General features: G+C 39.1%; 4 protein-coding genes across 9 annotated transcripts; 2 read left to right on the top strand and 2 right to left on the bottom strand.

Moving 5' to 3' along the window:
• The first annotated feature begins 10,932 nt into the window (after positions 1-10,932).
• Positions 10,933-12,232, top strand: LOC110870111 (leucine-rich repeat extensin-like protein 1). The gene is made up of 2 exons (XM_035976022.1): positions 10,933-11,773; positions 12,216-12,232. Exons 1-2 carry the CDS (start codon positions 10,933-10,935, stop codon positions 12,230-12,232), a joined length of 858 nt encoding a protein of 285 aa, XP_035831915.1.
• A 65,472-nt stretch (positions 12,233-77,704) lies between these two features.
• LOC110873009 (NADH dehydrogenase [ubiquinone] 1 beta subcomplex subunit 10-B) lies at positions 77,705-79,922 on the bottom strand. Its single transcript, XM_022121906.2, has 3 exons — positions 79,570-79,922; positions 79,461-79,491; positions 77,705-77,910 (listed from the first exon to the last, which is right to left on the bottom strand). The coding sequence occupies exons 1-2, from the start codon at positions 79,850-79,852 to the stop codon at positions 79,466-79,468; spliced, it is 309 nt and encodes a 102-aa protein (XP_021977598.1). The 5' UTR covers positions 79,853-79,922; the 3' UTR covers positions 77,705-77,910; positions 79,461-79,465.
• A 2,089-nt stretch (positions 79,923-82,011) lies between these two features.
• On the bottom strand, positions 82,012-96,681 carry LOC110873010 (histone-lysine N-methyltransferase ASHH1). 6 transcript variants are annotated; one of them, XM_035976595.1, is made up of 11 exons: positions 96,434-96,681; positions 96,279-96,357; positions 92,927-92,991; positions 91,513-91,669; positions 88,750-88,836; positions 88,059-88,143; positions 87,763-87,856; positions 87,217-87,415; positions 84,640-84,674; positions 83,366-83,766; positions 82,012-82,422 (listed from the first exon to the last, which is right to left on the bottom strand). In XM_035976595.1, coding segments are annotated over exons 2-11 (1,152 nt in total). In that variant the 5' UTR covers positions 96,306-96,357; positions 96,434-96,681; the 3' UTR covers positions 82,012-82,420. The 6 variants fall into 6 exon arrangements, with proteins under 6 accessions (XP_035832488.1, XP_021977602.1, XP_021977601.1 ...); XM_022121910.2 differs by having other exon boundaries at positions 83,361-83,766; positions 92,927-92,985; positions 96,434-96,675; XM_022121909.2 differs by having other exon boundaries at positions 83,361-83,766; positions 96,434-96,674.
• Positions 96,682-118,242: 21,561 nt separating this feature from the next.
• On the top strand, positions 118,243-123,997 carry LOC110873011. The gene is made up of 5 exons (XM_022121912.2): positions 118,243-118,464; positions 119,376-119,523; positions 121,509-121,869; positions 123,288-123,418; positions 123,663-123,997. The coding sequence occupies exons 1-5, from the start codon at positions 118,407-118,409 to the stop codon at positions 123,760-123,762; spliced, it is 798 nt and encodes a 265-aa protein (XP_021977604.1). The 5' UTR covers positions 118,243-118,406; the 3' UTR covers positions 123,763-123,997.
• Positions 123,998-144,179: the final 20,182 nt, after the last annotated feature.

The raw sequence follows: 144,179 nt of genomic DNA, 5'->3' as shown, positions 1-144,179 counted from the left end.
GCCCACATATACACGTGTCGAGCAATGCCCCCAACCCAAGCCCCTCCACACCCCATGGTCTTAGAATGCTCGAAATGAGTCGAGTTTAAACAAGCTCGGGGCTAATGATGACAATGGATACCCGTTTGTAGTCCATTGTGTTTAGTCTGCTATTCATTGTGTTTTAATATGTTGTCCATTTTGTTTTGTATTCCATTGTGTTTAATCTGTTGTTCATTGTGTTTTTCATCATTTTGTTCGTTATATTTTTTAGTCTGTTGTCCATTGTGTTTTAATCTTTTATTGATTGTGTTTTTAGTCTCTTGTCCATTGTACCTTAGTTTGTTGTCCAGTTTCTTTTATCGTTGTCATCAACAGTGTTTTTAGTCTACTTTCCATTGCGTTTTTAGTTTTATAGTTATTATGTTTTACGTTATGTTCATTGTGCTTAGTCAGTTGTCCATTATGTCTTTTATATTTTGTCATCGATCGTGTTTTTTGTCTACTTTCCATTGTATTGTTTGTTTGATACTCGTGTTTTATGTTATGTCCATTGTGTAATACGCAACTGGGTTTTGATTTTTTTAAGTATAACAGTAGGGTACTCGTATTAAAGATAAAAAGATGCTTGATTTTATAGTATAATTTTTTTAAAAGCGAATGATGTATAAAAAGTTACGGACATTTAAAAAGTGAGGGGGAAATAATATGTGGCGTGCGTGTGCATGTTTGTAGACATGTGAATGTTCCTTTTTCTGTTGTAAACAAACTTACCTTTCCCACTTGATTTCTTCTTGGACACTTGTTACTTTACAGTGGCTTCTTACCCTTCTTATTTTTAAAAATATAGTTGGGTTAAGCTACAAAGTTCAAATTTCCTAAAAAGTGTAAAAATCATAAAACACTATAATTTCAACCATAAAACACACCTAAAAACCACAAATAATATAGTGGAAATTACTAAAACACCATATTCAAACCCTAATAGTCCATAAAAACTTCAAACACACCATCGTAGAACTATTAATATAAAACACAGCATGCTAATCAACATAAAACACAATAATATTTGTCATTCCATAATCAAAACCTTATCATCCAAAACACAACACAACACAAAACAAAACCCATATATATGATGTTTTAGTAATATTCTTTATGTTATTTGTGGGTTTTAGTATGTTTTATGATTAACATTATGGTGTTTTGTGACTTTTTACATTTTTTTAGGAAATTTGGACTTTGTAGCCAACTCATAGTCTGTGTGTGTGTATAGAGAGAGAGAGAGAGAAAAATGGGTTCTAGAGAAAACGGTTCAAAGTGTGAAAACGGTGAGAAAGCCTCATGTGTTAACACATGGCACGCGCTTCACTTCAGGCGGAGGGACGTTTTTGTCTTTTTACTTTTTTATTAATTTTCTCTTTTTTATATTTCACACACCACTTTCATGTGTGGTAGGGATGAGCAAGGTACCCGTTCGGTACCGAAAAACGAGAAAAGTGGGTACCGGTTCCAAATATATCCGATACGGTTCGATACTGGTACCCGGTACCAATGCTCATCCCTAATGTGTGGCGTCGAAACACTTTTTGGCGTTTATTTAATGTTTTACTACACAACTTTGGTGGCGTTTTGTTTCTTTGTCTTTATCGCAATTGTAACACCCCGTGTTTCGAAAGTCAAAGTCAAAGTCAAGATTGAAGTCAAAGGAAGAAAAGATTGCTAATTGCGATCTGTCTCTCATTGCTCAACTCCTGTTTTGACTTCTTTGACTCATAGATTAGTCTATTTTATTTTCGCTTTAGTTGTATTATGTGGAGTATCTATTAATAATCGCATGGTAATCGCTATTTATCGCATATGTTATCGCATTATCGCTATCGAAATCGCGCTCGCAACTCGAAATACACATCTTGGTTAATTATATGTGTGTGTGTGCCTTATGTGTTACTTATGCGTGTTTAATTATGTTATATGTGGAAATCAATGGAAACGCAATCGAAACTCAATCGCAGATCGAAATGGTATGATAATTGGTGGAAAAGAGATAGTGCAAGACATGAATAGTTGGGATTAAAAGTAATTAGAATAGGAAACTCAATCGCATTCGCATTCGCATCGCTCGCAATCGCAATCGAAACGGCAAAACTCGTCAAACCAAGATCGACCAGGCAGCTAACCGATCGACCCGCTGTGCGATCGAACGGCGACAATTGCCCTATGAAGACTCGCTTTCGCTACGGCTCCGGTGGGTTCCCTTAACCAAGCCACTGCCTATGAGTTGCCGGCTCATTCTTCAACAGGCATGCGGTCGGAGCCCCGGGCTCCTCCCACTGCTTGGGAGCTTATGGTTTCATGTTCTATTTCACTCCCCGATGGGGGTTCTTTTCACCCTTCCCTCACAGTACTACTTCGCTATCGGTCACCCAGGAGTATTTAGCCTTGCAAGGCAGCTAACCGATCGACTCGCTGTGCGATCAGCCAGTCGGCCGACCTGCTAGCCGATCGACCAGCCACTCTCTCCTCTCCTTTCCATTTTGGGTAACCCTGTAAATACCCCATGTCACTTTCACACTTTCTACTTTTGGAACTCTCTGTCCGACCAGCTCGCTCTCCTTGCTTTTTCTTCAGATTTCTCTCGATTCCGGAAAGATCTCGTCCTAAATCTTGTACTTCCTTAATCTACACGCACTCCTACACCTTTCTATCTTTTGAATCTTAACTTTTAACCTTGAAATCACCAAGATTCAAGGTGTTCTAGGATGACGTCATCATGTGTTCTTGAAGAACTTCATGTTTTGGCCTCAATCCACCAAGAAAAACTTAGATCTAACCGATTTCCACATAAATAAACAAAGATCTTCCATAGATCTAAACATATATACAATAAAACGGATTGAAAGATGGTTTTTCTAACTTTCTTTCAACTCTTTTACACTCAATGCCTTCAAAACCGATAGAAACGGAGCTTGTGCCGACCTACTACTCATTCATGTGGTTGTGTGGCCCAAGATCTGCATTTTATCCACGAGGTTCACCGATTTCGGGTTAAACATGGAACACCGTCACGAACAGTTAACTGACCGGATTTGGGTGGTTCCTGTCCGATCAGGAGTACTAAGTATTGACGAGGTTTCTATTGTTTTGCACGTTGTCACAACACCTCGATAAAAACGACAAACAATCAAAGCAACCAAGTGTAAGACAAACAGGTCGACCAGGACGGAGTGTCGTCCGATCGGACTGCTGTCCGATCGAACAGCCAATCCGAACGACTGGCCAAACCGAACGACTTGCACCTTGGGTCCCACACTTAAACTATTTACCAATATTTGAAGTCTGATCGTTGAATGAGTTGTTGTCCGATCGAACTACCATCCGACCGGGTTAACCACTCGAACAACACTTAAACAATTGTCAACATGTTCAATGCACTAGGGATGCCACTCGATCGAACAATTGTCCGATCGGGTGACAACCTGCTGTGAACTTGTTCTCACTGAAGTGCCCAACCAATCGGGTTGCCGACCGATCGAACGACCGTCCGATCGATCGAACGACCTGAAGGGTAGAAACACTTCTATGTTTTCAAAATGCTACAACAAAAACTTCAAAAGTCAAGCCATCATACACAAACACATCTTTCCCAAAGGAAGTAACAATCCACTCGAACGGCCATCCGACCGGACAGCCGTCCGAACGGACTATCACTCGTACGATCAGTTGTCCGATCGGACTACCATCCGATCGAACTGTTGTTCGATCCACTCGCACTCTTTGTTTCGTTTTACGCGTCGCTTATTGTTATGCTATCGAACTATTCAGGTTAACCCTACTCTCTAGCGCTCCCTTCAATCCATCAACCGCTGTGAGTATACTCGATCCCTTTTTGCTTTACGCACTTTTGGGTGTTACATACGTTACTTATACTAAATCACATCGAACACACTACGCAATATTTTAAACGCTAACCATTACCGCATGTTATACGTGACTTAATGAATGCTTGTTTGTTATGTTTACACATGGAATGTTGTCTACCTGCCTTAGCAACGGTAGTACTATTAGTTTGGACTCAGCACCCGTTCACTCGGGGGTTGTTAAGGACAATTACCTACATGGCTCACAGTGGTGAGAATGTATCGCGAACTACCTTGGGCAGTCAACCCGCAGTCATTGGTATCGATAGGTTCATGTCGATAACTAAATGCCTCATTTTACACTGTGTACGTGCTGGTTATGCGTAACGCTTTCGAACTCTATATGCTATTATCAAACTTGTATGCTCACCTTTACACTATGTGTATTGACTTTTACTTTAACGTATGTGATGTCACACCCCTTTCTGCGGCGGAAGCACGAGGTGTGATCATGAAAGGTTCTCATTGCATACGAAAGGTAAACATACTACATGCTCATAAAAATAACTTCAAATACCAAACATTTCATAATTTGAAAACATGAGTTTAGCGTTTACATCGCGAGATAGCATGAAACATTGTCTTAAAAGTTTACAACTTTATTTAAACATAAACATAGACGACGTCCATAAGCACGAGTAAGGCCGCGCGTACATCCACTTCTAGTTACCTGAAATACATGTGAGTTTTGGAAAAAACGTCAACATAATGTTGGTGTGAATTCATGCAGTTTTTGTATTGAACGTTAGTATACTTTGTATGGAAAAAAAACATGGTATGTATTTTGTGAAAATCAAGTATTCATGTATAAATCAAGTGTTCATGTATGTATCAAGTTGTTAATGGGTTGCAAGACCATTAACATGTGACACGACATAGGAAGCAACCAAACCTTAGGCATTTTTCTAGTTGGCATATTCCGAGACACAAAAGCACTGCTTGGTACTCGTTCTCACCAAGAGTGTGGCTGCCCGACACCCGTTAGATCTAACTTTTTGTTCTGCGGTCTAGGTATATTGTTGACTAATGGTGCTTATGGTACCCTATTCGTGACACGATTTCTCGTATCATGTATCATTTCTCGTATCATCATACCATTTATAAACATTGCAACATGTATTTCACCCCCGAGGTTATAAAACTGAAAACAATTAAAAGAAAAGGGGGAACATGAACTCACAACTTTGCGTTCCTTGCGTCGTAAACTTCACCGGGTTTGCTTATAGTGCGTCGTGACCTAAACGTGTTTTATTATCGTTAGTCACTAGACTTGTATCTTACAAGCACAAGTCACTATCTTTTGTATATGTATTGTTGTGTTTAAAATTATTTTATATTTTTAACTATGTATCTTACTTATATTATTTTCTCAAAAATTAATATAAGTATCTTGTATTTTGCACTTTGCTCCCGAATTATGTATCTTTGTTCAAAACTTTACTTTATGTTCATAACTTGTCCAAGTTATTTATTCTATGAACTAATATATTTTCACAAATATATTTTCTTGTATTTGTTTAGGTAGTGTATTTTTGTGTTTTTATTTCTCAAGAGTATTTAGTGTATTTTCAAGTCCTAATACACTAGCACGTATAATACATACTACATACACTTAGCACAAAGTTTGGTGATAACATAATATATATATTTTTCTTAAAAATATACGTGCTTAATGTTAATTTTTAACCTTGACGAAACCATCGTTTCTTAACTCAAAAATTAGGGAAACCTTGGTAAATATCTTGGTATACATTTTTAGGGAATAAGTTTCTCAAACTTGTTTATATTTCTAAGTATCAAAATTTATAGAAATTTTGACAGAGTTTCCCCTAAAAATGGAGGTTTCCCATGTTTTCAAAACATGTGTCTATTTTCTTTTAAATCGTCAACAATCACCAACAACAATCATCAACAACAATTATCAACCACAATCACTAATTTCTCTATTCATGAACTCGAAAATTTACAAAAAGTGTATAGTAACTTACTAGGGTATTTAGTAAGTCTTGTTACTCTCTAAAGTGTGTTTGTTTCTTTAAAAGCTTCATTTTTAAAGAATTTAGTTCTTTACAACTTGTGAGAATATTTTCTAAAAATATTACTTCTTGTATTTTTCTTGTTACACATGTGTATCTTTACTTTATTAACCACCAAAAATAAGGTTTATTTATTTAAGAACCAAGATTAAGTAAAACTTGTATTTTTAACTTGGTTCTTTTGAAAAACCGCTCATAGATCTTTAGATCTACAAGTTTGTAACCTTATTTTCCAAGAAAAAATACATTTATTCAAGTTTCAAGTTCATGGGTGGATGGTTTCATCATCCTTCATATTTCCAGCATTTACATCTTGCTAGTTCATGTTCTTAAACATGATTTAGCAAGTCTAGGTGATGAACCATCCTACTTCTACTAACAAATAACATGTATTAAGCACAACAACACATGATCAACATCATTTCAACATCAACATATCCCTACTTCATCATTTATCCATTCTTTATCCTTTATGTTCAAGATTAGTTCAAGTTCTTTAGAGTTTTCTTAATAATTATCATTCTTTCATCTATTAACCATCAAGAACATGAAGAGGATGATGATTTAAGAAACTTACCACTAGCTTAAAGCTAGGGATGTTCAAGAGAAGAAAACGAGTGGATAAAAGCAAATGGTTGAGGTTCTTCAACTTCCGAAAGCTCCTAGCTTCACTATGCACCTTCTAACACCTTGAGGAAACCTTGGAATTGGATGATCTTGGAGTGATGATGGTGGTGGTGCTTGGTGGTTCTCGGCCGAGGGTGTAGGGAGGAGGTGGGTGTTGTGTTGTTGAGTGGTGAATGGTGAGAATGAGGGGGGTCTAATGGTTAAATACTACAAGTTCTCCAACAAGCCATTAACCTTTGCATTTCATGTCCCTTAAGTACCACTCATACCCATTAATTTAATCAAGAAAATCAAAGAGATGGGGGACACATCCTAACCGTTTTTTTTTTTTTTGGGGGGGGGGGGGGTGGTGGTTTAGTTACAATGTAATGGTAATTAACTAACTTAGTTAGAAGTTAAGTGACTAAGTTAGGCGGTTTGTGTGTTATGTCATTATATAGTGTGTTAGGGTGTTCGGGGTCCCTAACTAGCTCAGAAAAACAAAAACAATGTGTTTGACAATATTTTTGTGTCCCGGGTAAAGTCCGGTTGTTCGTTAGATACCGGTTCGTTAAAGTGCTAAATTGCACCGGTTAGTGTCTTTTAAGTACCCTTTTGTAAAACTTTCAATCCCCGACACTTAGGGAAGTATTTTGGATGATAAAACGTAAATTCTGCATAATATTTTGATGTTAAAAAGCTGTTTTGAGCTGAATTTATTAAAATTCTGCACTTAAAGTGCATTTCGGGTGCTTTTTGGTGCTTATTTTAGCTTCTGGAATGTCTATATATTAACCCTTGTTTGTACCCTTGGGTTTTAATGTATTCTTGTTGTTGGACCTACACCTGGGCCCTATTTCTAATGTCTGACTGCTTTCTGCAGTTCTGTTGACACATTGTGTCTTACCGGTGAGTTTACTAGTATTTCTGACGCAACGCAGTTCATTAATGTATAATGTAATTCTTGTAGTATAAAACGTGCATGAATTCACTTGTGTAGTATGCTATCAGATAATGTTGACATTAAAGCACATAATTACAGTCATTAAATAATAATTAATGTGTACGGAAATTACCGGTTTGGTGCCAGTTGTCACAGTCTCCCCCCGTTAAAAGAATTTCGTCCCGAAATTCAGAAATTCAGGCCGTACTAGCTCTGGCAGGAGTCTTCTTGAACAGGTGGGGATGCTTTTCTTTGAACGGGTCTTCACATTCCCATGTGTACTCGGGTCCGTGCTTAGAGTGTGACAACCCTCACCAAACCAGGTATCCGTACGAATTAATTAATATTTAATTAATGCTTAATTACTGTGCTTGCTTACAATTGTGGATAAACTGCTACGTGATTTCTGATACATACATATACTTGCATCATACCTTATTGCTGTCACTCCATTTATTTATATACAAACTATAGTGACAAACTTGATGCACAAAAGCACAGTAGCACAATGAACGGACAACCCAGTAAACGTGCTGACATAGCCAGCACCAGACAGACACTGTCTCTAAGGCCAGTATGAGCCGGGAATAGTTTACTACACTAGTAGGGAGTGTAGGGGGTGAGGATTGTAGAACTGCGTCACTAGGTATTAGTTATAGTGACCGGATGTGCCTAAAACATGTTTTAAACACAAAATTCTGCACTTTAATACAAAATTCAGCATTTAAGCTAACTAGTAAGGTGCAAAAACATGGGAAAATTGTTGATTGAATTTTGAAAAGAAAATGATACGCTTGTAAGCGTGGCGACCTCCAGTTATAGAGGAAACTCTGGCGAAATTTTTCCAAAAATATAACACTTGGAAAATATTTTTACAACAAGTGTTATGAATATGTTTTTAACTTATTTTTACAAAATAAAATTCGCCATGATTTTTATTATAAAATAACCAAGTGTCGGAGGTGGATTTTCGTAAATAAAACATGTTAAATATATATAGGGTATATATTTCATAGTAAAACACTTGTGAGATTTTTATGATTATTTTGTAAACTACATAAATATTATTTTTAGAGTAAAAATAATATTACTGGAATACACTGAACAGTAACGACTCCAAAATAATACTAACGCCCTCACAATAAATATTTAAGTTACACCGGTATTATTATTACCACCCGAACTTTAAATGTAACTTATGTATTTTCAGAAAATGCTCTTAATTGCGTATTTTGATAGAAGTATTATTTTGGAAATGGTATGAAGCAAAATATAATATTTTTGGGAGAAATATTTATATTTTGGAGATAGAAAGTTTTAGACAAATGAATTAAAATATATTTTATTAAGTGGGACTTAATAATGTATTTCTGAAGTTATAAAAACGCAGATGTATTAAAACCCCCATCCTTGGGAAGGAATATAATTAATACATAATTACGAAGTGTAAATACGAAATAGTTGTCTAACTATTTCCCAAAAAAAAAACGTTAAACCTTAAGCCAAGGCACGGCCGTCCGTCTAATAGAAGTTAGTACGTGTAGGTCGTCATGCAGCAGGTTGACTGGGAGAATACTATTTCGAGACGCACTTCAGTGAGTTCATGTCCCCCTTTTCTCTTAACTGTTTTCAGTTTTATACCTTCGGGGGTGAAATACATGTTACAATTATTTGGAATACTTTTTACATGGTATGGTTAGCACAAGGAGGGTTACTACTTAGATCATGTGAGTGAGTAGGCGGGAACTGAAGGCTATTAATCCTCATCGTAGGACCGAGGGTCAGTAGCGGTAGATCTATCTGGGTGTAGCGAGCCCAGCCCCAGGCCCAACAGAACGGACCTCGGGGTGACTTTGACCCCGACGTAAAAATCTGCTAGGTTTGAGTCTTCCTACTGCACTTCACACATATCAATGGCCTTGCAAACCATTGGTGATCTCTTTATTTCCTTATTTGCTACATACCAGGGTTTTTATACTTACAATGGTTTTACATACTCACTACACATGAACTCGCTCAACATTTTTGTTGATTTATCCAACTTACATGTGTTTCAGGGAATTAAGGATCTGGCACAGTATGCTACGTTCTCACGCTGCGTAAGAGTTATGGGATCATCCATGTTTAGGGGTTGTGGCTTTTACCTGGACGAGTCACAGTTCTTAAACTGCGTCTGTTTTATGTTTGTGGTTATGCCTTCTGAATAATGTTTAATTTTGTTATGTTGTAATTCCGTTGCATGTGTCAACGTTTTAAAACAATGTTGTGGTACTGTTATTTTAAAACATGAATCAATGGATGATCTGCATGGTTTTAAATTCATATAGCTTGGTTGTGATTAAGCTATGGTATTAAGAAGTCACACCAAATAAACCCACGCATCCGCAAAGCCAGGGTGTGACAGCTTGGTATCAGAGCCTTGATCATAGCGAACTAGGATTCCTTCTCGAGTCTAGACTATGATCACTAAGGCTCTCACGAAAACATTTTTACATTGCATACACTATGTCCAGCTCCAGAGTACAAAACATTTTTTACAAACAAAAGTTAAGCACTTTTCCTTCTTAAAATTTATGATTCAGTCGGGGAGACTGAGGGATTCAGTCGGGGAGACTGAGGGATTCAGTCGGGAGACTGAGGGAATTAGTCGGGGAGACTAGGAGATTCAGTCGGGGAGACTGAGGGAATTAGTCGGGGAGACTAGGAGATTCAGTCGGGGAGACTGAGGGAATTAGTCGGGGAGACTAGGAGATTCAGTCGGGGAAACTGAGGGAATTAGTCGGGGAGACTAGGAGATTCAGTCGGGGAGACTGAGGGAATTAGTCGGAGAGATTAGGAGATTCAGTCGGAGAGGCTGGGAGGTAGTCTAGTGGGACTAGTAGGATTATTTGATTGTTCATTGGTGACTAATATGTTTATTTGATAATATGATTGATTGTTTGTGCATATGTGCGTTTGTGTTACAGACGTCATGCCTTCATCTGGTACTGGAGAGTCGGACACTACGGACCCCATGCCTATAGTATCAGACGACATAGTTTCATCAGAGCACGAGGTGTATACTTCAGATACTACCAGCACGGACGATGACAACTTCCAGCCCTTTGCGCTGCCCGATGTCGTAGTAGAGCCCGCTGATGGCCATCTTGTTGGGTATTTGCCGCTCGCGGTGATCCCTGCTCCTGTACCTCTTGCAGCTTATCCCATTGTTGAGATGCCCCTCGATGTAGTCGCTGACGACGACGTCGACTTGTTTGATAAGGACCCACTCGAGGATGACTTTGAGGGCGAGGCCCATATTACTGTTGGTGATATCCTACTTCTTGCTGATGCTCCTGCAAAGGAGGCACCCGTCCATTCTCCTGTCCCAGACTCCTTTGAGTCTGTGGCATCTGCACCTTCACACACGCAGGGAGTGCAACATCATTCGCGTGACACAGACCCTGATATGGCATCATCCGCTGCACCTGCCCCTGCCCCTAGCTTTGAGTTTGGTCATGACATTGATGATGATTCGGATCCTGTTTTTCCACCCGGCTTTGATCCCGATCATGACATTGAGTTTATTCATTTAGATCAGCCCATGGAGGATCCCGTAGCCCCTGTCGATCTTGTGTTTGCTGATCCCGCTGACTTTGACATGGAGTTTGTTGATCCGAAGCCTGCTGTGGCCCTTGAGCCAGTTGTCGATGCACCTGCTGTTGCTCCTTTGGTTGATGATTTACCTGTTGACGATCATCCTGTTGTTGCTCCACTGTTGGAGGATGATCATGCTGCTCATATTGATGCTCCTCATGTTGCTGAGATTCCTGCTGATCCTGTTGTTGCCCCTCTTCCTGATCCTGTACCTGTGCAGTTCGATCACGCACCTTTCGCAACCCATATTGATCCACGATATGCTCACACCCACAATGGGTGGATAGACGATGATGATGATTTCCCACCTTTCGTGGTACCTGTTACACCACCTGTAGCCCCTGCTTCAGCTCCTATTGATGCACCTTTGTTTCCCGCACACGTCACAGATGCGCATCACGCAGACCTTCCTGTTACATTTCTCCAGGACATCCCTCCGCCACGTCCTGGAGAGGGCTCATCTCGTCAACCTTTTGGTCATACACCTTTCATGACAGGAGGAGATCAGTTTGTACCTCCGATTCCTCATCATACTTTTGTTCCCCCTGTTACCCCATCTGCTATACCATCCTTCGCTCCATCTAGTGAGCCGTTCCTCTGGACTTCGCCACCCATTATGCCACCATCTGATCCTTATCATCCTTACCACATGGGTTATTCTACAGAGGATATTCTCAGATCTTTCATGATACAGCAGGAGGCGCTGACCCGTCGCGTGCAGGAGCTGGAGAGAGCTTAGCGACTCCCGTGCCAGTGCCAGACTCCACCTGCAGTATCACACCCTCCTCGTACGTTATCTCCCGATTCTGCTGCTCGTTTTTGGACTCCGGAGCAGCAGATAGCATACCTGTTGCGCTCTCATCGCGCTATGGAGGAGGATTGGCTTCACATGCGACGTTTAATCTTTTCTCGTTTTCCCCCTCCTCCACCGCCATCAGCTTAGGGCCATTTTATACGAATTGGGTAGACTTTTGATGAGAGGACGGCGATTGTGCAGACTTTACAGCCTTTTGGAGACCGCATTTTGGATGATTATGATTTTTGATGTTTTGTATATTGGATGTTATTGACACTGATGTGATAGTTTTGGACCAGGGCGATGTGGCCCTTAGTCATGGATGTCGTACGATACAGTTATGTACTTGTAAAACTTACATTGTGGTCTCGATTTATGACAGTGCAATCGCAGTATTCTCATCATATGTGATGTTTGATTGATTGTTTATGTTCTATAACATGAGATGTTATGTGATTAATTTATTTATAACATGAGATGTTATGTGTAATGTTGTTGCTACATACGTATGCTTTTACTATTATGACCTGACCTATATGAACCATCTTTTAGAAGATGCCACCGAGACGCCAGGCACGCATGCCTACCAACGAGGCAGAACTTCAACAAATCATTGCTGCCGCCATAGCGCAGTATGCAGCCTCACAAGGAGGAACCAGTGGAAGCAATTCGAACAACAACAACGACAATAACAACCCACCTCATGGTAATGTTAGGTCGTTGGGACATAATGCGATACATTTGGATATTTATAGCACGTTCGCTAATACCATTTGTATATTCTAACGTATGTGCAGGGTGCACCTACAAGCAGTTCCTAGACTGCAAGCCTGTGAACTTTGTCGGCACCGGAGGTGCTGTTGCTTTTGTCAGATGGGCCGAGAAGACGGAATCTGTTCTCCGAATGAGCAAGTGCGCTCCAGACCAACAAGTAACTTACATTTCTGGGCTATTCCTAGATGGAGCCCTGTCCTGGTGGAACTTACAAGTGCAAACTCTTGGTGAAGCTGCTGCATATGCAATGACATGGAACGAGTTGAAAGAGCTTATGCAAAGAAAGTATTGCTCTCGCGATGAAATTCAAAAGTTGGAAACTGAGTTTTGGCATCTGAAGATGGAAGGACCCAAAATCGCGGAGTATGTTCAAAGGTTTCACGACCTGTCTCATGTGGTACCCTATATGGTTACACCAGAATTCAAACGCATCGAGCGCTTTATTTGGTGTTTAGCTCCACAGATCATGAGTATGGTTACTACTTCAAAGCCTGCGACAATCACCGAGGCAATCGATCTGAGCGTAGCTCTTACTGAGGTGCCCATCCGTTTGAACAAGTTTTCGAATGTTGAACCAAAGAAGAAAGAGACTCACGTAGAGTCATCTGGCGAGAACAAAAGGAAGTTCTTGAACTTTAAACAAGGAACAAGCGGTGTTGGTAAGAAAAGAGAGTCAAGCACACCGGTCCAAGCTGCAACCGGTGCTGGGAAGAATGGAAAAGGTTATATGGGTACACATCCCAAGTGTAACACCTGCCAGCGTCACCATTCTGGCCGGTGTGGGTCAAAGGTATGTGAAGCATGTGGAAAGGTTGGCCACTCGAAGGATTCCTGTTGGGCTATTGCTGGTCGGGGAGGCCAAGGAGGTTTTGGAAATAGGAACAATAATCGTGGTGGAAATGGAAATCGTACACAGGAAACAATGGAGGAAATGGAAACCGAGGGAACAATGCAAACCAAGTTGGGAATGTGAACCGAACTCAAGGCAACAATCAAGCTGGGAATGGAAGAGGAAATGGTCAAAGAATGGGTTGTTTTAACTGTGGTGACATTGGGCATATTAAGAGGAACTGCCCGGAACTGAACCAAGCACGGGGAAGAGTTTTCAACATCGAAGCGAGGGAAGCGCGCCAGGATCCCAATGTTGTTACTGGTACGTTCCCTATAAACCAACGCTTTGCATCCGTTTTATTTGATACTGGTGCCGATTATAGCTTCGTGTCGTTAGAGTTTAAGAATATGCTTGGGTTAGCCGCTAGTAAATTAGATATCCCGTACTCAATCGAATTGGCGAATGGAAAGTTAGTAGAAGCCAATGAAGTGGTCAGAGGTTGTGTAATTGAGTTGGGAGAGCGTGAGTTTACTTTGGATCTACTACCAGACACCTTGGGAAGCTTTGACGTGGTAGTAGGAATGGATTGGTTGTCAAGCAACAAGGCTGAGATTGTCTTCCACGAAAAGATCATTCGCATCCCAACCGAAGATGGTGAAACAATTGTGGTTCATGGGGAGAAGCGAGATACGCCTCTAAGAATCATCAGCTGCCTGAAACCCCGAAAGTGTTTACAGAAGGGATGTGTTGCCTTCCTGGCACACATTGTGGATAAGAGAGCTGCTGAGCCGAAAATCGAAGACATCCCTGTCGTGAGGGAATATCCTGAAGTCTTTCCAGAGGACTTGCTAGGATTGCCACCCCAGAGGCAAGTGGAGTTCCGCATTGACTTAGTCCCAGGCGTCGCGCCTGTGGCTAAGGCACCATATCGACTTGCCCCGTCTGAGATGCAGGAATTTTCGACACAACTTCAAGAGTTGTTCGACAAGGGATTCATCAGACCAAGCTTCTCACCTTGGGGAGCTCCGGTCCTGTTTGTCAAGAAGAAAGACGGTAGTTTTCGTATGTGCATTGACTACCGGGAGTTGAACAAGTTAACTATCAAGAATAGGTATCCTCTGCCAAGGATTGATGATCTATTTGACCAGCTGCAAGGTTCAAGCTATTACTCGAAGATCGATTTACGATCAGGTTACCATCAGCTAAGGATACAAGAGGAAAGTATTCCGAAAACAGCCTTTAGGACTCGCTATGGACATTATGAGTTCCTAGTTATGCCGTTTGGGTTGACAAACGCACCTGCAGTTTTTATGGATTTAATGAACCGAGTCTGTAAGCCGTATCACGACAAGTTCGTGATTGTGTTTATCGACGATATTTTAACTTATTCAAAGACGAAGGCTGAACACGAACATCATTTAAGATCCATTCTGGAGTTGCTGAAAAAGGAACAGTTGTATGCCAAATTCTCAAAGTGCGAATTTTGGTTGCGTGAAGTCCAATTCCTTGGACATGTGGTGAATGGAGATGGGATTCATGTGGACCTCACAAAGATCGAAGCGACAAAGAATTGGGAAACCCCAAAGACGCCAACCAAGATTCGTCAATTCTTAGGTTTGGCTGGGTATTATCGAAGGTTCATTGAGGATTTTTCAAAGATCGCTCAACCACTGACACTCCTCACGCAGAAAGATAAGAAGTTTGATTGGGGAATCAAACAGGAAGAAACGTTTCAGCTGTTAAAAGACAAGCTCTGCAATGTGCCAATCTTAGCACTACCAGAAGGTACGGATGATTTTGTGGTATATTGTGACGCCTCGCATCAAGGATTGGGTTGCGTGTTGATGCAGCGCCAGAAAGTTATAGCTTACGCGTTACGTCAGTTGAAAGTTCATGAAAAGAACTATACCACGCATGACTTGGAACTAGGCGCAGTGATATTTGCATTGAAGATCTGGAGACACTACTTATATGGTACGAAGTGTACAATTTTTACGGATCATAAAAGTCTGCAGCACATATTCGACCAGAAAGAGCTAAATATGTGACAAAGACGTTGGGTCGAATTGTTGAATGACTACGACTGTGAGATCAAGTATCATCCAGGGAAGGCGAATGTGGTCGCCGATGCCCTAAGTCGAAAAGAAAGAATCAAGCCCATAAGGGTTAGGGCTTTAGAGATGATCATCCAGACAGATCTTTCCCTGCGCATCCGTGCCGCGCAGAAAGAGGCTTTGAAAGAAAGAAACATCGAAGACAAGTATCTCCGTGGAATGGAGAAGCAATTAGTGCCAGACGAGGAAGGAATGTTATGCTTCATGAAAAGGATTTGGGTTCCTCTGTTTGGTGGTTTGAGAAAAGTTATTTTTGATGAGGCACACAAATCGCGGTACTCTATCCATCCAGGAGCGGATAAGATGTACCAAGACCTTAAAGATTACTATTGGTGGCCTAGGATGAAAGGCGACGTTGCTGTTTATGTTTGCAAGTGTTTAACGTGCGCTAAGGTAAAAGCTGAATACCAGAAGCCTTCAGGACTTCTGCAACAACTTGAGATTCCCAAGTGGAAATGTGAACAAATTTCCATGGATTTTATAACGAAGTTGCCAAGAACGCCAAGAGGTCATAACATTATTTGGGTAATAGTGGACCGATTAACAAAGTCTGCGCACTTCTTACCTATCAGAGAGAGATAACACGAGCAAATTGGCTAAAATATACATGAGAGAAATCGTTGCACGTCATGGAGTGCCACTCTCGATCATCTCCGATAGGGACGGAAGGTTTGTGTCAAGGATTTGGCAGTCTTTCCAAGAAGCTTTTGGCTCACAATTGAATCTGAGCACTGCTTTTCACCCACAGACCGATGGACAAAGCGAACGGACTATTCAGACTTTGGAAGATATGCTGAGAGCATGTGTTATGGATTTGGGTGGTAGCTGGGATAAACATTTACCATTGGTCGAGTTTTCATACAACAACAGCTATCACACCAGTATTGGTGTCGCGCCGTTTGAAGCTCTATATGGCCGCAAGTGCAGATCACCGCTTTGTTGGTCTGATGCAGGTGATAGGCAATTGGTTGGTCTTGATGTGGTCCAGGAAACCACAGATAAGATCGCACAGATCCGAGATCGCATCAAGGCGGCTCGCGATCGTCAGAAATGTTATGCGGACCGAAGAAGGAAACCTCTAGAGTTTGAGGTAGGTGACATGGTATTGTTGAAGGTATCACCCTGGAAGGGTGTGGCACGCTTCAGGAGGCGTGGAAAGTTGAATCCTCGATATATTGGTCCATTCAAGATTTTGGAAAGAATTGGGTTAGTAGCATACAAGTTGGATTTACCCGCCGAGCTGAACGGTGTTCACGATATATTTCATGTATCAAATCTGAAAAAGAGTCCAACGCAAGATACTGTTGTCATTCCCGCAGACGAGATTCATATTGACGACACGCTCCATTTTGTCGAAGAACCCGTTGAGGTTACGGATTGGAAGGTGAACAAAACCCGCCAGAGCAGTGTCAAACTCGTCAAGGTTCGTTGGAATGCAAGACACGGTCCAGAATACACCTGGGAGCGTGAGGACCGAATGAAAGAAAAGTACCCCCACTTATTTCCCAAGACTCCTGCAACTAGAAGCAGAGCCTAAAATTTCGAGACGAAATTTTTCTAACGGGGGGAGAGTGTGACAACCCTCACCAAACCAGGTATCCGTACGAATTAATTAATATTTAATTAATGCTTAATTACTGTGCTTGCTTACAATTGTGGATAAACTGCTACGTGATTTCTGATACATATATATACTTGCATCATACCTTATTGCTGTCACTCCATTTATTTACATACAAACTATAGTGAAAAACTTGATGCACAAAAGCACAGTAGCACAATGAACGGATAACCCAGTAAACGTGCTGACATAGCCAGCACCAGACAGACACTGTCTCTAAGGCCAGTATGAGCCGGGAATAGTTTACTACACTTGTAGGGAGTGTAGGGAGGTGAGGATTGTAGAACTGCGTCACTAGGTATTAGTTATAGTGACCGGATGTGCTTAAAACATGTTTTAAACACAAAATTCTGCACTTTAATACAAAATTCAGCATTTAAGCTAACTAGTAAGGTGCAAAAACATGGGAAAATTGTTGATTGAATTTTGAAAAGAAAATGATACGCTTGTAAGCGTGGCCACCTCCAGTTACAGAGGAAACTCTGGCGAAATTTTTCCAGAAATATAACACTTGGAAAATATTTTTACAACAAGTGTTATGAATATGTTTTTAACTTATTTTTACAAAATAAAATTCGCCATGATTTTTATTATAAAATAACCAAGTGTCGGAGGTGGATTTTCGTAAATAAAACATGTTAAATATATATAGGGTATATATTTCATAGTAAAACACTTGTGAGATTTTTATGATTATTTTGTGAACTACATAAATATTATTTTTAGAGTAAAAATAATATTACTGGAATACACTGAACAGTAACGACTCCAAAATAATACTAACGCCCTCACAATAAATATTTAAGTTACACCGGTAATATTATTACCACCAGAACTTTAAATGTAACTTATGTATTTTCATAAAATACTCTTAATTGCGTATTTTGATAGAAGTATTATTTTGGAAATGGTATGAAGCAAAATATAATATTTTTGGGAGAAATATTTATATTTTGGAGATAGAAAGTTTTAGACAAATGAATTAAAATATATTTTATTAAGTGGGACTTAATAATGTATTTCTGAAGTTTTAAAAACGCACATGTATTAAAACCCCCATGCTTGGGAAGGAATATAATTAATACATAATTACGAAGTGTAAATACGAAATAGTTGTCTAACTATTTCCCAAAAAAAAAACGTTAAACCTTAAGCCAAGGCACGACCGTCCGTCTAATAGAAGTTAGTACGTGTAGGTCGTCACGCAGCAGGTTGACTGGGAGATTACTATTTCAAGACGCACTTCAGTGAGTTCATGTCCCCCTTTTCTCTTAACTGTTTTCATTTTATACATTCGGGGGTGAAATACATGTTACAATTATTTGGAATACTTTTTACATGGTATGGTTAGCATAAGGAGGGTTACTACTTAGATCATGTGAGTGAGTAGGCGGGAACTGAAGACCATTAATCCTCATCGTAGGACCGAGGGTCAGTAGCGGTAGATCTATCTGGGTGTAGCGAGCCCAGCTCCAGGCCCAACAGAACGGACCTCGTGGTGACTTTGAGCCCGACGCAAAAATCTGCTTGGTTTGAGTCTTCCTACTGCACTTCACACATATCAATGGCCTTGCAAACCATTGGTGATCTCTTTGTTCCCTTATTTGCTACATACCAGGGTTTTTATACTTACAAAGGTTTTACAAACTCACTACACATGAACTCGCTCAACAATTTTGTTGATTTTTCCAACTTACATGTATTTCAGGGAATTAAGGATCTGGCACGGTATGCTACGTTCTCACACTGCGTAAGAGTTATCGGATCACCCAAGTTTAGGGGTTTTGGCTTTTACCTGGACGAGTCACAGTTCTTAAACTGCGTCTGTTTTATGTTTGTGGTTATGTCTTCTGCACAATGTTTTTATTTTGTTATGTTGTAATTCCGTTGCATGTGTCAACGTTTTATAACAATGTTGTGGTACTGTTATTTTAAAACATGAATCAATGGATGATCTGCATGGTTTTAAATTCATATAGCTTGGTTGTGATTAAGCTATGGTATTAAGAAGTCACACCAAATAAACCCACGCTTCCGCAAAGCCAGGGTGTGACATAGAGTTCCAACGTACTTTGACAAGTTTGACAATGCTCCTTCTGGTCTTGTTGACTTTCTAGTCGGTAACCTCAACGGGTTGTTCTGTAAATCGGAGGGTGTCATCAATATGCACTTCATCCGCAGGGATGATCACGTTTCTTGTGTTGGACTCTTCTTGAGGTTGGATACATGGAACGTATCATGTACTCTGTTAAGCTCTTCCGGTAATTCCAACTTGTACGCTACTGTACCAATTCTTTCCAAGATCTTGAATGGTCCGATGTATCGTGGATTCAGCTTTCCACGTTTTCCGAATCGCACCACGCCCTTCCAAGGTGAGACCTTTAACAACACCTTATCTCCCACCTCAAATTCTAATGGTTTTCGTCTTCGATCAGCATAGCTCTTTTGTCGATCTCAAGCCGCCTTAATGCGTTCTCGGATTTGCGTAATCTTGTTGGTTGTCTCTTGTACAAGTTCAGGACCAACCATACGCTTATCTCCAGCATCTGCCCAACATAAGGGCGATCGGCACTTACGGCCATACAGAGCTTCGAACGGTGCGGCTTTTATGCTTGTATGATAACTGTTATTGTAGGAGAACTCAACCAAAGGTAGATGAGTATCCCAGCTGCCGCCTAGGTCCATAACACATGCGCGGAGCATATCTTCTAATGTTTGTATAGTCCGTTCGCTCTGGACGTCTGTTTGTGGATGCAATGCAGTGCTTAGATCCCGCTGAGATCCAAAGGCTTCCTGAAAGGATTGCCAGATCCTTGAGACAAAGCGTCCATCTCTATCTGAAATGATTGAGATAGGCACTCCATGACGCGTCACAATCTCTTTTAGGTATATCTCAGCAAGCTTTCCAGTGCTATCATTCTCCCGGATTAGTAGGAAATACGCAGACTTTGTTAACCGATCGACTATTACCCATATTATATCGTGCCCTCTAGGGGTCTTGGGTAATTTCGTTATGAAGTCCATCGAGATTTGCTCCCACTTCCACATGGGTATCTCTGGTTGTTGTAATAGACCAGACGGTTTCTGATATTCAGCCTTAATCTTAGCACAGGTTAGGCACTTTCCAACATAAACAACAACATCACTTTTAAGTCTCGACCACCAATAGTATCCTTTCAAATCTTGATACATCTTGTCCGATCCTGGATGGATCGAGTATCTTGATTTATGCGCTTCATCAAGGATGACTTCTCGTAGGCCACCATAGAGCGGAACCCAAATACGCTTCTTAAAGTATAAGGCTCCCACTTCATTTGGCGCCATGTATTTCAATGCACCCCAGAGGTATTCAGTTTTACGGTTTTCCATCTTGAGGGCTTCTTGTTGTGCGTCACGAATACGTGGAGTGAGGTTCGTTCGAATATTCATTTCCAATGCTCGAACCCTTAGGGTCTTAACCCTTTCTTTTTGACTTAACGCGTCCGCTACAACGTTTGCCTTTCCAGGGTGGTACTTAATCTCACAGTCATAATCATTTAGCAGCTCGACCCATCGCCGCTGGCGCATGTTCAGTTCCTTCTGATCAAGTATGTGTTGCAGGCTTTTGTGATCTGTGAAGATTGTACATCGAGTACCATATAGATAATGTCGCCAGATCTTCAAGGCGAATACCACCGCTCCTAGTTCCAAGTCGTGCGTGGTATAATTCTTTTCATGTACCTTCAATTGTCTTGAAGCATAAGCGATGACTTTCTGGCGTTGCATGAGCACGCAACCCAAACCTTGTCGTGAAGCGTCGCAGTATACCACGAAGTCTTCAGTGCCTTCGGGTAATGATAGTATTGGTGCATCGCATAGCTTATTTTTTAGTAGCTAGAAGGCTTCTTCCTGCTTGTCACCCCAGTCGTACTTCTTGTCTTTCTGCGTAAGGGTTGTTAGCGGTTGAGCTATTTTTGAGAAATTCTCAATAAACCGTCGGTAATAGCCCGCTAAGCCCAAGAATTGACGAATTCAGTTGGGGTTTTGGGGGCTTCCCAATTCTTATGGCTTCAATCTTGGATGGGTCTACGTGAATGCCCTTCTCATTCACAACGTGACCAAGAAATTGAACTTCGCGAATCCAAAATTCGCACTTTGAGAATTTTGCATAGAGTTTCTCTTTCTTCAGTAGTTCTAGTATGGTTCTGAGGTGTTGCTCGTGCTCCTCTTTCGTCCGTGAGTAGATCAGGATATCATCGATAAATACAATCTTTATCGAGATATGGTTTGCATACGCGGTTCATCAGGTCCATAAATACCGCTGGCGCGTTCGTCAGTCCAAATGGCATCACAAGGAACTCGTAATGCCCATAGCGTGTTCTGAATGCAGTCTTTGGTACGCTTTCCTCTTGTATCCTTAACTGATGGTACCCAGATCGAAGATCGATCTTGGAATAGTAGCTTGATCCTTGCAACTGATCAAATAAGTCATCAATCCTCGGTAGTGGGTACCGATTCTTAATAGTGAGCTTGTCCAGTTCTCTGTAATCGATGCACACCCGCAGAGTTCCATCCTTTTTCTTCACGAACAATACCGGAGCTCCCCAAGGCGATAAGCTCGGCCTAATGAATCCTTTATCCAGCAACTCCTGGAATTGTGTAGATAATTCTTGCATTTTGGATGGTGCAAGTCGATAGGGCGCCTTGCTACAGGAGCGGCTCCTGGAACCAAGTCGATGCGGAATTCGACTTGTCGTTGTGGAGGTAGTCCTGGCAGATCTTCGGGAAAAACATCAGGGAATTCCTTCACCACAGGAATGTCTTCGAGTTTTGGCTCCTCAGCCTTCTTATCTACAACATGTGCCAGGAAAGCGACACATCCTTTCCTTAAGCACTTCTGTGCCTTCATGCAACTGATGATTCTTAGAGGCGCATCTCGCTTTTCTCCACGTACGATGAGAGTTTCATCATTCGCCAAAGGGATGCGAATGATTTTCTCATGACAAATGACTTCAGCTTTGTTCTTGGACAACCGGTCCATCCCGACCACTACATCGAAGCTACCCAATTGAATGGGTAAGAGGTCGATGCTAAATCTTCGTTCACCAAGTTCTAGTGTGCAGCCTCTAACAACTTCGCCCGATTCAACAAGTTTACCATTGGCTAGTTCTATGGAGTAAGGAATATCCAATCTACTAGACTCTATCCCAAGCATACGTTTAAATTCCACAGATATGAAACTATAATCGGCACCAGTGTCAAATAATATGGATGCAAAGTGATTGTTAACGAGAAACGTACCGGTGACCACGTTAGGGTCCTCGCGTGCGTCCCTTGCTCCAATCACAAATGCTCGAGCCTGAGCGCTGTTTCTCTTCGGGCAGTCTTTCATGAAATGTTCATTGCTTCCACAACTGAAGCATCCTTGGTTTCGTCCAGCTTCATTCCCAACCCGGTTACCATTGCCATTACCGTTCCCACCGTTGTTTCTATTACCAGTACCGCTGCGATTTCCATTTCCGTTCCTGTTTCCTTTTCCCCAACAGTCTTCCGTTTGATGACCCAACCTACCACATTTTTCGCACCTTGGAACGCGACAAGCTCCTTCGTGATGATACTTGCATTTTTGGCATTTAGGCAGGGTGCCTTGGTATCCTTTGACTGCAGTATCATTTGCTACTGCAAGGGTTCTTGCCTCTTTAGGTGGGTTGGTGTCACACTTCTTGTTGTTGAAACCCTTGTTGTTACGAGTTGCTTGATTCAGGTTTGCATGTTTCCTTTTCTTGTCACCGGACGACTCAGCATGCGTCTCGGTATTTTCTGTTGGGTTCAGTGATAGCTTCTTCATACGAACACAATCTTCAGTAAGTCTGACAGCCAGAGTTACAGCCTCGGTAATTGTTTGAGGTTTGGCCGAAGTTACCATGCCGCGAAACTCTGGGGCCAGTCCCCAAATGTAGCGTTCAGCGCGCTTGAATTCCGGAGTCACCATGTAGGGAATCACCCTAGAAAAATCATGGAACCTTCGAGTATACCCAGTGATGTCAGCACCTACCATAGTCAAGTGCCAGAACTCTGTCTCCAACCTTTGGAGTTCGGCACGAGAGCAGTACTTCTCTCTCATCTTCTCTTTCAGTTAATCCCAAGTCATGCCACACGCGGCATCATCACCCAGCGTTTGAACTTGCAAATTCCACCATGTCAGTGCTTCTTCGACAAACAGCCCAGTAGCAAAAGTGACTTGTTGATCCGCGGTACACTTGCTCATGCGGATAGTGGCTTCAGTCTTTTCCGTCCAACGCACAAACGCTACTGCTCCTCCAGTGCCATCGTAGTTCAGTGGTTTGCAGTCGAGGAACTGCTTGAAGGTGCAGCCTGTAATTGACCCAACCAACTCACATGTGAGCAATCAAAGAAATAATGAAACAAGGACCGTTCATAAATTTCTCCATGCTTAGCAAATTGTCCTAAGGTTACCTTGGGCTGCGTTTCCTCCAGACGAATCTTCATTCTCGTTGCGCCTAGCATTGCTTGGTCCTCCACTGTCTTGAGTACGGTTCGCCTCATACTGGGCGATAGCTGTAGAGATCCTTTCTTCCAGTAGGGCGTTCAGCTCTTCAGCATTTCTTGGTAGTGGGGGAGGAGGAGGTTGATCACGAGCGTTCACAACTTTCCTGGGTGCCATGTTCTGACAGAACATAACACAACAGGGTTAGACATTTGTTTGATATCGTCATAATAGTAGTATATATATACGCAGGCATATACCACATAAATGACATCAAACAATTATTACTCTAGCAGAGTATTTAGTAGGCTGAAAGGGGTATTCACGTTTGACCTTTATTTTTCACTGGGGGAATCTATACGTGACGAGACTTGCTGTGATTTCTGTGCACTGAATTCCATAATTATGTATGCATCCATAATTACGTAACTCCTTGCACAGTCCGCACAGTTCGTTTCATCCTCGTATTTCTTCCTCCAGATAGGCCATTGTTTTCAGGTGAAGTCATGTATACTAGTGGTATTCTACTTCTAGTACATGTATATGCTAATTATCACACATAATTGCAAGTAATGTCTCAGTTAAAGACAAGTGCTATTCCTGTGCACCCTAAGTCTCGTCGTGTCTTTTCTAGATTCGTGTAAACAGTTTCAGGCAGTGGATGTCGCGAGAAGTTTTGTGCAATGAAAACTTTTTGAAAATTGTTTTCGTGATAGGATCCTAGAGATTGTAGACTGGACTCGAGAATGAATCCTGGTTCACTACAATCGCAACTCTGATACCAATCTGTCACACCCCTTTCTGCGGCGGAAGCACGAGGTGTGATCATGAAAGGTTCTCATTGCATACGAAAGGTAAACATACTACATGCTCAAAAAAATAACTTCAAATACCAAACATTTCATAATTTGAAAACATGAGTTTAGCGTTTACATCGCGAGATAGCATGAAACATTGTCTTAAAAGTTTACAACTTTATTTAAACATAAACATAGACGACGTCCATAAGCACGAGTAAGGCCGCGCGCACATCCACTTCTAGTTACCTGAAATACATGTGAGTTTTGGAAAAAACGTCAACATAATGTTGGTGTGAATTCATGCAGTTTTTGTATTGAACGTTAGTATACTTTGTATGAAAAAAAACATGGTATGTATCTTGTGAAAATCAAGTATTCATGTATAAATCAAGTGTTCATGTATGTATCAAGTTGTTAATGGGTTGCAAGGCCATTAACATGTGACACGACATAGGAAGCAACCAAACCTTAGGCATTTTTCTAGTTGGCATATTCTGAGACACAAAAGCACTGCTTGGTACTCGTTCTCACCAAGAGTGTGGCTGCCCGACACCCGTTAGATCTAACCTTTTGTTCTGCGGTCTAGGTATATTGTTGACTAATGGTGCTTATGGTACCCTATTCGTGACACGATTTCTCGTATCATGTATCATTTCTCGTATCATCATACCATTTATAAACATTGCAACATGTATTTCACCCCCGAGGTTATAAAACTGAAAACAGTTAAAAGAAAAGGGGGAGCATGAACTCACAACTTTGCATTCCTTGCGTCGTAAACTTCACCGGGTTTGCTTATAGTGCGTCGTGACCTAAACGTGTTTTATTATTGTTAGTCACTAGACTTGTATCTTACAAGCACAAGTCACTATCTTTTGTATATGTATTGTTGTGTTTAAAAATATTTTATATTTTTAACTATGTATCTTACTTATATTATTTTCTCAAAAATTAATATAAGTATCTTGTATTTTTCACTTTGCTCCCGAATTATGTATCTTTGTTCAAAACTTTACTTTATGTTCATAACTTGTCCAAGTTATTTATTCTATGAGCTAATATATTTTCACAAATATATTTTCTTGTATTTGTTTAGGTATGTTGTATGTGTATTTTTGTGTTTTTACTTCTCAAGAGTATTTAGTGTATTTTCAAGTCCTAATACACTAGCACGTATAATACATACCACATACACTTAGCACAAAGTTTGGTGATAACATAATATATATATTTCTTAAAAATATACGTGCTTAATGTCAATTTTTAACCTTGACGAAACCATCGTTTCTTAACTCAAAAATTAGGGATCCTTGGTAAATATCTTGGTATACATTTTTAGGGAATAAGTTTCTCAAACTTGTTTATATTTCTAAGTGTCAAAATTTATAGAAATTTTGACAGAGTTTCCCCTAAAAATGGAGGTTTCCCATGTTTTCAAAACATGTGTCTATTTTCTTTTAAATCGTCAACAATCACCAACAACAATCATCAACAACAATTATCAACCACAATCACTAATTTCTCTATTCATGAACTCGAAAATTTACAAAAAGTGTGTAGTAACTTACTAGGGTATTTAGTAAGTCTTGTTACTCTCTAAAGTGTGTTTGTTTCTTTAAAAGCTTCATTTTTAAAGAATTTAGTTCTTTACAACTTGTGAGAATATTTTCTAAAAATATTACTTCTTGTATTTTTCTTGTTACACATGTGTATCTTTACTTTATTAACCACCAAAAATAAGGTTTATTTATTTAAGAACCAAGATTAAGTAAAACTTGTATTTTTAACTTGGTTCTTTTGAAAAACCGCTCATAGATCTTTAGATCTACAAGTTTGTAACCTTATTTTCCAAGAAAAATTACATTTATTCAAGTTTCAAGTTCATGGGTGGATGGTTTCATCATCCTTCATATTTCCAGCATTTACATCTTGCTAGTTCATGTTCTTAAACATGATTTAGCAAGTCTAGGTGACGAACCATCCTACTTCTACTAACAAATAACATGTATTAAGCACAACAACACATGATCAACATCATTTCAACATCAACATATCCCTACTTCATCATTTATCCATTCTTTATCCTTTATGTTCAAGATTAGTTCAAGTTCTTTAGAGTTTTCTTAATAATTATCATTCTTTCATCTATTAACCATCAAGAACATGAAGAGGATGATGATTTAAGAAACTTACCACTAGCTTAAAGCTAGGGATGTTCAAGAGAAGAAAACGAGTGGATAAAAGCAAATGGTTGAGGTTCTTTAACTTCCGAAAGCTCCTAGCTTCACTATGCACCTTCTAACACCTTGAGGAAACCTTGGAATTGGATGATCTTGGAGTGATGATGGTGGTGGTGCTTGGTGGTTCTCGGCCGAGGGTGTAGGGAGGAGGTGGGTGTTGTGTTGTTGAGTGGTGAATGGTGAGAATGAGGGGGGTCTAATGGTTAAATACTACAAGTTCTCCAACAAGCAATTAACCTTTGGATTTCATGTCCCTTAAGTACCACTCATACCCATTAATTTAATCAAGAAAATCAAAGAGATGGGGGACACATCCTAACCGGGTTTTTTTTTTTTTTTTTTGGGGGGGGGGGTGGTGGTTTAGTTACAATGTAATGGTAATTAACTAACTTAGTTAGAAGTTAAGTGACTAAGTTAGGCGGTTTGTGTGTTATGTCATTATATAGTGTGTTAGGGTGTTCGGGGTCCCTAACTAGCTCAGAAAAACAAAAACAATGTGTTTCACAATATTTTTGTGTCCCGGGTAAAGTCCGGTTGTTCGTTAGATACCGGTTCGTTAAAGTGCTAAATTGCACCGGTTAGTGTCTTTTAAGTACCCTTTTATAAAACTTTCAATCCCCGACACTTAGGGAAGTATTTTGGATGATAAAACGTAAATTCTGCATAATATTTTGATGTTAAAAAGCTGTTTTGAGCTGAATTTATTAAAATTCTGCACTTAAAGTGCATTTCGGGTGCTTTTTGGTGCTTATTTTAGCTTCTGGAATGTCTATATATTAACCCTTGTTTGTACCCTTGGGTTTTAATGTATTCTTGTCGTTGGACCTACACCTGGGCCCTATTTCTAATGTCTGACTGCTTTCTGCAGTTCTGTTGACACATTGTGTCTTACCGGTGAGTTTACTAGTATTTCTGACGCAACGCAGTTCATTAATGTATAATGTAATTCTTGTAGTATAAAACGTGCATGAATTCACTTGTGTAGTATGCTATCAGATAATGTTGACATTAAAGCACATAATTACAGTCATTAAATAATAATTAATGTGTACGGAAATTACCGGTTCGGTGCCAGTTGTCACAGTCTCCCCCCGTTAAAAAAATTTCGTCCCGAAATTCAGAAATTCAGGCCGTACTAGCTCTGGCAGGAGTCTTCTTGAACAGGTGGGGATGCTTTTCTTTGAACTGGTCTTCACATTCCCATGTGTACTCGGGTCCGTGCTTAGAGTGTGACAACCCTCACCAAACCAGGTATCCGTACGAATTAATTAATATTTAATTAATGCTTAATTACTGTGCTTGCTTACAATTGTGGATAAACTGCTACGTGATTTCTGATACATACATATACTTGCATCATACCTTATCGCTGTCACTCCATTTATTTATATACAAACTATAGTGACAAACTTGATGCACAAAAGCACAGTAGCACAATGAACGGACAACCCAGTAAACGTGCTGACATAGCCAGCACCAGACAGACACTGTCTCTAAGGCCAGTATGAGCCGGGAATAGTTTACTACACTAGTAGGGAGTGTAGGGAGGTGAGGATTGTAGAACTGCGTCACTAGGTATTAGTTATAGTCACCGGATGTGCCTAAAACATGTTTTAAACACAAAATTCTGCACTTTAATACAAAATTTAGCATTTAAGCTAACTAGTAAGGTGCAAAAACATGGGAAAATTGTTGATTGAATTTTGAAAAGAAAATGATACGCTTGTAAGCGTGGCCACCTCCAGTTACAGAGGAAACTCTGGCGAAATTTTTTCAGAAATATAACACTTGGAAAATATTTTTACAACAAGTGTTATGAATAGGTTTTTAACTTATTTTTACAAAATAAAATTCGCCATGATTTTTATTATAAAATAACCAAGTGTCGGAGGTGGATTTTCGTAAATAAAACATGTTAAATATATATAGGGTATATATTTCATAGTAAAACACTTGTGAGATTTTTATGATTATTTTGTGAACTACATAAATATTATTTTTAGAGTAAAAATAATATTACTGGAATATATTGAACAGTAACGACTCCAAAATAATACTAACGCCCTCACAATAAATATTTAAGTTATACCGGTATTATTATTACCACCCGAACTTTAAATGTAACTTATGTATTTTCAGAAAATACTCTTAATTGCCTATTTTGATAGAAGTATTATTTTGGAAATGGTATGAAGGATTTACGGCCTTTTAAAACAGTTGTTCACTGCTGGCCGTCCGAAAAAAATAAAAAAATTTCAAAATATAATATTTTTGGGAGAAATATTTATATTTTGGAGATAGAAAGTTTTAGACAAATGAATTAAAATATATTTTATTAAGTGGGACTTAATAATGTATTTCTGAAGTTATAAAAACGCACATGTATTAAAACCCCCATGCTTGGGAAGGAATATAATTAATACATAATGAAGTGTAAATACGAAATAGTTGTCTAACTATTTCCCAAAAAAAATGTTAAACCTTAAGCCAAGGCACGACCGTCCGTCTAATAGAAGTTAGTACGTGTAGGTCGTCATGCAGCAGGTTGACTGGGAGATTAGTATTTCAAGACGCACTTCAGTGAGTTCATGTCCCCCTTTTCTCTTAACTGTTTTCATTTTATACCTTTGGGGGTGAAATACATGTTACAATTATTTGGAATACTTTTTACATGGTATGGTTAGCATAAGGAGGGTTACTACTTAGATCATGTGAGTGAGTAGGCGGGAACTGAAGGCCATTAATCCTCATCGTAGAACCGAGGGTCAGTAGCGGTAGATCTATCTGGGTGTAGCGAGCCCAGCTCCAGGCCCAACAGAACGGACCTCGGGGTGACTTTGAGCCCGACGCAAAAATCTGCTAGGTTTGAGTCTTCCTACTGCAGCACTTCACACATATCAATGGCCTTGCAAACCATTGGTGATCTCTTTATTTCCTTCAGGGAATTAAGGATCTGGCACGGTATGCTACGTTCTCACGCTGCGTAAGAGTTATGGGATCATCCAAGTTTAGGGGTTGTGGCTTTTACCTGGACGAGTCACAGTTCTTAAACTGCGTCTGTTTTATGTTTGTGGTTATGTCTTCTGAACAATGTTTTTAGTTTGTTATGTTGTAATTCCGTTGCATGTGTCAACGTTTTAAAACAATGTTGTGGTACTGTTATTTTAAAACATGAATCAATGGATGATCTGCATGGTTTTAAATTCATATAGCTTGGTTGTGATTAAGCTATGGTATTAAGAAGTCACACCAAATAAACCCACGCTTCCGCAAAGCCAGGGTGTGACAGCTTGGTATCAGAGCCTTGATCATAGCGAAGTAAGATTCCTTCTCGAGTCTAGACTATGATCACTAGGGCTCTCACGAAAACATTTTTACATTGCATACACTACGTCCAGATCCAGAGTACAAAACATTTTTTACAAACAAAAGTTGAGCACTTTTCCTTCTTAAAATTTATGATTCAGTCGGGGAGACTGAGGGATTCAGTCGGGGAGACTGAGGGAATTAGTCGAGGAGACTAGGAGATTCAGTCGGGGAGACTGAGGGAATTAGTCGGGGAGACTAGGAGATTCAGTCGGGGAGACTGAGGGAATTAGTCGGGTGATGTGGAAAAAGTAGTTCAACTAAATAAACTAAAATTACCCTAAATTAAGACTCAAGTAATAAAAATCTAGACTCTCTAACCTGACTAAACTACTCACCGGCAAGTGAACCGGTCGACTCTAGCACAGAAAAGTAAGTCCGGATGTCGAACCCACAAGGACTCTAATGAATTACGTTAATGACTCTATTTAGACTAGACACTGACACGACTAAACAATTGTTGTGTTTTAAGGGGGGTTTTTACTAAAATCCTAAAATTGCAATTAAAATGGAAATAAACTAAGACACGAACGAAGACTAAGGTTTGATTCAGATGAGATTAACGACTACCTAGACTTTAATCCAGTTTAACTATGAATGGACTTCTAACGGTATTATTGTTGTATGGAGCCGGGATCGTAAAATACTGAACCTTAAGGTATTTCAATGCTAAGACTTCCCGACCCTTCTCAGGAAGAAACCTAGGAAACCCTACAAGGCTGTTGTGAATACCGACTGTTAGACTTCCTCTCAGTCCTCTAACGACTCTAAAAGTGCCCTAATACGACTATCTACCTCTCAGCGCGACAATCTAAGGCAATTCTAAGTTCTAACTTGGTTTACTAGACACAAATGCAATTAGGGAACTAAACCGACTTCTCTCAAAATCTATCTTAGCTATATATTGCACTGAGACCTAATAACTAACTCGAGCCTCTCAACGACAAGTTAAGCAGAATATTTAATTCTAACTGTATTTTAATTACTGTTTCTAAGGCTATTGGCCAATTTACCCAAAGATCACCCGAACCCGCAAGGATGCAAATAATCAACACTGATCTATTATGTGAAAGACATTCACCAAAATCTATGTGAAACAGTAAATAATCAACAACCAAAAGTAAATACGCATACGCACCAAATCAGAAATTCTAGAACACTTTACTTTCAAAGATCAATCCGTAACAAACAATAAAAACCACTAAAAGATCCAAACGTTAATCAAACTACCATCTTGTCTAGGTAGTATCTAGGGTTTAGCCAAGAAACATGATGTCTAAAATAAACAAAGCAAGTTCAAAACAAGAATTCATTGGAAAAGATCGAAAACACGAAATTAAAGAAAACCGGGAGATAAAACCCGAACAATCTTCACTTCCACGCTCCAAGCTTCAACCGGATGATTCCCGCTAGCCAAAATGCTCCGAAAACCGTAAAATATGCTCTGAAAATCGCATCAGGGTTCTTCAGTTCGTAACTAGGGTTTTTGTGGAAGTTTATAAAGTATATATTTGTTTGGAATAAAGATCCAGCAACAAAAATCATTTTTTTTCCGGAAATTAGCCCTAGGTATCACGCGACGGGGTCTTCAGCATATCCTCCATGCTACACCTAGCCCCAAAACTCAGCAAATCCTTCCCAAGGGTCTAGGTATTGCATGTAGCTCCTTGCTTGAGGGGGAGGTGTAGCACCTAGGCCCCATTTTCACAGAAAGTTATGAATTTTCACAAGCTTCAACATCCCAAAAATTCCAGAAATTATTCTAACTCTTTTTTACTTGTTCCAAGACTTAACGTTTCAGCAACATAGCTCGTTTCCACTCAATTTTCATCAACTTTTAGCATCAAGACCTGGAAAACGCGAATATGATCAATAGCACGTAGTTTTAAATAAAACTAAACTATAAATAATGATAATTTATACAAACTATACACGAACAAAGGATGTATTTTGCAATACATCAAATATCCCCACACTTGCTCTTTTTTCGTCCTCGAAAAAGAATTGTGCAACGGAATCAGAGACGAATAATCACTTGGGTCAAGAAGTATTTATATCTTATTAAAAACAAGACTTGCGTTAGTCGCGATTGCGAATATACTTGTCCCTTTAAACCCGAATCTAATCCTAAACCCTTATCATGTACATTTAATTTAAGTGCGGTCAATCACCTAGGGTCTCACACTAGAATTTACGGTCCACCTACTCCCACCTCAAGCTTATAGGACTAAGAGAACGATCACTGGACCAATTCCCAACCGTCTTATATCAAAACCAAGAGAGTTTACAATCAAAATTTTTTTCTTTTTCCATTTTTTTTCAATCGTGAGACGAGACGATCTTTCCCTAACCAAGAGGCTATCCGGCTGTAGAGTCGCTATCCCCAACCACAGATTACTTAAGCTTCGGTACTTTTTTTTCTTTGCTTTGCACGGTCGATTTCACACACCCTAGCGGTAATCTTGCTGTAGAGTCGCTATCCCCAGCTCAGACTACATAGGAATGCATTACTTTCATTTAGTTTCTAGTTCACTTCTTATTCTATTTTTTTACGCATGATCACAAACTCTAACAGTTTTAACTTATAACGGTGCCCCTTATACTATTATTGGCGGTCTTAATTTCCCATATTTCTCAGGCGAAAACCCACTAGCAGACCGACATTTAAGGTATATTAGATCAAAGGGACTTAAAATCAAACCCGGGCCTATCCACAAATCCCTAACTAGACGCAAGCTCGATTTATTATAATCTCATATTATTATTATTTAACCCAAGCAAAAATTCACCTTTTCTATCATTTTCCATTTTATTTGCAAACTTCTTCATTCGAAAGACATTTTCTGATTTTTCGATTTTTTTTTGGATTTTTCAAATTTATTTTAATTTTTTTGTATTTTTCAATAAAAGACTCAATTATTTACATGTATCCCATCCCCACACTTGAAGATTGCATTGTCCCTAATGCAAGAATGGAAATACGACTTACTAACTACCTAAAAACTAAAAACAAAAACTAAAGACGAACTAACTAAATAAAAAACGAAAGAATACGAGGGAAACGACTTAGCTGATTAATAACAATGCGTATGCTCCAAATCTCTCGTCCCATCCTGCTCGATCGTATAGCATTTCGGTCGCGATCGGCTTTGACTCTAACACTGGTACGCTTGATAAATGCCTTATATTCGAACAGCAGCTCCAAACTCACCTGAATGGAGATTGCGTACGGGTGGTACATATTCAAACCTGCAAAACCAAAAACAAGCACAAACCAAAGCAATACCGATTCTAAAAAAACAACTCATGAACCACTAATTTAGACTCATGATACAAAATAAATGACTCAATAACCAAGTAAACACGAAAACACAAAACACGAAAAAGAACTAAAACTACGATAAAGACTCAAAATCTACAAACTCTATAAGTGTGCTATTAACTTTTCTAACACTCACGGAGGATCATGTAGATGCAGCTCACCTCCATACCATATCTCACAGGCTGTAGCACCATCATACCTATTATATCCAAATCTATCCAAACACCCACATACCTCTCACAACCTCTCAACTCATCATCCGGTGGTTTGAACTTATACATTTCAAACCTAAATTTGTCCCCACACTGAGCCTTGCTCAGTGCTTCTATCTTAGATTCTAAGCACTTTACCCTTTTTTCAAGATCATATACTCTCCTATCGGGTGGATCCCCACACTTGGGTCCTATCGCTTCCTCCAAACTAGGACCGCTTACCACCTCTTTCTCACTTCTCTCATATTCCTCCAACAACCTACCCTTCTCTCCCTCCTCTAACTTAGACGAAATAATGACGGGAAAATCAGAACCCTCACCTATGAAAGCGTACTCTAAGTGGGATGGAAGAACTTTGAGTTCTAATGGGGCGGGTTTCTCTAATGGTGTGCTCTCAACCTCACTTTTCACTTCACTCAACTCTAGCACTTCGGGGACCCACTCGTTCTCTTCTACTTCCTCACTCTCATTTGAAACCTCCTCTACCTTATCAACTACCTCATCTAACTTACTCTTAACTAAATCGGCTCCACTAATATAGTCAAAGCAATGGTCGACACATGATAAGAAAGACTCTATGAAATAGACCGAATGACAAGGACTACTAAGGTCATCAGAACCACTAGGGTGTTCCATGGAGCGTGCTATCTCGAAAGTAACTCTCTCCTCACCGACTTGAAGTGTGATTTTCCCGTCAAAGACATCGATGATAGCCTTGGAGGTACACAAGAATGGGCGTCCTAGAATGATAGGAACCTTTTCGTCGGCTTCCATATCAAGAACGACAAAGTCTACGGGAAAGACGAATTTATCTACTTTGACTAGAAGGTTTTCAATGATACCAAGTGGATACTTAACAGATCTATCGGCTAGAGATAAAGACATGCGTGTAGGGGACAACTCTCCTAGACCTAACCTCTCATACAAGGAATATGGCATCAAGTTTATACTCGCTCCTAGATCGGCTAGGGCCCTACACTCGGTATCACTCCCAAACAAGCACGGGATGGTAAAAAGGCCCAGATCCGTCAATTTTTCCGGGACCTTGTTCAACACTACAGCGGAACACCCTCCACTAAGGGGGATGTTAGAAACCTCTCCTAACCTATCCTTTCGTTTTAGAAGATCTTTTAAAAATTTTGCATATTTCGGCATTGATTGAAGGGCTTCTATAAAAGGAAGGTTGATTCTAAGCTGCTTAAAGATTTCTAAAAATTTCCCGTACTCTTTGGAATAAGTTTGATTTTTAAGGCGTGAAGGAAACGGAGCACGTGAAATATCAACATTGGGTGACGGAACAACTTGAATGGGCTTTTTACTTACGCTTTTCTCACTTGAAGGCCCCCCGGTGTGTGCGGTACTTGCTGGGATGAACCTAGGTTGCACTTTACCTGGCGCCTCCATTTCAATCTCTTCATCTACAGGCTCCTCGTCTTCTATCTCAACACTCTCGGGTCTCACTACCTCTCCTAGAGTCCTACCACTACGGGTCGAAATTGCCTTCAAAGAACCAGATGGGTTGGGCTTTGTGTTGCCCAAAAATTGACCAGGAGGTCGTTCTTGCAACTGGCGTGCAATATCCCCAACTTGCCTTTGAAGATCTAGGAAATTTGAATGGTTATTCTTTAGGAAAGTAGCATGTTCTTCTAAGGTACGTTGGGTAGCCTGATCATTAACCACTAACTAGGTAAGAAGGTCCTCTATCCTAGACAAACTACTATTTGACCCCTCAGTCCTAGGTTGAACTTCTTGGTTTGACCCCTCACCTCTGAACTGTGCACCTGAACCTGAACTAGCAAATTGACCTGTTTGACCCGACCCCCCACTAGAATAGAAACCTGGCCCCCTGCTTTGATATTGACCCGATGGAAAACCAGGGGGGTTACCTGAAGAGCGATAATTGTTAGCACGCCAATTAGAGTTACTATTGTTGAACGGGTTAGTTGGACCCCTATTTTGACCTGCTATATACTCGACCTGTTCTAGGGTAAGTGTTGGGCATTCTATGGTGTCATGTCCACCTCTACAGACTTCGCATCTATCTACCTTCTTCTTAATTTCTAGCAACTCTTTGGTGATATAGTCAAGATGAGATACTACCTTTGAGTCTGAAACGACTTGGTTCACTCCTCGAGAAGATGAGGGAGTAATCACAGGATTGGAATTCCTGCTGGTAGCACTATGATCTATATCAGCATGAGCGAAGCTCTCAAAGAGATCATTGCAGTCAGCCACAGTTTTCTTTCCCATTAGGTGGCCTCCTGCAGATGTATCGAATCGGGCCTTGCACTCATGTGTAAGACCATTATAAAATTTTTCTACTAAGGCCCAATCCGACAGTCCATGTTGGGAGCAACGCGAGAGCAATGTTTGAAATCTCTCCCATGCTAAGTGATAAGGTTCGTCAGGCTCCATTCTGAAGGAATGGATTTGATCTCGAAGGCGAGAGGCCTTCGCAGGTGGAAAATACTTAGCAAGGAATGCATCTCTAAGTCCAGCCCAAGTAGTGTAAGTACATGCTGGCTGCGAGTCGAGCCATGTGGCTGCGCGGCCAGCAAGCGAAAAGGGAAAGACTTGGAGAAAGCGGGCATCAAGATTAACACCTTCGATGCCGAAGGTGCTACACAGACGGGTGAGGCGATTGATATGTGCTGGCGCGTCCTCATGATCACGACCATGAAACTGACAAGAGTTGTTAATGGCAGTCATGATGTATGAAGGAATTTGCCAAGACTTATCATTGGTGATTTCAGGAAGGGTGATGGGTGAGTTTGCGGTAAAACCCGTGGTGGAACGCTGGTGGACAGTTTGGTTATCGGCCATTTGGTGAACTGGTGGTGGACTAGGGTGACGGGAGGGTGGTGGGGAATTATGGGGTGATGACTTCAGGGTGAAGTCGTAGTTCGGTGGTTTAGATTGAAGTGTAGAGTCAGAAGGGGCTGAATATGAAGTTGAGGATTTTTTTTACCTGAATACTGGGTGTGGAGAAGGAAGACTTGTCAATCGGCGGCTTCACTGGTCCCTGCGAATGTGTGTGGGGCATGAACTGCAAAACCGAAGACAAACAAGTAAGACAACTCCAACAAAAGACTCTAAAAATAAGAAAAATACGAAAAAGACACTAAAATTACTTGGACTCCTACGACTCACAAACACACAAAAAGTACGTAATGAAATCAGTTGAGATCCAAACAAAGCAGTTAACGCAATTGCCAAGAATCCCCGGCAACGGCGCCAAAAACTTGATGTGGAAAAAGTAGTTCAACTAAATAAACTAAAATTACCATAAATTAAGACTCAAGTAATAAAAATCTAGACTCTCTAACCTGACTAAACTACTCACCGGCAAGTGAACCGGTCGACTCTAGCACAGAAAAGTAAGTCCGGATGTCGAACCCACAAGGACTCTAATGAATTACGTTAACGACTCTATTTAGACTAGACACTGACACGACTAAACAATTATTGTGTTTTAAGGGGGGGTTTTTACTAAAATCCTAAAATTGCAATTAAAATGGAATTAAACTAAGACACGAACGAAGACTAAGGTTTGATTCAGATGAGATTAACGACTACCTAGACTTGAATCCAGTTTAACTATGAATGGACTTCTAACGGTATTATTGTTGTATGGAGCCGGGATCGTAAAATACTGAACCTTAAGGTACTTCAATGCTAAGACTTCCCGACCCTTCTCAGGAAGAAACCTAGGAAACCCTACAAGGCTGTTGTGAATACCGACTGTTAGACTTCCTCTCAGTCCTCTAACGACTCTAAAAGTGCCCTAATACGACTATCTACCTCTCAGCGCGACAATCTAAGGCAATTCTAAGTTCTAACTTGGTTTACTAGACACAAATGCAATTAGGGAACTAAAACCGACTTCTCTCAAAATCTATCTTAGCTATATATTGCACTGAGACCAAATAACTAACTCGAGCCTCTCAGCGACAAGTTAAGCAGAATATTTAATTCTAATTGTATTTTAATTACTGTTTCTGAGGCTATTGGCCAATTTACCCAAAGATCACCCGAACCCGCAAGGATGCAAATAATCAACACAGATCTATTATGTGAAAGACATTCACCAAAATCTATGTGAAACAGTAAATAATCAACAACCAAAAGTAAATACGCATACGCACCAAATCAGAAATTCTAGAACACTTTACTTTCAAAGATCAATCCATAACAAACAATAAAAACCATTAAAAGATCCAAACGTTAATCAAACTATCATCTTGTCTAGGTAGTATCTAGGGTTTAGCCAAGAAACATGATGTCTAAAATAAACAAAGCAAGTTCAAAACAAGAATTCATTGGAAAAGATCGAAAACACGAAATTAAAGAAAACCGGGAGATAAAACCCGAACAATCTTCACTTCCACGCTCCAAGCTTCAACCGGATGATTCCCGCTAGCCAAAATGCTCCGAAAACCGTAAAATATGCTCTGAAAATCGCATCAGGGTTCTTCAGTTCGTAACTAGGGTTTTTGTGGAAGTTTATAAAGTATATATTTGTTTGGAATAAAGATCCAGCAACAAAAATCATTTTTTTCCGGAAATTAGCCCTAGGTATCACGCGACGGGGTCTTCAGCATATCCTCCATGCTACACCTAGCCCCAAAACTCAGCAAATCCTTCCCAAGGGTCTAGGTATTGCATGTAGCTCCTTGCTTGAGGGGGAGGTGTAGCACCTAGGCCCCATTTTCACAGAAAGTTATGAATTTTCACAAGCTTCAACATCCCAAAAATTCCAGAAATTATTCTAACTCTTTTTTACTTGTTCCAAGACTTAACGTTTCAGCAACATAGCTCGTTTCCACTCAATTTTCATCAACTTTTAGCATCAAGACCTGGAAAACGCGAATATGATCAATAGCACGTAGTTTTAAATAAAACTAAACTATAAATAATGATAATTTATACAAACTATACACGAACAAAGGATGTATTTTGCAATACATCAAATATCCCCACACTTGCTCTTTTTTCGTCCTCGAAAAAGAATTGTGCAACGGAATCAGAGACGAATAATCACTTGGGTCAAGAAGTATTTATATCTTATTAAAAACAAGACTTGCGTTAGTCGCGATTGCGAATATACTTGTCCCTTTAAACCCGAATCTAATCCTAAACCCTTATCATGTACATTTAATTTAAGTGCGGTCAATCCACCTAGGGTCTCACACTAGAATTTACGGTCCACCTACTCCCACCTCAAGCTTATAGGACTAAGAGAACGATCACTGGACCAATTCCCAACTGTCTTATATCAAAACCAAGAGAGTTTACAATTAAAATTTTTTTCTTTTTCCATTTTTTTTTCAATCGTGAGACTAGACGATCTTTCCCTAACCAAGAGGCAATCCGGCTGTAGAGTCGCTATCCCCAACCACAGATTACTTAAGCTTCGGTACTTTTTTTTTCTTTGCTTTGCACGGTCGATTTCACACACCCTAGCGGTAATCTTCCTGTAGAGTCGCTATCCCCAGCTCAGACTACATAGGAATGCATTACTTTCATTTAGTTTCTAGTTCACTTCTTATTCTATTTTTTTTCGCATGATCACAAACTCTAACAATTTTAACTTATAACGGTGCCCCTTATACTATTATTGGCGGTTTTAATTTCCCATATTTCCCAAGCGAAAACCCACTAGCAGACCGACATTTAAGGTATATTAGATCAAAGGGACTTAAAATAAAACCCGGGCCTATCCACATATCCCTAACTAGACGCAAGCTCGATTTATTATAATCTCATATTATTATTATTTAACCCAAGCAAAAATTCACTTTTTCTATCATTTTCCGTTTTATTTGCAAACTTCTTCATTCGAAAGACATTTCTGATTTTTCGATTTTTTTTTTTGGATTTTTCAAATTTTTTTAAATTTTTTTGTATTTTTCAATAAAAGACTCAATTATTTACATGTATCCCATCCCCACACTTGAAGATTGCATTGTCCCTAATGCAAGAATGGAAATACGACTCACTAACTACCTAAAAACTAAAAACAAAAACTAAAGACGAACTAACTATATAAAAAACGAAAGAATACAAGGGAAACGACTTAGCTGATTAATAACAACGCGTATGCTCCAAATCTCTCGTCCCATCCTGCTCGATCGTATAGCATTTCGGTCGCGATCGGCTTTGACTCTAACACTGGTACGCTTGATAAATGCCTTATATTCGAACAACAGCTCCAAACTCACCTGAATGGAGATTGCGTACGGGTGGTACATATTCAAACCTGCAAAACCAAAAACAAACACAAACCAAAGCAATACCGATTCTAAAAAAACAACTCAAGAACCACTAATTTAGAGTCATGATACAAAATAAATGACTCAATAACCAAGTAAACACGAAAACACAAAACACGAAAAAGAACTAAAACTACGATAAAGACTCAAAATCTACAAACTCTATAAGTGTGCTATTAACTTTTCTAACACTCACGGAGGATCATGTAGATGCAGCTCACCTCCATACCATATCTCACAGGCTGTAGCACCATCATACCTATTATATCCAAATCTATCCAAACACCCACATACCTCTCACAACCTCTTAACTCATCATCCGGTGGTTTGAACTTATACATTTCAAACCTAAATTTGTCCCCACACTGAGCCTTGCTCAGTGCTTCTATCTTAGATTCTAAGCACTTTACCCTTTTTTCAAGATCATATACTCTCCTATCGGGTGGATCCCCACACTTGGGTCCTATCGCTTCCTCCAAACTAGGACCGCTTACCACCTCTTTCTCACTTCTCTCATATTCCTCCAACAACCTACCCTTCTCTCCCTCCTCTAACTTAGACGAAATAATGACGGGAAAATCAGAACCCTCACCTATGAAAGCGTACTCTAAGTAGGATGGAAGAACTTTGAGTTCTAATGGGGCGGGTTTCTCTAATGGTGTGCTCTCAACCTCACTTTTCACTTCACTCAACTCTAGCACTTCGGGGACCCACTCGTTCTCTTCTACTTCCTCACTCTCATTTGCAACCTCCTCTACCTTATCAACTACCTCATCTAACTTACTCTTAACTAAATCGGCTCCACTAATATAGTCAAAGCAATGGTCGACACATGATAAGAAAGACTCTATGAAATAGACCGAATGACAAGGACTACTAAGGTCATCAGAACCACTAGGGTGTTCCATGGAGCGTGCTATCTCGAAAGTAACTCTCTCCTCACCGACTTGAAGTGTGATTTTCCCGTCAAAGACATCGATGATAGCCTTGGAGGTACACAAGAATGGGCGTCCTAGAATGATAGGAACCTTTTCGTCGGCTTCCATATCAAGAACGACAAAGTCTACGGGAAAGACGAATTTATCTACTTTGACTAGAAGGTTTTCAATGATACCACGTGGATACTTAACAGATCTATCGGCTAGAGAAAAAGACATGCGTGTAGGGGACAACTCTCCTAGACCTAACCTCTCATACAAGGAATATGGCATCAAGTTTATACTCGCTCCTAGATTGGCTAGGGCCCTACACTCGGTATCACTCCCAAACAAGCACGGGATGGTAAAAAGGCCCGGATCCGTCAATTTTTCCGGGACCTTGTTCAACACTACAGTGGAACACCCTCCACTAAGGGGGATGTTAGAAACCTCTCCTAACCTATCCTTTCGTTTTAGAAGATCTTTTAAAAATTTTGCATATTTTGGCATTGATTGAAGGGCTTCTATAAAAGGAAGGTTGATTCTAAGCTGCTTAAAGATTTCTAAAAATTTCCCGTACTCTTTGGAATAAGTTTGATTTTTAAGGCGTGAAGGAAACGGAACACGTGAAATATCAACATTGGGTGATGGAACAACTTGAATGGGCTTTTTACCTACGCTTTTCTCACTTGAAGGCCCCCCGGTGTGTGCGGTACTTGCTGGGATGAACCTAGGTTGCACTTTACCGGGCGCCTCCATTTCAATCTCTTCATCTACAGGCTCCTCGTCTTCTATCTCAACACTCTCGGGTCTCACTACCTCTCCTAGAGTCCTACCACTACGGGTCGAAATTGCCTTCAAAGAACCAGATGGGTTGGGCTTTGTGTTGCCCGAAAATTGACCAGGAGGTCGTTCTTGCAACTGGCGTGCAATATCCCCAACTTGCCTTTGAAGATCTAGGACGATGACAACTTCCAGCCCTTTGCGCTGCCCGATGTTGTAGTAGAGCCCGTTGATGGCCATCTTGTTGGGGATTTGCCGCTCGCGGTGATCCCTGCTCCTGTACCTCTTGCAGCTTATCCCATTGTTGAGATGCCCCTCGACGTAGTCGCTGACGACGACGTCGACTTATTTGATGAGGACCCACTCGAGGATGACTTTGAGGGCGAGGCCCATATTACTGCTGGTGATCTCCTACTTCTTGCTGATGCTCCTGCAAAGGAGGCACCCGTCCATTCTCCTGTCCCAGACTCCTTTGATCTGTGGCATCTGCACCTTCACACACGCAGGGAGTGCAACATCATTCGCACAACACAGACCCTGATATGGCATCATCCGCTGCACCTGCCCCTGCCCCTAGCTTTGAGTTTGGTCATGACATTGATGACGATTCGGATCCTGTTTTTCCACCCGGCTTTGATCCCGATCATGACATTGAGTTTATTCATTTAGATCAGCCCATGGAGGATCCCGTAGCCCCTGTCGATCCTGTGTTTGCTGATCCCGCTGACTTTGACATGGAGTTTGTTGATCCGGAGACTGATGTGGCCCTTGAGCCAGTTGTTGCTCCTGACCCCGCATTTGAGCATGACGCTAATCATACCGATGCACCTGCTGTTGCTCCTTTGGTTGATGATTTACCTGTTGACGATCATCCTATTGTTACTCCACTGTTGGAGGATGATCATGCTTCTCATATTGATGCTCCTCATGTTGCTGACATTCCTGCTGATCCTGTTGTTGCCCCTCTTCCTGATCCTGTACCTGTGCAGCTCGATCACGCACCTTTCGCGACCCATATTGATCCACGATATGCTCACACCCACAATGGGTGGATAGACGATGATGATGATTTCCCACCTTTCGTGGTACCTGTTACACCACCTGTAGCCCCTGCTTCAGCCCCTGCTTCAGCTCCTATTGATGCACCTTTGTTTACCGCACACGTCACAGATGCGCATCGCGCAGACCTTCCTGTTACATTTCTCCAGGACATCCCTCCGCCACGTTCTGGAGAGGGCTCATCTCGTCAGCCTTTTGGTCATACACCTTTCATGACAGGAGGAGATCAGTTTGTACCTCTGATTCCTCATCATACTTTTGTTCCCCCTGTTACCCCATCTGCTATACCATCCTTCGCTCCATCTAGTGAGCCGTTCCTCTGGACTTCGCCACCCATTATGCCACCATCTGATCCTTATCATCCTTACCACATGGGTTATTCTACAGAGGATATTCTAAGATCTACATGATACAGCAGGAGGCGCTGACCCGTCGCGTGCAGGAGCTGGAGAGAGCTCAGCGACTCCCGTGCCAGTGCCAGACTCCACCTGCAGTATCACACCCTCCTTGTCCGTTATCTCCCGATTCTGCTGCTCGTTTTTGGACTCCGGAGCAGCAGATAGCATACCTGTTGCGCTCTCATCGCGCTATGGAGGAGGATTGGCTTCACATGCGACGTTTGCTCTTTTCTCGTTTTCCCCCTCCTCCACCGACATCAGCTTAGGGCCATTTTGTACGAATCGGGTAGACTTTTGATGAGAGGACGGCGATTGTGCAGACTTTACAGCCTTTTGGAGACCGCGTTTTGGATGATTATGATTTTTGATGTTTTGTATATTGGATGTTATTGACACTGATGTGATAGTTTTGGACCAGGGCGATGTGGCCCTTAGTCATGGATGTCGTACGATACAGTTATGTACTTGTAAAACTTACATTGTGGTCTCGATTTATGACAGTGCAACCGCAGTATTCTCATCATATGTGATGTTTGATTGATTGTTTATGTTCTATAACATGAGATGTTATGTGATTAATTTATTTATAACATGAGATGTTATGTGTAATGTTGTTGCTACATACGTATGCTTTTACTATTATGACCTGACCTATATGAACCATCTTTTAGAAGATGCCACCGAGACGCCAGGCACGCATGCCTACCAACGAGGCAGAACTTCAACAAATCATTGTTGCCGCCATAGCGCAGTATGCAGCCTCACAAGGAGGAACCAGTGGAAGCAATTCGAACAACAACAACGGCAATAACAACCCACCTCATGGTAATGTTAGGTCGTTGGGACATAATGCGATACATTTGGATATTTATAGCACGTTCGCTAATACCATTTGTATATTCTAACGTATGTGCAGGGTGCACTTACAAGCAGTTCCTAGACTGCAAGCCTGTGAACTTTGACGGCACCGGAGGTGCTGTTGCTTTTGTCAGATGGGCCGAGAAGACGGAATCTGTTCTCCGAATGAGCAAGTGCGCTCCAGACCAACAAGTAACTTACATTTCTGGGCTATTCCTGGACGGAGCCCTGTCCTGGTGGAACTTACAAATGCAAACTCTTGGTGAAGCCGCTACATATGCAATGACATGGAACGAGTTGAAAGAGCTTATGCGAAGAAAGTATTGCTCTCGTGCTGAAATTCAAAAGTTGGAAACTGAGTTTTGGCATCTGAAGATGGAAGGACCCAAAATCGCGGAGTATGTTCAAAGGTTTCACGACCTGTCTCATGTGGTACCCTATATGGTTACACCGGAATTCAAACGCATCAAGCGCTTTATTTGGGGTTTAGCTCCACAGATCATGATTATGGTTACTACTTCAAAGCCTACGACAATCACCGAGGCAATCGATCTGAGCGTAGCTCTTACTGAGGTGGCCATCCGTTTGAACAAGTTTTCGAATGTTGAACCAAAGAAGAAAGAGACTCACGTAGAGTCATCTGGCGAGAACAAAAGGAAGTTCTCAAACTTTAAACAAGGAACAAGCGGTGTTGGCAAGAAAGGAGAGTCAAGCACACTGGTCCAAGCTGCAACCGGTGCTGGGAAGAAAGGAAAAGGTTATATGGGTACACATCCCAAGTGTAACACCTGCCAGCGTCACCATTCTGGCCGGTGTGGGTCAAAGGTATGTGAAGCATGTGGAAAGGTTGGCCACTCGAAGGATTCCTGTTGGGCTATTGCTGGTCGGGGAGGCCAAGGAGGTTTTGGAAATAGGAACAATAATCGTGGTGGAAATGGAAATCGTACACAAGGAAACAATGGAGGAAATGGAAACCAAGGGAACAATGCAAACCAAGTTGGGAATGTGAACCGAACTCAAAGCAACAATCAAGCTGGGAATGGAGGAGGAAATGGTCAAAGAATGGGTTGTTTTAACTGTGGTGACATTGGGCATATTAAGAGGAACTGCCCGGAACTGAACCAAGCACGGGGAAGAGTTTTCAACATCGAAGCGAGGGAAGCGCGCCAGGATCCCAATGTTGTTACTGGTACGTTCCCTATAAACCAACGCTTTGCATCCGTTTTATTTGATACTAGTGCCGATTATAGCTTCGTGTCGTTAGAGTTTAAGAATATGCTTGGGTTAGCCGCTAGTAAATTAGATATCCCGTACTCAATCGAATTGGCGAATGGAAAGTTAGTAGAAGCCAATGAAGTGGTCAGAGGTTGTGTAATCGAGTTGGGAGAGCGTGAGTTTACTTTGGATCTACTACCAGTCACCTTGGGAAGCTTTGACGTGGTAGTAGGAATGGATTGGTTGTCAAGCAACAAGGCTGAGATTGTCTGCCACGAAAAGATCATTCGCATCCCAACCGAAGATGGTGAAACAATTGTGGTTCATGGGGAGAAGCGAGATACGCCTCTAAGAATCATCAGCTGCCTGAAAGCCCGAAAGTGTTTACAGAAGGGATGTGCTTCCTTCCTGGCACACATTGTGGATAAGAGAGCTGCTGAGCCGAAAATCGAAGACATCCATGTCGTGAGGGAATATCCTGAAGTCTTTCCAGAGGACTTGCTAGGATTGCCACCCCAGAGGCAAGTGGAGTTCCGCATTGACTTAGTCCCAGGCGTCGCGCCTGTGGCTAAGGCACCATATCGACTTGCCCCGTCTGAGATGCAGGAATTTTCGACACAACTTTAAGAGTTGTTAGACAAGGGATTCATCAGACCAAGCTTCTCACCTTGGGGAGCTCCGGTCCTGTTTGTCAAGAAGAAAGACGGTAGTTTTCGAATGTGCAATGACTACCGAGAGTTGAACAAGTTAACTATCAAGAATAGGTATCCTCTGCCAAGGATTGATGATCTATTTGACCAGCTACAAGGTTCAAGCTATTACTCGAAGATCGATTCAGGTTACCATCAGCTAAGGATACAAGAGGAAAGTATTCTGAAAACAGCCTTTAGGACTCGCTATGGACATTACGAGTTCCTAGTTATGCCGTTTGGGTTGACAAACGCACCTGCAGTTTTTATGGATTTAATGAACCGAGTCTGTAAGCCGTATCTCGACAAGTTCGTGATTGTGTTTATCGATGATATTTTAACTTATTCAAAGACGACGGCTGAACACGAACAGCATTTAAAAGCCATTCTAGAGTTGCTGAAAAAGGAACAGTTGTATGCCAAATTCTCATAGTGCGAATTTTGGTTGCGTGAAGTCCAATTCCTTGGACATGTGGTGAATGGAGATGGGATTCATGTGGACCCCACAAAGATTGAAGCAATAAAGAATTGGGAAACCCCAAAGAATCCAACCGAGATTCGTCAATTCTTAGGTTTGGCTGGGTATTATCGAAGGTTCATTGAGGATTTTTCAAAGATCGCTCAACCACTGGCACTCCTCACGCAGAAAGATAAGAAGTTTCATTGGGGAATCAACCAGGAAGAAGCGTTTCAGCTGTTAAAAGACAAGCTCTGCAATGCGCCAATCTTAGCACTACCAGAAGGTACGGATGATTTTGTGGTATATTGTGACGCCTCGCGTCAAGGATTGGGTTGCGTGTTGATGCAGCGCCAGAAAGTTATAGCTTACGCGTCACGTCAGTTGAAAGTTCATGAAAAGAACTATACCACGCATGACTTGGAACTAGGCGCAGTGATATTTGCATTGAAGATCTGGAGACACTACTTATATGGTACGAAGTGTACAATTTTTACGGATCATAAAAGTCTGCAGCACATATTCGACCAGAAAGAGCTAAATATGAGACAAAGACGTTGGGTCGAATTGTTGAATGACTACGTCTGCGAGATCAAGTATCATCCAGGGAAGGCGAATGTGGTCACCGATGCCCTAAGTCGAAAAGAAAGAATCAAGCCCATAAGGGTTAGGGCTTTAGAGATGATCATCCAGACAGATCTTTCCCTGCGCATCCGTGCCGCGCAGAAAGAGGCTTTGAAAGAAAGAAACATCGAAGACGAGTATCTCCGTGGAATGGAGAAGCAATTAGTGCCAGACGAGGAAGGAACGTTATGCTTCATGAAAAGGATTTGGGTTCCTCTGTTTGGTGGTTTGAGAAAAGTTATTTTTGATGAGGCACACAAATCGCGGTACTCTATCCATCCAGGAGCGGATAAGATGTACCAAGACCTTAAAGATTACTATTGGTGGCCTAGGATGAAAAATTAACTTGGTTCTTTTGAAAAACCGCTCATAGATCTTTAGATCTACAAGTTTGTAACCTTATTTTCCAAGAAAAATTACATTTATTCAAGTTTCAAGTTCATGGGTGGATGGTTTCATCATCCTTCATATTTCTAGCATTTACATCTTGCTAGTTCATGTTCTTAAACATGATTTAGCAAGTCTAGGTGATGAACCATCCTACTTCTACTAACAAATAACGTGTATTAAGCACAACAACACATGATCAACATCATTTCAACATCAACATATCCCTACTTCATCATTTATCCATTCTTTATCCTTTATGTTCAAGATTAGTTCAAGTTCTTTAGAGTTTTCTTAATAATTATCATTCTTTCATCTATTAACCATCAAGAACATGAAGAGGGTGATGATTTAAGAAACTTACCACTAGCTTAAAGCTAGGGATGTTCAAGAGAAGAAAACGAGTGGATAAAAGCAAATGGTTGAGGTTCTTCAACTTCCGAAAGCTCCTAGCTTCACTATGCACCTTCTAACACCTTGAGGAAAGCTTAGAATTGGATGATCTTGGAGTGATGATGGTGGTGGTGCTTGGTGGTTCTCGGCCGATGGTGTAGGGAGGAGGTGGGTGTTGTGTTGTTGAGTGGTGAATGGTGAGAATGAGGGGGGTCTAATGGTTAAATACTACAAGTTCTCCAACAAGCCATTAACCTTTGGATTTCATGTCCCTTAAGTACCACTCATACCCAGTAATTTAATCAAGAAAATCAAAGAGATGGGGGACACATCCTAACCGGTTTTGGGGGGGGGGGTTGGTTACAATGTAATTGTAATTAACTAACTTAGTTAGAAGTTAAGTGACTAAGTTAGGAGGTTTGTGTGTTATGTCATTATATAGTGCGTTAGGGTGTTCAGGGTCCCTAATTAGCTCAGAAAAACAAAAACAATGTGTTTGACAATATTTTTGTGTTCCGGGTAAAGTCCGGTTGTTCGGTTAGATACCGGTTCGTTAAAGTGCTAAATTGCACCGGTTAGTGTCTTTTAAGTACCCTTTTGTAACACTTTCAATCCCCGACACTTAGGGAAGTATTCTGGATGATAAAACGTAAATTCTGCATAATATTTTGATGTTAAAAAGCTGTTTTGAGCTGAATTTATTAAAATTCTGCACTTAAAGTGCGTTTCGGGTGCTTTTTGGTGCTTATTTTAGCTTCTGGAATGTCTATATATTAACCCTTGTTTGTACCCTTGGGTGTTTATGTATTCTTGTCGTTGGACCTACACCTGGGCCCTATTTCTAATGTCTGACTGCTTTCTGCAGTTCTGTTGACACATTGTGTCTTACCGGTGAGTTTACTAGTATTTCTGACGCAACGCAGTTCATTAATGTATAATGTAATTCTTGTAGTATAAAACGTGCATGAATTCACTTGTGTAGTATGCTATCAGATAATGTTGACATTAAAGCACATAATTACAGTCATTAAATAATAATTAATGTGTACGGAAATTACCGGTTTGGTGCCAGTTGTCACATGTGACAGGTGCTTAGGATGCTTATTTGCTTTCTTTGGTGTGAAATCAAGGCTAGGAAAGACCTAGGTCAACAATAAACAATTGTCTGTAATAAAAACCTGAGTTGTCGGAACAGAACAATTTGACTAGATCTTTGCTGTAATAATTGTTTTATCTTATATGACATGGTATGGGACATGTTGCTTTAAATATTTGGTAAAAATAGTTGTTATGGAAACTTCTGGACAATCTGTTTCGCTCAGTGCCATGCCCCGATGTTTCCGCCATCGGTTGCGGTGTGACAGATTGGTATCAGAGCCATAACTATAAGGAATTAGGCCACACTCGACCTAGTCCGGGTCGGTGTCTATCACCCCGGTCCCTTATACAAACACAGGAACGGGCGGCCATGAACCAGTTTCGGTGGTATCGGGTATTGTCTAATTTGGCAGCGGAAATTTTCATCAGGATCGTAGTTAGGAAATATTTTATCAGAGTAAACCACCACATTTTATAACATTAAACACATGGGTAAAACCCAAGTTTGTAGTACACACATTTTCATAGGAATAAATCCTATTTTGTTTAATAAAAACATTTATTTTATTTTAGGTAACTTTATTGCCACTTTTCCAAGCCTTCAGTGCTCTCCAGCTGGCTTTTATTGGCTTCACACTAAGTTACCTTAAACACGTGTTTAAAAACATTTTATCAGCAGGAAATACTGGTGAGTGAATCCCAGTTTAATCAAGTTTAAGTAAAACCATTTCACAGTATTGCGAGCGCATCCGCAGTTACATTTTTTTCCAAGATATAACAATTAACATCAGTGGTACTGTCATACTCAACTTGTGGAAATGTTACCACGCCAGTAACAAATTTTGTATACAAAACCCCAACATACCCACTATAATTGTATTCTTACAAATACTCAATAACTGCTTAGTATATGTTTAATTAAGTGAGGTTTTGTAAAAACATTTAACAAAAAGAGGATTACTCACATTGCTAGTATAGGGCTTTTCTTTGTAATTCCCTGGTTATAATCTAATTAAATAAACAATGCACATGCGTTAGTATAATAACCCATTTTAACATTAGTAATACCCTCCCCGAGACGGCATTCCAACGACTACGTCGGGCAGAACCACAACAGCCGTTACGGAACCCTAGATCTATCGGGCAGAGTATCTAATACGTACCCAGGGGTTATGATACTTACAATGAGGCAGAGCTTCGCTAATTAGGGGGGTATTATACCCGTGTATAATGCCTACACTTTAGAATTGAGAGAAAGAAAACGATTTTGAACGAATTCAAATGAAGATCCGATGGCCTGCTTATATAGTGCTTCACCTGGGTTTTCTCGCGGCCCGCGTAAAATAAGGCAAGGCCTTACGCGGCCCGCGTCAACTCTAGTCAACGCGTAGCTGGTTTGAGTCATCGAGTAGGTTTGCCGGGTGTTAGGCCACATGGCCGCACCGGGCTGTGCCACCTTTTTAGCCTCTCGCGGCCCGCGTAAGGGTTATGGGGTACCTTACGCGGCCCGCCTCAACTTAAATTTTTATGTTTTTCATTTATTTTCAATGCTATATTGTATTTTGGGCTCGGTTTTCACATACGGGGTGTATTTTAGGAAGTGTAGGGTGTCAGGGATGTTTTAGGAGGGTTGATATATCTTGGTACAACTCCTGGATTATTTAATAAAATATATAATGCACTCACATTAAGTATAGTAACCCAACTCCACTTTATCCCTACGTCACGAGACAGAACCCCAACGAATTTAGGCAGAGCCTTGACATACGTTACGGGGCCCTACGTCAATCGGACAGGGCATCAGTGACCAGGGGTTACAACACTTAAAATGGAGTAGGGTTTTGTAGTAATATGGGTGGATTACTAAAGAAAGTTATAAAAGTAGAGGGAGAGATCGAGTGAAAGAAAAGGCAGATTGAAATGTATGGAATGTTTCTATTTATACTAACTTTGAAAGTTAGCTTAGAGCTTACGCTCTACATCCACGTACACACATATACTTGAATGTTAAGTTTAGATTATTATATTATTTATATATTATATATTATAATTAATTCAGCTGCTTCATTTATTTATTTTTTATAACTTCTAAAATATGACGTTTTATAAAATAATGAATATGTCATCAGAATGAGAATATTGGTGTCTACATTTTGACCCAAGTTTCATCAAAAACGGAGTAGGTTCAAATATAATGTATTTTTACAACTTAGTTATTAAATGGTTCCTACGCTTGCCCAAAATACCTCATATTTTCATTGGTCAACTTACCCATGATGCATCCTTTTAATTACATATGCTTTTATATATTTTATAAATAAAATTTTGGGAATGTTACAGTGTCTTAGAATGACCTAGTCTATAGTTAGGAACCAACAGACCGACTTGTGCAAATCCTTAGGGGTTTGGTACGAGCTTTCGTGTAATATCTCGCTAATCTTCCATACACTACACTATCACTGCACAATTATTCGAAACCAAATGAGTGATTTGATCGAGATTAGGTGTGAAAACCGCAAACTCTCGATTAAGTTGCTTATTGATCTGTATTTATCTATAAAACGCGAGAATTCGTGTTGAATCAGGAGTGAAATCCATACTTTGACACGAATTTTTGTCGCTATTTCTGTCAAAACCTGGAACAAGGTTGTTAAGACAGGGGTTAAACCCGAACCTTGACAGCTTATTCCGCTCGATTTTGTTTTACAAAACTCCCACCAAAGTCTCGACGGACTCCAACGACTTGAAGTCGCACCATAACTGGAAGGATGTGTGCCATACGCCCATATTCGAGGCGAGAGCACAGTCCCGAAGGCCGAAGTGTGCACTAAAGGTCCTTGTGAATAGTCGGATCACTTTGGGTAGTCAATGTCTAATAGCCACAGACAATCTATATCTTGAGTATCATATGTTTTGATTCTGAGCCCACAATTGCCGACTCTGATATTTGCCAATTTTATGCGTGTTTTATGTGTTTTTGATGTTTATGCTTCAAATTTGGTGATTATTTCGCTTTTCGCTTCTCGTTTCAATCAACACACACAGACTACACTGCACCACTATCTCAAATCAATGATCGGTTATGCTATACTATACGCTATGTAATCGCAATCGCTATTCTCGAACGCTCGCACGACTTTGAGTGATAGGTTTCTGTATTCTAACTGCCCCTATGTGCTTCTAGGAGAACTATGTGAGATTCGATTATGATGTGTCTGAGACCTATGACGATGTCTGTTGCAGACAATGTCAACTGGACCATCATCTGGACCCCGTCACCCACGACTCTCTCCTCAAGAACAGAGGGACAAACGCCTTGCTGCCATCCTCGCTAAACAAGTGGCAAAGGTTGTGCCTCAGATCGTGAGTGAGATTTACGAAAATGTTAGCAAATTGTCTAAGGAATCCAGAACTGACGCTCCAAAATCTGCTCCCAAGACTGCTTTCAGTTTCAAGCAGTTCAAGGCTAGCGGTCCAAAGGAATTCACTGGAGAAGATGGCCCAACGGCTATGTTTCAATGGTTCGATTCCATCGAAGTCACTCTGCGCCAGAGCGGATGTCCTGAAAATCTCCGTACCCTAAACGCTACCGGCGTCTTCCAGTCCCGCGCATTAGACTGGTGGACGGCCGACAGAAACAAACGTGGGAATGATGCAGCTTATGAGCTGACCTGGGAAGAATTGAAAGCCATCATGATGGATGAATTCTGCCCTCCCCATGAACGCCAAAAGCTGCAGGATGAACTCTGGAACATTAAGCAGAAGGAAGGTGACAACGCTGCCCTCACTGCTCGCTTTAAGCAGCTCAGCATCATCTGTCCCGATCAAGTGAAGACGCCCGACATGGCAATCAAGAAATACATCCGAGCCCTACCCGACTATGTTGCGGATTTTGTGCATGTCGCGAAGACTGCAACGATCGAAGAAACTTACTTGCTTGCCGCTGAAATCAACGACAAGCGAGTAAAAGCTGGTTTTTGGGATAAGCCTTCAAAGTCCCTGCATCAAGCTACCACCGCACCAGCCTCCGAAACCGCCGCCGCTCAACCGTCAAAGTCCTCACGCCGCAGGAAGAAGAACAACAACAGCAGCTCCAGCAACAAGAACTGTGCTGTCACTACCACTGCTGCTCCACTACAAGCCGTACCGACTCAGCAGTAGTCTCATCACCGACCAGCACCAGTTACCTATGCACCGCCTGCAAAGCGTGCATACACAGGCCCCCACCCTGCTTGTCCAACATGCTCCTATCATCATCCGATAGGTCTCGCCTGTCGTTTCTGCGCCCACTGCAATATGTACGGTCACTTTACTGCTAACTGCCTTACTGGTCCCCGTCAAGCACCAGCTCAAGCCACTGCTCATCAAGCTCTGCTCCCAGCCCCACAAGGCCAACAAGCGGCTCAGGCACCCGCGGTCAACGCCCAAGTCTGCTTCACATGTGGTGATCCCAACCACTTTGCGAACATGTGCCTGAACAGGGTTGTGAAACAAGAGCCCCAGCAGCAGCAGCAACAGCCTCAGCACCAGCAGCAACAGCCTCAGCAGCAGCAACAAGCCGCACGCGCCAGAACTTTCAATATCAATGTGCGCCAAGCCCAGGCTGACAACAACGTGGTCAATGGTACGTTCCTTGTGAATGGTATTTATGCTTCGTGTTTGTTTGATACTGGAGCTGATAACTGCTTTGTATCGTTTGAATTCGAGAAGCTTCTTAGTCATAAGCACTCCCATCTCCCCTCGACGTTTGATGTTGAAGTCGCCACCGGAAGAACTGTCGCCGTTAGTTCTGTTCTTCATGATTGTACTCTTGAGCTCAACAATCACATCTTCCTAATCGACCTTATTCCAATGCAACTCGGATCTTTTGACGTCATAGTAGGCATGGACTTTCTTCGTGAAAACCATGCTGAAGTTGTGTGCTTCGATAAGATGATTCGATTCTCGCTCGAGAATGGTGATCTATTGTTTGTCTATGGTGAAACTGCTTCAAAAGGTCTCAAGCACATGTTGTGTGTCCAAGCTAGCAAGTATCTCCGCAAGGAATACAGAGCTTTCTTGGCTAGCATTGTAGTAGCGGAGAAGGAAAATAAAGGAAGGCCAGGAGTAAACGATGTCCCAGTGGTTCGAGAATTTCCTAACGTTTTTCCTGAGGATCTTCCCGGACTACCGCCAAGTCGTGATATCGACTTTTGTATCGACCTCATTCCTGGAGCCAACCCTGTTGCCAAAGCTCCTTACCGAATCGCACCGTCCGAAATGCGTGAACTTTCGAGTCAGCTTCAGGAATTACTTGAGAAAGGCTTCATTCGCCCGAGCACCTCTCCTTGGGGCGCGCCAGTCCTTTTCGTCAAAAAGAAGGTTGTGTCGTTCAGGATGTGCATCGAACTACCGGGAATTGAATAAGCTAACCATCAAGAACCGCTATCCTCTGCCTCGCATTGATGATTTGTTTGATCAGCTACAAGGTGCTACGTGTTTCTCAAAGATCGATCTACGTTCAGGCTATCACCAACTACGCATTCAGGAGGAGGATATACCCAAAACCGCGTTTCGTACCCGTTATGGCCATTATGAATTCGTGGTTATGCCTTTTGGTTTGACCAACGCACCCACGGTTTTCATGGATCTGACGAATCGCGTGTGTAAACCATATCTCGACCGTTTCAACACCGTGTTCATCGATGATGTCGTGATCTATTCCAAGTCGAAGGCCGAACACACGCAACATCTACGCTTAGTTCTCGAGCTACTCCAAGGGAATCAACTCTATGCCAAATTCTCCAAGTGTTAATTTTGGCTAGAGGAGGTTCAGTTTCTGGGTCACATTGTCAATAGTCAAGGTATTCACGTCGATCCAGCGAAGATTGAAGCAGTTAAGAGTTGGATTACACCTAAGAACCTGTCTGAAGTCCGTTCTTTTCTCGGACTAGCGGGCTATTACCGACGATTTATCGAAGGATTCTCAAAGATCGTTATGCCGCTTACCGCCCTTACAGATAAAGACAAGGCTTTTGTTTGGGGAACCGAACAACAATCTGCTTTCCAAACCCTCAAGCACATGCTTTGCAATGCTCCCGTACTCACGTTTCCCGACGAAAGCGACGACTTCATTGTCTACTGTGATGCTTCCAACCTTGGTCTCGGTTGTGTTCTTATGCAGCGGGACAAGGTTATAGCTTACGCAACTCGACAGCTCAAAATCCACGAGAAGAACTATACAACCCAGATCTCGAGCTAGGCGCGGTTGTTTTTGCGTTAAAGATTTGGCGACACTACCTGTATGGTACCAAGTGTACGATCTTCACTGATCATAGGAGCCTACAACATATCTTTGATCAAAAGGAACTTAATATGCGTCAACGCCGATGGGTAGAACTTCTCAGCGATTACGACTGTGAGATTCGTGATCACCCAGGCAAAGCAAATGTCGTTGCTGACGCCCTCAGCAGACGGAGCTATCTACTCAGCATTCGTAATGTCCAAGCGCAATACGACCTCGAAACCCTCATCCGCGAAGCCCAGCATGCCTGTTTTAGTGAACGCACCTTGAAGAAGGAAAGAATCTATCACGATGGAGCCCAACTTGTGAATAAGTCGAATGGGATCTTCCATTTTCTGGACCGAATCTGGATCCCTAAACGGACTGAATTGCGAAAGATTTTGATGGACGAAGCCCATAAATCCCGATATTCTATTCATTCCGGTGCCGATAAAATGTACCAGGACCTTCGCTACAAGTACTGGTGGCCGGGCATGAAGAGGGATATTGCTCTCTATGTTGGGAAGTGCCTGACTTGCTCAAAGGTCAAAGATGAACACCAAAGACCCTCTAGCTTACTCGAACAACCACCAATCCCTATGTGGAAGTGGGAGAGTATAGCTATGGACTTCATAACAAAGCTTCCGCACATGTCATCGGGTCACGACAACATCTGGGTTGTTGTTGAGCGTTTGACCAAATCAACCAACTTTTTGCCAATACGAGAAGACTACAAGGTAGAACGATTAGCTCGAATCTACACCAACGAGATCATTTGTAATCATGGGACGCCTCGCGACATCATCTCTGACCGTGATGCTCGGTTTACCTCGCGACTGTGGGAAACGTTTCAAGCGGCTCTCGATACTACGCTTAACCTAAGTACCGCATTCCACCCTCAAACCAACGGTCAGACTGAGAGAACAATTCGTACTCTTGAAGACATGCTTCGTTCGTGTGTCATAGAATTCGGTGGTAATTGGGATACATACCTGCCGTTAGTCGAATTCTCGTGTAACAACAGTTACCATCCAGCATTCAGATGGCACCATTCGAGGCATTATACAAAAGAAGATGTCGATCGCCTATTGTGTGGCACAAGATCGGTCACTCGTAATTAACCGGTCCTGAGCTATTGCAAGAAACGACTGACAAAGTTCTCCAAATTCGAGACAACTTGTTGAAAGCTCAAAGTCGACAGAAAAGTTACGCCGATTGACGACGCAAGCCCCTTGAATTTGACGTTGGTGACGACGTACTCCTAAAGGTATCACCTTGGAAGGGTGTGGTCAGATTCGGCAAGAAAGGGAAACTAGCGCCTCGATATGTTAACCTTTTAAGATTCTGGAAAAGATCGGAAAAGTCGCCTACAGACCCGAACTACCGGAGGAATGGAGTAATGTCCACCCGACTTTCCATGTGTCAAACCTCCGAAAGTGCCTGATTGGGCATGACTTAATTGTACCTCTCGATGACCTCCAAATAAATGAAACACTACACTTCGTGGAGAAGCCTGTCGAAATCATGGATCGCCAAACCAAGCAGCTCAGACGCTCGCGCATTCCTATTGTGAAAGTCTGATGGGAAGGCAAACGAGGCGCAGAGTTTACTTGGGAACTCGAAAGCGACATGAAGGTGAAGTACCCGCAGTTGTTTGTTACGGCTGAATCCTAATTTTGGGACGAAATTCCCTAAACAAGGGGAGGCTGTAACACACCGTGTTTCGAAAGTCAAAGTCAAAGTCAGGATTGAAGTCAAAGGAAGAAAAGATTGCTAATTGCGATCTGTCTCTCCTTGCTCAACTCATGTTTTGACTTCTTTGACTCATAGATTAGTCTATTTTATTTTCGCTTTAGTTGTATTATGTGGAGTATCTATTAATAATTGCATGGTAATCGCTATTTATCGCATATGTTATCGCATTATCGCTATCGTAATCGCGCTCGCAACTCGAAATACGCATCTTGGTTAATTATATGTGTGTGTGTGTGTGCGCCTTATGTGTTACTTGTGCGTGTTTAATTATGTTATGTGTGGAAATCAATCGAAATGCAATCGAAACTCAATCGCAAATCGAAATGGTATGATAATTGGTGGAAAAGAGATAGTGCAAGATATGAATAGTTGGGATTAAAAGTAATTTGAATAGGAAACTCAATCGCATTCGCATCGCTCGCAATCGCAATCGAAACGGTAAAACTCGTCAAACCAAGTGACTGATCGACCAGGTAGCTAACCGATCGACTCGCTGTGCGATCGAAGCAGTTTGATCGCACAGCCAGTCGGCCGACCTGCTAGCCGATCGACCAGCCACTCTCTCCTCTCCTTTCCATTTTGGGTAACCCTATAAATACCCCATGTCACTTTCACACTTTCTACTTTTGGAACTCTCTGTCCGACCAGCTCGCTCTCCTTGCTTTTTCTTTAGATTTCTCTCGATTCCGGTAAGATCTCGTCCTAAATCTTGTACTTCCTTAATCTACACGCACTCCTACACCTTTCTATCTTTTGAATCCTAACTTTTAACCGTGAAATCACCAAGATTCAAGGTGTTCTAGGATAATGTCATCATGTGTTCTTGAAGAACTTCATGTTTTGGCCTCAATCCACCAAGAACAACTTAGATATAACCGATTTCCACATAAATAAACAAAGATCTTCCATAGATCTTTACATATACACAATAAAACGGATTGAAAGATGGTTTTTCTAACTTTCTTTCAACTCTTTTACACTCAATGCCTTCAAAACCGATAGAAAAGGAGCTTGTGCCGACCTACTACTCATTCATGTGGTTGTGTGGCCCAAGATCTGGATTTTATCCACGAGGTTCACCGATTTCGGGTTAAACATGGAACATCGTCACGAACAGTTAACTGACCGGATTTGGGTGGTTCCTGTCCGATCAGGAGTACCAAGTATTGATGAGGTTTCTATTGTTTTGCACGTTGACACAACACCTCGATAAAAACGACAAACAATCAAAGCAACCAAGTGTAAGACAAATAGGTCGACCAGGACGAAGTGCCGTCCGATCGAACAGCCAATCTGAACGACTGGCCAAACCGCACGACTTGCAACTTGGGTCCCGCACTTAAACTATTCACCAACATTTGAAGTCTGATCGTTGAACGAGTTGTTATCCGATCGAACTACCATCCGACCGGTTAACCACTCGAACATGTGACAATTAAACTTCAACACTTAAACAATTTTCAACATGTTTAATGCACTAGGGATGCCACCCGGTCGAACTGCTGTCCGACCGAGTGACAACCTGCTGTGAACATGTTCTCACTGAAGTGCCCAACCAACCGGGTTGCCGACCGATCAAATGACCGTCCGATCGATCGAAGGACCTGAAGGGTAGAAACACTTCTATATTTTCAAAATGCTAAAACAAAAACTTCAAAAGTCAAGCCATCATACACAAACACATATTTCCCAAAGGAAGTAACAATCCACTCGAACGGCCATCCGACTGGACAGTCGTCTGAACGGACTGTCACTCGTACGATCAGATGTCCGATCGGACTACCATCCGATCGAACTGTTGTTCGATCCACTCGCACTCTTTGTTTCGTTTTACGTGTCGCTTATCGTTATGCTACCGAACTGTTCAGGCTAACCCTACTCTCTAGCGCTCCCTTCAATCCATCAACCGCTGTGAGTATACTCGATCCCTTTTTGCTTTACGCATTTTTGGGTGTTACATACGTTACTTATACTAAATCACATCGAACACACTACTCAATACTTTAAATGCTAACCGTTACCGCATGTTATACGTGACTTAATGAATGCTTGTTTGTTATGTTACATCTGGAATGTTGTCTACCTGCCATAGCAACGGTAGTACTATTAGTTTGGACTCAGCACCCGTTCACTCGGGGGTTGTTAAGGACAATTACCTACATGGCTCACAGTGGTGAGAATGTATCGCGAACTGCCTTGGGCAGTCAACCCGCAGTCAGTGGTATCGATAGGTTCATGTCGATAACTAACATGCCACATTTTACACTGTGTACGTGCTGGTTATGCGTAACGCTTTCGAACTCTATATGCTATTATCAAACTTGTATGCTCACCTTTACACTATGTGTATTGACTTTTACTTTAACGTATGTGACAGGTGCTTAGGATGCTTATTTGCTTTCTTTGGTGTGAAATCGAGGCTAGGAAAGACCTAGGTCAACAATAAACAATTGTCTGTAATAAAAACCTGAGTTGTCGGAACAGAATAATTTGACTAGATCTTTGCTGTAATAATTGTTTTATCTTATATGACATGGTATGGGACATGTTGCTTTAAATATTTGGTAAAAATAGTTGTTATGGAAACTTCTGGACAATCTGTTTCACTCAGTGCCACGCCCCGATGTTTCCGCCATCGGTTGGGGTGTGACAGCAATAAATTAATCTTACTAAAGGATGCAAAGCTAACTATCTTGGCGTTATTACAAACATTATAATTCACTAAAAAACAGACACGCGTTACAACAAAATCCAAATAAAACAGATCAAATTAATACTCTTCATCAGATGGGATTACATCAAAGATGTATCCATCTGTTTCCTCTTCACTTTCCTCAAACTCGTCATCATCAACCACATTGGCGTTTAACGCCTTCAAACTGGTGCCACCTGCTTCGAATCCTAGATTCAAACATAATCACAATCTTGTTTTTTATAGTGTTTGAAGGTCTAAAATTACAGAGTTGTTCAAGGTAGTGAACATTCTCTATGTTCAGCACTTTGTCCATTGTGAAGGAATGCTCCTCTTCGTTGCTATAAGCAACTATCACCATCCTCAATTGTTCATTCAAATTCCAACTGGTAACGGTTGGTTGCTCATCACCCGCTGGAAAATCTTCTCTTCAACTTTCTTATTACAATTTCAGTTCTTTTACACTAGTTGGCCATTGGAACACCAAGGGCCATGATATCTCTATGGATGGCCTCATCCATACCAAGTATGGCGTTGATGGTCTTGACTTTCACCATTCTCCTGTCTGAGAACTGTAGAACGAAACGTCAATCCAATCTATCAAACCTCCATGAAATAATTTGCGGTATTTTTTAATTTTGTTTGGCGTTTTATGCTCTTTTTGGCCTTTAGTAGTTATAGCGATTAACCTTTGTACTATAGCTTTTCTACTTATATAATAGTGTTTTTGGCGTCTTTTAAAATGAGCAATAAATTTTGTTTTTATTAACATTTACTTATTATATTATTTTGGTGCCAAAACAATAACAGTTGTATACAGACCTTCTGAATTCTCGTTTGTTCATAGTACTTTATGCTGTGAAGATTCCTTTTCTTCATAGTTGTGACACTGAAAAGCCAGAAGATATGATGTATCTAGCATTTTAACGTTTTATGTGATAGCATTATAATGTTTTTATGTTCTTTTGTGGTATATTGTTTTGGGGTGTTATGTAACATATAAACATAAATTGTGCTATATAATATGGCATTTTGAAACATGATAAATATACAGGTGATTTATCATAAACATGTATAGGGTAAACAAAAACAAAACTATGTGCAAAATATGGCATTTTACAGGTGATCCTAACATAAACATGCAAAAGTTTAACCAAAATAATATGGAAAATATGGCGTTTAACAAACTAATTTACTTCAGTGACCATCCTTTCTTCGATCCTTTGCAATCTTGAATTGTACAATTTCATTATTCTTTCTGGTCCTAATTTCAAGAATTTGTTTAATGATTTTACCATCCAAACCAAAGAAATAACAAAAACAGAAGCTCTGGCACGGGGTCGTGCTCACCTAGCACGAGTTGTGCCCGTAGGGAATTCACTGCAGCAGAAAGAGACAACAACAAAAGACAAATTCCAAGCTTAACACGGGGCCGTGCTAAAGCAACACGGGGCGTAGTAAACTATAGGATTTCCAGAATCTGAAGAAGTACAACAAGTACATTGGTCACGGCCCGTGCCATGGACACACTGGGTCGTGTTAGTACAAATCTGACACTGCAGTTAATGTAGAAGAGAGAGACTGATGGCCACGGGGCCGTGCCAGGCAGGCACGGGCCGTGCTGGACGATCTATTTTCAACTATAAATAGGGAATGTTTGGTTTCACTTCAACTAATCCCTTGGCAAACCACTTCTCTCTCACTTTCCACCACTCCACCACCACTACAACACCATCATCCACCACCATCATCCATTTTCCATATTTTAGAGTGTGTGTCTAGTCTCGGGATCCAAGATTGATAGTAAGAATCTTTGTCAAACAAAGGCCATGCTTGGCTAAATTCTAACATCACTTGGTGAAGACATATCTTTTATGTATTTCTTTTATGATTTCCAATCTTTGGCAACTTTTTAATTGGGTATGTATTAATGACTTTAATAATTAGTTTTTTTTATATTGAAGGCGAATTTATTCAACCATTCTTCATATGTCGTTTATTCACATATTCATGTCTTTACGGTCTATATAAAGCATGTTAACTACTTGGAATGGGGTTAGAAGGATGGTTGGGTAATTCTATGTCTCGTTTTGTATAGATCCTGTAAGAACCTGCTTCAAGTTTAGTACTACTCCATGGATTGGCCGGGAATAACTGGCCCGACTGAGAGTAAGAAACCGCTTGAACCCCTTATTTACAAACTACTATTAAAACTTTAAACCGACCCAGCGAGGACTGTATCCCTGCTAACTCAGACCAACTGGTTGAGGGTGACTGCTACCTGGAAGGGGCCCACCACATTTTGGGTTTAAGACGATTTACTACTCGGTTTTATAAAAGAAATGTTTTAGTCAAGATTCATGGCAACAAGGTTTTCATAAACTTTAACCAACGTGTTTTAGTTGGTTAATTTTATTGCAATACCGAACACTTTTGATACAAGATTTTCACTTATCGACTCTAGTAGTCGGACGAGGGATTGCAATATGTATACAAGCCATGAATTTGACACACTCACAAAACCTATGTACTTGCCAGCTTTTTATGCTGACTCTCTTTTCACATATGTTTCAGCAGTATTTGTTTGATGATTGATATGCATGCTTAACATAGGATGGACGCGGGCTTTAGTGACCTAAAATTTGAAAGACAATATGTTTGAACCTGTTTTTAACTCTAAGACAATGTAAAACACTTATTAATTCAATAAAACATAACTTCAAATGTCATGTGTTGTGAAACAATTTATCCTGTGACATGACTCCCCGACGTTTCCGTCGCGGTTTGTTGTTTTACGCGGTCAGGGTGTTACACTTGTCAAGCTTCCAAATATAAAAACTTGGGAACTGAACATATGTAAGTGTACGGGCCAATGTGTCATTCGGGTCTTTATTACGTTCCATCCATGACAGAAACATTGAAGATTTAACATATAGTTTGTTTAGAACATAGTTAATACCCTCGTCAGGGCCGAAAACAACATGCTGTTGGCCAGGTAGATGGAATGGAAGCCTCATAACAGAAGGACTTCTATAATGTACTTCATTGGCAAATATCCTCCAAGATGCTTCGTAATTTGATATATACCGACAATCATAATACACTTTGATCTCGTCCTGTGCTTGTTCTTCAGCTTGATTATCATTTTGCACAACAGCTATAGTGGCTCTATCAGGTGTAGGATCGTTGTACAACCTGACTGAGTCGATCAGAAGAGTTGTTTATCCGAATCAGAGGCGGAATCAATGAAACGGACGCTCGGTGTAATTATAAATTGTGACACCTGTGTCACCGCGACCATCAAACAAATACCAAGCCGATGAAATATTGTATTTCATACTTGGGATCTTGTATAAATATGTGTATCTTTTGCACATATCAATTCTTGTTCAATTTCAAACTCTACAACGCTTTCTAGAGAATTATACGCAAACTGGTGCGTAAACGTACTCAGTTTAATGCGACAAATACTCCGGAACATCAACATATACTTAACATACCTTAAATAACCTTTACGTAACTTAGAAATAAGTTTTGAAGGCTTTGGTATGGCAAAAACAAGTTAATTCGCTTACAGGGACTAAACTTGACAAACTGTGAAAGTATGCCAATTTGAACTGTAACAAACATTCCGGAACATGTCCATAAGTTAAACATACCATAAATATCCTTTACATAGCTTAGAAATAGGCTTTGAGGGGTTTGGTATGCTAAAATAAACTTTTGGGTCATTCAGGGACTAAAAGTGTCAAAAAGTGCACAAGTTTGCACTTTCGCGCATAACTTACGTTCTGAATACATCCGGACATCCAAAAATTTATGTAAGAATCCTAATATTATGCCTTATGTTTGGCATGAGAAAAATCCAGTCGTCGCGTCATTTGGATCGTCTTTCGCGCTTATGCGCATTCCGTCGTAATTAAGCGAACATCGCGATCGTACGACCAAAAGAACCGACATCCGGAATATTTTTGAGCATATTTCAAGTCCCCTACACTTTAACTTCATCTTAGAGCCTTGAAATGAGGTTAACGGGGCTTAAACGTGCCAAAAATGGGCCAAATTGCATGTTTCTGAAGTGCAGGGACTAAAATTGAAAATTCTGATCTGTGACCCTCAGGCGGGGCGCGTAAGGATTGCCCAAATCCTTACGCGGGGCGCGTCAGACTCCCAGAACATATTAGATCAGCTAGTCAGCAAATTTCAGCTGGTTTAACCACAACCACACAATCAATACTTGCCCTTTCAGCTCACTAAAGGACATTTTCAGTAACCACAAGTTTTCGACAAGTGTACGATCGAGATTCGATCACGTTTTTTAAGAAACGATCCTAACGGTTCGGGAAATACTATAAATACCCCACCCCCATTCTTTCAAAAACCCACACAATCTGATCAAGAGCTCTAAGTTGGAACCTTTGTTTCATACCTGAGCCATTTTGATCTAGATTAACATTCGGGGACCCTCCGTAAGTATTCTTTCACTCTTTTATTCGCTTTTCGAGTCCGAAAGTCAACGTTTTGTTGACTTTCTGCGTTAACCAGCCTATGGTCAACACGAAATTCATGGAACTTCATAACGTGAGCGTGATCACGATGGTTATAGTCCATAGTGACTATACCTACTGATTACCACGTTATCTAGGCTTAGTGACGAGTCGTAGTTTCGGCCAAAATACGCATTCTTGTGTATTTTGTAACCAAACTACTCGTGAGCATCAAAGCCTTTTGTTTTGATGCCAAACCTGTTTTCTAAACATAGTTAAGCATGTTCTAACATGCTTAGCTCGTCACTTTTAGTTTAGTGCATATATAGGGTCGTAAGGTAAGCGATCTAAACCATCGCTTATACTTTCGAACCCGACCCATATGGTCGATCATTAGGATCCGACCAAACACATTAGGTGACCATAGCTATAACCTTCCGAGGTTATGCCTTGTGGTCACGATGTTAGGCGTTCCAAACGCGTTCTACGCGAACGACGCGTTAAGGTAGCATAAGCTACCTAAACGGGTCGTAATGGGTCGCAAGCACTTAGGTTAGGTTTCATTTTAGTATGTAGGCTTTGTTAGACCATATTACACGAGTCTCCATACTCGTTTGGTTTACGAACCCGCATACTATCCGATCCTTCCGATTTTGGTCCGGTATATTAATATAGCTACCTATTAGGTGCCGTTTGATATTCCGTGATCTCTAGCATTATCTGGTTATTATACAAGGAATTCAAAGCAATCTCAGGTGAGTACATAGAACCCCATCTTTTACATGTTTTCGAGGAGTTCATGTGAGTACATTGAACCCCTCTTTTACTGTTTTCCAAACTGTTTTGGGGTGAAACACATGTGCCTACTTGTTACTTTCATGCTTTCCGGTTTTCACATCATATACTTGCTATGTTCGATAGTACATATATAGTACATGATTTCATTGTGTTTATGCTATGTATGTCCATTGTGTGCATACTTAGCACATCACTTTACAATACATTTCATGCTATGTATGCCCATTGTGTGCGTACTTAGTACATTGCTTTACATTACATGCTATGTATGCCCATTGTGTGCGTACTTAGTACATTGCTTTACATTACATGCTATGTATGCCCATTGTGTGCGTACTTAGTACATTGCTTTACATTACATGCTATGTATGCCCATTGTGTGCGTACTTAGTACATTGCTTTACATAGCATTTCTGTTGCATATGCTCATCCAGCATATGAACACATTATACTACATTTCGAACCGTTGTAACCATTTGACTATGTGAACCGTCTTAACCCTTTGATTATATGAACCGTTTGTAACCATTGAACCGTGTGAACCAGTTGTATCTGTTGACATGATTTACATTTGACAATAGACATTTGACTATACATAAACATTTCTACCGTTGTTAAACATTTCATCTTGATGGTTTGGTTTGAGCAAGTGATCTAAGTAACAAGGCATGTGTAATATGATACAAGCATGGTGGATACGCCGCTGGTACTTCCTATATATAAGTGTTTGTATGGTATTACATATCGTAGCGTTATTTGAATCATTTCAATTTGAGACATATGACATTTTATACAAATAACACACTTTTCACGAGACATTGTTTTACAAACGACTTATCTTATACAAACTCATTTTACATGGTTATCCGTTTAACCATACAGTGTTCTCTTATTTATACATATCATCTGATGTTATCGTTTTTCAAATGATTTACAAGACAAAGAAAATTACAAGGTTCATGACTAAACATTTTCTCAAACATAAGTCATGAATTCCGTTTTCACAAAACCAATGTATCTCACAGGCATTTTTATGCTGTCGTACCTATTTTCACATGTGTTTTCAGGAGATGATGCATAGGACTTATCAAGACATACATAGGCGGACCTGTGCCTTAGTGACTTAAAACGAGACAAGAACTAGTTAAATTATGTTATGTACTCTTTGGTTCTTGTATAAAACAATGTAAACTTTCATGTTTGATTAATAAAACGAAGCTTCAATTGCCATGGATTTGAAACAATTTAATTCTGTCCCAACACTCCCCGGCGTTTCCGCCGCGGTTGCATGTTATACGCGGCCGGGGTGTGACAGAAAAGTTGGTATCAGAGCCAATGGTTATAGGGAATTAGGTTATTAGTAATGCTTTGACCTAGTCTATAACCTTCCTAGGACCCTAACGCGAGTTTACTTGCGTTTAGTCATAAAACAATATCGTCACCTATCCTTGGGCGACGACCACAACAAGAACATAAATTTCAAAACCGCTTTGAAAACTAATCATCTGTTCTAGGATGATTGATTACTAGGTTTTGAACCCTCTGTTATAAGGTTTTGAACCCCTTGGAATTTTCAAAACTCTCGTCGAAGTTTTGGGTCCTAAATAGTGTGAATACATGCAAACTGGAAGAGTGAATGCCTGTACCCCGGGTTTTCTGTCTAAGGTTAGAGTGTTCGTACAAATCCACATAATCGGACCAGTCACTCTTACCTGGGAACTCTTGGGGTGAGTGTCCACTTATAGGCGAGCATGTCTTCGCAATGCACTATGAGGATCTATTTGCTTTGACTCAGCCTTGGTGTTGTTTGTTTGCTTCGTGGATTCAAACAAATGACCATCAACCATGATTATGGCCGGTAATTGTAACATCCTATTCTTACCCAATGCCATTTCATCTGTTTTCTTTCTTGTTTCTCTTTTAGAATGCCTCCTCGACGCGAAAACCAGATAGCAACTGCCGAACTGGCAGAGATCATTGCGCAGCAAATGGCTGCTCAATTCCCAAACCTCTTTGCTCAATAGAACCAAGCCAACAACAACAATCATGCCCTCTGCAACTTCAAGACGTTCAACTCAGCTAAGCCATCAAAGTTTTCTGGAACTCAAGGAGCGACTGCACTTCTACAATGGTTCGAGAGTTTAGAGAACACCTTCAGACATGTTCAATGTCCAAACGAGCAAAAGGTAGAATTCGCATCTAGCGTCTTTGAGAGACGAGCTTTGACATGGTGGAATGGTGTGATGAGAGATAGGGGTGCCGATGTGGCACTGGCTCAAACATGGCAAGAGCTTCGAGCTCTGATGATGAAGGAATTATGTCCTCGTCACGAGATCAGGGCTTTGGAAACGGAGTTCGACGATCTTAAGCAAGTTAGCGGTGAGCATCGAGCCTACACGGACCGTTATGAGGAGTTAAGTTTGTTATGCCCGGATATGGTTACACCTTTGGATAAGGCAATCGAAAAGTACATTGATGGCCTCCCTGACTCAATACAAGACATTATGACTGGTAGCAACCCTACTACAGTCAGACAGGCCATTGAGCTATCTGCAACCTTGACTGAATCAAAGATCAGGAAAGGTAAACTTTTCCGAAAAGGTGACAAGAAACCGGTCGGGGAATCGAACCCAATCGAGGAATCAAAGACCATGGATGAACAAACTGAATCCCCTAAGAAGTCAAAGAAGCGAAAGGCTTCTCAGAACTTCACCGTGGTCGCTCACAATGGTCAAGCCAACCAACCAGCTCAACCCCCTGCTAGAAAACCATACAATGGAACTGCACCCTTGTGCAACCAATGTAGCCTCCATCATCACGCCAATGTACAGTGCCGCAAATGCCAAACTTGTGGACTCATAGGCCATACAACAAGAATCTGCCCAGCTGCAGCTGCACCAAACCAAGCTGGCAACAATCCCGCTCAAGGTCGTTTCCTACCAGGTTCTTGTTTCAACTGTGGCGAGATGGGTCATTTCCGAAGAAATTGCCCAAAGCTTGCTAATGCAAATCCAGCACAAGGATGATCATCTGACTGACTAGAAGACAACATCGTTTAGAAATAATCACATCTTATGTATTATTTTCTTTTGTTGTCAAGATCCAAGAAACAGTTGTTATCATTGTTTATAAATAAATATTTTATTTGCATTGCAATATATTTCTGTGGTTGCATGTATAAACAACATATCCCTTACAATACCGACAATCAAAGAACCGTATTCCTTGAAGAACAAACTACCCCCAAAATTCTCCCATTCTATGACCACTTGCGTCTTCCACAAAATTCCTAAGAACCCGTTTATTCTAAGGAAACGAAGTACAAGACGCAGGTTACAACACAAGACGAATACCCAAAGTACCACTATAAATCCTTAATAGGGTACCTAAGGATTTCTCGTAAGTCTTTAATTGTTGTATACCTTAATTCGAATATGGTGATTCCTTGTAATCAAAAATCGAATTTTGGGAGATCTTCCTATCTTCTCAGATAAATCCCAGTGGACATTGAGGCCCGTCAACAGGTTTTCATATCCATATTCAATCAATAACAAGTTAATAACAAATTATAATCAAGTTAAACAATTATGTGACTTTGTGCTTATGTGTTCCCTTATGTGTTGTTGTGTGATCCAAATTATGTTATCCAATCCTCGTAGAATCTTACATATCCTTGTACAAGAGATTCATAGTAGGATACCCAAAGGTATTACTTAAATTCCTCAATGGACTTCTATGTTATAGTTAAGTCCCTTGGATTATAAAGTACTACTTCATAATTAGACCCCTTGAGTGGTCTAGATAAACAGATTGATCCAAAAATCTGGCTAGGGATATCATGTGATGATATAGCAGAAAGGACTCCTTGGTGGCCTAACTAAGAAGATCCCCTATCGATCTAATTAAAAGGAACCGATGAAAGTCTAGTCACCCTCATCACAAGTTTGATATCCTTCCCCAAAAACATTACAAAACAAACTGTGCGGACTGTGCAAGGGATTACGTAATTATGGATGCATACATAATTATGGAATTTAGTGCACAGAAATCACAGCAAGTTCTGTCATGTGTCTAGAGTTAACCCTATTCATTTCCAACTCTGATGAAGCAACCGTTGAAAATGACTCCGTAGGTTCATTTTCGTTTCTGAAGAATTATCCGTTGGGGAAATGAATATCCGTTGTGTAATCCTTCATTTCCATTTCTGATGAAGCAACCGTTGAAAATGACTCTGTTAGTTCATTTTCGTTTCTGAAGAATTATCCGTTGGGGAAATGAATATCCGTTGTATAATCCTTCATTTCCAACTCTGAGGAAGCAACCATTGAAAATGACTCCGTTGGTTCATTTTCGTTTCTGAAGAATTATCCGTTGGGGAAATGAATATCCGTTGTATAATCTTTCATTTCCATTTCTGATGAAGCAACCATTGAAAATGACTCCGTTAGTTCATTTTCGTTTCTGAAGAATTATCCGTTGGGGAAATGAATATCCGTTGTATAATCCTTCATTTCCAACTCTGAGGAAGCAACCGTTGAAAATGACTCCGTTAGTTCATTTTCGTTTCTGAAGAATTATCCATTGGGGAAATGAATATCCGTTGTATAATCCTTCATTTCCAACTCTGAGGAAGCAACCGTTGAAAATGACTCCGTTAGTTCATTTTCGTTTCTGAAGATTTATCCGTTGGGGGAAATGAATATCCGTGATGTAATCTTTCATTTCCAACTCTGATGAAGCAACTATTGAAAATGACTCCGTTTGTTCATTTTCGTTTCTGAAGAATTATCCGTTGGGGAAATGAATATCCGTTGTATAATCCTTCATTTCCAACTCTGAGGAAGCAACCGTTGAAAATGACTCCGTTAGTTCATTTTCGTTTCTGAAGAATTATCCATTGGGGAAATGAATATCCGTTGTATAATCCTTCATTTCCAACTCTGAGGAAGCAACCGTTGAAAATGACTCCGTTAGTTCATTTTCGTTTCTAAAGATTTATCCGTTGGGGGAAATGAATATCCGTGATGTAATCTTTCATTTCCAACTCTGATGAAGCAACCATTGAAAATGACTCCGTTTATTCATTTTTCGTTTCTGAAGATTTGTCCGTTGAGGAAATGAACATCCGTTTGCTTATTCCGTTATTTCTATTTCTGAAGAATACTCGTTAAGGAAGATGACTCCGTTTGTTCATTTTCGTTTCTAAAGAACGACCGTCAAGGAAATAACAGAATATTGCCTTGCATATCGCTGGTGGGTATTTGGCAAAGTCACTAATAGACTCCTACGAAGAAATTTCGGGACGAAATTTCCTAAAGTAGGGGAGACTGTGACACCTGTGTCACCGCGACCATCAAACAAATACCAAGCCGATGAAATATTGTATTTCATACTTGGGATCTTGTATAAATATGTGTATCTTTTGCACATATCAATTCTTGTTCAATTTCAAACTCTACAACGCTTTCTAGAGAATTATACGCAAACTGGTGCGTAAACGTACTCAGTTTAATGCGACAAATACTCCGGAACATCAACATATACTTAACATACCTTAAATAACCTTTACGTAACTTAGAAATAAGTTTTGAAGGCTTTGGTATGGCAAAAACAAGTTAATTCGCTTACAGGGACTAAACTTGACAAACTGTGAAAGTATGGCAATTTGAACTGTAACAAACATTCCGGAACATGTCCATAAGTTAAACATACCATAAATATCCTTTACATAGCTTAGAAATAGGCTTTGAGGGGTTTCGTATGCTAAAATAAACTTTTGGGTCATTCAGGGACTAAAAGTGTCAAAAAGTGCACAAGTTTGCACTTTCGCGCATAACTTACGTTCTGAATACATCCGGACATCCAAAAATTTATGTAAGAATCCTAATATTATGCCTTATGTTTGGCATGAGAAAAATCCAGTCGTCGCGTCATTTGGATCGTCTTTCGCGCTTATGCGCATTCCGTCGTAATTAAGCGAACATCGCGATCGTACGACCAAAAGAACCGACATCCGGAATATTTTTGAGCATATTTCAAGTCCCCTACACTTTAACTTCATCTTAGAGCCTTGAAATGAGGTTAACGGGGCTTAAACGTGCCAAAAATGGGCCAAATTGCATGTTTCTGAAGTGCAGGGACTAAAATTGAAAATTCTGATCTGTGACCCTCAGGCGGGGCGCGTAAGGATTGCCCAAATCCTTACGCGGGGCGCGTCAGACTCCCAGAACATATTAGATCAGCTAGTCAGCAAATTTCAGCTGGTTTAACCACAACCACACAATCAATACTTGCCCTTTCAGCTCACTAAAGGACATTTTCAGTAACCACAAGTTTTCGACAAGTGTACGATCGAGATTCGATCACGTTTTTTAAGAAACGATCCTAACGGTTCGGGAAATACTATAAATACCCCACCCCCATTCTTTCAAAAACCCACACAATCTGATCAAGAGCTCTAAGTTGGAACCTTTGTTTCATACCTGAGCCATTTTGATCTAGATTAACATTCGGGGACCCTCCGTAAGTATTCTTTCACTCTTTTATTCGCTTTTCGAGTCCGAAAGTCAACGTTTTGTTGACTTTCTGCGTTGACCAGCCTATGGTCAACACGAAATTCATGGAACTTCATAACGTGAGCGTGATCACGATGGTTATAGTCCATAGTGACTATACCTACTGATTACCACGTTATCTAGGCTTAGTGACGAGTCATAGTTTCGGCCAAAATGCGCATTCTTGTGTATTTTGTAACCAAACTACTCGTGAGCATCAAAGCCTTTTGTTTTGATGCCAAACCTGTTTTCTAAACTTAGTTAAGCATGTTCTAACATGCTTAGCTTGTCACTTTTAGTTTAGTGCATATATAGGGTCGTAAGGTAAGCGATCTAAACCATCGCTTATACTTTCGAACCCGACCCATTTGGTCGATCATTAGGATCCGACCAAACACATTAGGTGACCATAGCTATAACCTTCCGAGGTTATGCCTTGTGGTCACGATGTTAGGCGTTCCAAACGCGTTCTACGCGAACGACGCGTTAAAGTAGCATAAGCTACCTAAACGGGTCGTAATGGGTCGCAAGCACTTAGGTTAGGTTTCATTTTAGTATGTAGGCTTTGTTAGACCATATTACACGAGTCTCCATACTCGTTTGGTTTACGAACCCGCATACTATCCGATCCTTCCGATTTTGGTCTGGTATATTAATATAGCTACCTATTAGGTGCCGTTTGATATTCCGTGATCTCTAGCATTATCTGGTTATTATACAAGGAATTCAAAGCAATCTCAGGTGAGTACATAGAACCCCATCTTTTACATGTTTTCGAGGAGTTCATGTGAGTACATTGAACCCCTCTTTTACTGTTTTCCAAACTGTTTTGGGGTGAAACACATGTGCCTACTTGTTACTTTCATGCTTTCCGGTTTTCACATCATATACTTGCTATGTTCAATAGTACATATATAGTACATGATTTCATTGTGTTTATGCTATGTATGTCCATTGTGTGCATACTTAGCACATCACTTTACAATACATTTCATGCTATGTATGCCCATTGTGTGCGTACTTAGTACATTGCTTTACATTACATGCTATGTATGCCCATTGTGTGCGTACTTAGTACATTGCTTTACATTACATGCTATGTATGCCCATTGTGTGCGTACTTAGTACATTGCTTTACATAGCATTTCTGTTGCATATGCTCATCCAGCATATGAACACATTATACTACATTTCGAACCGTTGTAACCATTTGACTATGTGAACCGTCTTAACCCTTTGATTATATGAACCGTTTGTAACCATTGAACCGTGTGAACCAGTTGTATCTATTGACATGATTTACATTTGACAATAGACATTTGACTATACATAAACATTTCTACCGTTGTTAAACATTTCATCTTGATGGTTTGGTTTGAGCAAGTGATCTAAGTAACAAGGCATGTGTAATATGATACAAGCATGGTGGATACGCCGCTGGTACTTCCTATATATAAGTGTTTGTATGGTATTACATATCGTAGCGTTATTTGAATCATTTCAATTTGAGACATATGACATTTTATACAAATAACACACTTTTCACGAGACATTGTTTTACAAACGACTTATCTTATACAAACTCATTTTCCATGGTTATCCATTTAACCATACAGTGTTCTCTTATTTATACATATCATCTGATCTTATCGTTTTTCAAATGATTTACAAGACAAAGCAAATTACAAGGTTCATGACTAAACATTTTCTCAAACATAAGTCATGAATTCCGTTTTCACAAAACCAAAATATCTCACAGGTATTTTTATGCTGACGTACCTATTTTCACATGTGTTTTCAGGAGATGATGCATAGGACTTATCAAGACATACATAGGCGGACCTGTGCCTTAGTGACTTAAAACGAGACAAGAACTAATTAAATTATGTTATGTACTCTTTGGTTCTTGTATAAAACAATGTAAACTTTCATGTTTGATTAATAAAACGAAGCTTCAATTGCCATGGATTTGAAACAATTTAATTCTGTCCCAACACTCCCCGGCGTTTCCGCCGCGGTTGCATGTTATACGCGGCCGGGGTGTGACATAAATGTCTCTTGTATTAATCTGATAGAATTACAGCACCTGGAGACAATTCGGCAGCACCTCGTTACCGAATACAAGACCTTAATTCCGCTTCAAATGAAACGGACATGCTCCTTATTTATAGTGGTGTGATTTCGCTTGAAACGACCAAGTCACGTTCAAACGGAATTAACAATGTTGATTTCGCTTGAACACGCACTTGACAGTTTCAAGCGGAATTACCAACAAATCCACTAAATTCAGTTTCTAGCACCCCGAGCACTGATTGTTCTATCCTATTACATTACATGACTCGATACAAGACAAAGTCAATAGACATACTGCACCAACAGACCCTTTATTAATGTATTTAAACAGATATTTTATCAAGGCAACTTGATTTCACCATTCAACGTTTAAATGAGCCTGATACATTTTCAATATTTTTTTTTGTTGTATGGTACCACATGTCACACCCCAACCGATGGCGGAATCATCGGGGCGCGACACTGAGCGAAACAAATTATCCAGGAGAAATCCATAACAACAAAATTACCAGATAATTAACATTATGTTCCATACCATAACTTATCAAATAAAGCAGTTATTACAGACATAGTTATCTCAAAGACTAATCATAGTTCTGACAACTCAAATATCAATTGTTTTGTTTCTAGACCCCCCTAGACTTGATTCCATGACAGCAAGCAATCCTAGCATCTTAAACACCTACCACATACGTTAAAATAGAGGTCAATACACATAGTGTAAAGGTGAGCATACAAGTTTAATAGTATAATAGATAGCGAAAGCGATTTACGCATAACCAACATGTAACATGTTGAAAAGTGAAGCTAGAAAGTTATCGACAATGAAATATGCACAGACATGACTGCGAGTTGTAGAATGCGCAACACATATCACCACTGTGACATGTGAAGTAAAACCCTTAACAACCCCCGTCCACGACAGGTGCTGAGTCCAAACTATAGTACTATCGTTGCTAAGGTGTCAGGAAACAATCACTGTGTAATCATAACATACAAGCATTCATCGAGTAACACGTATAACATGTAATAACGGTCAGCGTATAAAAGTGTTTGCGTTGTGTGTCGATTGTGATTTGAAATAGGTAACGTATGTAACACCCAAAAGTGCGTAAAGCAAAAAGGGTTCGAGTACACTCACAGATTGTGTTAAATGAATAACACAGCCTTGGATTGGATTGAAGGGAGCGCTGGAAAGTTAGCTTGATTACATAATGATAGCATAAGCGATGAACGGTGCGTTAAACAGTGTCGGATGAACTAAGTGACGAAGGGTCATCCGATCGGATGACAATCCAGACGGATGACCATTCGGTAGGATGGTCATTCGTTTGGGAAGGTTGTGTTTGTGTATGATGTGACTTTGAAGTTTTCGTTGTAGCATTTTATAAAACGAGAAGTATCTCTACCTTTCAGGTCGTCCGGTCGAACGGTCATCCGGCCGGATGGTCGTTCGATCGGATGGCAATCCGTTCCAAGTGAGATATTTCAAATATTCAAGTCTCCTGATAGAATAGTCATTCGATCGGAGGGTCATCCGATCGGATGACTATTCGTTAGAAACTGTTATCTTTTGAAGTTTTGAAATTTTGTTTAAGTGTTGAAAGACCACAAGTCGTCCAATCGGATTGTCGTTCGATCGGATGGCTATCCGATCGGACAGCAATCCGTTTGGTAACCTGTTTGTTTTGAAATCTGGATAATTTACTAAGTTTAGAAAGTTTGCGGTTTGACCGAGACGTATGACAACGTGTTTAAACAACGGAAACTCCACCAAGTCCAAGTCATCCGATCGGATGGGAATCACCCCGTCCGATCAGTTAACTGTTCTTGATGGTTGTTCATGTTCAACCCGTTAAGTCGGTCATCTCTTCGGTAGGAATCCGTTCTCAGACCGACACTTTACTATAGAACGAGTAAAGGGCCTACACGAGCTCAGATTCTATCGGTTTTGAGTGCAAGAGTGTAAAAGAGTTTAAAGAATTTTAAATCGGTTTGAAAATGTTTAGTTATGACGAAATCTGTGTTTAAACATGTCGAAATCTCTGAGATCTCAGTTGTTCTTGGTGGAATGAGGTGACACTTTAAAGTTCATGAGAACCCATGATGACATCATCCTAAAACAACCCAAATCAGTAGATTTCATGGTGAAAAGTTAAGATTTGATGGTGAAAATGATGAGAAAGTGTGTGAAGATCAAAGAAGTACAAGATTTGAGCAGAAAACTTACAAGAATCGCGAGAAATCGAGAGAAAAAGGGTCAAGAGCGTGCTGGTCGAACGGGAGTTGTCACATCACATGAACAGTAATGTGACAGATGCTATTTATAGGTGAGAGGAGAGGAGAGGCGGTGTAATGGTGCGATCGGAGGGCAATCCGATCGGATGGTCATCCGGACGGATGACCATTCGATCAAATGGTCCTTCAATCAGATGGTTCGGTTGAGTTAGTTTCCGACTTTTCGTTTCGTGCATTGAGCGTTGCGATGCGTTTAAGCGAGTGTCGATTAAGCGATGCGATATGTTTAAATAATAGTTACACAAATAACATAACTAACATACAACAACATAATTAAACTTGCGTTTAGCGTTTGCAATTAGATTGCGATGTGATAGAGTTGCGATTGCGTTTGCGATTATTCACCACAAAACATATAATAAACATGCACAAGTATCACACAATAGCACACACACGTAGAACAATATCCAGAACATGCGATTCAAGTGGCGATGCGATAGAGATGAGATAGCGTTAAGTAGATTAGCGATAAACAACGATTATTGCATTTACTACACATAATACAACTAAAGTAACATAAATTAAAGTATCGGTTAACAAGTCAAATAGTACAATCAATAATTAAGCAAGGAGTGACAGATCACATTTAGCAATCTTTTCTTCCTTTGACTTGTACTTTGACTTCAAGACGCGGGTTGTTACACCATACTTCTATTATCAAGGTCAATTTTATTTTTCACAACAAAAGCACCATTGTTTCTCCTTATGTATAATGGGAGCCCGTTTGAATCTATTGTAGTACGATCTTGAAAGTTCTTGGGAAAGGCTTTTGAACACTTTCTATCAACCATACATGGAGAGCTCAACCTAGCATTACCACATGGACCGCGTATCATATATTCTTTCACAAGCATGAATAATTCTGGATCTTCATTTCTGTTTGGTATTTCTGCACATATAATTGAATCAACGTGGTCCACCGTAGGTAATTTCGATTCAATCTCCATGAATAGGCATAAATGGGCATGAGGCAAACCACGTTTTTGAAACTCGATAGTGTAAACAACTACAAAAAATAAACAAATTGTTACATTGAATGGTAATAATCATTTGAATATTATTTTAAAACAGTACCTGCTGAAGCTTTGCCAAAAAGATGATTCTTTTTTAAATCTTTGCAAATTGAATCCAACTTTATTTTGAACCATCTGGATAGGATATCAGGCCTATCCTCCGGAAAGATTGGTGTCTTTCAGAAACCGTTGAACCTCTGGCCATTTGGGATTGCATGTTATGGTTATAAAAAATCCGGATAACCAAAGCATTCACACAAAGCCATATCGTCTAACCTCCAGCCTTAGATATATCATCTTGACCTTTAGTTCTTAATTTACTAAGGCTTTCATATGTGTCGGACCTGAGATCTTTTTGTCGGATCGTTGATTGTTCAGAAGTTGTGTTCAAGGGTTTTGGGATTTTGAGGGGTGGTGTTTGGATACAGGGTGGACTTAATGTGGTGGATGAAGGGATCCGGGATGGAGGAAGGAGTTTAGGTGGTAGAGATGTTGATGTTAGTGGAGTTACAGGTGGTGGCGGCTGGTGGTATGTGGTGGAGGTAGGTGGTGGTGAGTGAGCGCGTGTGTGAAACATACAAGGACTTGGTGAATAAGAAGGTTGATGGGTCCTACCTTTAATTTTAATATATCTACTTTAGTGTTTTAATTTAATACTAAGGGCATGTTGGTCATTTTACATGGAGTTAACGAAGAAAACTAATGGACATCCACTCTAGGAATTATCCGAGTAACAAAAAGTAAGCCACAAGAAGCATCGGTGTAATTTCCAAAAGTTGGGGACTATAGGTGTTATTTTACAAAACCACAGGGACTATCCGGGTATCTAATATCAAAGTTAATGTTTTTAAATAAGTGTAACATAATATCAAATTTAATAGATGATAACCTATATAGCTTAGCACGACAAGATATTAAGGCAGCCTCTTTGATAATAATGAGTTTAAAAGTTCGTTTTCAATAAAATCATTTGGTTCTTGATAAGAATGACATTTCATAATGAGAATTGCATCAAATATCAATCAAAGAGAGTAAAGTTTAGTTTTTATTATGAGATAACACATCAAAATACATGATTGGTGTCCAATTAAACTGCCAAACAAACTGGTATAGGAAGAGCTCCAGCCTCTCCCCAATGCATTACCTGCCAACATCAGGGAAGTAAATTCAATTAGTTTTAGCTCTAGTACACATTGTCAACATTTTCTACCAGACAACAAGATCGGATTTCCACTTGTTAACATGTCAAACGGGATAGACCCCCAATTTAATAGGGTAACAAAATTTAAATAACAAAACAAACAAGAGAAGTTTTGTATTGGTCCATAACTTGTCTCTTTCATGTTTGTAAAATAGTTTATAGAATTACAGTGACCAATTTATGTGTAAAGTAATGCCTAAACATTGTATTATGAGATGAAGGCAGGAACTTTGAAACATAATCGAACGTATTAATGCCTAAAAGAAAAAAGAGTAATTTACGTTCAAAGCAAAAAATAATAGCTCGATACCTTAATCAATATAACAATATATATAACCCATTCAGTACACTTGCCTTCATATTAACTAACAATATTAAACTAACATAGATGGTAGACTTACCCTTGTCTTCATATTGATTTTCAATTTAGTGATCTTTGAGTTCATTTACTTTAGTTTAAGGGTTCCAAATAAAACTCAATCAAAGAAACTTCAAAATGGGTCAATACGGGTCAATTTTTAAAAAATGTTGAGCATCAACATATCAATCAATCAACCTAGAGGTAGCAAGTGGGGAAGGGGAGTTGGGTTGGGCCAATGCAGGACATTTAAAAATAAAAAAACAGATCTGGGTTCAGGTTATTATTAACCTAACTATTTAAGAAACGACAGAAATGCAAGAAATATATACAAACGCTGTATAACAAAAACCTCCTTAATCTACAGAAAGACATTACACTTCCAGCCAAGGGAATGACAAGAGTAAAAGATTAAAAAGAAATGCATCTGGTGAACGTTCTCATCTCCATCGTCATCTCTGTACTTTCTGGATTGTAATTTTTTATTTTCTGTTTCATTCTTGGTTGAGGTTTAGGTTTTCTGATATCCAAATCAATCTCTATAGTTTAGGTCGTTGAGGGTTTAAAACTGTTTTTATGTAACAGTGTGATTTCAAAATCCATATTTCTTCCTATTGACTAATAATTTTCTTTGAATAAATTACTTTTTGAGTCCTTGTGTTTTAGTGGTTTTAACCATTTGAGTCCAAAATTAAAATGTTTAACGCCCTGAGTCCCTAGACGCTTTTTTATAACCATTTGAGTCCAAATTTTAACCTTTTGAGTCCAATTTTTTGACAAAATTGGACTCAAACCGTTATAAAATGAACAAAATTGGACTCAAAACGTTATAAATAAATGGCTAAGGACTCGGGGCGTTAAACTTTTTGATTTTGGACTCAAGTGGTTAAAACCACTAAAACACATGGACTAAAAAAATAATTTACTCTTTTTCTTTACATTGTGGTGTGGTATAGATAGCCGAAACCCTAAAAAAGCCACTAGAAGCTGTAAGATTAACACAAACAACGAAACCCTAACAGCTAAATTGAGGTAATATATAAATATAACTAAAATTAAATTAGAAAACCCTAACAAACAACAACCAGAGAGTAATCCAATGAAATAAAATGAAGAATAATATATAGAAAAATACCGTTATCAGTCCAAGCTCTGAACCTTTGGACCTGAAAAAGAAACAAGAAATTTGAGTAAAAAAGAAAGATAATGATAAAACAAAAGTGTAATGTAATGAAGAGACGGACCGTGTTGATCAGGATGGCGGCCGTCTTTACCCCAGCCGATACCACGAGTTGAGTCCATGTACTGCTGGACCAGATGACGGCACTTCTGCAGGTGATTGACGCCTTCGATGCGGTAGCACCACCGGAGCTTGTCGCGGATTATCTTAGATGTCTCGATGTCGATCCATTTCTCCCGCACGATGTGCTCACGCATCTCGAGCATCGCCACCGGATCCTTGTATGGATTGGCCGGATCGAAATCCGGCGGTTGTTCATCGAACACCACTTCGCTCTTTCTCCCCATTTTTCACAAACCTAATATCTTGCACCCTCTCACTTCTAGTTTTGGTTGGGGATTTGGTAAAATATAACAAGTAGTGCTTTATTGGTTTCTATATTTTTATTTTTATTTTTGTGATTTTTTTTAAATGTTTGTTTTTTCGTATCTAGATCCAAAAGGTTTGAATTTTTACTATTTTTGTACGGTTTGTTAACTCCGTTCATTTTTCTCTATGAAGTCAGAGGTATTTTTGTCGTTTTTGTTAACTTAAAAGTCAATTCGGTGTTTTGATTACTTGTAAATTATGCTAAATGCTTGTTCATAAAGTGAAAAAGACCGAATTGTCTTTTAAGTTAACAAAAAGCGGGAAGTACCCCTGACTTAAAGAGAAAATGGATAGATACCATCCTCGACTTTTGTGCTTAAAGGACAATTCGGTCTTTTGAATACTTGTATATTATGCTAAATGCTCCACCTAAAAAGGTCATACATACCCAGTCTTCAATTGCACCCAATGACAATTTTGAAAAGACATGATTAGAGGAGAACAGAGTTGCAGACTAGAGTTGTGCAAAATGCATGTCATTGAAGCTGCTTGGAAATTTTTAAATAAATTCTAGCTACCATGAAGCTGCTTGGGAATTTTTAGACAAACTCCGGATACCGTCCTGACTTTTGTGCTTGAGGACAATCAATCAATCAATCATACCCAGTAAAATCCCACAAATAGCAAAGCTATTGGTAGGGTCTGGGGAGGGTGGGATGTAGGCACACCTTACCTCTACCCCTAGGGATAGAGAGGCTGCTTCCAGTGAGACCCTCGGCTCCAAAACACCCAGAAAAGAAATAAATAGAACATGAGGTGTATGTGTGTGTGTATGAAGCTACCAATATAACATGAGTGGTGAAAGAGTTCATGGTAAACAAGACAAATATAACACAAACAGCCTATACAAATAGATACATATCTACGACCATACACTATACCTAGAAACACAATTGTACCCTCTCCTAGAAATCCTTAACCTTAATCCTATGTCTCCACGAGCTCCTATCATGATATTTTATAGGTTCTTAATTTCCTATTCGTACCTAACAAAATATCATGGTATGCTTTGTCTTCGCCTATAAAAACCTACTTTTTTAAGGTCAAGTCATTAGAAAGATAGTGTGCTTGAGGACAAGACTTAATCCTATGTCTCCACGAGCTCCTAGAAATCCTTAACCTTAATCCTATGTCTCCACAATTGTGCTTGAGAACAAGACTTCACTAAAAAGATATTGTTATGGTAGCCAAGTCATTAGAAAAATGTGAGATTGTTAGCGTCAATATTCAAAGTATAAGGTTGTAATAGAAACTACTATAAAAAAACCGTAGTTGCTTGTTGTAACCAAATAGTAAGTCGAGTACTTAGGTAGCGTTCGTTTCATGGAATGGAATTAGGAAGTTTTTCTTTGTAAAATTGATCTTGATTGGGGGAGGGAGGAATTTGAAATCCCATGAATTTCTTTAATCAATGAAATTTGTGACTATTTCAACATTCCATTCCATTCCTTCATTAGAGTGAAGGATTTCTAAGGAATGTTGAAATAGTCACAAATTTCATTGATTAAAGAAATTTATGGGATTTCAAATTCCTCCCCCCCCCCCCCCCTCAACCAAGATCAATTTTACAAAGAAAAACTTCCTAATTCCATTCCATTCCATTCCATGAAACGAACGCTACCTTAGGGAACGAGGCAATGACACTTAGGCTGAGAGTGTAGAGTAGCACCCAACCTCTACATTAGTCAATAACACCCCCAAGGCCAACAAAGGGTCACCAAGGGGCTCCTTGAGTCCTTGCGAGTGTGTTTGCAGGCGCGAGAGTCACGGTGAACCCTATTTTTCAGGCATACAGCCAATGAATACATTCTATTTGGAGGGGAGTCACTCCACACTCCAGCCTTACGAAATGATCTGATCAATTCTTTGTCTACAAAACCCTACTTTTTTTAAGCGAACCGGTTAAATTAATTAATTTTTTTTCTATTCAACAATTCTTAATTTCCTATTCGTACCTAACAAAATATCATGGTATGCTTTGTCTTCGCCTATAAAAACCTACTTTTTTAAGCGAACAGGTTAGATTTAGACAAATAAAAAAAATATAAACAAAAATCATATGCCACATAACAGCCACTTTACCTTATTTAACAACTCATTAAAATATAACCTGATTTAACGAATCAACCATTTTTTTTTTAATTTGATTGCTAGTTTTAACAGTTGTCATCTCAGTCTCCATGGTCAAATTCCAGAACCAAAACTGTAAGTTAAAGATGATATTTGACCACCATTGACTTTTTACGAAGTCAACAGCATTCTAAGGGTCAGGATTTGGTGCATTTGTATGGGGAGGGCAAACCACATTTTTGACAACTGAAAAATAGAGATCAAAATCTGCTTTTAGTTTAGAACAAGAAGCCTCTATCCACTTTTCTGCTACATTTGTTGGAAGCGAATCCAGGCTGTCCCTTTCACGTTGTTCAATTGCGGGGCGTATTTCATCATACACGGCATCAAGTTTTGCGGTAGCTAAATTTCTTTCCTCCTACACCATGGAAAAGGATTAACAAAATAAATTAGTTTTATCACATCTTGTTTAGAATCAGAACAGGTATTTTGACCCGTTTACATATGAATGGGTTGTGATGCATTTCAAACAGGTTCAAAACCATCATTTTAGGAGTAGAACAGCATAAATGGGTTGAAGTTGGCACCAAGTTTATTTCTAGTATGTACCTCCGAAGTTCTTTTATTTGAAGATTCAGATTAAAGTTGTAAAAATCATAATCATAATAACTATAAATACCTTCCTTTCTTTTAATGAATGTGCAAAAAGTGTTTGCAGCCTGTTTTGACCCAAATAAAAAGGCCCGTTTCAACTAGAACCCATTTCACCTGTTACCCGACCCGACACGCCTTGGGCTGAGTTTTATTTTAAACAGATCACATAAAAAATCAGCTAAACCAGTAATAAATCAAATGTACCAAACAGGTTAAAAACGGCACAAAGTCCATCTGTAACGTGATATTCCAAAATCATTTTATCAGACTTATATCACTATTATTTCACCAACTTGACTCTGAAGTCTGAACTGGTTTAAAATAGACTTCATTTTTAGTTGGCTCAAAACAAGCTAAGTTGACCTGCAACTCTGCAAGCGCATTTTTGTCACATTTCCTTAAATTTGTATATAATTAAAAAAAATAAATCCGATTACATAAACAATTAATAAAGTTAAAGATCCAACTTTCGAATAAAGCAATTTCAGAGATTGAAAACACTCGAGTACGGTTCAAGCCTGTTCAGCTCATTTCTTTATATATATTTTGTTTTTGTTTTTTTTTACCCATTTGACCTCTATTAACAAAATACAAACTAGAAATTAGACCAATTTCCACATAAAATGGGTTGAATCTGCACCTCTACCTATGAAAACTTATTTACTAGAACAAAAGAACGTAGAGAAGCATCCTCATGCGTACCTCACATTTAATTAGTTCATCTTGTACTTTCTTTGAGGCAAAGAGTTGAGCAACACGTTTTCCATTGACTTGCTTCCTACCAGAGAGTTTTTGCTTCCTATTTTGAACACGTTTAGCTGCCCGTTTTGCAGAACCCGTACCCAGCCCATTGCTAAAAGCATCATTAGCCTTCGCTCCAGAAACTATTATAGCATTCTGACCACTTTCTTTCACTTCACTTTTGATATTACCACTAACTGACCCTGAAAAACTTTTGAACTTGTATCCAAAACCATTGTTGTTTAACCCAAAAGACTCGGTTTTGACAGTTAACAAGGTTTCCGGAAGGGTAGAGTCGGTAACCTTGACCTTATCTAATGGTTCATCCTCAGCAGAATCATAAAGGGGGAATTCATCAACCGTATATCTGAAAGAAAAAAAAAACATCAGCAGAATCATAAAGGGGGAATTCATCAACTGTATATCTGAAAGAAAAAAAACATCAGCAATTTAATGGTTTATTTACTATGTTTCTTTCACTTCAGTTTTGTAGAATGATGTATTGAAAACTATATTACTAAGACAAAAATGGCAATTTCTTTTCAATAAAAAAAATTAAGACGTAAATATTTGGGTACACTTGAGACAGCTTTTGTTCGACCCATTTCACCTGTTTCACATTTAGCTACTTTTTAATATTTTACTAAAAATTTGACCATTTACCAGATAAATTTAACACCAGTTAACCGTTTTCATATAAACAAGTTAAAATTGCCACCTTCATCATTTAATGTACAAAATTTTCGGAAAAAAAAAAGCAGAAAGAGATGTTTTGTCATGTAACAAAGATAATAGAGAATACTGTATGACCAAATATATAGTTTTCCAGACTTTCTGCAAGCTCAAATCAACATAGTAAATAAACCATTAAAGTGATGAGATAATTTGAGGTGTATCAACGTCTCACTGCTTCTGTATAAGCTAATATATTGTCAGACCAAAAAAAAAATTATAAAATGCTATGAAAACTTTGGTAAACCGTTTATAATAAAGATGATATGTAAGAAGTATTTGTCATTTTTCTATGTTGAAAGAAGATGATCATACTAGTAAATGCTAGCTAGATTGCTAAATCCACAATACTATGTGCAAAATATAGTTTCTGTTTGGCATGAAGTTGTAAAAAATCATGATTATACATCAGAATGCACCCAAGCACACACATCTACAAGTATCGCTATATGTATGCATATATGTACATAGACACACAATGTACAAACATGTATGCATAATATACTACCTGTCATCACCATCTTCCCACACATGGTTATGCTCCTGTAAAAAAAAAACAATGGATTAGCCGATTAGGTGATGCTCATACAAGGAACAACCGAACAAGACCTATTTTTTTCTACGAAGAGCAAGACAATGATAGATATAAGAAAATCAAATGCAAAAGCTTTAACAAGAAACAACAGAACAAGCCAAGATACAAAGGGAAGCAATATGACGATATGTTAAGAGCATATAACTTCAGATTGACAAACATATAAGCAAATCCACAGAATAATCAACAACTGCGCAAGAAAAAAGAAGATAAAAAAAAGATATATTGACACAATCAACAAAAAAAACATATGAGATAAGTTGGAGCTAAGTTCATGTGATAAGCTTGTTAAATAACAGTTAACAGTCATATATCTTAAAAACAAAGTTGATGTTAAATTGTTGTAAGATGGCTGTGTTGCGTAACAGTCCAAAAATAGGCCGGTTGGGTTGACCCGCAAACAATTTTTCCCCTTCCAACGAAAAAAAAAAAAACTTACTGTGTTAGCTATGATTACAAAATATATAATCATAACTCGATAATCTCTATTTTCCCTTCCAACAAAAAGAAAAAAAAACTTAATGTGTTAACTATGATTACAAAATATATAATCATAACTCGATAATCTCTATATATTTTAAGAACGATTTATGAGACTGTATGCGTTAAAAATAGACTTCGGGTGACTTTCAACTAGACCTGGCAAACGGGTCGGGTCGGGTCGGGTTGGGTCATGGGTCAAAACGGGTTCGGGTCAGAACGGGTTCGGGTCAAAACGGGTCAATTAAAAAAAGGGTTGTTTTGGTTCGGGTCGGAACGGGTTCGGGTCGGAACGGGTTCGGGTCAGAACGGGTTCGGGTTGAAACGGGTCCGGGTCGAAACGGGTTTCGGGTCGGGTCGGGTCAGTTTTGTTAAAAAAAATGTTTTTTTTTTTTTTTAAAAGGAGAGATTGTACATCAAGGGCAAATTTTGTCGGGTTGAAACGGGTCCGGGTCGGTTCGGGTTGATTAAAGAGCTTAGTTGGTGTAAGTGTTGGTGATTTAAAATTTTAAATTGAAGTGTGGGGGATGGTTACTAAAATTGAGATGGAAATGTTTGACATGCATGCCTACAAAGGAATATATGTATTGGGGTCGATTCATTAACGTAATATTACTATGCAGATTTAGGCATTTGACGAAGAGGATTGCAAATATAAAAATTCAGATACATTATGTTAATAGATATAGTGTATCTTAATGGATTTACAAATTACAATCAAACACATCCTGTATAAGTTATAGTTAACAAAGTTGAATGTTCTCTTTACAGGGTTTCAGAAAGATCGATCCCGAAAGATGGGAATTCGTGAACGAAGAATTTATAAAAGAAAAAAAAACACCTTCTGAAGAACATTCATCGTAGAAAACCGATTCATCGCGAAACGGTACGGGTCGAAACGGTACTGGTCGAAACGGTTCGCGTCGAAACGGTACTGGTCGAAACGGTACGGGTCGAAACGGTACTGGTCGAAACGGTACGGGTCGAAACGGTTCGCGTCGAAACGGTACTGGTCGAAACGGTACGGGTCGAAACGGTTGCGTCGAAACGGTATTGGTCGAAACGATTCGCGTCGAAACGGTACTGGTCGAAACGGTACGGGTCGAAACGGTTCGCGTCGAAACGGTACGCGTCGAAACGATTCGCGTCGAAACGGTACTGGTCGAAACGATTCGCGTCGAAACGGTACTGGTCGAAACGGTACGGGTCGAAACGGTTCGCGTCGAAACGGTACGCGTCGAAACGATTCGCGTCGAAACGGATCGCGTCGAAACGGTTCGCGTCGAAACGGATCGCGTCGAAACGGTTAGCGTCGAAACGGTTCGCGTCGAAACGGTTCGCGTCGAAACGGTTCGCGTCGAAACGGTTCGCGTCGAAACGGTTCGCGTCGAAACGGTTCGCGTCAAAACGGTTCGCGTCGAAACGGTTCGATTCGAAATGCTACGGGTCGAAACGGTACGAAACTCGTCCCGACCCTAAACCCGTTTCGTGTCATAACCCGTCTCGTGTGGATACTTGTGCCGGCTCGAAACCCATTCCGATCCGAAACATGCCCCGATTCTTTAAGACACTAACCCACATTGACCCATTTCTTTAATGTTGTCGACCCGCTTTGACCCGAAAATAACAAGATGGAATTTCAAGTGACCCATTGTGACCCATTTAGTTAAAATATCTTACCCAAACCAACCCATATAATTTTAAAAGCAACCCAAATTGACCCATTTGGAAGGCTTTGGGTCAAGATTGCCCCCTCTACTTTCAACCCACTCGACCCATTAGCATGTTCCCATTTTAGTTATAGTTTGTGGTTTGAGATAGTCACACAGCCCTATTCGACCCATTCATTAGTAAATGGGTCGAAACTATTACCTCTAGTGGTATCTGTTTTTTGCCAAATATCATGTGCGGGGTTCCTAGAGCTCCCCTTATCAATATATAACATAGAATATAAATATAACTATGCAATGCATTGAAAAACTAGTATGTCGAGAAGAACTAGAAGTTTACCTGAAAACCTTGAGACTTTGCACCAAGAAAAATAGAACAGTTAGGGGCCCCACAGAGACAACGCACATTAACACCACCATACCATTCAAAATTATAGTCATAAGCCAGTTCAGTTCCAACAGCAATGTCTTGGGTTGCAAAAATACCAACCCTTGTTTCCCCCAAAACCGTCCACTTCCTTGTCTCACAATTTGGTTGGCTGCAACCAACAAGTCAAAGCAGATAATTTATATATTCGTCGAAACAGAGTCAGGTACTCAGGTCAGGTTGGCCCCAACCACTTTCTACCCAAATTGTATTACTTTTTTTAAATGATTAGTGTGTTCAATATGGTTACAAAAAAAAAATCAATACTAATCTCACTTTTTGGATAAATGTAGGAGGTTTTATGCATACACTTTGGGCTCAATTTGTAACATTAGTTAGTTTGACCTGTGCTAATAAAAACACAACCCGAATTGATCCATTTGTAAGTAAATGAGTGAAATTGACACACCTCTAATCAAAACTCAAAAGCTTCTTATAAGTTGAAGCAATATAACTTACCAAGAGTGGTTGATGAATCTACCAAGACTTCCTTTCCTGGTGGCATCAATATAGTAATTGGCGTTAAGAGAGATTATATATGCATCCCTTAAACCTGCATCCAAATCAAAAGCTAGTAAGCAATAGCTAACTTGTTGATTGCTTCTTACTAGACAAGGCAAATCAAGCAGTGTGAGCATCATCAATTAACACGCATAATTTTGTATGGTTTGAAACACTTTACAAATTATTACACAGAACTTATTATTTTAATAACAATCTAACTTTTGGGGCCAAAAGTAAACAGATCATTATACCTTGAGTTTCATAAGTTTGAGCTCTGAGCTTTGCTTCGTCTGAAGAAATTACTTCTCCACAATATTCAATTATAAACATTCCAGCCTAACCATATGAAGTTGAAAAAAAAAAACGCCAAGTAAAAAGTTTATATATGATCAGTACACATAATTCATGATAAATATTAATCTATAACCAATACAGATTTCTGGAAGTAGCCTTACTGAAAGCTATGGAACTCAAATCATCTTATATACGGAACATGTACAGAAAGCTATGGAAAATTTCTTGTTATATCAACACTAATCAGAAAAATATCATCATGAGTAGAGGTGGCGAAATGGGTTGGTCAGGCAGTTAGATAACAGGTAAAACGGATTAGGACCTTAAACACGTGTGTTTGCATTTTTTTTTATTTTTAGCGTGTTATATACGATTATAAAACTTATTATTCCAATAATAATCTTATCTACTGAATAAAACGATTTACAGGGTTGTATGCATTAAGAATGCACTTGGGAGAACTTCAGACACGTTTCCTTTTAGCCAAGTGTTTTAAGTTTACTCATTAGAGAAAATTTATACCTGGATTGACCCATTCATAAGTAAATAAGTCAAACTGGCCACCTTTAATCATGACTATTAAGTGTGAAGTATCTGATAACGTAAATCCTATAATGTTAACAACCAGCATAGACATAAACCTGTTACCTTAATATTTTCATCAGCTAAAAGACCCCACCCACGGCCCTCGGTCTTGAATAACTTTGTCTTTGCATATTCAGATTTTTGAAATCTCTGAAAAGGTAAAAAGCTACACATTAAAACTAAATCACACCATATGATCCCTTCGTGGCACATGATATAAACTTCCGAAAATTCATATACACCAATTTTAACTATGTTACATACAAAATAAGAAACAGTGAGACAAGTATATTACATATATTGCCACTTGAAACCCAAATAGTTGTTGGTTGATAGGTGAAAAAAAATACAATTGATGTATTTATTATTTAAACAAAAAAACCATTCATATACACATATTACATGAGTGTGACATGCTTGGATTTACACAGATACCATCCTCTAGACCAGTCAGATCATTAAGTTACGTTTCCCAACAAACTCAGGTGCTCCTACTTTGGCTTTCCTACTTGATATAATCTCAAAACATAAAAGAAGACCCCAATTTAACTGATAGTTATAACACTAGAAAGTACAACCTCGTCTAATATAAAATTGACAACATAGGTCAACATGGAAAAGAACAATCCACCCCCAAAACGAGAATTTTTCATAGCAAAAACTTCAATTGCTTGAAACTACACCTGGCAAAACGAGCGGGTCGGGTCGGGTGGTGGGTCAAAATGGGTTCGGGTCAGAACGGGTCAATTAAAAAAGAATGTTTTGGTTCGGGTCGAAACGGGTTCAGGTTGGAACGGGTTCGGGCCAGAACAGGTTCGGGTTGAAACGGGCCCGGGTCAGAACGGGTTTCAAGTCGGGTAAAAATGTTATTTTAAAAGAGATTGTACAGTGAGGGGCAATCTGTCGGGTTGAAACAGGTCTGGGTCGAATACGGATCGATTCTTTGTGACACCAATAAATCCAGGCTTACTGCTTAGTGACACTGAATTGGCTGAGGCTTTCTTTTCTAGTCTTCTTCAGGTTATGGTTGGTATCAAAACTTAAGTCACTTGTTGGAGTATCTAAGTGCAAACAAAGAACAACGTAACGTTTTACTTGAAACATTCTTATTAATATACTCATCATGTAATAAGTTTTTAGAAACACTTTTTGACCCATACTAAAGTAACATGCTTCAACCAATCAACCCTAACTAGTTAAATACAACAGCTTCAGCTTGTACTGGGACATGTACATGATATGCATTGCAGTTTTAACACCTACTGTACAAGTGTTTAATGTTTGATAATATACAAGCCCCCACAAATCTCAAATCTCTTTTGCTTCAGCTTGTGTTTAGTACACCTATTTTCATATTTACAGAATTGCCCCTGTTTTGGAATCACAAGAAGAAATAAGGCCAAAGTAGCATAACCAATCAGTTAGCTCTAAATAATTGTGATATAGCTATTTAACTCCTTTGACATTCAAAGATACCTAATGTTTTTTTGTTGCAAGACTGATATGTATTTTAGCACTAACTAGTAGGCACAATTCGACAATCAGCAGAACATGTGATGAATGTCCAACAAATTATCAGAATTAAACTAACCAAAATGAGTATACTTGTGTAGATTTGCAATATTTTGGTCCATATTAGAGATCAATACATCAATTTCCCTTTACCCTTACAACAAACACTTATAATGATCATATAGATTCAAACTTTTCAACATTAACATAATAGAAATACAATCGAACTCAACTTCATCACATGAACGGTTGACTTTTGTTTACAAAGTCAAAACTACTCTTTACATACTCTATCTAAAATTTTTTTATTGGAATCGTGAAACACTAACTAGTAACCTATCAAATCTTCAACTTTGTTTCCCCCTCACTCTCTTCTAATAAACACACACACAGTTCATCGATTGACTGTTCGATTCAATCACCTGATTCTAATAAGAATTCAGCCACAACAACCCCAACGAAGAAATTTTTTTTTTTTTAATGAAAACTCACCAGATTCTCTATCGACAATGAAGTTGAAGATGATTTTACGATGAAGTTTCACAGATAGAATTATGCCCTAATAATTAACGACTGAAGATGATTCGTAGATTCTCTATCAAGATTGAAGAAAAACCCTCTCTGAGAAGAAAACCCTAGAAGCTAGAACAATACAACACTTCTAACCTGCTTCTTTTTTCTTCTAACCCCAGCAACCCGTTCCACCCATTTCTTTTTAATTCTAAACCCTAATTGACCCGTGGAACATATTTCCCTTGCTTTAAAGTGACCCGTTAAAAATCACATGGAAGCCCAAACTGACCCATAGTAATTAAAAAATGACCCATGTGTATAATATGGGTCAGAATCCCCCCCCCCCCCTGAAACCTTTCAAACTACAACATAATGACAAGATCATCTAAATAAAGTTGTAAGGTACTTGTCAACAAAGACAGGGTAAACTTGCAGTCACTTAAAACAAATTTCAGTAATAAACAAATGAACAAAACTTGATCAATCTTAAAATATATAAACAAAATAGTAACAGAGGGAGAAGAGGGGTTAGAGAGAGAGAAAAACATGAAGAATTGTTTCTCTGTTTCCCCAAAATGCAGCAGAAAAGCAGAGGAAAATGAACTAATGAAGTCCTATGTTGTCAATTTTCTTAAAATATATAAACAAGTTCACCTAGTCTTTGTTGACAAGTAGGTTTGTTACAATTAAATTCCATTCTAAAACAAAACTAATGAACATAAGTAGATTTTGAAACATCAGAACATAGATTCTTAAGGAAAGAAAACATAATTACAATAAATTAGTGCACCTATAATTTACCTGGTTCTTGCAATAGCTGCCACATGGGCAATATCCAGGTGTACATTCTGTGTTCGTTAACACATTCAAACACCTCTCTCCACATGCGAGCTCAGTTTTGCAAGGATCCAATTTGCATTCACAAACAGCAATATCCTCTTCTTTTTTCTTTGCCTGCCTAGAAACACATACAGAATTTTAAATCAAAAAAAAAAACTTCAATTCTGGTCCAAACACAAATGGGACATACATTTTCCCACAAAATCACAGCTAATTTGTTGAAAAAGTAGCTGAACATGCATCTAAATCTACAACCTAAAGCTCTGAACAGCACAGCTTTTGACCAGAAAGTACGAATTTTATAATAGCAGAGCAATTACATATTGGAGGTAAAAAATGGACACATGCAGAGCTGGGTAACATGTCAAAATGAGTTAAGATCAAATTGTTACTTTTAGTATGGGCCATGGTGACATGAACACTTTTTGTCCAAAACTATTTAAATTTTCTATAACAACTTTGTCAAATATGCAATACAACTACATAATAATTGATATTTTCAAATTCAATGATTTAGGAGGTTATATGCAAAAATACACAATGGGTGACTTTTGACATGTTAACCAATATGACCTGCTTTCTTTCCCAAGCTAAATCTTTTAATTTTACTAGTTTGACCTATTAAGTATAAAGCATAACTCAAAATGACACATGTAGTTCACCAAAAGGATAGATATGCTAAGACATCAAGACTGTTTCCCAAACAGCATAAATTACTTAATATCCATGAATGTAATATAGACGCCAATAGTTACCAACTTGACAAGTTCCAAGCCTCAAGTACAAAATAAAATGTCAAACCGTCAAAAAAATAAATATATATACATATATATATATATATATAGAGAGAGAGAGAGAGAGAGAGAAAGTGTATTGTACAATATCCCTTAACGTACGATGCGTACGCGATCAGAATATAACATGCGAATTTTGTACAATTGTCTTCCGAGTTTGTGAAGTCCGAATTTATGAACATGCGGGTTTGAGACAAGTCTTTTCCGAGTTTGATGAAGTTCTGAGTTTGTGAACATGCGGGTTTCATAGATATAACATGCGGGTTTTCGTCTTTTGAGGTTTATAACATGTGGATTTCTAATCGCGTACGCATCGTACGTTAAGGCCAATTGTATGTTAACTGACCCCTATATATATAAACAATAAAAGTAAGCTATGTATGAATATTCAAACAATAGATGGCTACCACGACCCTTATTTTTCTAAAACAAAATCATCAAAAAATGAGCTTATGTATTGTGTTGTATTTGTATTAAAAGAAAATATATGATGAAAATAACCCTCATAGATATAGGATTTCAATATATCAATGGACAAACTAATTTATCATGAAGCATAACATGATCAAGAAATGACATACTTTCGTCCTGAACGCTCATTTCGAGTGATGTGTATGAATGGAGCCACTCCTTCCGGTAACTGAACCTTAGAACACAATGTTCATTGTGTTAGTTGAAAAGAACATAATACATATAGCAATATCAAAATTCATAATGGATTGAGGTGAAACTTATCACAAAATTGTGTGCAATTCTAACACCTATAAGTGTGAATCATAATAACATCAAAGGCACTAAGTGATGCACGCAAATCTCTTCAAACAATCAAGAAAAAGGAACACTACAAATGTCCTAGATGTACAGCAGATTCAAAAATGGTTAGATGAGGTCAACAACTCAATTTACTTTTATTTAAAAAACACACCACATAAGTACATAACATAAATATTAGTATTCACATTTCAATAGTATATAGTAATACATTAAAAAATGCAATTCCAGTTGCAAACCAGGTTAACTTACTTCAGCGTTAAGGTCAAAAGTCAAAAAATTGCATGGAAATTGGAATTAGTGTAATGTATTATTGTTCTCATTGTAAACTCACAAGGCTTTTTGACTAAAAATCCTGGCAAAATTAACCTTTTGTTAATTGAAGAAGTGGTATCTTGCTAATGTGCAAGTTTCAGATGTCATAAATAAGAATAATGGGACAAACTATGTGTCAAGTTTATTGATATTTACCTCGAAGAACACAATTAAAATAGAATAAACACGTATCACCAAGAAAAGAAGCACCAAATTCTTTACTTTTAATATGAATTTCTTAAACAAAATCCTCCACCACTAATCAAAAACCAGATCTACCTTCTCTCAGATAAGGAATGTAGAAGGTAGGTAAAAATAAGTAAACACAGTAATAAAGAAACTTCAATAAATTTTAAATCATTATCCACTTATCGACAACATATGTTGTAACTGAAAATGATTTTTTTTTCGTGCGATACTTGTTTCAATTTAACTTTGCACATGGGTGATCTAGATCCAAATCCCTATCAAAGAAATATATCTAAATAACACCCTACTCCAAGTGAAAAATCTGTGAAAATCAAATAAGTAGGGGTATTAATGTGGAAAACACTAGTGAACTGGATCGAACAAACCTTTATAGGACGAGCAAAGTTGCGATATGCTCGTTTTCCCAAATAAGCTCGTTGTTTATAAGTTTTTTCTCCCTTCTCCATCGATCAGCTCGAAGACAATTAGGGTTTTGTGTCAATCAGTGTAAAATGTCAAAACATATTTGGTCCGACAACAAGATATCCCAACCTACTCTTTCTTTTTTTATGGGAGATTTGCAATTATAAAACCTAAAGAATATCACTATTTGGGCCTATGAACTTTGAACCAAGTTGGATATAGGCCTATAATCCTTGAATTTTTTTGTGAAACCGGCCCACAAACATCCCCAAAATGTGCTCGTTTCCCGACTAAAAGGCGCAAAATGCACGATTACCTCCTGGTGCATTTAAATTGGTAAGATCTTTTTAGTTTATAAATGGTTAAAGAATCAAAACACATATTCCATTCCTTTCATATCTTAAGCTTCATCTTAAAGAGTATAAGAACCTACCAAAGACCAAAGAAGCAAGATTAAGAGAAACCATCTCCATCTTCCACCCATATATGTCCTATTTTCTTATCCCTCTAGAAATTCATTGCATTTCCAAAACTCCCTTGTGGTGTTGAATTTTGTTATCAAAAGTGTTCCAAGTTAAGAAATAACGAAACAGGTTTTAGGTGGACAAAACCTCAGGTGAGAAGAATTGAGTTCATCCCATAGTTGTTAATGGCGAATAGCGACAAATAGCGATAAGGTACCTATATGCTACATAGCGAATAGCGATAAATAGCGGGCGGCTATTTTATAAATAGCAATACACTAGAAAAAAAAAATTTAATTTTATATGTATATTATATCAAAATACCCTGGTATATATGCTATTTTACATGTATATTTAACAAAAGTCTAAAATCCAGCTATTTTATAGCTATATTTAATTGATATTTATAATTAAAAATTAAAAAAATAAATAAAGTGTCGCTATTCTCGCTATCCATCGCTACAACCCTAATAGCTATATTTAATTGATATTTATAATTAAAAATTAAAAAAATAAATAAAGTGTCGCTATTCTCGCTATCCATCGCTACAACCCTAATAGCTATATTTAATTGATATTTATAATTAAAAATTAAAAAAATAAATAAAGTGTCGCTATTCTCGCTATCCATCGCTACAACCCTAATAGCTATATTTAATTGATATTTATAATTAAAAATTAAAAAAATAAATAAAGTGTCGCTATTCTCGCTATCCATCGCTACAACCCTAATAGCTATATTTAATTGATATTTATAATTAAAAATTAAAAAAATAAATAAAGTGTCGCTATTCTCGCTATCCATCGCTACAACCCTAATAGCTATATTTAATTGATATTTATAATTAAAAATTAAAAAAATAAATAAAGTGTCGCTATTCTCGCTATCCATCGCTACAACCCTAATAGCTATATTTAATTGATATTTATAATTAAAAATTAAAAAAATAAATAAAGTGTCGCTATTCTCGCTATCCATCGCTACAACCCTAATAGCTATATTTAATTGATATTTATAATTAAAAATTAAAAAAATAAATAAAGTGTCGCTATTCTCGCTATCCATCGCTACAACCCTAATAGCTATATTTAATTGATATTTATAATTAAAAATTAAAAAAATAAATAAAGTGTCGCTATTCTCGCTATCCATCGCTACAACCCTAATAGCTATATTTAATTGATATTTATAATTAAAAATTAAAAAAATAAATAAAGTGTCGCTATTCTCGCTATCCATCGCTACAACCCTAATAGCTATATTTAATTGATATTTATAATTAAAAATTAAAAAAATAAATAAAGTGTCGCTATTCTCGCTATCCATCGCTACAACCCTAATAGCGACACTGGACCTATACGCTACGCAGCGCGCTATAGCGATCGCTACGATCGCTATTGACAATTGTGGTTCATCCACATAAATTTGACAGCATAGGGTTATCTAGTCCATATGTTCTACAGTAAAGTTGTACAGGTCCTAGTTCTTAGTAGTTAGTACTAAGCACACAATGCAATCAGATAATTCTCTTTTAACAATAAGAGAAAACATATTCAATTGAAGGCTTCATCTTGATTTGTATGGTAACAAAAACATAACAGCTAAATAAATCCATTACCTAAACCTAAAATTACTGGTTCTGATGACACATATTAGGTAGTAGGGTAAATTAAAACATAATAAACATGATCTTGGTTGTTGTTTCAAATCAAATGCACTAACAGAAAGCTAAGTCCTTGAAATAAATCACAGTGAGTTGTGAAAACTTACATGGATTCTGTTAAACTCAGGCTCCATTACATAGAAAAAAGACGCAACTCAGCAGATACTAGACCTAGGGTTGCAACTTCTGAAACAACAAGAGGAGACTAATATATTATTGTAAATTCGAGAGCAAATGATTTGAGAGAAAGTGGAAGGATTACCTCATGATTCGTGTAGTGATAAGGGTTTTGGAATTGGGTGTATATGACCGTAGGAATTTGGTGAAAGCTTTGGCGCTGCGATTCAAGTTGTAAATGTAATGGAGGAGGCCCCTAGAGTTTGGGCTTGATAAGGTTCTCGCTAACGCCCCTGGATTTTGGTTATTTTGGTGTTTCTTACAAAACTTGGTGCCACGGGTTAGTATCGGGACTTAAGCGACGATGCAAGGAGAACCTCTACGGTCAGATTGTCTCTGATGGTGTAGCGGCAGTGGCGGATCCAACCTTGTTTTGTAGGTTTACATAAACTCACTCGGTTTGGAAAAAACTAGCGAGAACTTTATATGATTTGGAAAAAAAATAGTGAGAATCTACCAAAACGAGCCCACCGAAAGAAGTTCTTGGATCCGCCACTGTGTAGCGGCACGTCTAGTAATTACTTATGACTCTTGAATCGTTTCATGTCAAAAAAAAACATGTGACTCTTGAAAGGTCAATCAACGTATAATCAGAATTTTCAGTGTATTATATTTAATCTTTTTATAAGATTAAATTAGTGTTGGTGATGTGTCAACGTAACTCCTTTTTTTATTGTAGTGTAAAATGGACTAAATGTCGATGTTTGAATTAAAATCGTAATAGCGAGTTTAGTGGTGAAAATCCAACACTTAGAGGATAAAATATAAGTGTTGAAACTCGTATAAGTTATATAGTCCAAAATGAGGGCCACATATTTTTGCAAGGGATGGGCGTACTCGAACCATGTTCTTGGTGACTCTCAAACGAGAACAAAAAAGTTCTTACTTAGCTAGAATTTAAATCAGTGTTTTCTGGTCATTTGATTCGCATAATATTTTTTTTATAAAATCTAAATTTGTTAAAGAAATTGGAAATGATTCCATTCATATGTTTGGTTAGAAAAATGCATCAGAATCCTTTCATATAATTTTGCTTCGTCAGTAAATCTGCCAAAGCTTTTATTTATTTTATTATTATACCCTTAAATAATAATTATTATGAAATGTTCACATGTTACGATCAAGATAGAAATTGACAATTTTCAAACAAATTCTCATGTTTAGGGTTACAAACGAACTGAATGTTCGGTGAACAGTTCATAAAACATTCGGCAGGAAGTTCGTTTGTATTCGTTCGTTTATTAAACAAACGAACACGAAATTCTATTCGTTAGTTCAATTAACGAACATGAACAGAGGCCACGTTTGTTTGTTTATGTTCGTGAACGCTCGGTAACGTGTTCATTTTGTGCTCGATAGTCCATTAGTGTTTTTAGTTTTTATATTTTATTTAAATACTTCAAAATTCTGACAAATAAAATATTTAATAAGTGTCAACGTATTATATATTTTGTTGATAAACGTTTGTTTGTTTGTGTTCGTTTGTTTCATTTGTGTTCATGAACGTTAGTCTGTGCTCATTTGTGTTCATTGATGTTCGTTTTCCTTCCCTTTGTCGCCTAAAATTAACAAACAAACACAAGCGGACACGAACAAGTCCATTTCCTTAACAAATGAACGTGAACATAAAATCTCGTTCGGTAAGTGTTCATGAATAGGGCTGTAAACGAACTGAACGAACACGAACAAAGCATTGTTCGTGTTCGTTCGTTAAGGAAATAAATGTGTTCACGAACGGTTCATGAACACTTACCGAACGAGATTTTATGTTCGTGTTCGTTCATTAAGGAAATGAGCGTGTTCGCGAACGGTTCACGAACACAAATAAATTTGGCGAACGCGACGAAGGATAAAGATAGATGGCCCAGAGAGTAGCACTCGAACTTGAATCCCTTATTGTGGAACGGATGTCGATCGTATCCGTGAATGTAAATAATGAGAAATGAAAGGGAAATGATGTATAAACAAGGTGAAAGTGAGTTTCCTAGTTTAATTGTTAGGAAAATAAAATAAATAAAAGTTTAATAATCTAAAAAGTACAAATAAAATTTAAGAAAGTACAAAGATCTTCAATTAAAACACAAACATACGAATATAAACGAACGCAAATCAACTAATGTTCACGAACACCTTACCGAACGTTCACGAACACAGTCAAACGAACGAGACCTCTGTTCATGTTCGTTCATTTAACTAATCGAACGATATTTCTTGTTCATGTTCGTTCATTTATTAAACGAACGAACATAAACGAACTTCCGGTCGAACGGTTCACGAACTGTTCGCTGAACGTTCGGTTCGTTTACAGCCCTATTCATGAATAATTTGTGAACACGTGTATTTCTTAACAAACGAACTCGAACAAGGTCTTGTTCATGTTCGTTCAGTTCGTTTGTAGCCCTACTCATATTCTCTTATATGAAATCTCAACAAAAGTTAACATAACCAATATAGAGGCTCAAACATGCTTTGTACAAGATTATTTCTATATGCAATCCCCTCATTTGAAGTCTTGATAGAAGTGTTAGATTTTTTTTAAACGGCCAACAAACTCAATCCCGAGCACTCTCGGGGCACCCACTGGACAAACGGAGTACTCCGAGAGTAACCCGAGTCCATCACCAATTCCGGGGAAAACCCGGTAACCCACCAGCCCGTAGGCACGACAGTGAAATTACCGGTAAAACCCGTTTGGCTCAAGGATCCAACCCAGGTTTCCCTGGGTCTCCTATCATTGCCCACCAATGCCTAGTATGCCTGGGTAACAGCATTTGACAAGACTACTGTAAAGGTAAGATCTAGGGGTTACACCAAAAGTAACAACCACACGTAAGGTTGATTAATTGTTAAACACACGAAATAAGTGTATGGTAACGATGATTATTGGAGAATAATCAAATATAGGTCATTAGTTGTTAATATGTGTGAAATGATAATAACTAATAACTAAACATTATCTTATCTTATATATATAATAAATCTATATCTATAATCTATAATCTATAATCTATAAATCTATAAATAATAATAAAGCAAAACAAACTTAGGCCACATGGCATGAACTTAAGCTACTAGATGTCACGTGGTATTTTATTGTTTCCTCTTTTTTCCCTTTGAGCGGCAATTTGAATAGACTCTTCCAATTCCCTCTCAATCTTACACTAGGGTTCTGTTTGGTATGTGGTAATTGAATGGACGAAGGAATGGAATGGACGAGGGAATGCAGTGGATCATTACCATTCCATGTCTTGTTTGGTTACCATGTGTGAATGGAATGAATTATTATTATGTATTGTTCGGTAGGCAAGAAAAGACAAGAAAAACGGAATAATAAAATCAGCGGTGAGTGGTGGTGGTGGTCGGTGGTAGTGATTGTGGGTGGTTATAGGTGGCGGTGGTGGGTGTCGGCGGCAGCGATGGGTGGTGGTGGCGGCGGCGAGTGGCGGTGCGGTGGTGACGGTGATAACAGTGGCAAGTGGGTGGCGGCGGCAGTGGTAGCTGTCGGGGTGAGGTGGTGGCGGGTGGCGGCGATGGCGGCGATGGTGGGTGGTGGGGGTGGTGGTGGATTGTGGCGAAGGTGGTGGGCTGTGGTGTTGTTGATGAATGGTGGAAGAGGGGATGGAATGGAAAAAAAACATGGGGGTGGAAGGAATGATTTTGAGGGAATGGAATGACTTTTGGAATGGGTGATTCCATTCCATTGACCAACCAAACACCTTTTTCTTCATTCCCTCGTAATCATTCATTTCATTTCACCTCTCATTCCTGCATACCAAACACTACCTAGAAGAATTCCCTAATCCCTCTCAATCATCCTCTCATCTTCTCTCAAATCATAAACCAAAATAAAAGCTTTTCATATTCTTATTCTTGAAGATCTTTCCTTTTAATAATCTCCTCATCACAAACCCTAATCTAAGGCGATCGTTCCACTTTGACAGTTTTTGTTTGTCACATTCATCCGCCATCACAAGTTCATCGATTTCTTCTTCATCTAGGTAATCGTTTTCTGTTCAGATCTGGTTTTTGTTCTTTCGTGTAAAAATCATGATATCTGGTTATTGATTGTAGTTTAATTTGAGTTTCAAAAATTGTGAACTACAAGCGTGAATTAGGGTTCATTAAATCCATGTTATGTTCTTCAAATGGTTTGGTATGAGTTTAAGCTTTATTTTTTATCTTTAAATTCATGTTTTAATGGGTTTTGAAGCAATTTATTTGTGGGTTTTGAGATAACACAAGAAATACTTGATTTATTGTGCACAATTACACACTTGCTCTGTTTCACACGTTTGTTTCAGAACTTATTTAACAGGTTGTGACTTTTGTGATTAAATTATGATTATTATGATTTTGTTTAATTTTTTGGGCTTTTGAATCAATTTATTCGGGTCTTATGGCTATGGGTTTATTTAGTTGCTCCGTTTCAGAATTTTTTGATTTTATTGGGTTCTTAACATTAGGATTCAATTTATGGATATGAAATTTATAAATTTTTGTTTTTATAATTCGATTTTTTCACAACATTTTAGCTTTAAATTCATCTTTTTTCTGTGTTTTGAATCAATTTATTTAGGTTTTAATTTGTTTAATATATTTACCATGTTTCGTGAATTTTATGGTTGTGTTGGGTTCTAAATTTTAGGATTCAAATCATGGCTATGAAGTTTATATTTTTGGTTAATTTTGTGTTTTTATAAATTGAATTTTAACACTATTTTTATCTGCAATTTTGCAGAAACATTAAGTATGGAGGATGGAAAGATTACAGGGTTAGATAATTTAGCGACGCCTTCGTATTTGGTCGTCGCTTTAGCCGTCAATGGAAGTAAAAAAAAACAAATATGTTGTTAAATGGCCATTGGATAAGTTTGTTCCAGAGGGTATGCTTTTGTTCAAATTGTTATTCATTCGACCGAAAATCACCAGAATTCCGACACCAAGTGAGTTTCCTAATAAAGGTTGGTTAGTGTTTCATATGATATTAAGTTCTATGTTAGATGGAAAATTCAGTTTTTTTTTTTTTTTTTTTTTTTTTTTTTTTTGCAGTGGGTTTGGTTCCGGTTTCACAAGCGCGAGAGGATTTGGTGATCGCTTACAGGAAGGAAGTCGAACGTGAGACATACGAAAAACTACTTCCTTTCAAGAACATGTGTGCTACGAGAAAGGTTTGAGCTTTTATACTTTCTTGATTATTAATGAATTCGGTAAATGATGCAGAGCGGAAACACAAAAGATAAGGATTAACTTTTTGAGAGGAAAATTGGAATATTATTAGAGGCCTTAAACTATTAAATCATGTGTCTTTTCATAGGGAAAATCTATTTTTTTGGCATGTTTGGCTTTTCAATTCGAAGCTGACAGGCTAAGCAGGTGTTTCATAGTCTGGGATGAAAGGCTTGAATTTTGTGAACTAATCTCACATTCTTGCCTTATATATCATTTTTGTTTTCTTTTTTCCTTAGTCTTTCTATGTGAAAATACTAAACTTTAAAATGTCCATTACTTTTTTTCCAATGTGATATATTTCCTATTTTATTTAATAAGAATAGTAATAAAAAGTCAGTCACTTTATTATTTCTGTCACGACCCCTGACCCACCCTGGACGGAGTCGGGAGTCGCGAGCAGCCAAGCGGTACCGGTGGTTATTTTTAAAAACATTGCAGCGGAAATTTCATCAGGACCGTGAGTTAGGAAAAATATCAGAGTTTAGAAACACCGGATTCTATTTAAATAGATGGAATAAATTCCATTTTTACAAAGGTAGCTTTTAATAAAAACAATATTTCTTAATTTGATTTAATTAATAAGCCACTTCTTGAAGTCTTTCAGTGCCGGATCCAATTCTTACTCCAATCTACTGTAACTACCTGAAACGCGTTTTAAAAAGGTTTTGTCAGCGGGAAATACTGAGTGAGTTCATTCAGGTTTTATAAAATGACTCTTAGTTATAAATTACAGCATAAGAGCGATTACGATGGCTTCTATCTTATTTTTATCTGGCGCTCTGTCACAATGGTGACGATGGTCATACCACTATTAGGTCAATGAACCCAAAATAGTGATGATTATCCCTAGTAGGTCAATGAACCTAACTGGGAGAAAATTAGTAATGTGCACAATACCCCACTAACCGGTAATTCAAGATATCTACGACTTAGTCCCTGTAATTATAACTTTTGAAAATAATTTGAGGTATTGTAAAACAGTTGATAAAAAGAGAATGACTCACAGTGTAAGCATGCAGTATTGATTTAACAAGCTTCTTGATTCTACATCTTCTGATAATTAAGCGTATACTTTATTGTTCTGGATCTTCTAATGTTTTAATAGCTTGTTTAATTGTAAGTGTGTAGTTGGGAGTATTCTGGTAGTTAAACATATAGTTTAACAGAATGGAATACGTATTTGTGTAAAACCCAAATCAAACCTTAACGGTAGTCACGAGATTCGAACCTTAACAGAATTCACAAAGTATAGTACTTTGGCATCCGTTTAACGAACTCACAAAGTATCACACTTTGGATTCCGTTTACCGAAATTCACAAAGTACAACACTTCGGCATTCGTTAGATGGTTCCTGAATCGATCGGACAGGACATCGCTTTGGTGATTATTGGTTAGAACACCAACGTATAGAGAGAAGAATAGAAGAAATGAACAAAGGAAAATGAATCCTAAGCTTCCTATTTATAGGTAGATTTATTCCTTAGCTAGGAAGTTTCCTTAACCATTAAGTTTCCTTAACTATTAAGTTTCCTTAACTATTAAGTTTCCTTAACTATTAAGTTTCCTTAACTATTAAGTTTGCTTATCCATTTAACTAAATAACTTACTTAGCTTAATTAATCTTGCTTAGCTTAATTAATCTTGATTAACTTAATTAATCTTGATTAACTTAATTAATCTTGATTAGTTAATCATACTTAACTTAATTAATAGTTTAATTAATCTACTCAGCTAACTTAGCTGCTAAGTTTATTTAACTATTAAGTTTACTTTGCTATTAAGTACTCTAGCAGCTCCTTGCTTACGAGTTCTAATTTCTAGATACAATAGAACTCGTATTAGTGTATTAACTCAATTCAACTTTAACGATAATCACGAGATAAAACCCTCACAACGAATGACAAAGTGCAATCACTTAAACATCCGTCGGATTCACAACGAATGACAGAGTATTCCCCGAGTTCGGGTGGTACTCAAACATCCTGTCGGAATCACGACTAATGACAAAGGATAGCACTTAAACATCCTGTCGGATAGTTTCAATCGATCGGATAGAGTATCGTACCAGTGATTTAGAGTTATTACCCTAATAACGAGCAGAGTTTCGGGGTTTTAGGGGTTTTAGTATTAGAATGACAGAACAAGGGGGAAAGAAGCATCGATTTTCGATCGAAGCTGGTGCACTGAATTCATCTCACAGCTGCCTGTTATATACCCCAAAATGGCACCCCCGCGAGTCGCGGAAGACACCGGGGTGACCCTCCGCGTATCGCGGCGAGAGTCAGCCCAGCTGTGACATCTCGTATTTTCAATCTTTCCATTTTTGGCAAGTCTACTTGTACTTTCTATTTTTGTAAGTTGTACCTTCGTGGTATTTGTTTCAAATTCCAAATTGTACTCGAGACTTGAAATCATAATGAAAATGCATGATTTTATCCATATTTTGTGTTTGAATGCTATGTATTGTTGAAACAATTGAAACACGTTGAAACTATGTTAAACACGTAAAAACAGTGGAATCACATCTTAGTTTCGACTCTTAAATTCATCGTTGCCAAGAGATTACCCTAAACCGTGCAAGAATTGGGAATTTATACGCTAATTCGGTAAAAATATTGAAATTTGGGTTAAAAATGATTATTATATTATTTTATTAATATTTTAGATAAATAAAATAACAATTTAAATTAAATAAATAATTATTTCTGAATTTTTATTGATGTTTTAAGCATTTTCGTTAAATAACCTAACCTGGTTAGCTTTTACTAAAGGGCAGCACTAACTGAGTTGGAAAACTCAGTTAGTGGCTAACCCAGTTAGTTAAAACTAACTTATACCAAAAAAAAGGGATTAAATCCCAAGGATATGAGCGAACCGGGACTCGAACCCATGACCAACGACTCAGACAAGACGCGCACAAACCAACTGGTCTGTGACTCAACATGTTAACAACTTGATCATGATTTGTATTTAAACACGCATTAATTACGCGAATTTAAACATTAACCGCCAAAAGCTGGTTCGTCTTCTTCGTCCCTTCAAGTTATTACCGGAAACCGACGACTCTTCTGTTTCTGTAACCGAACACCCTCAGTCCATTATAAAACCCAATCCAAACTTCATCTTTCTCGTTCCTTTCTCGCTCCCGAAATCAAAAAACTAAACCGGAACCAAAACCCGATACGAGTCTTCGCCGGGAAACCGAGGATCGCCGGAACCACCTGCCATCGTCTTCACCATCTCCGGCCACCACCTTCGTCGTCGTCCGGTAACGTATCCGACTCGTTTTCGTTTTTCCGATCATTCTCGTTACTGTATATATATTATTATTATTATTAATATTATTATTATTATTATTACAATTATTATTATTATCATTATAATAAAACAGATGATTATTATTATTATTTATAAAATCAGATTTATTTATATAATTAATATTTTTATTAAACAGATATATTGATATAATTATTATTAATATAAAACAGATTTATTTAAATCTGAAATAATTATTTTCCAGAATTTTATTTCTATTATTTATTTTCAGATATATATATTTCAGAATTATATTTAATTATTTCAGTTTATAAAATCAGATTTATTAAAAAATCAGATTTATTTAGTTTATATAAATAATCAGAATTATTTTAATAATCAGAATTATTGTTTATTTAATTCAGAATTTTATAATTATATATTTTAGAATTCTTAATAAAATTAAATCAGAATTATTATTTAATTTGTTTTTCAGGTTTATTTATTTTATATAACTAGAATTTTATAAATAAGTTTATTATTTATAGAATTATTGATTAATGTTGGATTATTTATTTTTGTAATTTTATACATATTCTTACTTTGGTAAATCTATTTGTGATATTTGGTAGAATTAATCTTTATTTTACCTATTTATTCATCACATATTATTACATAGAAAATATAAGGCATATGATTTACATAACTTAGAAATGTTAATGTTCTTTGCCTTGTTATCTGGTAACCTATAAATTCCCAAATAATTAACAAACCCTTTCAAACTTAATAGGGTAATTCTCTTGTGCACATCCTCTTGGGGAAATCTATTATTCTTAATCTTATTCCAAGAAATACGCAACGCACTCTAAGGTGAGTATACTTGACCCATTTTCCTTTTTACACATTTTGGGTGTAGTATGCATTTCCTTATCAAAAACACAATGCTAAACAATTTTTGCACAATCTATCCATACTATTGTGAAACTACTTGATTATTGATTATCTATGTTATGCTAATGTTAACATCTATGACTATGTGTTCATTAACTTTGCAAGCCTCCCCTATCAATGGCAGCGCTGTAGGTTGTAACGCCCCTCCCGTATATTATGGGTATTGCTAGGTCTTTTAACTCTATCACCACCCTTTCGAGGGTTAGGCTATGTTAATTGCGTTAAACTATGGTTTGGACATGTGGATTTCATCGTTACGAGTATAACAGTTAATTTGATATCAGTTGTTCACATGGATTAGATTTGATAAACTATTTAACTCTATTATGCTATGTACAAACCTGTATACTCGCCAGCAATTATTTGTTGATTGTATTTTAAATGCATACTGCAGGTTGACGATTCAAGAAAACAAGAATATGGCTAGGATGGCTTAGAAACCCATCAAACATTTAAATTTCAATCTATGTTATGTATTTTTCATTTCCATGTATTGTATGAAACTATTGGTTATCAATGAATAAAACTTTAATTATTGTCACAATTAGTGTTATGATGTCTTTGAACAGTTTGTACGTCTCATCTCGATGTTTCCGCCATCGGTTGGGGTGTGACACCAGCCTAGGTCTGCCACGTGTCCGGTATAGGCTTGACACGTGGCGCCTCGTCGTGACACGTGTCATTGGCCGCTTTTTCGTCCAATCATGCGTTTTTCCTTGATTTTCGTGCCGATACTTATCGCGTATGCTTGGTCTTGATTCCAATCAATTTGGTTTTCAATTGTGAATCTAATAAGACTATTTTTATGTGATTTGGTTCGTCGGACTCCAAGATTCCTTACCCGCTAAATTTTCCAAATTGAGTATACAAGTTTCGTCGCATGTATTTCTGGTTTTGATTACGGTTTGTTATCGAGACTATCTTTGAGGGTTGTTACAATTTCCATGAAAAAGCACACATACTACAAATGAACGAACAACCTTCCCACAATGAATGTTTCTGGTTTATTGTGAATTGTTATTAGTTTTGGTATTAAATGGATTATTCTGTTGCAATTTGATACAAACCCGGACTCAATGTTGGGTCAACGATAGTCAACCTGAGTCAAAGCTTTACCAAAAAAATAAAAACTCATTCAACTACCTATTCGGGTCAAAGATGGTTAATAATAGAAGTTGAGTATTCAGTTAGGTATAAATGCACACCCAAGCAATCTAATTAGTTATATGTATGAATATGGTTACAATTTATGAATTGATGAATTAAAAGATATCTGACTTAGTGTTTCAGACCTTTGGTACAAATTCATTGTCAATTTTCAACCAACACTTTTCCTAGCTTGGATCGTCCTCAACCTATGTGTGTTCCTGGATAAAACCGTGCTTATCAGATTCAGGTGCGTATCGTGCTCATCTATATAAACTGAAAATACTTTTTTAAGTGTTTTAAATGGTAACTTTTTTAATGTTTGGAATCGTAAAAGTATAGAAGCAACATAATTCTACTTTATAAGTTTTTAACTTCCTTTTCTTAAAGTCACTTTTTCAGTTTTTGTGTAAGATGATGGTTCTGTGACTTAGGTTTTACATTAAGTGTTACCAAGTTTTTTTTTATCAGATCTTTAAAGTCACATGTATATACTATTAATTATTTAATGAAACAATGAAGAGTAATAATCTATTTATAAATATCATGTAGCCATTTGTGTGTATATGTATTCACTTACACAATCAACGAAGTGTATCAGTGGTGTTCTCAAATTCAGCTGGATAAATGTTTTTGTTTTTTTTTCCTCTAAATTTTGCTATGTTTAAAGAATTATTGTTTTCAAGCAAAGATTTTGGTCTACTTTGGGAAGAGAGTCGGTTGGCATCATGTTTTGGATTATCTTGCAAAGACCCAGTGAAACTTTGACTCTTTTTTTTGGAATATAAATGAACAAGTCGACAAGAGTCCGTTGATCCTAATCATAAGTGTCAAAAGGGCAAAGAAGTGGCCAGAGGCATTTTGCTTCGTGTATTCTTCATTCATTTGTTGGAAATGTTTGCTTCATAAGATTGATTTGGCTACAATGTTGCATGAAGGTGCTGGAGACATGGTTTAGGGGCTGACACAAATCTTAGGTAAGCTTTGCTTTATACCTTTTGTTCTAGATTACACGAAATATACTTAAAAAGACTATTTAAACTCTTTGCATTGAGATGCGCAAGCGTTGGTACATGCATAATATTCATGCCAATAATTGCCTTATGGGCCCTAGAAACTTGCCATCAAGTCACTGATGAAAAAGAATCTGGTTCAAAATTATTTATACAATCCGATAACATGGGAAAATCTCAAGACTCAATCTTACACACTTCTGACCTCTGGAGCTCTTTTGTTTAGCAAGCGAAGTCAATATTCATTTCTGCATCCATAACCATCTTGGTAAGATGATTTCTCTATGTTACATTATCAGCTTTGACCATGTTGACCTTTTATAATGACTCTGAACGTGATACATGAAAACAAGCATTCCACATCATGTGGTATTCTCTATTTATCTTATCGAACTGTTATTTTTATGCTTAAACGGGCTACATCAGATGTCCCATCTAAATTGCTCTCACCAAGAATAAAGGTTTTTTTTTGGGGAAAAATGAACATAATCTAAGTCCTTCAAATCACAAGTGTCCGATGGGCACGACTTGTGCCACCTTCTCTGCAGAAAATTTTTAACATCAGACATTTGGGCACGGGGGCATGCCTGATGGGCACGACCCTGTGCTGCAGGCTTTGATTTGCAACTTGTGAAGCGGGAAGCTCTGGTTTACGTGCATGGGGTCCCTTTTTTCTCAATTTTTCACACCATTCCACCAGTTTACAAACACCACCTTTTTATTTAGAGCAACCATCCATTACAAACTAAAAGAAAAGCGAAAAAGTACATAATCTTAAAGTCCTAAGATAGATTATGTAACACCTCATAAAATCGTGTCCAACGATGTGTTGACACGTGTAATAAACCTTAATAAAGTCAAACGTTGACTATGAGGGACTAATTTTGCGAAAAATCAAAAGCTTTGATTTTGGAAGGACAAAAAGCGTCAACATGCTTAAACTAAGCGTCTGAATGACCTTACACGGTAATCACATTTACAATTGAGCCACTTGTTGGTCGAGAGGAGCCGTTTGCGTAATTATGTGAAAGTTGCGCGTTGAAGGGTTAAAAGTGTCAACATGTTAATTCTTACCTCTGAGTGACCTTTTAACGAATCCAGAGCGTTATGATATTTGATCACACTCTTGGGAATATCTAATATCGGGCGTTTAGGGCTTTGATGCCGTTAAATGATAAAATGCACAAGTTTGTGCGTTAGAAGGGTTATGTAACACCCTCGCTAATATTTTACTTATTTCGTTTAATTTATGAAAACGAACATGTAATATTAGTTACATATACATGGAAAATACAGGTTAACTAAATCTTTTCTAGATTTGAAAATATTACATCATGACTAGTAATAATTTGCCGTTTAAAAATAACGACAAAAACTATGTGCGGAAGCTTGTAACTTGATCGTGTTTGGTTCTTCGATGAGCTTGATCATCACCCGACATCCCAAGATATACCTACGATTTAAAAACCATCATAAACATTAGTTTTGATAGTTTTATAATGTAATAAACCAAGTTCTTTAGGCCAAAATTGAACAAACAACAAATCTACAGCATATATGCCCGTCGCGTGCCGTGACGGGTTCAAACCCCTGTTGTCGCGTGCCGCGACGGTGAACTTGATTGGTCGTCGCGCGACGCGACGACCTTGTTTCGACAGAAAGTTTGTTTTCTTTGAGCTGCAGAATCCCAGCTCAATTACTCAGCTTATAAATTCACAAAAAACGCGCATATCTAACAGAGTTATTTTAAGTTATTTTTTTCTTTGGTTTTTGAAAATTTTGAACGTAAATAACTTGAAACATTGTTGTAAAACATTTATTTTAAGAGAGTTTGGGTTTAAAATCACTTATATATGTTGAAAAAGCTTGAAGCTTTGAAGATTCAAGCTTTCATGGAGGTTGAATGCTTTGTAGAAAAAGGAAATAGATAAAAGTGGCAAAGACAAGAAAGTTTGATGAAACCTTTTTGGGTATATGTGTAGAATCATATCGGATCTTTGTCTTTCAGTTAGTTCAGTTTTTGGTTGATTACGGTCGGTTCCGTCTGTTTCCTGTGTGGTTTAGGTTAACGATTTAGCTATTGCTCATCGATAACCGGTTTTGGTTAATAACAATAGGTGTGCGCGCGATGCGGCAGGAAACACATACATTGCCACAGTGTGCGTTGTTCGGTTGGTTAGATTATTATCCTCAACTGAAATCGAGAACATCAATTAGTCTATTTTATTAACCAATCCGTTTTCAGTTAATCGGTTTGGTTTATCTAGTTAGATTGACGGTTTTATGTTTGATTCATTTAATTTTGGTTAATAGCCAAAACCAAACTTGGACAAAAACTTTTGATTAGAAATACATGAAATTTAAGTATAAATATGAAAGTGGAGGGTTCAAATGAGAAGAAACTTTTTGTAAGAATAAAAAGAATAAGTTTTAAACCAATAGAAATGTTCCATTTTGCTTCATTAATATTTTTGTATTTAATGTTATTGAAAATGGTATATAGGTAAATTTATAATTGTAATTAATTATCTAACTAATTAAACTTGTAACTCACTTTTAAATATACTTTTTCAAGATAAATTAATTTATGGTGAAGGACAATTTTTGACATGTGTGAGATAAATTCCAGTATGTGTGGGATAAATTTTGAAATGTGTATCATAAATTTAGATATGCGTAGGTAAATTCCGGTAAGTGTAAGATATATATGTAGGATAAATTTTGAAATGTGTAGGATAAAATATTTTTTGCTTTATTAATGAGTGATAACATAATTAATGAGATGAGTTATAAACTATTTAATGTTTTACATTATGTTCTTTCTTCTTTTTCCTCTTACATTAAATTTCTCCTCAAATGAACCATCCTATAAACACGTATATACACAAATATAAATTATATACATATATATAAATTAAATTCATAGTATTATTGTAACATCCCGTGTTTCGAAAGTCAAAGTCAAAGTCAAGATTGAAGTCAAAGGGAGACAAGATTGCTAATTGCGATCTGTCACTCCTTGCTCAATTCCTATTTTGACTTCTTTGACTCGTAGATAGTCTAAGTTATGCTTAACGTTAGTTGTATTATGTGGAGTACTTATTAATAATCGAGGTTTATTCGATAATTATCGCATATTTGATCGCTTTATCGCTTATCGCTTATCGCAATCGCGCTCGCAACTCGAACTACGCATTTTGGTTAGTGTTATACGTGTGTGTGCCTTTTATGTGTTACTTGTGCATGTTTATTTATGTTGTGTCGTGGTGATCAATCGAAACTCAATCGCAATCGAAACTCAATCGCAATCGAATCGCAAACGCTAAACGCAAGTGAAATAGGATGATTGTATGTTAGATATAGTAGTTGGGATTAAAAATAATTTGAATGAGAAACTCTATCGCATCGCAACGCTCAACACGCGAATTGAAATGACAAAACTCGTCGCATCGAACACTCGAACTAACTGGCCAATCGACCAAGTGACCAGCCGATCGACCAGCAGTTCGATCGAGCTAACAGCTCGATCGATCAATCGATCAGCCAGTCGACCGGGCTGCCACTCGATCGATCCACTATTTCCACTTTGGGAAACCCTATAAATACCCCCCTGTCCACATCAAACTTACTACTTTTGGCACTCTCTGTCCGACCAGCGCTCCAACCTTACTATTTCTCCGATTTCTCTCATTCCGGTAAGATCTCAACCTAAATCTTGTACTTCTTTGATCTACACTTGATTCTACACCTTTCTATCTTTTAAATCTTAACTTTTAACCATGAAATCACTAGATTTGAGGTGTTCTACGATGATGTCATCATTGTGTTCTTGAAGAACTTCATGTTTTGGCCTCAATCCACCGAGAACAACTTAGATCTAACCGATTTCCACATAAACAAACAAAGATCTTTCATAGATCTAAACATATTCATGGTAAAAAGGATTGAAAAATGGTTTTCCAACTTTCTTTCAACTCTTTTACACTCAATGCACTCAAAACCGATAGAATCGGAGCTTGTTCTAACCTTCTACTCTTTCTTGTTGATGTGTTGGTTCAAGATCTGGATTCTATCCACGAGACCACCGATTTTGGGTTAACCAAGGACAACCATCTTGAACCGGTTAACTGGTTGAACTTGGGTGATTCCTTTTCAACCGGGTCACTAGGGTCAGAATGGGTTTTGTTGGTTAGCACGTTGTCACACCGTCTCGATAAAACGACAAACTATCAAAACAACCAAGTGTAAGATGAACGGAACGACCAGGACGGAATGCCGTCCGATCGAACTGTCATCCGAACGGGTTGTCACCCGATCGATTTACACCTTGGACCCACGCTAAACTTTTGTTTTCAAAAACCTTGAAGGATGAACATTGAACGAAGGGCTGACCGATCGGATTACCACCCGATTGGACTACCACTCAACCATGTAATGTTCAGACTTCAACACTTAAACAATTTTCAACATGTTCAATACCAACGAATTGCCACCCGATAAGGACTACTATCCGATCGAGTGACAAACTGCGGTGAACTTGTTCTCACTAAAGTGTCCAACCAATTGGGTTGTCCTCCGATCGAACGTCCGTTCGATCGACCGACCTGAAAGGCAGAGATACTTCTATGTTTTCAAAATGCTATAACGAAAACTTCAAAAGTCAAGCCATCATACACAAACACATCCTTCCCAAAGGAAGAAACAATCCACTCGAAAGGTCACCCGATCGGATGACCATCCGAGCGGACTGTCACTCGAACGACCAGCTGTCCGATCGGACTACCATCCGATCGAACTGCTGTCCGACTCACTAACACTTGTATCGTTTTACGCGTCGCTTATCGTTATGCTATCGTTCTGGTCAGGCTAACCCTACTCTCTATCGCTCCCTTCAATCCATCAATCGCTGTGAGTATACTCGATCCCTTTTTGCTTTATGCACTTTTTGGTGTTACATACGTTACTTATTCTAAATCACATCGAACACACTATGCAATACTTTTAACGTTAACCGTTACCGCATGTTATACGTGACTTAATGAATGCTTGTTTGTTATGTTTACACATGGAATGTTGTCTACCTGCCTTAGCAACGATAGTACTATAGTTTGGACTCAGCACCTGTTCACTCAGGGGTTATTAAGGACAATTAGTTACATGGTTCACAGTGGTGAGTGTGTATCGCGAACTGCCTTGGGCAGTCAACCCGCAGTCATTGGTATCGATAGGTTCATGTCGATAACTAACATGCCTCATTTCACACTGTGTACGTGCTGGTTACGCGTAATCGATTTCGAACTCTATTATATCTATTAAACTTGTATGCTCACCTTTACACTATGTGTCACATCCTGACTTTTGCGGAAGCGTGATTATTGGTGTGACTTTCTTAATACCATAGCATTCAATCATAACACGCTATATGATAAAAACCATAAGATGTTCATCCATTAATTAAGTTTGAAAACAACACAACATAAATTGTTTGAAACATTGACACCAAATTTAAGTTACAAACCACAACATGTTTAAATGAGTTCATAAAGACTCAACAAAAGACCTTAACAAACCCGAGCTTAGGACCATGTATCTCGTCCAGGAATAAGATACATCTCCTAAACTCTAAAGACTTGGATGACATCTCTTATTTATACGCAGCTTGAAAAACATGCAACACCTGCCAGATCCACTTAGTTCCCTGAAATACATGTAATTTGAAAACATCAACAAAAGTTGAGTGAGTTCATGTGTTTGTGTATGAATAAACTTTTAAAGTATGTCTGTATGTATGTATGTATGTCCTTGGTATGTAGCAATAAGGAAAAACAGATCGCCAATGGTTTGCAAGGCCAATGGTATGTGTGAAATGGTGTAGGAAAATTCAAACCTAGCGGAATTTTGCCACGGCATTAGTATGTGGACACAGTCACCACATGGGCCACCCTGGTCCTCATGGGTGTGGGCTCGCTACACCCAAATAGATCTATCACTCATGTCCCTCGGTCATACGACGGGGATTAATGGCCTTGAGTGTTATACCCACCTTTCACATGATCAAGAAGTAACCCTCCTTAGCTAAATCATACCATGTATAAAACGTTTGTAAACAATTGTAACATGTATTTCACCCCCGAAGTTATAAAACTGAAAACAGTTAAAAGAAAAGGGGGACATGAACTCACTGTATTGCGTCTTCAGAATTGTAACCCAAATTTCTTCAGCATCGTAACCCAAATTTCTTCAGCAAATCCGACTACCTACAATGTACTAACGTCTATTAGGCTAACGTGTCGTGCCTTGCCTTAGTATTCACGTGTTTGAGCTACGTTTCTTTTAATATTATCCCAAGTTATAATTTCTTGTCAAAATAATGATTATTTTAACTTTAAATTATATTTAATTTTGGAATAATTGTTTAAACAATATTCTTTGTATTAATACTTCTCAAGTATTTATTTCGGTATTTCCTTCCCAAGGTGGGGGGTATCTTATACATGTATCTTCATACTCTTGTATTTGAAATTTCAAAATAATATATTTTCAAGTCTCACTTTAGAAAATATATATAAACTTATTTTTGTCAAAATAATGTATTTCAAGAATATATATATATTTTTCCCAAAAATCATATATCTTCTAAATATACTAAGAAAAAATATTTTTATTTCAAAAAAGAATATATTTTCTCCTTGTAAAAAATATGATCCAACTTTGTAATATTTACAAAAATCATGTTTTCATGTTCTTATGTCCAAAATAATATTTACCAAAAATATATTTATAACGGTATTTTCCGGAATATCTTGTAAGTTACGTTCTTGCATTCGATTTCACAATATTCAGTGTGTAACTTATATATTTATCCCTTGTGATTTTTGGTATTATTTTGGGATTGTAAATTCTTGGTATTTTGTTAAGTTATATTACTTTAAATCCTAAAATAACATAACTATTACACCAAGTATACAAATAATCACACACAATGTGTTGCTAATGTAAATATATATTCTAAATACATATTTATCCATTTTTATTTATAAAAACCAACCTCCGATACTTGTATTTTTGTAACAAAATCTATGGCAAAGTTTATATTGAAAACCATGGTTAAAACTCACTTGTAAATACTTGCTTAGAAAATATTTTTCTAAGTGTTTGCATTTTTAGAAAATTTTGCCATAGTTTTCCCTAAAAATTGAGGTGTCCATGCTATTAAAGCATATCATTTTCTTTTTAAAAATCATCATAAGCAATCAACAATCAATCTACACTTACTAACTGCTAAAACAAAGCTATCTACATAATAATCATGAACTTGAGTTTTCATAAAAACTTGTAGTAACTTGGTAGTATGTTTAGTAGACTTAGTTACCATTTAAAGTATGTTTATTTCTTTAAAAATCTCATTCTTGAAAGATTTGAGTGTTTACGACTTGTTAGATGATTTTTCCAAAAATCATTCTTTTGAATTTTTCTTGTAAACAAAGTGTTCTTATACTTGTTTTATCACCAAAAATAGTGTATATTTAAGTAAGAACGATCTTCAAAAATCACATTTTGAACTTGGTTCTTTTGGAAAACCATTCATAAATCTTAGATCCATAAGATTACTAACTCACTTATTATTTTTCAAGAAATCACTTTATTCTTCAAGTTCATGCTTAACTCATGAGGATGATCATCTTGTTTTATCACATAATCATCATCTCTCTTGCTAGATCATGTGGTTAATCACGATCTAGCAAGCTCATTATGATTATCAACATCATAATCTAAAGTAAATATTAAGCAAGTATCATTCATACACTAAACAACATAGTTTCATCATATATCAAGCTTATGTTCATGATTCATGTTTATGTCTTTTAGTGTTCATCAAGTTTATCAATGTACATCATCATTTAACCAACAACATATGAAGTAAATAAGGATCATGAGAGTCTTACAACTAGCACAAGGCTAGGGAAGAACACAAGAGATGGTGATGACAAAAGTGGATGATAATAGCAAATGATGAAGGTCCTTCAAGATCCACAAGCACCAAGCTTCTTTGTATGGCTCCTTACACCTTAGAATGATCTTGGAATGAATGAACTTGAAATGGAAGTGATGATGGTGGTGGTGGGGGTTCACGGCCGAGAGGGAGAGAGCAAGGGAGGAGGAGGTGAGTTGTGAGAATGATGAGCTTGTTGTCTTCTTATAATCCATCTAATTCCATTATCCATTGGGTATTATGTTGGATAAGTACACTACATCATCTTTCACCAAATCATTTGAGATTATATAAGATTTTGCTAAGATTGAGAAGATCAAGGTGGTGGGGCCACCTTGAACCGTCCATGAGAGGGGGGGGGTATTGGTTTGGTTTGAATGGTTAGTTAAGTGTTTAGTTAGGATTTCAAATGTATTAGTTAGTGTTTATGTGTATCATGCATTATATAGTGTGTTAGGGTGTTCGGGGATCATAACTAGTTCAGAATTACTAAAACAATGCTTCTAGTAAAATTTTGGTGTTTCGGGTAGTGTCCAATTGTTTGGTTAGATACCGGTTCGTTAAAGTGTCAAGCTATTCCGTTTAGTGATCTTTAAGTACCCTTTTGTGACACTTTTAATTCCCGACACTTAGGAAAGCATTCAGGACCATTTTGCCATATTTTTGCATGTTACTAGTTTGTTAAATTGCTGAATTTTGCTGAAATATGTAGAATTCTGCACTTTATGTGGGTTTTAGGCACTTTCCGGCACTTAAACTATCACCTAGTGAAACAGTTTTATGGTCCTTACTTCCCTACACACCATACTAGTGTAGTACCTTGTCTCTGGCCCATTCGGGGTCTCAAAACACTGTCTGTCTATGTACTGAACATCGTCAACATTTTTCTGAGTTATTCGCTAACTGTGCTAACTGTGCTTTGTGCATCATGTATATCAATAAAGTTTGCATGTAAAGATGATGTGACAGTATGAAATGTGATGCACATGTATGTATGCTACAGAAATCAGAAAACAGTTTAAGTCATTAATTGTAATTCAGCACAATCATTAAGCACTATTCAATATTAATTAATTGTACGGATACCTGGATTTTTGACGGTTGTCACACTATGTGTATTGACTTTTACTTTAACGTATGTGACAAGTGCTTAGGATGCTTATTTGCTTACTTTGCTGTGAAATCGAGGCTAGGAAAGACCTAGGTCAACAATAAACAATTGTCTGTAATAAGAATCTGAGTTATCGGAACAGAACAATTTGACTAGATCTTTTCTGTAATAATTGTATTATCATTTATGACATGGTATGGGATGTGTTGCTTTAAATATTTGGTAAATATAGTTGTTATGAAAACTTCTGGACAATCTGTTTCGCTCAGTGTCGCGCCCCGATGATTCCGCCATCGGTTGGGGTGTGACAATTGTACATACCACTCTATTAGATTTTGGTCTACTATATACAAACTTACAACTATAACTATATGTACTAGCCTAGTCAGGCCAATAAAAAATTAACACCAAATCTAAAAGTTAAACCATAAACCGCTAAACAATAGTCTACTCATCACCTCAATGTCTTATGTTGTTACCATAAGTCGATCGTCTCCTGCTCTCAACGTCATTGTTCGTGCAATATGATCATTGCCTCATCGGCCACAATATCATTATTTGTAAGAAAAATAGGATGCCATGAAATGTGTCTGTTTTTAAAGACATAAAAACTTGAGACCTATGTCACTATCTCTCTTTGCAAATTTAAATCGGGCAACATAGTTGTTAAAATCGCTCGAAATTCGCTCGACGCTCACTCGGAATATTCACTGCTCGAAAAATGCTCGTTTAATAGTTTTAAATGAGCCACTCCACTTGGTTTAGTTCAGCTTGTTTTTTTGAACGGCCAACATAGTCAATCCCGAGCACTCTCGGGGCATCTACTCGACCAAACGAAGTACTCCGAGAGTAACCCGAGTCCACCACCAATTGCGGAGAAAACCGGGTAACTCACCCGTCCCTAGGCACGACGGTGAAATTAACGATACAACCTGTTTGGCTCAAAGATCGAACCCAGTTTTTCCTGGATCTCCCATCGTTATCCACCAGTGCCTCACTCTGCACCAAATGAGAATTAAACCTGCATGTCGTAAGAGAAATGCAATTATTCCACCACTTGATCTAGAGATCATTGGCTCAGGCTCAGGCTCAGGCTCAGGCTCAGGCTCAGGTTCGTGAACAACCCTATTCAATGTGGCGTTGTAACAAAATAAAAGCTAGACTTTGGCTAATAAAAAAAAAAAAAGATAGAAAATACTGTTGGTAATAAAACACTGCCTGCCTGCAAAACCCCAAAAATTCAAAACCTTAAACCTGGGGCCTCCACCACCTCTCTGCATACATGAAATCGTAGATGCAACCATGTTTAGATACGTGCAATGCTGTTGATTTCTTCTAGGGTTTCCTCTTTCGTTCTTGATGCCGATCGTTAAAGGGTTCCGACGTTTTCACTCGAATATTGTTTCATCCAGACAAGGTACATATTTTGTCAAACTGTTGTGATTCTTTGTTCTAAAGCTTTCCTTATATGTGATTCTGGACCTGCTTGGCCACTTTTCATATTGTTGTTATGTTTTTATTGGTGTGTTCATCAATATTGGGATTCATTAGGCACACAGTCACATGTATACAATTGGAGTGTGTTATATTGAAAACCTGAAACTTAAACCCTAAAAATTTAAGGCCCCAAGATTCAGCTTGTTTTTTTACAGGCGAGCTGCCCCTGTTTGGAATATATTCGGTTTGATTTCTAGGCACTCTACTTCAAGTGTGTATCTCTATAATATTAGTTTTTTTTGTACTATGTATTTAAGAGGAAATCATTTAACATATATAACCATTCTATGTGGCATTGGTTTAGAAAAAAATTACTGTAAGAATTTTTTTGAGGAAACTATACATTGAAAACATGGATGTCTTTTGCCACTGTAACTATATAATTTTCCATGTATAATGTTTTACTTCTTCTTCAACCACAATGTTTTCTTAATGCTGATGCCGAACGCAACAATTACTTATCACTCACTCTCATCTTGATCTTGCTTGAAAGACTTTCAGTTATAGATGGTTTTAAGTTGAAGTATGCTATGTAAATACACTAGATCAAGAGAATGAGTTTCCAGTTTCCACACGTTTTATTTTCACCAAGTAGCAGGATACTGAAAATGGTACTCATCATGTTGTTACCTTCTCAACGATTTTTGCATGCCAATGGCTGTTTGGTTGATCATCCTGTATTTTTATGATTTTTAGTGAGTTCCCATGTCAAAGTTATTGGATAAATCATTCTTTATGGTAATTTTTATGTTGTGAAACTATCATTCTTGTTTTTTTTTTTTTTTGCGTGCTGTTCAAAATTTGTGATGTTTGAATGTTGACGCATGGCAGTTGCTACTGAGATATCGAATTTGGTATCTGAATCAAATGTTGAGCAGTCTGGAACGTCTTCTGCTGCTCCCTTAAATACTAAAAGACCAATCAGGAAAAGGGTTAATCATACTGAGCGGAGAGCGATGTTGGAATCTTTCGTCAACAGGTATGCATCTTTTGACTTACTTATATGTGTGTGTGCATACGCGGTGACATCTTTGTAGTCTGCTCAAGAGATTGGCACTTGTAAATTATATTTGTTGATCTTTAGACTTAGGTGAATATATCTCTTTCATAATATCTACTTGGTTCTCTATCAACCATAGTTGTCAATAGCGAGTGTAGCAATCGCTATAGCGCGCTACGTAGCGTATAAGTCTAGGTTCGCTATTAGGGTTGTAGCGATAGATAGCGATAATAGCGACAGTTTATTTATTTAATTATTTTTTAATATAAATAGCAATTAAATGTAGTTATAAAATAGCTGGATTTTAGGTTTTTGTTAAATATACATGTAAAATAGCATATATACTAGGATATTTTGATTAATTTACATATAATTTTTTTTTTTCAGTGTATCGCTATTTATAAAATAGCCGCCCGCTATTTATCGCTATTCGCTATGTAGCATATAGTTACCTTATCGCTATTTGTCGCTATTCGCCATTAACAACTATGCTATCAACCCTTCCACAAATCTCTTATTCGTTGATATATCATTGAACTTTGAGGTTATTTGGCTCCTGTAATATGGGCTTCGATAAAGAAATGGGTCCTTCTATCGATTACGTACTGCGTTACAAGAACTGGTAAATATGATGAAAATTCACGGTCTCAAGTTAGGTTGTTTTAGGACTTTTGTTTTTACCTCAACTGCCCATTATACAACCTCTAGATGTGGCACTACTGAAGGTGCTTATTTTTAGTTTATACTTAACATTCGGTTGTTTGTGGGTTCACATTGACAGAAGATTTGTAACAATGTCTAAATCTTCAACTGGGTATTTCACATTTTTGTTTTACTTGATGATATGAATAGACTTTTGGCTTGCTAAAATCATTGTTGTCATTCCACTTCCACATTTGGTTTTGAAATGCGCGCATCACATGATTCAGTAATGAGATCGCATCGCATGTTGCGATTCCATGATGTGCACATCACATGATGTGGTCCAATCTCCAATGTGGTGCCTTATGCAGTTGACTGGTATTTGAAGAAAGTAGATCTTTAATTGAACAAATCTGACTATAGATGATGAGAGTATATTATATTTTAGTGTTTAAAGGTGCACAAGTTAAAATATTAGCTATAAATATTTTTTAGCGTTTTTAAATAAAGAACACCTCGCATACGTGATGCATGCGCTTCGCGCATTGCGCATCACGCATCGGGTTTTGGGATCAAAACGCATCGAACCGCTACACGCATTTTAAAACCAAGATTCAACAGTTATTATAAACCACATGTTGTGGTGTGTGGTTTTAGCAAATATTTAAATATTGGATATGTAATGTACAATCTCCTTGTACATTACCAAGAATTTAAGTGGTTAATAATAATTCCTGACTGTTAGTATGCATAAACTTCGGAAACAATGAGACAAAAATGCTGCACGTTTATTTATATTATAAAAGTGTATGTAATCAAAAGGATGAGCTGGCCACGCATCTAGTTTGAACTTTATTCACATAATCAGGCTAATCCAACACAAATTCATCATTTATTATGTATTTCTTTTCATCGAATGATTAAAGATGGTTGCTAAAATTTGATTTTAATCATTTTAGCTGGTAACTGTGTTAGGTTTTTATAATATCTGGGAGTAGTGGTAATTTTGACATTAACTGAATGATTTTAATTGTCTGGTATAAAAAAAGCTGCGACCTAGTCCTTGGCAAGCTCGATGGTCCTAAATCACGTTGATTTTCATTTGGAGGACCGACTAAGATTAGGGCGGTTAAAAACGCAGGTCAAATTATTGAAAGTTATTTTCCCTTAACATTTTCAAACGGGTACCATGGCCTTTTTTCAGCTTGTTTTTTCAACATGCCAAGTGAGGAGACATATTTGTCCCTCCCAACAACTACATATAACGGCTAATATTAGGGGGCATCTTTGGTATTTGATTTTTTTTTTAAAAACTTTTTTAGGTACAGAGCTATGAATCTGGGAAAGTTTCCTTCTCCTACAACTGCACAAAAAGAAGTTGGCGGTGGTTACTATTCAATCAAAAAACTGCTTCAGGAGATGGAATATAATATTGAAAAGAAAGGCCCTACAGAGGAGAACATAAAACATGTGGAGAAAGGCCCTGCAAGTCAAGAGACATCACACGGTCAAACAACCGAGAAAGCCCCTGCAAGCCAAGAGACATCACACAGTCAAACAACCGAGAAAGAGACATCAAACGGTCAAACAACAATTGACCAAAATCTTTGTGAAGATCCTGGGCTGGAATCTGGAAGCAATAATGACAAAAACATCGACACTGGAAACAACAATATTACGAGAGTAAGCATCTCCTGTAAGCTCTTATGCTATTAGGCTAATGGTTTAAGTTAGGGGTGGCAAGATGGGTAATTGTCAAAACAAGCTCGGGTTCAAACAAGTTAGTTTTTAGTATGTCTACAAGGGTAGAAACGGACCGGGTCAGCATGGGTTGACCTACAAGCTTATTTCTTCCGTTTCGGCATGGGTTGACCTTCAAGCTTATTTCTGTTTCTTTTTGTAAAATTTTTACAGATAATCAATATGATGACTATGATTACAAAAAATATTTTATTAATATCGCGATGTAGGATGCTATGTGCAGTGAAAATAGACTTTTGGTGACTATCAAGACATGTTTGACCCTTTCTTCTTTTACTTTTTTTCTTTTCTTTGACCCATTTGAGATAAGAAAAACAACCCAAGTCAACTAGTCAACCAATTCATAGGCATGATCTTGATTTGATGAGGTTGCACTATAATTTGAAACTCGACTTGTAGAAGAAACTTTACATATCCAAGTGGCGGTGTTATTGATTTCTTAGCAAGACTGCATTTCATAGAGATTCTAAGTTTTAGAATTTCTGAGCTACCAACTGAAAACAAATATCAAATATTATTTAGAGATATTGATAAACACCTTAAGGTTTATTCCAGACGTAAGCACCAAAAGACCCCATTAGCTGCTGCTGACTTGGGGTTAATTACCTTAATTGCCCCTCATTTATTAGATCCGTTCAACAATTCCCAGAAGCAGGGGAGTGAGGCAGTGGAAGATGCAGTTTCCTTTTTTTTTTTTAAGGAAGCTTAACTTTTCTATTTTAGCAGGCTTTGTTCTTCATGTTTAGTTCGTTCAGTTTTTATCTTTTCAATTTGCGAACTTTGTATTCTGGAGACTTGCCATCTCGAATTTGGCCTTTCAATTCAGTAAATTATCATTTGCCTGCTTATTATTCTCTAGACTCTACCACATCTCTAAGCTTATTTTTTTATTTATTATTGAGCTGAGTGCATTTACGTCCCTGTGGTTTCTCCACTTTTGCTATTTTAGGCCAAAAATCTAACCCCAGTTAAAAAAACTCAGTTAGCTCTGGGATAAAATGGTCATTTTGCATAGTGGTTCGGAGGTTTTACATACCCCCTCCACCGTGCACCAACCTCCGAGCCACTCCAAACCACTTTGTAAAATGACCATTTTACCCCTGAGTTAATTGAGTTTTTTAACTGTGATTAGTTTTTTGGACTGAAATTGGCACGTTTCGAGAACGTCAGGGAGGAAAATGGTACAGTTTTGAAATTTGGTCTGAAATGGCAAAAGTGGACAAACCACAGGGACGTAAATGGCAGTATGGCACCTAACTCTTTATTATATCTCAAGTGCATTGTTTGCATATATGTATATGCCACCAGTGTATATAATATATATTTACTTGTGTTTGTAGGATGATACTCAAAACATTACAACTAAAAGTGATGAGAAGCCAGAGCAGAATCCAAGTGATGATAATTTCGCCTTTAAGGATCCGGAGTCACAAGTTGAACAACAACCAGAAGGGACAAGAAACGCAGTGAGGTAACCTTCTTTTATGCTAATTCAAAAGTTGGTATGTTATTATCTATTAATGGGTTTCAAAATTCTTATGGTTTATAAGCATATATTATGCAAGTAAATGCATTTTATTTTTATTGAAGATGGAAAATTGTTGAGGATGAATGGTTATTTTTTTCTCCAAGTGTTGGACACTAGAAGTTTTTTGTATATTTGTGGCTTTGTAGGTTTTTATATATATGAATGATATAAAGTGGATGGATTGTAGGGACAAGGGAGAAGAAGACAATGAGTTGAGAGAGAAATCATCATTATGGGGAAATTTGAAGTTGATGGCAAATGATTTTTTTAACATGTGGAAGAAATAGTTGAAGGAAGATACAAGTCAAAGGCATCATAATCCTTTATTGGGTGTTTGGGAGTCAGATATGTAACATTCCAAACACTTTAGTTAGCATCGTCAATATATCTAAAATATTCTATTTTTCTTTTTATTTTTTTGGGCAAAATTAAAGTTGACAAGTATGACTATAATCAAAATTGCATCTTGCTGGCAAAAATGTTACCAACCTTTACTAGGGATGCTACTCTTTTATGAACAAATCTTCTTTTGGTAAATTTTATTTTGTGTTAATTCTTTGAAGATGTGAATGTAAACAGTAATCCCTTGTGTCTGGATGACAAAAGGTTGCATGGCGAACTTTTTTTTGAATGGTGAACTTCATGTATAAGGTTACCACACTTTCCAAATTGGAGAGCCCTGTATTGCCCCACTTTGGCCACACTATGTTGTCTTAATCGGGACTACGCTGGCTTCAAAGTTTGGCTTTTTGGGCGTTCTCTTGGGAAACCATACTGCCGACTGCCACTTGACAGTCATTGTGACACCACAAGAGAAGAACTCTATCATGTAACACTAGATGTTGTCATTATTTTTTTTAAAAGGATTAAAGGTATAAAGATATTACATAAATAATAAAAACTATATTTCTTTGAACAACAAATGTAGAATATTATTTAAGACTAGCAAGTTGCTAGACACACTATTACAAATCAAACCATAGAGAAAGCTCAAGCTACGGACCACCCTAACGAGCGTGTCATATGGACCAACAAAGTGCTTGAATGACCGCTTGCATCAACTAAATTTCACACTCCACCGCATCTACACACATATCTCTCTTTGTTAACTCCACTCCTTATTGGGATTTTTTTTAAAAATCCGCTCCTAACAAAAGTAGTTGATTTTCAAAGTATTCATTTTACCCAACAATACGAGTGATCCACCTCTAAAAACATTTTTTTTGAACTCTTCGTTGCAATCTCCTAACCACGAGTATTCATCTTTGTTGCATGATTTTGTATTGCTAAAAATGGCATAATACTACTGCAGTTTCGCATTCTTATCCAGCTCTAGGATCTGTTAGGTCTCAAGCGGCGCATCGGAACCAAACACACGACACACACGATTATTACACGATAAACACAATACAATAAATACTAGACAAGATTTTATGTGGTTCGGTCCGAGTGGGACCTAGGTCCACGGGCTGCAACTAGGGTTTTCTCATTAAGCACAGAACAAAAGATTACAATTACAAGACTAGGTAATATATTATGACAAGATTAGGACAACACAATTTAGGAACCTAATAAAACCGGCCTGAAGGGGTATGGTCCCAAAAACGCCGCGCAAACCTCCTTCAAGGTTGCGCGAGGAACCATACTCCTTATTTAATTAATTTCCTACCACGAGCCTTGCGCGAGTTACACTGTATTCCTACTATCGCCGCGCGAGGGCTAGCCGACAAGGAGCTCCGATAGCAGCACTTAGCATACTGAAGGAGCATCCAGACACCCAAACCCCGCGCGGGTCAGTTTCGTGCTCAGCAAGAATCAAACAAGGAAGCAGCGCAAAGCTACTCCAGGTAGTACACGAGGTACAAGTGGCAGAGAAAGAGCCAATGAACATCCTGCAGGCTCTGTTCAATCGTGCGCCACGATCTTCTGACGAGAAGTACGTAAGGACGCCTACGTGGCACCACTCAGAGGACGGGGACATCTGTCCCACGATCTCCACTTGTCTGCTGATGGCAGAAGGGCGACAGAGCCGACAACAATGACACGTGGCTCCAATCAAGGCGCGCCAGCGCCGAAGAGCTTCTAGAAGCCACTAAACGGACGAGACTAGTGAGGCAAAGAGCATATCCATTATGTTGTCCATTACCGGCCCAAGGCCCATCAGCCCATATCCTCTTACACCTCTCCGGCTATAAATAGAGACCTCATTCCACAGGTTAAACATTCTATTCCCTCTACTCTTCACTCTTAACACTTAATTATCCTCCCAAAGCAGTCGCTTATGCTCACGCCGGAGCCCGGTTAAGAGGGAAACCCCCACATTCCCCTCTTGACGAGTAACGGTGTTCTGTTTTGCAGGTTTAAACATCAGGTCGGAGCTCAGATATTCATTAGAAGATTAACCACTATGGTAGAAACATAAACCAAACTGATTAGTTGCCTAATTAGTTCAGTGTTTCTTCATTGGCGCCCACCGGTTTTTTCTACAACCATCTTCATCTTCTTTTTTCTGAGTTTTTGACTCCTTTCGTCCTTCGATCATGACTGGTCAAGGAATCATTCACGAGTTCGGCTTCGGAGCCAACTCTAATGCGGCGCTGGGTGAAGGAATCCAAAATATCCAAGCCCAGCAAATTGAGGAAATTGGTGAAGTCGAAGTAACCAATACTGGGGGCCCGCGCGGGAGCATCACCCGCATCACTCAAACGGTCACCCCAGGAAATAACGGCGAGGGACCCTCAAACCCAACACCACCTCAGAATGTTTTGGCATTGCTAGGGCTACCAGAAGGTGAAACTCCAGCCTCATGGTATGCCAAGAATATCGCCACAATCAACGCAGCGTACCAATCTCTGATTGCGCAGCAAGCAGTCTTGACGGCAGAACCGTCCTTGGTCACTCGTCAAAGTCAGGGAGCACGCCAGATGCCCCTACCGTCAAATCTCCAAGGCAGAATCAACAGGCCACCCCCTACCAGGCGTCTAAGCGTGCATGACACGCGCGACACAAGGGGAGAAACGGAAAGTTATTATGACTATCCGTCAAACCTTCAAAGAGGTCCTATTCATAGCCGGCTTACGCCGCGCAACATGAACAACGAGTGGGAGGAAACAGACCCGAATGATCCAACCTGGGAAGATGATGAGGGCTCATCAGTCTTCAACCGCTTGCAGAGGAACCATGAATACTTCAAACCACGACAGCATGTCGGGTACACAGAAGAAGCTGAAAGAGATTTCTTTCTGGCCTACAGGCCAGCGGAAGCTGCGGAGCATTCTAAGTTCATTCCAAAGATCGCACTCGCGCCGTTTTCAAAAGAAAAGTTACCTCCGACGGTCGGGAAGTTCAATGGGTTGACTGATCCCGATGATCACGTCAGAACTTTCACAAGTGTAGGTTGCATGGGAGGTTGGAACATGCCTATGTGGTGTCACTTGTTTATTCAAACTCTTACCGGGGCTGCTCGCGCCTGGTTCGACAGCCTTCCTCCGGGAAAGATTAAATCATGGGTAGATTTCAAGACACAGTTTTTGAGCTACTTCAGTCCACAACGACGCTACCAGCGCGACACAGCCGAAGTAGAAGACATCTGGCGAAGAGATGGCGAAGGCCTGGAAGATTTTATCACCCGATTTAACAAAGAATGTTTGGAGATAGGCGACGTAAGTGAACAGCTGATGCGTTGTCACTTCAAGAAAGCCATTCGCTGTGATAGTCTCATCAGAACTATCACAGGCAAAGACGGAATGCCAAAAGAATGGGATAAACTCATGGAAGCCGCAAAAATTGTTGCGCAAACCGAAGAATCACTCGCTGGGAACAAAAGTTATCACTCTGAAGATCGATTCTCCAGAGGGAACACGCGCGACAACAACAGGCGCAACATATACAAGGGTAATGATTGGAAGTCTGGGAGATCAAGGGGCCATGATGAAAGGCCGCGCTATATAGAGGATGCGCGTGAAACAATTGACCGAATCGGTTACAGGAAAGCAGTCAAAGACGATAATCGCGACAAGCACTGGACTCCGCTCATAAAAACGCCAAAAGAGGTGTTGATGACGGAGAACCATGATTTCAAGGCTCCCAGGCCTATGACAAACAAGAAGGGGCAGGACCCCAACTTGTACTGTGATTTTCACAAAGACTCAGGACACTTGACCGATGATTGCTATAGTTTGCGCCAAGAGATTGAGAAAGCGCTGAAGAGCGGAAAGCTAAGCCACTTGGTGAAGAACGTGCGCAAAGAAACTCATCAGCTCCAGCGCCACAACGAAGGAAATCACAAGAAAGTCCGACGCTTAGAGACCCACATGGTCAACGGACCAAGATACAGTGCAAAAGAGAAAGGCAAGCGTCCTTATGAACCTTCCTGGCAAGAGCAACAGGTCATTTTCCCGGTAGTGCGCGACGGTCCTCGCGCCACACGACCCGTCGTCATTACCGGCATTATCGGCCACTATGAAACAGAGTACATATTCATTGATCCAGGGAGTACAGCTGACATCATCTATGAACAGTGTTTTAATCAGTTTGACGAAGAAGACAAAGCGAGACTCGAGCCAGTTGATTATCCTTTGTCCGGATTTTGTAACGAGATGGTTTTCCCACTCGGTCAGATCATCTTTCCCGTCACGCTTTCTGATGGGAAGCATTCAAGAACAACAAGCGTGAATTTCATGGTGATGCCCGTCAAATCGAGGCACGATGTGTTGATTGGAAGGGAAACCCAGGGCGAGCTGAACATGGTAACTTCAACTCCCCATTCAGCGATAGGGTTCCCAACCAAGACGGGAGTGGCAATCATCTATGCTAAGAAGGAAGTAATGTCAACCGAAGAATTGCGCCCAACAAAAGCGGCGAAGGTCTCAGCAACTAAACCAGAAAAGTGGGTATTAAACCGCAAATACCCAGAGCAAACAGTGACAATTGGACACGCCATTTCGTCAGATATCAGGACCCAATTAAAGCAACTGCTGTTCAGAAATATGGATATCTTTGCCTGGACCCCGGCAGATATGACCGGTGTCCCGCGCAACATAACCGAACATTGCTTAAACACCTACCCCTCCGTTGAACCAAAGGTCCAAAGAAGGCGCAGCTTAGGGGCAGACAAAACAAAGGCAATGAATGAGCAAGTATGCGAGCTGCTTAAAGCTGGAATTTTGCGAGAGGTACGATATCAGAGTTGGGTCGCGAACCCAGTAATGGTGGAAAAATCAAACGGGGGATGGCGAATGTGCGTGGACTATACTGTCACACCCCAACCAATGGCGGAAACATCGGGATGAGACGAAGTGTGAAGATTGCTCGAGACATCATAACGCTATTTGTGACAATAATTTAATAATCCAAATTTCATTTCCAAACTTCAAGTAGTCATTAATACAAGACCCCAAATAACAACAAGTTTAATCAAAATAACAAACCAACATAACCAAAATTCGATACAACATATTAAACCTAACGTCTAAAGTGTGTATCTAGGCATCGTGCTACCTCTTTCATTTCATCATCATCAACCTGTAACATGTTTAAAATACAATTCAATGCAAAAGCAAAGGCGAGTATACAAGTTTGGTACATACATAGCATAAGATAAAAGTGTGAACAATCCCTCATAGCAAGCATGCGATTCAAGATAAACATTAAATATGGCATGTGTCTAACATATCAAACCAAGAAAACGCAACTTGCTCATGACATAACCAAAGTTTCAGTAGAGGCGGGTCGTTAATCCTATAGCGCTACATATGTCAAGGTTTGGCTCGTACGAAGTTAATGATAAGTTCAACACATAAGAATCACCCAAATTTAAAGTATCAAGCCATCACATATACAAGCATGTTATAGGAATGTTCATGTGTTTAGACAAAAGTTCATGTGTAAGTTTCAATAGGTAAACATGTTACACCCCAAAAGTGGTAAAAGGAAAAAGGGGAAAAGTACGAGTATACTCGCGGTTTACAAGTGGTGACTTGAAATTCCGAGAGCAAGTTTGTAGATGAATTAGTTCAGAGCACCTTGTCCTTCTACACAAGGAAACGTAGGTGTGTGAGTTTGGCGTATAACGGAAGATTATAGATTCGGAGTTTTTAAAATATATAGAAAGTAACATAGGTGAAAATAATCATCTTGTACACATAACTCTTGTTCTTGACACTATTGAAACTCAAAAGAGTTGGTATGATTTCATGGATTCTAAGATCCATTAGAGTCGTAACAAGGGCATGGTCATAGATGATGTAACGTCCATTTAACAAATAACTATTAAGTCATCATCAAGTCTTAGTTACTTAGATGTATACATATAGAATAACTTAGATATTATATAGTTTACAAGTCTTATGATTCAAGCATGAGGTAGGAGATTAATGTCTCCATTTAGGTACCTCTTTGTGACATAGAGTTCATACATGAGGTAGGAAGAACAAGCTTCCATTTAGGCACCTCTATTGTTCACCACTACACTTGTTGTTATAAACAACAAGGAGGGTCATGAACATACAAGTATTAAGGTAATAACAACAACTAATCTATAGAAAACATCAAGTAATGAGTGGATTCTTATGAAGGATAGCCTAGGCTAAACCAACCATCACACATACATCAAGTTTCACACTTGAACACTACTTGTGGGTAAAACCCTTAATTAAAACAGAAAGTTTGTGAGGTTTTAACCTCTGATTTAAGTGTCTCAACCATGTTTTTAAGCTTAACCAACCATAAGAGAGGTTGTAAGCATTAGGACATTGGTGTGAGATGTGTTAGACACAAGTTGGATAAGAAATAACATGTTGTTGATTAATAGTAAACAAAACAGAAAGTTTTAGTCCATTTTAGGGCAAATCCAAGCATGATTCTTCCAAGGAAAAACCAAGGATTCAAACCCAAGGACATAACAAAGCAATAGGAAGAAGAACCAAGTGATTTGGTTAAGAAATGAGCAAGTTACACTCACTTTAGTGAAGTTACAAGAATCTGTCCAAAACTCAGATTTACTGCAGATTGAGAGTGAATTTGTGAAGATTAGAGAGTTGTGAAAGTGTCAAATGGGTTGGAGAAGGTGGGTATTTATAATGAATGAGTTAGAAGGTGATTGGAGGTGATTAGAGGTGGATTAAAGGTGATTGGGTGAGGTTGGAGAGTTGGATTTCGTGCACAACAGCTCAAGAAACACACCTTCTGCCGAAACAAGGGCGTCGCGTGACGTCTAGGACCCTCACGTCACGCGGCGGGTAGGGGTTGTCTGACTTTCGTTCTATTACACTTAGGCCCCTGAAGTTTATATTTGGTTCCTTTAGGTGCAAAGTTGAGAGTTTAGGGACTTGTTTTGATATAAAAGCATAGTATAAGGTGTAGTTAAGCATGATAATCAAAACCAAAGTATGTTTAAGCGTATAAATGTCATAACCAAGTATCGTTCTCGTTCAAAACACGTTCACTGCACAAGTTTAGATTAATTACAAGTTTCGCACATAGTTTCCAAGAATAACGATTAAACATCGATTGATTCACCAAATCGAACATACGAGCATACATAGAGTGTGTATAACATAAGTGTAACAAAATACAAGCTTCATTAATGATCCAAGTCTCGGTTTGATAACGATTACAAAGAAAGGAACGATTACAAAGAAAGGAACGATTACAAAGAAAGGAACGATTACAAGAATACAAGGTTTCCAAAAATAGAATTACGAACAAAGCTTTCTATAAATGGAAAGTACAAAAGAGCCGGGCGTTACAGTCTCCCCTCCTTTAGGAAATTTCGTCCCGAAATTTAGGAAGACTCGGGGAAAAGATGAGGATACTTCGACTTCATTTCACTTTCAAGCTCCCAAGTAAATTCAACGCCACGTTTTCCTTCCCATCGAACCTTGACAATAGGAATTCGACTGCGCCTCAATTGCTTGGTTCCTTGGTCCATGATTTCGACCGGTTTTTCCACAAAGTGAAGCGTTTCGTTGACTTGCAATTCTTCGAGGGGAACGTGAAGTCCTTCGTCAGCTAGACATTTCTTTAAGTTGGATACATGGAAGACAGGGTGTACATTGCTGAGTTCTTCGGGCAGGTCCAGTCTATACGCAACCTCGCCAATCCTCTCGAGGATTTTGAAAGGACCGACGTAGCGAGGTGCGAGTTTCCCTTTCTTGCCAAATCGAACCACGCCCTTCCAAGGGGATACCTTGAGAAGCACGAAGTCACCTGTCTCGAATTCCATAGGTTTGCGTCCTTTGTCAGCGTAACTCTTTTGTCGGCTTCTGGCTTTCAATAAGTTGTCTCGAACCTGTAAAATCTTGTCCGTCGTCTCTTGTATAAGCTCGGGACCGGTGAGTTGGGCTTGACCAATCTCGTGCCAACAAATAGGCGAACGGCACTTACGACCATACAATGCTTCGAAAGGTGCCATTTGAATACTCGCGTGATAACTGTTATTGTACGAGAATTCGACCAAGGGCAAGTGTGAATCCCAGTTGCCACCAAAATCTATTACGCATGAACGAAGCATATCCTCTAAGGTTTGGATGGTACGCTCGGTTTGACCGTCAGTCTAAGGATGGAAGGCAGTGCTAAGGTTGAGTTTAGTACCCATAGCAGATTGAAAAGTTTGCCAGAGACGAGACGTAAAGCGAGCATCACGATCAGAAATGATGTCGATGGGAATACCATGACGACAGATTATCTCCTTCATGTAGACCTTAGCCAATTTCTCGACTTTGAAATCTTCACGAATGGGGAGGAAGTGAGCTGACTTGGTCAATCGATCAACGATTACCCAAATGCTGTCATGACCAGCCGTAGTGCGAGGAAGCTTAGTGATAAAATCCATGGCAATGCTCTCCCATTTCCAGGTAGGAATCCTGGGTTGTTTGAGTAAGCTAGAGGGACGTTGATGTTCAGCTTTCACTTTGGAACATGTGAGACATTTGGAGACGAAAGTGGCTATATCCTTCTTCATTCCAGGCCACCAATAGGATGTACGCATATCATGGTACATCTTGTCGGCACCAGGGTGAATAGAATACTTCGTGTTATGGGCCTCCTTCATCAGGAATTTGCGAAGATCGTCACGGTCGGGAATCCAGATACGATTGAGATAGTATAAAATGCCATCAGATTTGGACACGAGACTATTTTCAGCACCACATTGCATCTCGTTGTAGAGGTTACCCTCATTAACGGATGTGTACTGAGCGTTACGTATGCGATTTTGAAGATCGTGGACGAATTGGAAACAACGGATACTTTTGACATGAGTTTTGCGACTAAGAGCGTCGGCTACTACATTCGCTTTACCTGGGTGGTATTTGATTTCGCAATCGTAGTCGTTTAACAATTCCACCCAACGACGTTGACGCATGTTTAGTTCCTTTTGGTTGAAGATGTGTTGAAGGCTCTTATGGTCGGTGAAGACCACACATTTAGTACCATAGAGGTAGTGTCGCCAAATCTTCAATGCAAAAACGACTGCACCAAGTTCAAGGTCGTGGGTAGTATAGTTTTTCTCATGAATTTTGAGTTGTCTCGATGCGTAAGCGATAACCTTGTCACGTTGCATAAGGACGCAACCAAGGCCAAGGTTTGAAGCGTCGCAATACACGACGAAATCATCGTTACCATCAGGAAGCGTTAGGATAGGAGCATTGCAAAGCATGTCCTTGAGCGTTTGAAAAGATCCCTCTTGTTCGGGACCCCAAACAAAAGGTCTCTCTTTTTGAGTCAAGGAGGTCAAAGGAACAGCGATTTTTGAAAAGTTGGAGATGAAACGACGATAGTAACCAGCAAGACCAAGAAACGAGCGAACTTCAGACGGAGATTTAGGTGCGATCCAATTTTTCACAGCTTCGATTTTTGCGGGGTCAACGTGAATTCCAAGTTCGTTGACAGTATGACCAAGGAATTGAACCTCTTTTAGCCAAAATTCACACTTGGAGAATTTGGCGTATAGACGTTCAGTACGAAGGAGTTCAAGGATAAGGTGCAAGTGTCGCTTATGCTCTTCTTGCGTCTTGGAATAGATGAGAATATCGTCGATGAAGACGATCACAAAACGGTCCAAGTATGCTTTGCACACGCGGTTCATTAAATCCATGAAGACAGCAGGTGCGTTGGTCAAACCAAAGGGCATGACCACGAACTCGTAATGACCATAACGTGTACGGAAGGCGGTTTTAGGTACATCTTCTTCGAGTACTCGAAGTTGATGATACCCAGAACGAAGATCGATCTTTGAAAAGCAGGTCGCGCCTTGCAATTGGTCGAAGAGGTCATCAATGCGAGGAAGAGGGTATCGGTGTTTGATAGTAAGCTTGTTGAGCTCACGATAGTCAATACACATACGAAATGATCCATCTTTCTTTTTGACAAACAAAACAGGAGCGCCCCAAGGAGAAGTACTAGGGCGTATAAAGCCTTTGTCAAGAAGCTCTTGAAGTTGACTCGAGAGCTCTTGCATCTCAGAGGGTGCTAAACGATAGGGGGACTTAGCGACAGGCGTAGCACCAGGCACTAAATCGATGCGAAAATCGACAGAACGAGCAGGAGGCGGACCAGGAAGATCGTCGGGGAATACATCCGGAAAGTCGCGTACAACAGGAACGTCGCTTATTCTTGGGCCTTTGTCCTTCTTTTCCACAATGTGGGCGAGAAAGGCGAAGGTACCCTTCCGTAAGCATTTGTTTGCTTTGATACACGACATAAGCTTAAGGCCTTGAGAAGGCTTTTCACCATAGACGTGTAGAGAATCACCGTTTGGAAGAGGAAGGCGGATAAACTTTTCAGAACAAACAACTTTAGCACGAGCTCGCCTAAGCCAGTCCATGCCTACTATGATGTCAAAGCTACCCATTTGCATAGGTATAAGGTTGATCGAAAACGTATGATCGTTGAGGATCAAGGAACAATTGGAGAGAACGGAATTGACAGAGACGGTTTTACCATTAGCGACTTCGACAGCGAAAGATTTTGGCAACTTAGAGCGTTTACACTTGAGCAAGGACTCGAATTCTAACGACACAAAACTTTTATCGGCGCCAGTATCAAATAAGCATGAAGCATAGACATGGTTAACGAGAAACGTACCAGTAATGACGTCGTTTGCGTTTTGAGCCTGAGCTGTGGTGAGGAAGAAAGCTCGACCCCTAGCGGGTTCTTGAACCTGTTGTTGTTGTTGCTGGGGTTGTGGCTGTGGTAATTGCTGTCGAGGCTGTTGTGGTTGGTATCGTTGAGGACACACATTGGCCATATGGTTGGTATCACCACACGTGAAACATGCTCGCACAGGAGCGACTTGGGTTGGAGCTAAGAGAGCTTGGTTTTGGTTGACATGAGTGGTGTAGCGGCAGAATGGGGCGGTATGCCCACCTCGGCCACACCTGTCGCACTTCCGACATTGAGTGTTTAGAGGGTGATGATATCGGCACTTGTCGCACTTTGGGTGCGTTCCAGTATAAACCTTGCGTGGAGTTTCATTGTTGGTAAAAGCAGGCACAGTTTGTAGAGGTTGTGGGTTTGGCGGAGTGACGACCGCACAATTTTGGCTCGAAGCCTTCCGCTTCTTGCCTTGGTTCCTCTTAGACTGTTGGGAGGGTTTGGGCTCATCAGAAGAGTCAACGGTAGCTTGGTGTGCATTCTTTGTTGAAACCTTGTCAAAGGTTCCATGAAGAACGCAGTTGTTGTTAAGTTCGGTGGCTATACGAAAAGCATCTTCAATGGTTTGGGGATTGGCAGAGGCAAGGTGGTTTGTCAGGGAAGGTGCAACACAACGGACGAATATGGCTACGGTTTTAGGTACGGTTTCAACTTGTCCAGGACAGAGAACACTGAGTTGTTTAAAGCGCGTAATCAGGCCATCCATGTCACTCCCCTTTTGAGTAAGGTTCCAAAATTCGTTCTCCAATTTTTGGAGTTCATGAGGAGGACAGAAGTGGTCTTTCATAAGCTGTTTAAGATCGTCCCAAGGCATAGCATGTGCAACCTCGTTTCCCCTTTTGTTGCGTTCGGTCGTCCACCACTCGAGTGCCTTTTCACGAAACACTCCAGTTGCATTCAAGGTTCTTAGTTCGTCAGGGCAACCACTTTGCAAGAAGGTAAGCTCGATGGCATCAAACCAGTTCATCATGGCGGTAGCGCCATTCTTGCCAGTAAATTCTAAGGGTTTACAAGCCATGAAGTGCTTAAATTGGAAGGTCGATTTGGGTTTGTCTGCCTTTGAGTCAACAGAGCCATGTGGTGAATCGGTTTGAATCTTGCTAACGATGTCGGGTAGGACTTTAGCAAATTGTTTGGCCATGAATTTCATGCAATCTTTTTGAGACATGGCGGAGGAAGTCGAACCCTTCTTAGACTTGAGTCTCTTGGAGGAACTAGACGACATCTAAAAGATTGAAAGAGAAGGAAAGGATGAGACTTTGATCATTAATCAAAAACAAGGTTTGTGTATGTAAAAGCAAGTAAATGTCCATGTACCAAGTAAAGTTCACATAGAGCATAAGTTTCCACATGCATTCAACAAGTATAACACATAAGTTGCGTAAAGAGGGTATAAAGTTAGTTTGTTCACGAGAATTATTATTGTTTGTTGATGCGTGTCGGTGTGTATATATTTTAGATGTATAATTAAGCCCTTTTTACACTTTTAGCCAAGTTTTAAATTTATAAAACACGATATTTACTAACACTAAACACACATATGGGCAAGTGCACCCATCGTAGACGTAGTATAGTGTTGGTAAGATACCGAGGTCGTCCAAGGACACAAGAGCTTTTAATACCGGTTTATCCTCAACGTCTAACCAAATCAAAAAAAATTAGAAAAATGTTTTAAACTAAGAAAAATAAAAACTAACTAAATGCTGAAAAATAAAATAAAATAAAAACAGATAGACAAGATGAATCACTTGGATCCGACATGTGTATTAGTATAACCTTTGATTATTTTCGCACTTTTGCACTTGTTTAAGAGATTATCTTAGTTATTGTAGTAGGCCCCTCTTTTGAAGGCGACGTTACCCTCAACCCAGTAGTTTGAGTCAGCAAGGATACAATCCTAAAGGGTCGGATTATTGAAAGATAATGAATTAAGTTATTAATGCAAATTATGGTAGGCCCCGCTTTTGGCGGTGACGTTACCCTCGGCTAAGTAGTCTGAGTCAGCAGGGATACAGTCCTAAATAGCCGGGTTATAGTATTAATAGTAGTTAGCTTATGAGGGGGTCAAAGAGTTTGGATCCCCGCCATCCAATACCTATGGGCATTGAAGGAGATCCTACTAAATTTGACCCAGGTCCCAAGCAGGACCTCTAAACGCTGAACAAGGGCAAGACCCTTACCAAACCGTTCCCTTAACCCCCGACCAGGTAGCCAACATACCTCCATATAGACCGTGGAGATATGAATGGTGAAAATCTTTTATTTTATATAGACAGTAAAATAACGCCAAGACACCACGGACAAACGATAAGGAAAGATCACCTTCAACATAAGTAACTAGTTATTAAAGTCATTAATACAAAACCAAATAAAAAGTGCAAAAGATTAAAAATAAAAAGTATTATACTAAACACTTGTCTTCACCAAGTGATGTAAGAGACTTAGGCAACCATGGCCTTGATTGTCAAGAACTCTTACGATCAATCTTGGATCCCGAGACGACTCACACACTCTACGATGGACAATGGATGATGGTGGTGGATGATGGTGTTATGGTGGTGGTGGGTGGTGGATGAAGTGTGAGAGAGGTGGTGTGCCAAGGGATGAGTTGAAATGAAGCCAAACACTCCTATTTATAGGCTGAACAGAAGCCTGGGCACGGCCCCGTGTCCGCTGGACACGCCCCCGTGCCCGTCTGACACTCTCTCTCTTCATTAATTGTAATTCGCAATTACAATAAATGCACCTGCAGCACTCTGACCACGCCCCCGTGTCCGCTGGGCACGGCCCCGTGGTGGGCAATAGAAGCTTCTATCACTTTGTCTTTTCTGCCAGGGCTGACCATCCTGGACACTGCCCCGTGTTCGCTGGACACAGCCCCGTGTTCAGCTGGGCACAGCCCCATGCTCAGCTGGACACAGCCCCATGCTCAGCTTTCTTCTTGTTTTTTGCTTTGGGAGATGCTGTCGAGGAGTCGGGCATGCCACGTTTCTTCCTTTTCTTTGTATTTATGTTGTATTTAGCTGCATTTTTGCTTCTTTTGTTCATTTAAGCTCTTTTAACCCTGAAAATACAAAAGGAAGACAAAAGTACACTTTTTCCAACATTAGTACTTAAAAAGGGTTAGTTTTATGCCTCATTTGATGTAATTTATATGTTGCATTTTACTCACATCATTTGTGATTGCGGTAACGTGCGAAATGATTAAAACGACATTTCGAAATGAAAGAACGTTCAAGTATAAAATCACATATAAATTGAGTTACATAAAAGGGAGGCTCAATAAAACATAGGATTGTTTCGGGTAGAGAAACGTCGACAATTCCAAAGTGGGTCGAAAGTCCTTTCGATTTAGAGATATTGTGCTTTGGCCTATAAGTAAGATACTCTCGTCGAGAAGCGATTAACGGTATCCTGCCCTTCCGGTTACTACACATCTCTAAATGATTGGAACATTCGGGACTTTGGCGAGAATAAAAATCAAGGAATGGGACTTAATCGACAAGATGCGGGTTTCACCCCTAACTTGACGATTTCGTACCCTAAATGTGGTTGGTACTTGTCGGCCAAAATAAAATTTTGACACTTTGACAAGGGTCTACTAGAGTTGAAATGGAAATTACCATTAAGTTGTGGATGTCACTCCTAGCTTAATGGTGAAATTTCGTGCAAAAATAGATTAAAGGTAGAGTGAGAGTCGTTTACCAAATTGTGGGTTTCACGCCTATTTTGGTAAAGTTGTCTCGTTGGTTCCACAAGAGTATAAAATAGCATAAGTGTATTCGTGTTAGCCTTAGGAAAGGCGCATAAGTTTAATAACAAGAAGTGTAGCTAGGAAGCATGCATGGTAGAGTACAAAAGTTTTAAACAACAAGTAAGAGACAAAGTTCCTAAAACTATAGACTAGGGCAAAAGCATAGCAATTTTCCTAATTCCCTATAGTTATGGCTCTGATACCAATCTGTCACACCCCAACCAATGGCGGAAACATCGGGATGAGACGAAGTGTGAAGATTGCTCGAGACATCATAACGCTATTTGTGACAATAATTTAATAATCCAAATTTCATTTCCAAACTTCAAGTAGTCATTAATACAAGATCCCAAATAACAACAAGTTTAATCAAAATAACAAACCAACATAACCAAAATTCGATACAACATATTAAACCTAATGTCTAAAGTGTGTATCTAGGCATCGTGCTACCTCTTTCATTTCATCATCATCAACCTGTAACATGTTTAAAATACAATTCAATGCAAAAGCAAAGGCGAGTATACAAGTTTGGTACATACATAGCATAAGATAAAAGTGTGAACAATCCCTCATAGCAAGCATGCGATTCAAGATAAACATTAAATATGGCATGTGTCTAACATATCAAACCAAGAAAACGCAACTTGCTCATGACATAACCAAAGTTTCAGTAGAGGCGGGTCGTTAATCCTATAGCGCTACATATGTCAAGGTTTGGCTCGTACGAAGTTAATGATAAGTTCAACACATAAGAATCACCCAAATTTAAAGTATCAAGCCATCACATATACAAGCATGTTATAGGAATGTTCATGTGTTTAGACAAAAGTTCATGTGTAAGTTTCAATAGGTAAACATGTTACACCCCAAAAGTGGTAAAAGTAAAAAGGGGAAAAGTACGAGTATACTCACGGTTTACAAGTGGTGACTTGAAATTCCGAGAGCAAGTTTGTAGATGAATTAGTTCGGAGCACCTTGTCCTTCTACACAAGGAAACGTAGGTGTGTGAGTTTGGCGTATAACGGAAGATTATAGATTCGGAGTTTTTAAAATATATAGAAAGTAACATAGGTGAAAATAATCATCTTGTACACATAACTCTTGTTCTTGACACTATTGAAACTCAAAAGAGTTGGTATGATTTCATGGATTCTAAGATCCATTAGAGTCGTAACATGGGCATGGTCATAGATGATGTAACGTCCACTTAACAAATAACTATTAAGTCATCATCAAGTCTTAGTTACTTAGATGTATACATATAGAATAACTTAGATATTATATAGTTTACAAGTCTTATGATTCAAGCATGAGGTAGGAGATTAATGTCTCCATTTAGGTACCTCTTTGTGACATAGAGTTCATACATGAGGTAGGAAGAACAAGCTTCCATTTAGGCACCTCTATTGTTCACCACTACACTTGTTGTTATAAACAACAAGGAGGGTCATGAACATACAAGTATTAAGGTAATAACAACAACTAATCTACAGAAAACATCAAGTAATGAGTGGATTCTTATGAAGGATAGCCTAGGCTAAACCAACCATCACACATACATCAAGTTTCACACTTGAACACTACTTGTGGGTAAAACCCTTAATTAAAACAGAAAGTTTGTGAGGTTTTAACCTCTGATTTAAGTGTCTCAACCATGTTTTTAAGCTTAACCAACCATAAGAGAGGTTGTAAGCATTAGGACATTGGTGTGAGATGTGTTAGACACAAGTTGGATAAGAAATAACATGTTGTTGATTAATAGTAAACAAAACAGAAAGTTTTAGTCCATTTTAGGGCAAATCCAAGCATGATTCTTCCAAGGAAAAACCAAGGATTCAAACCCAAGGACATAACAAAGCAATAGGAAGAAGAACCAAGTGATTTGGTTAAGAAATGAGCAAGTTACACTCACTTTAGTGAAGTTACAAGAATCTGTCCAAAACTCAGATTTACTGCAGATTGAGAGTGAATTTGTGAAGATTAGAGAGTTGTGAAAGTGTCAAATGGGTTGGAGAAGGTGGGTATTTATAATGAATGAGTTAGAAGGTGATTGGAGGTGATTAGAGGTGGATTAAAGGTGATTGGGTGAGGTTGGAGAGTTGGATTTCGTGCACAACAGCTCAAGAAACACACCTTCTGCCGAAACAAGGGCGTCGCGTGACGTCTAGGACCCTCGCGTCACGCGGCGGGTAGGGGTTGTCTGACTTTCGTTTTATTACACTTAGGCCCCTGAAGTTTATATTTGGTTCCTTTAGGTGCAAAGTTGAGAGTTTAGGGACTTGTTTTGATATAAAAGAATAGTATAAGGTGTAGTTAAGCATGATAATCAAAACCAAAGTATGTTTAAGCGTATAAATGTCATAACCAAGTATCGTTCTCGTTCAAAACACGTTCACTGCACAAGTTTAGATTAATTACAAGTTTCGCACATAGTTTCCAAGAATAACGATTAAACATCGATTGATTCACCAAATCGAACATACGAGCATACATAGAGTGTGTATAACATAAGTGTAACAAAATACAAGCTTCATTAATGATCCAAGTCTCGGTTTGCTAACGATTACAAAGAAAGGAACGATTACAAGAATACAAGGTTTCCAAAAATAGAATTACGAACAAAGCTTTCTATAAATGGAAAGTACAAAAGAGCCGGGCGTTACATATACCGATCTCAACAAAGCATGCCCTAAGGATTGCTATGCTTTGCCTGAGATCGACAAAAAAATAGGCTCCCTCGCGCCTTACAGATGGAAATGCTTCTTGGATTGCTACAAGGGGTATCATCAAGTTCAAATGAAGCTCGAGGATGAAGATAAGACAGCTTTCCGTACTGATCTTGGGATTTTCTGCTATACAAAGATGCCATTCGGCCTCAAAAACGCTGGTGCCACATACCAACGCTTGATGGATAAGACCTTTGCGGGAGATATCGGGAGGCATATCGAGGTTTACATCGATTATCTAGTGGTCAAAAGTCCCGAAGAGGACCAAATGTTGAAAGACATCGAAAAGACGTTCAATTCTTTGCGCAGTGTAAATATGAAGTTGAATCCAGCCAAGTGTTCGTTTGGCATGGAAGAAGGGAAGTTTTTGGGCTTCATAGTCACAAACGGCGGCTTCAAAGTAAATCCGGAAAAAGTCCAGGCAATAGAACGAATGCCATCGCCGCGAACAATCAAAGAGATGCAACGGTTGGCCGGTCGCCTGGCCGCGCTTAACCGCTTTCTATCAAATCACGCTGCGAAGTCGTACCCTTTTATCAGTACTCTGCGCAACTGTGTGAAGAAGCAAGAGTTCAAATGGACCCCCGAGGCAGAGAAAGCTTTTCAGCAAATGAAAGAATGTTTGATTGAGCTCCCAACCCTGACTGCTCCATTTGAGAAAGAGCCGCTCATACTGTACTTATCTTCTTCGGATAAGGCAGTAGGGTCGGTATTACTGGTGGAAAGAAATGAAGTCCAAACTCCAATTTATTACGTCAGCAGGGTACTCAACGACCCGGAAACAAGATATTCCACGTTGGAAAAATTGGTACTTGCGCTGCTACACGCCTCCCGAAGGCTGCGCAGATACTTTACAGGGCATGTGATCACCGTGCTCACGAACTTCCACATCGGCACGATATTGCAAAAACCAGAAACATCCGGGAGATTAGCAAAATGGGCCATCGAATTGGGGGGCCACAACATTTTGTACAGGCCGTGCCCAGCCATCAAGGGTCAAGTCCTAGCTGACTTCATCACAGAAGTCCCAATTGATAAAATCAAAGAATGTGAGCTGGTGGAGACTCCCGAAAAAGACGCGACAAATGAGACTTGGATGCTTTATACTGATGGGGCCTCAAATGAGGACGGCGCAGGAGCCGGATTGCGCCTCGTGAGCCCCGAAAACCATGAATTCACTTACGCCATCAAGTTGGATTTTAAAAACACCAACAATGAGGCGGAATACGAAGCATTCCTGGCAGGCTTACGCCTCGCCATCAAAATGGGAGCTAAAAATTTACGAGCACATGTTGATTCACTCCTGATAGCCAGCCAAGTTAACGGTATATACGATGCAAAGGGCGAGGTTATGGCCCTATATCTAGAGCAGGCGAAAGAGTTGCTTCAACAGTTCCAGTCTCACAAGGTAATCCACATCAACCGCTCTGAAAACAAACCAGCGGATGCGTTGAGCAAGCTTGCTTCAACCTCCTTTCAACATCTTGCTAAAGATGTAAGAATCGAAATACTCAAGAATCCATCAGTCCTTCTACGACAAGTCAACGTGATCGAAGTAGGGCAACCGTCCTGGATGACCCCCATAATCCAATATTTGCAAGAGGGGATACTCCCCGAGAGCAAGGCAGAGGCGAGAAAAATTCAGAACAAGGCCTTGCATTACGAAATGAATGATGGTATTCTATATCGAAAATCCTTCTTGGGACCATTGCTGCGCTGTGTGGACCCCCAAGATGCCAATTACCTGATCAGGGAGATCCACAAAGGGATCTGCGGCATCCATGCAGGTCCACGCATGGTTGTCGCAAAGATTATGAACACCGGATATTACTGGCCAGGGATGCATGTTGATGCCCTGAAGGAGTTGCGCAAGTGCGATTCCTGTCAGCGACACTCTCCAAAAACCCTGCGCCCCAAAACGATCTTATCCCTGTATCCACTGCTTGGCCTTTTCAGCAGTGGGGCATTGACATGGTGGGACCCTTCCCAGAAGCTCCTGGCGCCGTAAAATTTATAATAGTAACCGTGGATTACTTCACGAAGTGGGTGGAGGCCAAAGCTCTCGCTTCAACTACAGCTATGATGGTGCGCAAGTTCATTTGGGAACACATCATCTGCAGGTTCGGCCTACCACTCAAGATTGTAACCGACAACGGTACTAACTTTGTGTCTGAAGACCTCCAGAAGTGGATGAAAGAGATGAGAATCGAACACACTTTCTCCTCCGTTGCACATCCTCAAGGCAATGGGCAGGTGGAAAGTGTGAACAAGTGTATCGTCGATGGGATAAAGGCCCGACTGGGCACAAAGCGAAGAGGCTGGGTGGATGAGCTCCCGAGTATCTTGTGGGCTCACCGAACCATGCCAAAGACAAGTACCGACGAAACCCCGTTTAGCCTAGTCTATGGCTCAGAAGCGGTTATCCCGACGGAAGTTGGCCTGCCCTCCCCACGCTTGACAGCAGTCAACGCAATCGACAACGAGGCAGAGTGACGTCTTGACTTGGATTTGCTAGAAGAAAGGCGCGAAATCGCGCGAATCAGAGAAGCCAAGTACAAAACACAACTGGAAAGGTACTACAATGCAAGAGTCCGCATCTGTACCTTCACTCCAGGGGAGTACGTCTTCCGAGACAATGAAGCGTCAAATGCTGAATGCCCAGGGAAACTAGCACCCAAATGGGAAGGCCCATACTTGGTTCACGAAGTGTTGGGTAAAGGGGCTTACAAGTTACGCACCCTAGATGGTCACATCATACCGCGAACGTGGAATGCGCAACAACTGCGCAAATGCTATATGTAATTATTCTCGGCCTTCCGCCTTTTACTTTCCTATGTTGGCCATGCGCCCTTTACATTAATGTACGTTGGCCTAAGTGCCTGTTTCCAAGTCAATGAAAGCATACGACATGTTTTCCATTACTTCTTTCGTTACAAATGCATGTTAAACTTCTGATTAGCACGAAAACACTCCAGTGACTTACGAGCCCTCAAATGGGAACGCCTCCAAGGTCCTCCGCGAACAAAGCGCGAGACCGGGCAATTGCACTCACAAGAGAAACACTTAC

This window comes from Helianthus annuus, chromosome 8, assembly GCF_002127325.2.
Source record: "Helianthus annuus cultivar XRQ/B chromosome 8, HanXRQr2.0-SUNRISE, whole genome shotgun sequence".
Lineage (NCBI taxonomy): Eukaryota > Viridiplantae > Streptophyta > Magnoliopsida > Asterales > Asteraceae > Helianthus > Helianthus annuus.
The sequence above is the reverse complement of the archived record's forward strand: the minus strand, read 5'-3'. Positions and strand labels throughout refer to the sequence as shown.

Bases quoted from the DNA above. Each gene is read 5' to 3' on its own strand.
- LOC110873009 (XM_022121906.2), bottom strand. From the start codon at position 79,852: ATGGGGAGAAAGAGCGAAGTGGTGTTCGATGAACAACCGCCGGATTTC. The intron at 79,492-79,569 runs GTCCGTCTCTTC...TTTCTTTTTCAG, and splicing joins CCGCCATCCTGATCAACACG to GTCCAAAGGTTCAGAGCTTG.
- LOC110873010 (XM_022121907.2), bottom strand. From the start codon at position 94,087: ATGGAGAAGGGAGAAAAAACTTATAAACAACGAGCTTATTTGGGAAAA. The intron at 92,992-94,006 runs GTTTGTTCGATC...TTGTGTTCTAAG, and splicing joins ACTTTGCTCGTCCTATAAAG to GTTCAGTTACCGGAAGGAGT. The intron at 83,767-84,639 runs GTAGTATATTAT...TTTTTCTTTCAG, and splicing joins TGGGAAGATGGTGATGACAG to ATATACGGTTGATGAATTCC.
- LOC110873011 (XM_022121912.2), top strand. From the start codon at position 118,407: ATGCCGATCGTTAAAGGGTTCCGACGTTTTCACTCGAATATTGTTTCA. The intron at 119,524-121,508 runs GTATGCATCTTT...AAACTTTTTTAG, and splicing joins TTGGAATCTTTCGTCAACAG to GTACAGAGCTATGAATCTGG. The intron at 123,419-123,662 runs GTAACCTTCTTT...GATGGATTGTAG, and splicing joins GGGACAAGAAACGCAGTGAG to GGACAAGGGAGAAGAAGACA.
- LOC110870111 (XM_035976022.1), top strand. From the start codon at position 10,933: ATGGCATCATCCGCTGCACCTGCCCCTGCCCCTAGCTTTGAGTTTGGT.